Source organism: Globicephala melas, chromosome 17 (assembly GCF_963455315.2).
Source record: "Globicephala melas chromosome 17, mGloMel1.2, whole genome shotgun sequence".
Taxonomy (NCBI): domain Eukaryota; kingdom Metazoa; phylum Chordata; class Mammalia; order Artiodactyla; family Delphinidae; genus Globicephala; species Globicephala melas.
Window position 1 is genome coordinate 50,212,447 of NC_083330.1, and position 144,179 is coordinate 50,356,625.

Consider the following 144,179-nt stretch of genomic DNA (forward strand, 5'->3'; position numbering starts at 1 on the left):
AGTGTTATTTGTTGTTTATCTATTGTATGGTTTACTTTGTGGTTACCATGAGGTCCATAAATATCAACCTATACATATAGCAGTTACTTTAAGCTAATAGTGGCTTAAGTTCAAATGTATTCTAAAAATACTTCATTTTTACCTTCCTCCCCCATGTTTATGTTTTTGATGTCATATTTCACATCTTTTTATTTTGTGTATCCCTTAACTACTTATTGTGGTTATAGCTGATTGCACTACTTTTGTCTTTTAACTTATATACTAAGTGTGGCTGATGCCCTGCCTTTGCTATATAATTGCCTTTACCAATGAGACTTTTTTTCATTTATTTTCTTATTTCTAGTTATGGCCTTTTCTTTTCCACTTAAAGGCCCTTAAACATTTATTGTAAGGCTGGTTTAGTGGTGAGGAACTCCTTCAGTTTTTGCTTGCCTGGGAAATGCTTTACCTCTCCTTCAATTTTTAATGACAGTCTTACCTGGTAGAGTATTCTCGACTGTAAGTGTTTTCCCTTCAGCACTTTAAATATATCATGTCTCTCCCTTCTGGCCTGCAAAATTCTTCTGAAAAATCAGCAGAAAGCCTAATGAGGGTTCCCCTGTATGTGACTCTTTGCTTTTCTCTTGCTGCCTTTAAAATTCTCTCTTTAACTTTTGCCATTTTATTTATATGTCTTGGTGTGGATCTCTTTGGGTTCATTTTGTTTGGGACTTGCTGAATTTCCTTGACCTGGATATCTGTTTCCTCTCCTAGATTAGGGAAGTTTTGAGCCATTGGTCTTCAAATAAGTTTTCTATCCCTTTCTCTTTCTTCTCCTTTTGGGACCCCTATAATGCAAATATTATGCTTATTCATGTCCCAGAAGTTTGTTAAACTATTCTCTTTTTTCTTTAAATTCCCTTTTCTTTTTGCTGTTCTGATTGGGTGATTTTCACTATTGTCTTCCATATCTCTGATCTATTCTTCTGTATCATCTATTCTGCTGTTGATTCCCTATAGTACATGTTTTTCATTTTAGTTATTGTAGTCTTCAGCTCTGATTGGTTCTTTCTTATATTTTCTAACTCTTTGTCCTTCATTCTCCTCCCAAATTTGGTGAGCATTTTTATGAATATTATCTTAAACTCTTTATCAGGTAAATTACTTATCTCCATTTCATTAGTGTTTTTTTCTGGGGTTTTATCTTACTCTTTTGTTTAGAACATATTCCTCTGTCTCCTCAATTTGTTTGATTTTCTGTGTTTGTTTCTATGAATTAGGTGAAACAGTTACCTCCCTCTCCCAGTCTTGAAGGCATGGTACTGTGTAGGTACATCCCCCATGTAGACTGCATGTTCTGGGCAGATTTGGCTGGCTGGAGACGGAATGGGTGTGAACCAGGGCAGAGGTCCCAGGGCATGCTGCATTGGGGCTGCCTTGGTGGGATGGCTAGAGTTAGAAAAGGTGTAAGCCTGGGATTCTAGTGTGTGCCCTGATGGGTCAGCCTTGGCAAGATAGCTGGAGCTTGGATGGGCAGGGGAACCCAGGGGATGCTGTGCCAGGGATGCCTTTGGGGGATGGCTGTAGCTGGTGTGGGCCAGGGCCCTGGGGCACTCTGGGGCAGCCTTGACAAGCTGGCCAGAATGCCTGGACTGTGTTCCCACTGGTGCTATCAAGGTGGAGGAGGAATGCAAAAACTGCAGCATCTCCAACCCTGGAGAGAGTTCCAGCAGTTCCCTGCCCATTTGGCAGATGCTCTAGGGTTAGTAAATGGATTTCCTTCACATATAGTCTAGATGCCCTTTAAAACCACTGTTTTTTCACTGTTTCCCAGGGTGGCTGAGTCTGCACGCAGGGCCCTCGGTGATATCCCTCCCTCCTGCAGGTTGCAGTGTCAAAGGTGGGGTTCCCATTGATACCATATCTCTGTGTCTCCTACCCATCTCTATGTGCTCCCTCTATCTTTTCTTGTGCAGAAGTTGTTCGATCAGCTTTCAGTTACTTTTCAGGAGGAATTGCTCTTTATGTAGGTGTAGATTTGGTGTTTCTCTGGGAGGAGATGAGTTCAAGGTCTTCCTACACTTCCATCTTGGGCCAGAACCCAATTTATTCATTCATTTATCCATTTATTCTAGGTGCCAAAATCATATGTCATATAAGATATGGGTCTTGACAACTTTTCATTAAAACAAATGGGTGGAATATAACTGTCTGCATGGAGCACAGTGGGGGCTCAAGGCAGGGATGGTCATTCTGCCTGACTTGGATTTCAAATTGAGATCATTGTCTATTCTCTAGAAGGTACATTTGAGAATAAGATGAAAACCAATCACTCCATTGGACCCCAAGATATTAAACAAGTAAAAGGAGAGACTGATGCTTGGAAGGGATTTTCAGAAAATGATGTAGGCTCCTAAGTTTTAAAACTGTAATTCCACTTCAAACATCACCTATTCATGATCCATCACTCCAAATCCACTCGTTCTCCCATATTTCATGAGCAATAATTTCCTAAGTTCCTCAAATACAAATCACTGTACTATTCTCTACTATTTTTCCCCCATTTCTTCCAGCACCATTAGCCATCCTGTCCTCTGCCACTGCCTCCCCAGTTGGCCATCAAAGTTTGTTACATCTACTTCAGGACTGTCTCCTGCATGAATATTCTCCTTTGCAACTCTGCTGCTGCACTGCCATAAGTAAGGCTATCGTTATTTCTCACTTGTACATTTTTGTGAGCTTTCTAATGGATATTTCTGCTCCTACAAATCATATCCAGTCACTCTCCTGCATAACCTTCACTGAATCCCTTCTAGAAACATTTCAAACTCTATCACAGTAACTTTCAATCAAGGTTCTGACAACATTTTCTACATCTCCCATCATTTCTTATTGTCTATCTCCACTGGATTTCTTCTGGTCATTCCTAAATAACAACATGCCTTTTGGAACTTTACAGCTTTTGCATGTGGTATTCCTCTGGCTTAGAATGCCCTCTATACCCTTCTACTTAGGATAAATTCTCCCTAATTCTTTAAGACAGGTTCAATTTCTCCATGAGGCAAATTCCCTCTTTGGTGTCCCAGAGCACTGCACGCTAATGTCCTCTATGACACAAGTTCTACATTAAATAATAATCACTTTACACAGATGCTTCTTATTGTGGCACTGTCGTCTACTTAGGGCTATGACAACCACATACTTGGTAATGTTCTGGCTGTACATAGAAAAGTCTTCAGCAAAGTTTATTAGTTCATTAATTAATGAATATCACAGAGAACCATATTTCAGATGGAGGTTTACAATTACTGCTTGGGCCCTCAGGCTAGTCTACAGAAATCTATTTAAATCTATGCTGTAGTTAGAATACAGTGGTATAAACAAATTTGCCACATATTGCATTCTAGAACTCTGAATGCAAAAAAGATCATATTTCAGTCATTTAATGAGTTAGACCTTTATTATAGGCTGGCCAAAGAAGCCAGTCAAAATGTATTCTATTGTTTCTACAGGAAACTATATTCTTCATTTTACAGGGACAACGGAACATAACCACTCCAGAAATGAGAGTTCCCCAGCTGCAGCCATGCAATCTGCCAGGTGACTGGGAAGAAATGGAAAGCAGAATGCACAAACAGTTTTTATTTTTCCTTCACAAGGCATAGCTGCTGGGCCTTGGCATACAATGAGAAGTCAATAAGTTTCAAGTGTACAATTTCCTCACCATAATCCAGAACACCTTCAGCTACATGAGAAAAGGCAGAGACGTGGTATTCACAGAACAGCTCTTGCTCTTTGGGATATCCCTTTCTGCCCATGCATTCTAATGCTGTCTGTTAAATTATTTTTATGTGTGGATATTTGTAACCCTGGTTACTGATATTTTAGGGAGTGCCTCTGAATGTTAAATTAAGAGTGAAATTCTTTTTCACTGTATAAAATTCTCCTGAATTATCTCAATAATAGCATTTTTCATCTAAGCAGTCATTTGACAAACTTTGCTTGAATGTCTACTATGTATTAGCCAACATACTAAGCACTGGGGAAAGAGGTAAATTATTCATAGCCTCAGGAACAATCAGTCAATAAAAGTTTACATGAATATACAGAAGTGACAAAGATAGATTATTTCTGCCCTCACTGACTTTATATGCTAGCAGGAAAAAAATGTGTATAATTATAATGTGATTTATATATACAATAACTGGGTGAGTTTAAAGCACAGAAAGGTAATCCCTAATCCATATGTGGGAGAAACACAGGTAGGAAGGGCAGTTGTTGTGGACAAGTTAAAAAATAACCCCCAATTATTCTCACCTTTGGTATTCATATTTTTGTGTAATCCCCTAGCTCTGAGTGTGGGTGGGACCTGTGAATTGCTTCTAACCAACAGAATATGGCAGAAGTGAGGGGACTTCACTTTCATGACTGTATTTCATAAAATCATGGTTTCCATCTCTCTAGTAGACTCTCTCTATTGCAGTCTTAGCTTGCATACTTTGACAAAGCCCTCAGACAACAGGCCTCAAGGAATTGAACCCTGTCAACAATTATGTAAGCTTGGAAATGGATTCTTTCCAAGTTGAGTGTTCAGATGAGACCTCAGCCCTAGTTGACACCTTGGTTGCAACCTCATGAGAGACCCCGAAGAAGGACTCAACTCAGCAGTGCCTGGATTCTTGACCCACAAAAACTATTAATAATAATAATAATAATAATAAAGGACGTATGCTTTTAAGCCACTAAATTTGTAGTAATACTGTTAGACAGCAACAGGTAACTAGGAAAGCAAGTAAAGTATTAAAGGAGATTGATGCCTGAGCTAAGTATCGAAGAATAAGACAGATGGCATAAAATAATGAAAAGCATTCAAGGCAAATGAGACAGCATAACTAAAAGTACATAGACAGGAAGCAGTGAGGTTTGATGAGTGCACTACAAGCATTTCTATGTTACTGAGACCACAGATGCAAAGCATTGAGTAGTGGGAGAAAAGGAACCAGGGGTGTTTGAGCAGGGGTTATACTATGAAGGATCTTTTATGTCATATTAATGATTTGGATTTTATCCTATAGGCAATAAGAAGCCACAGAAACATTTAAGAAGAGAAGAAACAATGGAGAGTTTTATGTTTTACATAGACCACTCTTGAAACTCCGTGGATAATTTTGAGTATAAAAAGGACCAGAGTCACCCTCTAGTTGACAGACTGTTCCCAGTGGTAGGCCACTGCGTTAGCTAAGGTAATAGAGGATGAGGACTAGAACTATGCAGGGCTGGAAAGAGGCTGACTGATCTGAGAAATATTTGGCAAGCAAAATCAGCAGGACTTGGGAACTGATTAAGAGCAGGAAGGAGGAAGTCAAAGATGATGCTTTGTTTTCTAATTTGGATAATCATTAGTGATGGTTCCATTGTTTGGGATCAAGAAGGCAAGAGGAGAAAGAGCCCATCTAGGTCCAGGGGGTTACACTGCTGCCAGTAAATCTTCTCCAGTAACCAGACAACATGATTTGGACTCAAAAGGAAATTTACTTGTGACATGTGGGAATTAATGTTCAAATCTATCATCACTCCTTTCTTGGTGTTACATTTGTGTTCTGTGTCCTCTGGTGAACTGAAATAACTTCAGTATTCTATGTGAAATGAACAATGAGACATCAACTCTAAATCATGTCTGTTTTGTCAGAAAACAGATATAGGTACAAAAGGATGAACAAACTCTTTATCCAGCTATATAATCCTGGTTCCCTTTCTACCTCTATGAACACTGCTTTTCTTTTTTTTTCATTTCCTCCTTCTAGCTTCCAAAATGGTCTTTGATATTCTAACTCTGAAGGTGTTTTTGATGCCAAAGTCTTCAATCATGACTCTCTTCAGGTATGCCTCAGATCTCTATCGCTTATTTCACCCTCTCATCTAACTGCTTGCCTTGTGTATCTATCTTGGTATACATAATAAATTTCTATCATAGATCTCACTATTGGCTCAAACAAACCATCTATAAAGCCATCTTAAACCTTTTTAGAAAACTGACTTTTTCTTCTGCTGCTCTGTCCCTAGTCAGTAATCACATCAGCATTATCACAGCATATAGATTTTGAAATATTCAAGTAGCTCTTTTTCCCCCTTCTCTCCCCCAAAGGGCATTACAAAATTTCTGCCATGTTTTCATACAAAGTGGTTCTCTTTTCTTTTCTATCCCCACTACCTCACTCTCAGTCTTGGCCCTTTAATATTTTTGTAATCCTAACAACGAAGAATCCTAACTTACACCCCAGTGTTTTATCTATTATACTGATCTGTTTCTCTGTAAAATAAATTCTCCCATAAAACATAATATTGAACTACTTTCTGAAAAAAGAATTCTCAGTGGTCCTCTGTCCTTAATCTCTCTATTATTTTCAGTAGCGAAAACAATCTCCTTGAGGGCAAATTGTTGTTATTATTCCCAGTGCATATTCCAAAGAATCAGAATCTCCTTTGGCATTAACCTTAGGCTCAGTGCTCTCTGTAAAAAAACCCTGGGCTCAGTGCCCTCTGTAAAAAATTGTTGCCACCTTAATCAAGAAAGTATACTAAATCATTTGGTTAAGGGAAGAATATGATAGGAAGATGGAGAAGAAAAGGAGAGATAAGGGAAAGGAGTTTCATATAAACTCACCCAAGTCTGCTCAAGTTCAAATGAACCAAAGCAAACTGTATAAAGCAAATAATTTCTTAAATCGTAGAAAAAAATTGTAATACATTTTTAATCATCTTCTCATTCTTCTCTGACCCTTCTTTGTCCCTGCTACAGTCCATCTGCTGTCCACTCCCTAGCCATTGGTGTATCTGAAGTTCTGTTTTTAGGTCACTGATTTCCTTATTTTTCCTGTTGTTTCTGGTCCATCTCATCAAGTCTTCTGATTTCAATCCCTATCACTATGCTCCAAGACTCAGATCTATCTCTCTTTGCAGGGCTAAGCCCTAAACTTCAGACTAATTAAACATTCCATTTACCTTTTCATCCAGGTTACTGTCTTACCCAGCTAATAGCAAGGAAGGCATGTCCTACTTAGACGTGAGATTTTAAAACCACAAAAACGAATCCTCAAAAGTTTCTCAAGTTAAGTAAGATAAGAAATTTATTCTGTGACTGTTATCAGGAGAGTATAGTCTTAATTAAGCTCAAATCATTTTACTCATAAAATTAATCCCCATTGTAATTATAATGAAGTGATTTTTTATTGGAGAGGTTTGACTTTTTAGAATATTACACTTTAAGTAGATCAGAAAAATATATAATTATCTACATGTTTTGCTTTGACATTTTTCAAAAATATATAATTACCAATTGATATCAACTGGTTGTATCATTGAAACCAATTTAAACCCCAGGGTTCCAATAGTCTCTAAACCTTTGGCACACTTTCATCTCTGTGTCCCTACACTACGCTGGACTAAGCTATCTTGGCAAAGCTTTCAAAAAGGGAACACATATTTTCACAAGAGTGAAAAATTTTTAATTTTAAACATTTAGAAATGTGTCAAAGCAAATGGTTTTAAGAGGTTGCTCTACATGTGGAAGAAAGCACAGTCATACACGTAACTGTTTTTGAAAACTCTGATGATGTATTTTTAAAAGATTATATTTAGTCCTATAAAACCATTTACAGACAACTGAATTATTCCAAGAAAAATTTAGAGCAAACTCTCAGTGCAATTCCGTTACGTGAACATTTGTGCATATATGTTTACTTTGGGATTTATAAACAATTAAAAGAATCACTGAATTGCATCTCAAAAACCAACTGAATTACTTTAAATTTTTTCAAACTTCAGGCAGTCTGACTTTTCCCTTTCAAAAGGAGTCACTAATAAAGAAAGGAAGAAAGATAGTGGCATAATTAAACATGCTTTTACAAAGGTATTTTTTTTTTAGGTATCAGGTTTTTTTGTTTATGTTTTTTTAACATCTTTATTGGAGTATGATTGCTTTACAATGGTGTGTTAGTTTCTGCTTTATAACAAAGTGAATCAGCTATACATATACATATATCCCCATATCTCTTCCCTCTTGTGTCTCCCTCCCTCCCACCCCTCTAGGTGGTCACAAAGCATGGAGCTGATCTCCCTGTGCTATGCGGCTGCTTCCCACTAGCTATCTATTTTACATTTGGTAGTGGATATATGTCCATGCCACTCTCTCACTTTGTCACAGCTTACCCTTCCCACTCCCCGTTTTCTCAAGTCCATTCTCTAGTAGGTCTGCATCTTTATTCCCGACTTGCCCCTAGGTTCTTCATGACCTTTTTTTTTTTAGATTCCATATATATGTGTTAGCATACAGTATTTGTTTTTCTCTTTCTGACTTACTTCACTCTGTATGACAGACTCTAGGTCCATCCACCTCACAACAAATAACTAATAGAAAGGAATTTTAATTGTGCTTGCCCATAAACCAAAAATATCATTTCTAACTTAATTCATGTAAGCTTATTTCACAGTAGAGATATAATTTAATTTGATGAGCTATGGTAAAGAATGATTTATAATTCTCAAGTATTTATAATTGACTCAACTTCTAATATAAAGCCAGTTGTAATGTTATCATATAACACACATACATTAAAAACTATTTTAAAATTACATTAAATTTCACATGGCAAGTTTGTATTTAAGCAATTTAAGTAGTATGTGTTTAAGGAGTAAAAATTCAGCCTGACTAAGAAAAGGACAGAACAGATTCTCCAGCCTAAGTTCTCAAATATAAAATGTTTAAGAGTTGAGTGATATGCATAATCCAAAGGGCAGCAAAAATTGGTATTCTATCCTCATTTTTTTATAATTAAGTAGGGTCAAGAAAAGACCAATTTGAAATATGTTGGTGGGACTCAAGAGGCATCAAAAAAATTTTAATTTAAAATATAAGCAATTTAAGACATGAATCAAGAGAATCACATTTAATTTTTTCATATGAGGTGTTCACATAGACTGTTTAAATTCTGTTATTTTTTGGAGAAGTCTTTTATCAAAGCAAGCTGGAGCATCAAAATAAACACAATTACACATATAAAGCTAAGATGCAGAAAAATATCAGCCAGATAATCGCTATGTCCAATTTTCACAATCACTTTGAAACAGAATTTATCATGAAACTAAATGCAGTCAGCTGCTTTTATGGAATGAAAATAATCCCACCATAAATTTTAAAAATGTATAGAAAATAAGAAAGAGGTGGAGAAAAGATGGTGGAGTAGAAGGACTTGGGAGCACCTCCTCTGACATAAACACCAAAATCACAACCAACTGCTGAACAGCCATCAGAAAAAAGACTGGAAACTACCAAAAAAGATATTCTACATCTGAAGACAAAAAGAAGCCACAATGAGATGGGAGAAGGGGCACACTGGCAACATAATCAGATCCCATTCCTGCAGGCTGGGCAGCCAACAAACTAGAAAATAATTATATCATAGAGGTGCTCCAACAGGAGTGAGAGTTCTGAACCCCAAGTCAGGCTCCCCAGCCTGGGGGTCTGGCATCAAAAGGAGGAGCCCCCAGAGCATTTGGCTTTGAAGGCCAGCAGGGCTTCATCGCAGTAACTCCATAGACTGGGGGAAATAGAAACTCCACTCTTATAGGGGACACACAAGGTCTCGTGCACATCAGGACCCAGGGAAAAAGCTGTAACTTCATAGAAGCCTGGGCCAGACCTACCTGCTGGTCGTGCAGTGTCTCCTAGGGACATAGCGGGCAGCTATGGCCCACTGTGGGCACAAGTTCTCTGTTGGAGGAGGTAGCAGGGAGTACTCATTGACATGAGTTCTCCTGGAGGCTGCCATCTTGACACCAAGACTTGGCGCCACTCAACAGCCTGTAGGCTCCAGTGCTGGGAGGCCTCAAGACACACAACCAACAGGGAGGGAACACACAGCCCCATCAATCAGCACAAAGGCAAACTAAAGTATTCCAAGCCCAGAGCAGCTTCTAAACACACCCCTTGACGTGCCCCTGCCCACCAGAAGGACAAGATCCAGCTCCAAACACCAGTAGGCAGATACCAGTCCCTCCCACTAGGAAGCCTGCACAAACCTCTAGACAGCCTCAGCCACCAGGGGGAAGACACTAGAATCAAGAGGAACTATAACCCTGCAGCCTGTGGAACAGAGACCACAAACAAAGAAGGTTAGACAAAATAAGACAGCAGAGAAATATGTTGCAGATGAAGGAGTAAGATAAAACTCCAGAACAACAACTAAGTGAAGTGGAGATAGGCAATCTACAGAAAAAGAATTCAGAGTAATGAAGGAGGAATACACTGAGATACATATTAATCAAACTGACAAAAATTAAAGGCAAAGAGAAAATATTAAAAGCAATAAGGGAAAAGCAAAAAATAACATACAAGGGAATTCCCATAAGGTAATCAGCTGATTCTTCAATAAAAACTCTGCAGGTCAGAAGGGAGTGTCATTATATTTTAAAGTGATGAAAGGAAAAACCTACAACCAACAATACTCTATCCAGCAAGGCTCTCATTCAGATTTGACAGAGAAATCAAAAGTTTTACACACAAGCAAAAGCTAAGAGAATTCAGCAACACCAAACCATATTTAGAACACACACTAAAGGAACTTCTGTAGGTGGAAAAGAAAAGGCCACAGCTACAAACAAGAAAATTACAAATGGGAAAACTCACCAGTAAAGGCAAACATACAGTAAAGGTAGGAAATCATACACACACATATGATTTCAAAACCAGCAATTGTGAGAAGAGGATAGTACAAATGCAGAATATTGAAAACGCATTTGAAATTAAGAGACCAGCAACTTAAAACTATCTTGTATATATATTGACTGGTATATCAAAACCTCATGGTAACCACAAACCAAAAATTACAATAGATAAACACACACACACAAAAAAAGCAATCCAAACACAACACTATAGATAGTCATAAAATCACAACAGAAGAGAATAAAAGAGGAAGGGAAGAAAAAAGACCAGAAAACAAATCCAAAACAATTAACAAAATGGCAATAAGAACATACATATTGATAATTCCCTTAAACGTAGACAGATTAAATGCTCCAAACAAAAGACAAGACACAGACTGGCTGAATGGATACAAAAACAAGACCTGTGTATGCTGTCTACAAGAGACCTACTTCAGATCTAGATACAGACTGAAAGTGAGGGGATAGATAAAGGTATTCCATGCAAATGGAAATCAAAAGAAAGCTGAAGTAGCAGTACTCATATCAGACAAAATAGACTTTACAATAAAGACTGTTACAAGAGACAAAGAAGGACACTATATAATGATCAATGGATCAACCCTTGATCATTGACATAACAATTGTAAATATATATGTACCCAACATAGGAGCAATATATAAGGCAAATGCTAACAGCCAAAAAAGGAGAAATCAACAGTAACACAATAATAATGGGGAACTTTAATACCCCATTTACATCAATGTACAGATCATCCAGACAGAAAATCAATACGGAGACACAGGCCTTAAATGACACATTAGATCAGATGGACTTGATTGATATTTATAGAGCATTCTATCCAAAAACAGCAGAAAACACATTCTTTTCAAGTACACAAAGAATATTCTCCAGGATAGGTCATATGCTGGGCCACAAAGCAAGCCTTAGTAAAATTAAGAAAACAGAAGTCATATCAAGCATCTTTTCTGAAGAATGCGATGAGATCAGAAATCAACTACAGGAAAAAAAAACTGTAAAAAACACAAACACGTGGAGGCTAAAGAATATGCTACTAAATAACCAATGGATCACTGAAGAAATCAAATAGGAAATAAAAAAATACCTAGAGACAAATGACAATGAAAACATGATGATCCAAAACCTATGGGACACAGCAAAAGCGGTTCTAAGAGGGAATTATATATCAATAAAACCTTATGTCAGGAAATAAGAAAAATCTCAAATAAACAACCTAAACTTACAGCTAAAGCAACTAGATAAAGAAGAACAAATAAAACCTAACACTAGTAGAAGAAATCATAAAGATCAGAGCAGAAGTAAGTGAAATATAGACAGGAAAATAGTGGAAAAGATCCATGAAACTAAAACCTGATTCTTTGAAAAGATAAACAAAATTGATAAACCTTTAGCCTGCCTCATCAAGAAAAAAAGGGAGAGGGCTCAAATCAATAAAATTAGAAATGAAAAGTGAAAAGTTACAACAGACACTAAAGAAATACAAAGGATCATAAGAGACTACTACAAGCAACTGTATGCCAATAAAATGGACAACTTGGAAGAAATGGACAAATTCTTAGAAAGGTATAACCTTCCAAGACTGAACCAGTAAGAAATAGAAAATGTGAACAGACCAATCACAGGTAATGAAATTGAAACTGTGATTAAAAATCATCCAACAAACAAAATTCCAGGACCAGATGGCTTCACAGGCAAATTCTATCAAACATTTAGAGAAGAGTTAACACCTATCCTTCTGAAACTATTCCAAAAAATTACAGAGGAAGGAACACTCCCAAACTCATTCTATGAGGCCACCACTGCCCTGATATGAAAACCAGACAAAGATATCAGAAAAAAGAAAATTACAGGCCAATATCACTGATGAACATAGATGCAAAAATCCTCAACCAAATACTAGCAAACCAAATCCAACAATACATTAAAAGGATCATACACCACGATCAAGTGGGATTTAACCCAGGGGTGCAAGAATTCTCCAATATATGAAAATCAATCAATGTGATACACCACATTAACAAGTTGAAGAATAAAAACCATATGATCATCTCAAAGGATGGAGAAAAAACTTTTGACAAAATTCAACACCCATCTATGATAAAAACTCTCCAGAAAGTGGGCTTAGAGGGAACCTACCTCAACATAATAAAGGCCATATATGACAGACCTACAGCTAATATCATACTCATTGGTGAAAAGCCATTGTTCCTCTAAGATCAGAAACAAGACAAGGATGTCTACTCTCGCCACTTTTATTCAAAATAATTTTGGAAGTCCTAACCACAGCTATCAGAGAAGAAAAAGAAATAAAAGAAATCCAAATTGGAAAAGAAGATGTAAAACAGTCACTGTTTGCAGATGACATGATATTATACATAGGAAATCCTAAAGATGCTACCAGAAAGCTACTAGAGGTCATCAATGAATCTGGTAAAGTTGCAGGATACAAAATTAATATACAGAAATCTGGTGCATTTCTATACATTAACAACGAAAGGTCAGAAAGAGAAATTAAGGAAACAATATCATTTACCATCGCATCAAAAAAGAAAAATCATACCTTGGAATAAACCTACCTAAGGAGGCAAAAAACTTGTACTCTGAAAAGTATAAAATGCTGATGAAAGAAATTGAAGATGCCACAAACAGATGGAAAGATTTACCATGTTCTTGGATTGAAAGAATCAATATTGTCAAAATGACTATACTACCCAAGGCAATCTACAGGTTCAATGCAATCCCTATCAAATTACCATGGAAATCTTTTTTTTTTTTTTTTTACCATGGAAATCTTTACAGATACAGAACAAAAAAACCTCACAATTTGTATGGAAACACAAAAGACCCCAAATAGCCAAAACAATCTTGATAAAGAAGAACACAGCTGGAGGAATCAGGCTCCCTGACTTCAGACTATACCACAAAGCTACAGTAATCAAAACAGTATGGTACTGGCATAAATACAGACTTATAGATCAATGGAATAGGACAGAGAGCCCAGAAATAAACGCACACACCTACAGTCAGTTAATCTATGACAAAGGAAACAAGAACATACAATGGAGGGAAGATAGGCTTTTCAATAAGTGATGCTGGAAAAACTGGACAGCTACATGTAAAGAATGAAATTAGAACATTATCTAATACCATATACAAAAATAAACTCAAAATGGATTAAAAACTTAAATGTAAGACCAGATACTATAAAACCCTTCCAAGAAAACATAGGCAGAACACTCTCTGACATAAATCGCAGCAATATCTTTTTGGATCCACCTTCTAGAGTAATGAAAATAAAAAAATAAACAAATGGGACCTAGTTAAAAGCTTTTGCACAACGAAGGAAACCATAAACAAAATGGAAATGCAACCTACAGAATGGGAGAAAATATTTTCAAACACTGTGACCTACAAGGGATTAATCTCCAGAATATACAAACAGCTCATGCAGCTCTATATCAAAAAACCAAACAACCCAATCAAAAAATGGGCAGAAGACCTAAATAGACATTTCTCCAAAGAAGACATACAGATGGCCAAAAAGCACATGAAAAGATGCTCAACACTGCTAAGTATTAGAGAATGCAAATCAAAACTACAATGAGGTATCACCTCACTCTGGTCAGAATGGTCATCATCAAAAAGTCTACAAACAATAAATGCTGAAGAGGGTGTGGAGGAAAGGGAACCCTGCTACACTGTTGGTGGGAATGTAAACTGGTACAGCCACTATGAAGAACAGTATGGAGGTTTCTTATAAACCTAAAAATAGAACTACCATATCATCCAGAAATCCCACTCCTGGGCATATATCCAGAGAAAACCATAATTTGAAATGATACATGCACCCCAATGTTCACTGCATCACTATTTACAATAGCCAAGATATGGAAGCAACCTAAATGTCCATCAACAGATGAATGGATAAAGATGTGGTACATATATGCAATGGAATAATACCTTTTGAAGCAACATGGATGAATGAAAAATAAAAGAATGAAATAATACCTTTTGAAGCAACATGGATGGACCTAGAGAATATCATACTAAGTGAAGTAAGTCACACAGAGAAAGACAAATATTGTATTATATCACTTACATGTGAAATTTGTATCATTTTTTAAATGATACAAATGAGCTCATTTACAAAACAGAAACAGACTTATAGACTTTGAAAACAAACTATGGTCACCAATGGGGAAAGGTAGGGGGGAGGGATAAATTAGGAGTTTAGGATTAACATATACAAACTACTATATATAAAATAATCAACAAGCACCTACTGTATAGCACAGGGAACTCTACTCAGTATTCTGTAGTAACCTATGTGGGAAAAGAATCTGAAAAAGAACAGATATATGTATAACTGAATCACTTTCCTATACACCTGAAACTAACACAACATTGTAAATCAACTATATTGCAATACAAAAATGAAAATTTTTAAAAAGAAATAGTTGAAAAGAAAAAAACAACAACAAAAAAATAAATATTTTTCAATTCTTTAACATTTTTATATTTAGACTACCTTCAGGCTTGTTTATGTAAAAGTGACCATCATATATATGCATGATCTTCATTATAAAGCCTCAAATAGTAAGAGTCAGATTTGGCATAATTTCTTTTTCCAAGCATAACCTAACAAAAAAGGAAGAAAGGAAGGAAGAAGGAAGGAAGGGAGGGAGGGAGGAAGGAAGAAAAAGAGGGGAATTCTTTTTTTTTTAATTAATTAATTTTTGGTTGCATTGGGTCTGTTGCTGCACGTGGGCTTTCTCTAGCTGCAGCAAGCAGGGGCTAGTCTTCCTTGCGGTGCATGGGCTTCTCATTGTGGTGGCTTCTCTTTGTTGTGGAGCATGGGCTCTAGGTGCACGGGCTTCAGTAGTTAGGGCATGTGCAATCAGTAGTTGTGGCTTGCGGGCTCTACAGTGCAGGCTCAGTAGTCGCGCCGCATGGGCTTAGTTGCTCTGCGGTATGTGGGATCTTGCCAGACCAGGGATCAGACCTGTGTCCTCTGCACTGACAGGTGGATTCTTAACCACTGCGCCACCAGGGAAGCCCTGGAGGGAAATTCTTAATTAAGAATTAATTAAGAAAGAAGGGAAGACTCCTAGTTGTGGCATGCAGGCTTCTTAGTTGACACACGTGGGCTTCTTAGTTGCGGCATGCAGACTCTTATTTGCACATGTGAACTCTTAGTTGCAGCATGCATGCAAGATCTAGTTCAACGACCAGGGATCCAACCCGGGCTCCCTATATTGGGAGTGCAGAGTTTTCCCCACTGGATCACCAGAACTAAGAGTCCACATGCTACAACTAAGAGCCCGCATGCCACAACTAAGGATCCCGCACGCTGCAACGAAGATCTCGTGTGCTCCAATGAAGACCCGGCACATCCAAAATACATTAAATAAATAAATAAATATTTTAAAAAAGAAAGAAAGAAAGGAGGGAGGGAGGGAGGGAGGAAGGGACTTTTATCAAAGCCCTGACTATGAACCAAAAGGGACCATCAAAGGGGAACATTAGTCTTCTTCAATAATAAAAGGGTATCAATGAGTCAAAACCCAAATTATCAATTTTAGTAGACATGCTACCTCTTTGAATTCAGCTGGCTTACAGATACATGACTGGTCAAATCCTGTTTGTATTTATGTTGATAAGTTGTTCCTGTTATCTATTGTTAACTCCCTCAGAATATAGTGGCTTGACTATACCATTTCATGATATCTCACATTTGTCAGTCATGAATTCGGTTAGAGATTGGCTGAGTAATTCTCCCTTCCACATGTTACTGACAGATTGGGCTACTCTGAAGAGTCATGACAGCTTCACTTTCAAGTCTGATTCCTTGGGAGAAATGGCTGGAAGGCTAAGGTCTGCTGAGGCCAGTCTTAGACATGGCCTCTCCAGCATGGAGTCTATCGGTAGTCAGGGTTTTTATATAAGGCAGCTCAGGGATCCCAAAAGGAGCATTCCAAGGGAGCCCAGGTGGAAGCTGCAAGATTTCTTATGACCTAACCTCAGGTGTCTAAGAATGTCACTTCTCAAGTCTTCTATCAGTCGAAACAGACATGAAGACCTGATTAGACACAAGAGGAAGGACTTTGACATCACGTTTCAGTGGGAAGAGTAGCAAAGAATTTGCGGCCGTTTTATATCTTCCACACAAATTCACATTGCAAGATATGTCAGGAAGATCCATAGCTCAAAGATACATATTCTGCTGATGCTTTACCAATATTATTTTTTGGAAAAAAATGGTTGTTTATAGTTATGTCTTCTTTAAAACTGTTCAGGTTTAAACTAGTGTAACCAATTTTTATGACATGGAACTTTTAAAGCCTTAAGCTCTTTTTTGGGGGGTGGGGGGGGTTGTTCTGGGTTTTGGTTATACTTTTTAGAAAATTCTTTTCCCATTCCAAAGGCCTACCTTAGCCAAATATTAGGCAGATGTGAGGTAACTTTCTTTTCAGGCACATTGCCTTGGTAGGTCATAGATTCTGAAGGAGCATATTAGTCCTCGCAGTGTGGCTAACTGTTAAGAATATAAATATGGGGCTTCCCTGGTGGCGCAGTGGTTGAGAGTCCGCCTGCCAATGCAGGGGACACAGGTTTGTGCCCCGGTCCGGGAGGATCCCACATGCCGCAGAGCAGCTGGGCCCGTGAGCCATGGCCGCTGAGCCTGTGCGTCCGGAGCCTGTGCTCCACAACGGGAGAGGCCACAACAGTGAGAGGCCCGCATACCGCAAAAAAAAAAGAATATAAATGTGAAAATAACTTGTAACGTAAAGTACCTACATTCCGAGTACTTCTTAAGACAGTATAACTTCTACCTCATAGCCACTCACAACTTAGCAAAAATCAGTTGAAACAATTATTAAAAATAGTGAATTCCTGAGATGGTCAGTACTGCAGTCCTCCAAACTTATTTGCAGTTAACTTCATCCAAGCCAGCATTGTTAAACCAAACAATTTAACTACTCATTGTTTTAATGCCGTACTGATAATTTTTCACTAAGCTGAACTTTGACATTACACCATCACCTCACATTGAAAGCCTGTATAAGACACTGCCTTTTAAAGCTCATTATTATATCTATTATTATGTGAATATAGTTGAAGCTATGGTTCAGGACACCACCTTGCCTCCTTTAGGAGAATCTGCAGGTAAAATTTCTCTCTGGCTGAGTAACAGAAATAGTTGAACCTCTCTGGAGCAACTAATTTGTCTTTATTTTGAGACACTGAATCATGTAACTGGTTTTGGTTTCCTCTTTGCTCTGTCCGCTAAAAGTCAAATTTGTTGCCTTTCGTTGGCAACTGAGAGAATATGAACTTGAATGCTGACCTCATGCTGCAGTTTAACTCATTTTTCATAGCACTGCTTTCCCTTTTTCTAATAACTCATTTCTTTTCTTTATCTGTTTATAGTACGTGTTTTTTGAAACCTGCCTTATATCTTTTTTGAAAAAAGGCAAGGAGTAAATGATTAAATTAAAATAAATATTAAATAATTGTTCGTTGAGTGTTTACTATATTTTACAAAGAGTTTATAAGCGGTATGCTATCTTACTAGACCTTTGGACACATGTTTTACAGTTATGGGAAACAGAAACATGTATTTAATGGGTGATCCCAGCTCAGTCTAATCAGATATTGGGTGTGTGACACCATCTATACCTCCTCTAATCTATCTGAATTGAGGAGCTAGAAGAATAATTCAGGACGTTAGTAGTTGGGATTAAGAATTTTCAGGTCTTTGTAATAACCATGATTAGTGAGAAAGGAATGATATTCCCAGGAGAAAATTTCACCCTGAATAAAGACTCTGGCTTCTTTATTTGGATTAAGCATTTGCTAATGTTTTAAATGGTTGGTCTAAAATAATAGTAAACAGTAAATTATATGTTTTAGTTCCCTATATTTGCATATTGTAACTGTCATTTTAGGGGGCCCAATATCTTGCAATTAAAATATTTTCAGATTAAAGTAGTGGTTCTCAACCACAAGTAATACCTGAAGACACTTTTGGTTGTCACAACTGGAGGTGGCGGTAGTACTGGTATCTAATTGGTAGAGGCCAGGAATGCTGCTAAAAATCCTATAATGCACAGGACAGCCCCCCACAATGAAGAATTATCCGGTCCAAATGTCATTAGTGCTGAGATTGAGGAACCCTGGGGTAAAGTCACGTGCTGTGATGTAAGAACTTTCAGTTCTTAACCAATAACTAGTGTAAGTGTTTGAAACAATGTAAAACTTTTTAGAAAAATGATTGTTGGCTTTCCTTAATATTGGAGGCTTTTTGAAATTGTATCATATTTATTTCTGTACACCCAACATCTAGCATAAGGCCTGGCCTACAAAGGCTTGTAGAAAGAAGCAAAGGATGCTACTGATTTCCCATCTTTGAGGGAGTTGGCCTTTTTTCTGTGCAGGAGGTAATAGTCTACCTGTTCAACTTCCCACACTGAAGGTCCCTTTTGCCTCTCTCTTACTTGGTTCTCGTGGTAGTCAGCAATATAGAATATGTATAATTAAGGTATTAATGAGAGGGTTTGCTTGTAAATGGAATGAAATCCAGCACCTGTACAATCCTAAAACACCTGATATTTCAGAGAGACAGTCTAATAATGTATTTGTTTTCTCATAATCTAGATTGTCCCAGTACTATCCTCATATTATGCAGCCTCAGGAAGCAAAGTGCCTGAATACAATGCCCTCTGCTTGTTTGAAGTGCTACTATAAGAACTATTTGGTTAAACAGCATTTCTGTATCTCTTATGGTATTAAAGTTAGAGCCATTCTCCAGTGTGTCACATAATATGCTTTAGGCAAACCTCATGTTATTAATTCATACTCAAGATTTGTTCCAGGAAAAAAATATCTCAGCATATTATTTCTCTTGTCAAACACACACACACACACACGCAAATATATATATACATATCTCCAACTACTTTTCTTTCTTACCTTAGCTATAAGAAAAATAAGCTGCATGAAATCACTTTCTCTTTCTGAGGCAGTGTCATGAGTTGTTAAAATGACATACCCTGGAGCCAGGCTTCCAGGATTCAAATCCCAGAACCAACACTTACTAGCTGGGGACTTCACTTCTCTGTGACTCAACTTCCTCATAGACAAAATGAAGATAATAATTACACTGACTTAAGGTTCCTGTTAGGATGAAAATAGTTAACTGTTAATTACTTAAAATAGTGCCTACTACATAGGAAGCTTTTGATAAGTATCACCCATTATTATTTCTGCTTTCTTCAGACAATTCCAAGCCTGCTGGATTTTCTAGTTGCCCTCTGACTTATTAAGCTCTTAAGGGCCAGAGCCTTAGGTAGGTTGCTCACCAATGAACTGCCGATTTCTAGCAGAATATCTAACAAATAGCATGTCTTTTAAAAAATGTGACCTGAATAAAAAAGTGGAGGCTTGTACTTTACCAATAGACAGATTATAAAACATATGAAGTTTTATCCTCAAATGGGGACTATGTCCAAAGAACAAAGGTGAATCTTGTATGAGACTGTAAAAGTATAGACCTCAAGTGCCAATGAAAGACTATTATACCTACCACATTTAAGTGTTACTTTAAGTTAAAGTTAGATCAGAAGGAAATGAGACTTCACTTAATATTTGACAGAAAAATTACTTAAGAACAATTTTCACTGCAGTGTTGCAGTATCTGACACTAGAATAAAAATTTTTGCACTCTACATAATGGATGCAAAAAAAGGTGGGTCAGAAATCCTTCCCGCAAGGATTTTATAGGCCAGTGTTTATGAGGAATGCAAAGTCTAGCTACTGGGGATTTTTTAATTTCTTTTTTGTAATTATGTGATACACACACAACATTGGACATGTTCTTATTCTCTATGAATTTGCTAGTTTCAGTTTAGGAGCACTTCTATTTGAACGTAAGATAGCATACATACTGTTTGAATTTTGCCTTTTTGATAGAGTCATATCAGTGAGCACCGAATTAAATCAATGGGATTTATGGGTGCAAAGAAAAAGCTCACTACCTCACACTGTTCGTTCTCTTAGAGATTTGACTTCAGAATTGAATCATCCAAAACAATCTAATTCTTCAAAGGCCATTCGTCTGTAATTATCCAGATAACATGTAAATTACATCTTGCCAAGTGTTGGAAATAAAGTTTTTGATCCTGTCATGCATATGTCTAAGAAACCATATGATGTTTACTTAACTGAAAAACAAATCTCGCCTGCTACCTGTCAATTAATCAACCAATAACTTAGTTTCAGGCTTATATGCAGAGCTGAATCCCTACTTAGTGGAAGTGACATGGTGAGTAAGTGACGATGGCAAAGCCATCTGAAAGGATTGCACTCCGAAGGCTAGATTTCCAAACAGCCCCACATTTGACGGAAGCGATGTAGACAACAGGACAGACACTTTCAGCTCGGTGGTTAAGAAGGCACTGCAGAAATTTAAAAGATTCCAGTAATGTCTTTCTATGATGTTATGATACTTGATTACTCACTATGCTGTATTACCATGCCCATGTCATATATAAATTTCATTTCTTTCCATTTCTCTGTGGTATCATTTCACAAAATTACAGGGCTGGAAGAGAATCTGATTTTCCAACATTCAACTTGACTCTGTTACCCAATTATGATGTGATTTTAAGTACTATTCCAAAGTGTTACACCCATCATCACACAGCTTTAGATTATTTAAAGTTTACAAAGTATAAAATGTTTGTAATTTTTTAACATGTAATGAGAATAACTGATAGTCCTTCGTGAATTGTTTTTTGATGAGCTTCCTTTTCCTGTTCCCTTAGATGATTAAGAGAAAAGTATTTCTCCCTCTCCACCTTTTTTTGGCTTTATATGTTCTTCTTTAAAGAATCTGAGGATTGCTTTAATTAAACAATAGGATGAAGGGGGAGAAAAGGGATATGTGTTAAGATTTGGCTGAATGTCAGGCATTGTGCTAGGTTTTTTGTAATATACTATGTCATCTAATTTCTACAACACTTGTGGTTCGTATTATTATCTCTATTTTATAGAGGACTCAGAAATATTAGATTCAAAGTCATGCAGCTAGCAAGTGGCAGAAGCAGGCTTCTTCTTTAAACCTAGGTCTTCCAACTCTATGTCTAGTGCTTTTCCTAGCACAACACACATGAAGAAACAGGTCATCAGGATAGCCTCATTCTCACCTACACTCTACTAATCTAGCATGTATCACCAAGGAAGTGGTCAGGATCACTCTAATACGGTTATCATGCATAACTCTTGCTTACTTTATCCTTAAAACATTCCAGGTGAAATATAGTTCACATAGAAAAACTGCTCCCAGAAACGAAAAGGCCTAAGGAAAATGATTACGTATGAAAATTCTCTGATTGAGATCTACAGTTAAAAAGGAACTGTAGTAGCACCTCTTAACTAAGGACAGAACCCACAAGAATTCAGTATCTCATTGCACTTCTCATCTCCAGGCTCAATTTGATCTGTATGTAGAGTGAGTAAACATTATTTAATTTAATCCTTCTGAAAGAGGTATGATTATCTGCATTTTTAAGATTATCTCAAAAAAACAATATTTAAAATTAAGTAACTTGTCCAAGGTCACACAGCTAAACCTCTGTATCATACCATTAAAATCTTTCTGTTCAAGTTCTAATCCTTTTCTAGAGTTCCCAAAACATTTCTTCTTGCCATTAGCTCATTTTCACACTGTAACCCTATGGTCCTTCACCATACTTTGCTTCCTGGCAGTAAACCTCCTCATTAAGTCCACTTCCTTAAATTCTCCCTCTTGCTCTAAGATCTTCAGTTTGCTCAAAGATTCCACAGAATGTTTCCTTGAGCAGTACTGCCTAATGAAAAAGCTTTTCAAATCCTTCTCTTCCATAAACATTTTCCATGAACTTGTAATAAACAGTTGTATTTCACTTATTTATTGTAATGTATACATTTTGATTCATAGACATTCTCCTATTAGTAGCCACAAAAAATGACACATATCTTTATATATTAATCTAATAAATCTCTTTAACATTTGAACACTTCATTCACTTTGTTATTTTTGAGTTCACATTTTCTAGAGGCCAGTAATTGTGCCTGATAAGGCAATTTGGTACAAAGCCCATTAGGCCCCTCATTTGATGATAATAAATATGCCAAATGGCAAACTAGAGCACATTTATCTGCTAGGTGGTGTCCCAGGGACACTGATCTGTTCATTGTACATTTGGCACCTATTATGCTAAGTGCTCATGTGCTCTAAATGAAACATTAATTAAAACCACCTAAATTATTTGGTTTGGTTCTTCCCTAAGTTGCATGTGATTACAGGTATGTCAGGTGACCCCACTGCGTCTCAGTTTCTTCTTTTATAATAAAGAGATTAAATGATTCCCAAAGTCCTTTCTAGTGGTGTAGGTTCGATGTGGTTGTGTCACTTCCTAAACTGACAAGTCATACCTCTTAACTTTCCAAATTAGATATGGTTTAATCTTCATAGCTACGTAACTTAGATAAAACTTCTTTTAAAAAGATACATAAATGACAAGAACTAACTTGGATGTACCGCAGATTTCTCTTAGCAATATTTTTATTTAAGTGTAAATGAATCATAAACACAAGGACTGTATTTCTCCTAAAAATAAACATGCCTAAAATCTCATGATATTTTCTTGGTAAAATGCACTTAGGCTTTTAGTAAACCCAAGACATTTGAAAATCAGATGATATACTGAGAACAGGATATTCGTGCAAGATTTATACCTATAAAATGAAGTAAATTGAGGCAATATGTTGGTTATTACAGGCTAAGGAGCTCTAGTGATTTTATTCCCCTGATATTAAAGTAAAAGTAAATTTGGGACTTAATAGTCTAGTTCAAGACCCAAACCACAAAGACCTTACTACTCCCTACATTCATTACATGGACTTCTCTGCCTATTAGTTAAACAAATTCCCCTATACCACTTGTTCCCAATTGATCATTTCTTTCAGACTGACTTAACTGGACACCGACTCTTTCCATAAGTTCTCCCTGTTTTCCAAAGTGTAGAATCTCTTTTTCCAACACACCACATATTTTGGGGTTTCCAAACAACTTTCAGCTCATGAGTCCCTCATCTTCATATAAACAAACAAACAAATAATACATCTGTTCCCTTGAAGCTCTTGCCAATTGACCATACATTCTTTTTCTTTTCTTTTTTTTTTTTTGGCCATGCTGCATGGCATGCAGGATCTTAGTTCCCTGACCAGGGATTGAACCCATGCCCCCTGCAGTGGAAGCGCAGAGTCCTAACCACTGAACCACCAGGGTATTCCCCCCAATTGACTATACACTCTTTACTCAATTCTGACATTATCTTCTATTATCCTCCTGGTCATTTCCCTTGATTCAATAAAATCTTTGGCACCTGTTGAAACCATTTATTTCCTGCTATTGTGAGTAATGTCATCATCTACTGCATGATTCATCCAAACCTAAACAGAATCATCTTTGAACTTATCTTCTTTACTCCACTTGTTATCCTTCTCATGGACATATCCAGAAATGCTCCACTTCTGAAACTGGAAATGCCCTCTATCTACTCTTGAGACCACAGTTTTCTGACTTTCCCATAGATCTTTTCAATTTCATTAGACTCCAACTCACAGGTCTTTATACGTCCTCCTCTATTAGCCACTGCTTCCTTCTTTCTCCTCTACTCTCTGATCCATCACTTCTAAACTTCCCCTTCCTTGACACTATCCTTGCAAACATCTCCATCCAGAAAAGTCAACTAGGTTGCGAATGCTATTTAGTAAATCACACAACTGGGCATTGAATCAAGAGTTGAGTTCTCTCCTTCCTTCCCTAACTACTAATAGGAGAGAAGCAAGTGAGTCACATGGCAATAGTAACCATTCCTTCTTCAAGCCATTCCTCCCTTACACCTCAACTCCTAATCTATTTTCTCAATAGATAAAATGCAATTCATAAGAGAGGCAGTCCCTTGATTTCCAGAGAAAGGACAGAAAGAAAGATCAGATGATCTTTCTAAACTTTCTATCCTTGGAGTGGAGGTGAAGTCCCCTCTCCACTACAGAGAGTTGAGGAGTGGCATTATTACCAATTAACTTCCTCAAGAACCTATAAGCCCTAACAGGTGAAAGGCAAGACTTTCTTGTTCTCCTTTATAGATGTAGAACCCCGCACAATGACTAACACATAGTAGGGGTTCAAACAACATTCACTTAAATCATGAATAAATGACTGGGTAATGGTCAGGGAATTTCTGACAAATATATTTGTATCTTCAAACCACCAGCTAGCTACTTTAGTTGCACGCTTTCTATATGTGGAGACCGAGATTTTGTTTCAGCAAACTATCTCAAACCATTTTCATGTGCCTTTGGTTTTAACAAAACTCAAAATATACTCTGCCAAGTATACTTCTCCATAGATTTTAAACACAAAATTCTTTCAGAGGAAATTTAATACTAATGTTTATGATTCATTTACACTTAAATCATCAAAATATCACTTAAGAATCTCATTTGGCTGTCTAATTTTGTGCTTCCCTAACTGGATAATTGTTTGTATATTTAAGACAAAATTATTATTTGCCCTTAATTATTTAGATGATTGTCTCAATTATATACTTTGTATCTTGCATGTAGACAAGCCATAATCAAACTAAAATGCACTCTGATTTCAGGATAATTAAGTCTTTCTTTATATTTGAGGATATAGTTTTTGTATGAGAGAACTGAAACAAGAAATAAGAAGTTTAATAGTACTCTTTTAGGGCTTCCCTGGTGGCACAGTGGTTGAGAGTCCACCTGCCGATGCAGGGGACACGGGTTCGTGCCCCGGTCCGGGAAGATCCCACGTGCAGCAGAGTGGCTGGGCCCGTGAGCCATGGCCGCTGAGCCTGCGCGTCAGGAGCCTGTGCTCCGCGATGGGAGGGGCCGCAGCGGTGAGAGGCCCGCGTACCGCAAAAAAAAAAAAAAAGAAAATGAAGACTCAGAAAGTTTAACTAACTTGCTCAAGGTTATCCTGATTTGTTCTGAGGGAGACTGGCTCCCTGACCATTCTGCAGTACTGAACAATTTACCCAGCATGAGCACTCCCTTAGGCATCAACACTCTCAACACACAAAGCATGTCACTAATGCCTTCAGATAATGTGGTCCAATCTCTTAACTCTTCAAAAAAACTTGTTTAAATGAAAGGTGCATATTTTATTACAGTATATAAATAACTTGGAAAACCTTAAAAAATATATTTCTGACCAGGGAACAGAGGACTGTTGCAATGACCAGAAAGATAAATAGATGTTAAAGCCAAATCTCCTTTGAAGGAGATAGAGCAGGAAGCACAAGGGAGTAAGTCGGAGCATTGCTGGAGCCAACTGTACTAAGATCTTCAACCTCATGGTCAGACCACAGTCTACATTCTAACTGGCTATGGTTGTTTTTGTAGAGATCTGTAAGTCCCTTACAATGATTATCATATATGGATCACATACACACTAAGGCTTGACATTTGTTACTCTGAATATGTAGATGGACATGCCTAGCCTTTGCTCTGGCCCAGTACGTAGGCTTGGTTTCCAGGGATATGATCCTGATTTCCAGCTTCAGAGATAACAGGTATCTCAGAGGACAATAAAGAACTGAGATGTACTCTTCTCCTCTATCTTCTATTCTTTGGACAATTCCTATGATCTGAACCTCAGAGATCAAATTGTAGTATCTCCCATACTAGCTTGTTATGACAACTAAGGTTGTAAAGGAAGAAACCATTCCAAGACTTTGCCTAATAAGTGCCATTAAACCAACAGTTGAACTCCCCATCCCCTCCTTAACTGCTAAGAACAGAAGCAGTTGAGTATATGGCCATACTAACCAAGGGATAAGTGACCAGGAGTCACTACGAATAGCAGCAAGCCCAGTCCTGCCAAAACTATAAAAATGATCCATACAAAAAATTCAGTGCTGTCAAGTCTATAAAATTCTATATATCATTTGCCTCTGATAGTTAGTTTTTGGCTATGACACAGAGAGACCCAGACAATCTCAAAAAAGAAGCTGAGAACTCACCTTATTCTATTTTTCTTACTATGACTATCCTTTGTTTAGAAGTCTGCACTTCTTGTTTAATTAAGAGGCAGTTGGCAATATTGCTTTTTATTTCAGAATATCCGTAAGGAAGAAACACCCGGTCCACATGGCACTGAGGAGAGAAGGATGAGATCAAATACTACGACCAACTCCTTAACATCAGGCACTACTCAGAATAGACCTGCATTTGTAACCCACCATTTTTTCCTGCTTGGGTATATCAATCATGTTGGGGGGGATCTGAGACTCAAAAAGAGGCTTAGGGCTTCCCTGGTGGCGCAGTGGTTGAGAGTCCGCCTGCCGATGCAGGGGACACGGGTTCGTGCCCCAGTCCCGGAAGATCCCACATGCTGCGGAGCAGCTAGGCCCGTGGAGCCATGGCCACGGGGCCTGTGCTCCACAACGGGAGAGGCAACAGCAGTGAGAGGCCCGTGTACTACAAAAAAAAAAAAAAAAAAAAGAGGCTTAAATTCTCAAGTCCAGAGGGTTAGTTTTCCTGGCACATTTTTCTTTAGAAAAACAATTTTTTCTATGTGTGATTCATAGAAAACTAAGCTTCTCTTTTCATCAAAGATGGGTCAGTTAATTTAGCACAGTGCCACACACACCAAAGGCAAGAGGCACTTTCAAGGATCATTTATACATGTCAGTAAAGGGTGATTGAAACTGAATCTTTAAAAATAGACCTTTGCTGGTTATGATTTCATAATTCACCCCACTTCCCTCATTGCTCATTCAGTTGCAAATCATAATTTGCCAATAAAATTAGTATCAAAAGAGGTATCAGTCTATGAAAGCTGTATCATTACACAAGTATTCTTATCTTAGCAATCTAGGGATTTCATAACTTCAGTTTCAAAATTTTTCTGTTAATTAGTAACTACCAAATATATCCCTTTTGTTTAATTGTTTTAAAGCTCATTTATTATTTTCCAGATCTTCTGACTCAGACCTATGTTAGGTATCTAGCTAACATGCTTACCTGAATTCTAAACAATTATTTAATCTGTATATCAATAATGATGGTCTGCATAAGTGAGTACAGGACCTGAATAATTTTATAAAAATTTTATATACTGACTATATTTCTAATTTAACTAAGCTACTACCATCTTTCTCTACAAAAATAACAATTTCCTAGCTCTGACATTATTTAAGGTTGTCTCTTCTCCTTTCCTCTGCTGCTAGATGCCCTCTTACCTGATGTTGCCTATCAGAATGGAGACTGAAGATGCCAATACTGAGGGGACAAAGAATAAACCAACGTCTCTCAGGTAAAGCTCTAGGGTAAAAGGAGAGCTGGAAAGGTATGTATAAATCGTGTCTCTGCCTTTAATATCATGACTCTCTCAACACTACAGAGTTACTCTAATATAGGCATGCCAGGCACTGGGAGGGGCAGGCAGGCTTTCTGGCTCTCCTCCAATCAAGTAGCTCCATTTTGTCTATAGCAGAATCTATTCCAATTCAGATGGATGGTAACCACTAGAAGGCCATTTTGAATCTAAGCAAAGGAATGTTTCCTTTCTCTCTTTTTCTGCATCTTTAGCTCCTAATATTAGTTTTCTTTCTTAATCTTGCCAAAATAATGCATCTCAAAATGTGAGTATAAGACATAGCATTAGAAAAATATATCGGCCTTGGAGGAACCTCTTGAAAATTTTCTTTCAAGTTCTGCTTGCTGGTTGAAGGGTTTAGGCCAGGGTGGTACATGTGCTATCAATCTCTTTTGAATCAAACAGAATTCTTAAGTTACCTCAATCACTTTTCCTTTTATCAGATCTACATGTCTACTATTTCCCTTTAAATAGAAGAAAACAGCCAACCTCCTTCTCTTTACTTCCTCTTCTCTACTTGCATAGTTCTTCCGTGCAGGGCTCAAAAGCCCTGGAGGAGAAATCTGTCCAGGGGTCTGGCAATAAGCAACAGTAATAAAAATGTCTAACAGAGATCATGTCATCTTGGACAAGTCATTTAACTGTTGATGCCTCTATTACCTCATCTGTCTAATCAACAAAACAAAACAAAAATCTTCTAATACCTTACATATTTTTTTCAAAGTGTTTTTAAGTAAGCTATTCCCTATGTCTGTTTTAAGATTGAAATATAATTCACATACAGTGAAATGCACAGCTATTACATGTTGGATAAATGCTGACATATGCATACACTCATGTAACCCATATCCATATCAAATGTATCAATAGCTCATTTCCATCATACTAGAATGTTTCCTCATATTCCTTCCTATTCAGTCCTGCCACATAACCACCTCCCAACCACCAACCCCAGAGGCCACCATCATTCTAATTTATTTTACCAGAGATAGACTTAGCTGGTCCTAGAACTATATATATATAGATTCACAGAAGATATTATTTTGTGTCTGGTTTCTTTTGCTCAGAATGTTTTTCAGATGTATCCATGCTGTTGTATATATCAGCAGTTTGTCCCTTTTTTATTGCTCCTTAATATTTCATTCCTTATTTCTTTAATTCTAATCCCTCATTCCTTTCCTATTATTCTTTAATATCCCATTACATGAAATATCACAATTTATTTACTTATTTTCCTGTCGGTTTTTGGGTTTTGCCACTTACAAATAAGGTTACTATATACATCCTTGTACAAGCCTGTTTTGAGAAAATTTATTTTATCTTGAGAAATTTGGGAGTACAGCTGCTGAATCAGACCATCAACATATGTCTGACTTAAAAAGAAAATGACAGTATTGCAAAATGTTTTAGGCCATTTTACATTTCCAACAATAATACGTGAGATCTCCGGCTCCTCCACATTCTTGTCAAAATTCGGTGTTAGTATTTTTAATTTTAGTAATTCTAGTGCATGTGAACTGTTATCTCATTATGATATTAATTTTCACTTTTCTAATGAGGTTGAGGACTTTTTAATATGCTTGGCTGCTTACATATCTTTGTGAAGTGTTTGTTAAAGTATTTTTCCATTGTTTTACTGAATTGTTTTTATTTTTATTTTTGATTTACAGGAGCTCTTTACATATTCTTTTTTTTTTAATTTTTTTAAATTTATTTATTTATTTATGGCTGTGTTGGGTCTTCATTCCTGTGCGAGGGCTTTCTCTAGTTGTGGCAAGCGAGGGCCACTCTTCATCACGGTGCGCAGGCCTCTCACTATCGCTGCCTCTCTTGTTCTCTGTGGAGCACAGGATCCAGAGGCGCAGGCTCAGTAGTTGTGGCTCACGGGCCCAGCTGCTCTGCGGCATGTGGGATCTTCCCAGACCAGGGCTCGAACCCGTGTCCCCTGCACTGGCAGGCAGATTCTCAACCACTGCACCACCAGGGAAGCCCAGGAGCTCTTTATATATTCTTAATACAAGTCCTATACATTCAAAATATAAATATGATTTATGCATTACAAATATTTTTCTCAGCCTGGGGCTTATCCATGTTCTTAATAGTGTCTTTTGATGAGTGTAAGTTTTAGATACTGATGAAATCCAGCTTAACATTCTTTATGTATAGATTTTCTTTTTCCGAAAAAATCTTTGCCTACCCCAAGGTTACAATCATATTCTCGTTTTCTTCTAGAAGTTTTATAGTTTTAGCTTGTATGTTTAAATCTATGATCCATCTCAAAATTTGTTTCTGTGTTGAACTAGGAATCAAGGTCAATTTTTTTCCATATAAAATACCAGTTGTATCAGTTTATTCTGTAGAATAAACATTCTTTTCCCATTGAATAGTTTTGGAGGTTTTGTCAAATGTCAATTGACAGTATAAGTGTAAGTCTATTTCTGTACCATTGATTTACTTTTCTAACATTATGATGCACTGATTACTGTTATTTCATAATGTTTTGAAATCAAGGTAGCATGAGTCCTCCATTTTCTTCTCTTTTGATAATACTTTGGCTTTTCTGGATCCTTTGCATTCCATGTTAATTTATAATCAGTTTATCAATTTGTTACAAAATTTTGCCCTGATTTTTCATTGGGATTGCATTGACTCTATACACCAATTTGGGAATGAAACTTTTTTAAAAAATTATTAAGGAAAATACTGATAAAAAGACATTTCTGTAGATGGTATTTCAAGAAGTAGAGGAATAAACTGGCATTTGGATTTTTAGTGTAAATTTGCAGAACTTTTCCTAAGCAAAAGGTGTATGAATAAAGACGTATGATCCAAGTGCTATGAAATGTTCCAAACAAGTGGCAGAGAAGATTCATTAATTCAGTTTAGACTCTTATTGAGTACAATGTCATAGCTGGCTAGGAACTCTGAATATACGTGAGACAGTGCCTAGCACAGAGACAAAATTCAATAACTGCTGAATGAGTAAATGAGAAAGGCACATTCATCAAAGAGTTTGTGGTCTAATAAGGGAGACACACATACAAACAAATGATTAAAAGGTAATAAGAAAAGACCAATGGGAGGACATGAGAGGGAGTTGCTAAATCTGAGAGGTCCTCTGACTGCAGTAAAATGCAGCATAAAATTGCATGGAGTTTACAGTCCTAAAATATTCTAATTAAATCTTAAAAGGTACTTAAGGAAAGGCCACTTATATTCTTTCTCTTTCTACTCATCCCTTCCCTGCTATTTAAAAAGAAAATAAATTTTTAAAATGCCACAGCTTTACAAGTAAAATTTAGGATTATTAAAGATTATTTACACCACACTTACCTAAAAATAAATATACCACTTTATTTTTCTGCGAAACTTGTAGTGGATGAAGAACAATAAATCTATTTTCCTATTTAAGGATCTTAATGTAACTAAGAAAAGAGCACTGGGATACGTTGGGGTTTTTGTGTAATTCTCGTTCACTTTAAGCATTAGTTTCTCTGGCTTTGTATGAAAATATTCTCCTTATACACTTTCATACTCATTTACTCAACTGTCAATATATACTTATTTATCATCTACTGCATGCCAGGAAAAAACATGATGATCTATAGTTTTATATACCAAGTAAAATAAAAATACTTTCTGTCAAGTTTAATATATGTGGATGTTGTCTGAAATAATTCTTGGAGGATTTTACTACATGAGTCAGAAAGATTAATCTTGGAAGAAGATATCTGGGAAATAAAGTGAATGCAGAATTTAATAAGGCCTTTTTTCTAATTAAATGATGATCTTTAAAAATGTATATCCTTAATAAATTTGCACTAAAATTTCATAAGATACAACAAATACCAGCATGGGAGGTAGTTTTGGGTTAACTATGCATTCAGGGCAGGAGAGACTAGAAGTTAAAAGTGTGCTGTGGTACACATTTTGTTTGGGGGAATACACAGAATCCACAGAGTTTGTTAAATTTCAGACAAAAAGGGAAATATATCCTAATAAAAGATTTCAATAGAGATAACAGCCAGAATATATGAAATAAATTACATCCAATGTAAAATTGTAAGGAAGAAAAAAATATGTGACAATAGAAAACAAAAAATACTAAATAGATGAAAATAAGTCCTATCTGACACAAGTAATAATGATAGGAAATGGAATAAATTTATGTGATCAAGACATAGATATCCAGCTTGAATTAAAAACAATCCAGTAACATGACAAAAAGGATAAAAAATTTTAAAGGATAGGTGTCTCCTCAACCGCACCCCCTCCAATGAGGCTATAATAAAGACAATGACCCCATTTCTGATGCCTGATCATTGCTGACAGCTTTCAAGTCCCCAGCTTTCATTTACTCCTCTGCCCCACATCTGAGCAACAAGACTCTGAGCCCCCATTCTGGCTCCATCCACTAACCACAATAAAAACCCAAAGCCACCAGTGTCCCTTTCTTGTTTCACTCCCAACTGAATTTCAGTTAATTCTCTTTTGGGAATCCTTTTGCTGCTTACTACAATGAGTAATAACCTCTATTTCCTACCTCATTGGTGCCTATGTGTCTTTCCTCTTATTATCCATAAATGCTTGAAAGAGTGTATGGATGGCAGCTGCCCAGCATCCAGCAGGGAATTCTGGGTACCTAAATAAAACAGAGGCCTTTCCTGACAACACTGTCTAAAATTTCAACTTACTTCCAGCAATTCTGTTTCTCCTCCACTGCTTTATTTTTCAGTAGCACTTATCACCACCTGACATACAATATGTTTTTACTTCTAGTTTTTCTTAATCTCTTATTATATGTTTTCCTACTAAAATACAAGCTCCTGACGAGCAAGATTATCACCTATTTCTTTCTTTATATCTAGGGCCTAGAACAGTGCCTGACAGCAGACATTCAATATTTGTTGAATGCAATAATGAAAAAGATATACCAGGTCAGCATAACCAAAAGAAAGCCTTGGAAGCAATCTTAATATTAGGGAAATAAATATTTAAGGCAAAAAATTGTAAGAGACAAAATGAGACATTACAAACTAATAAAATGGATGAGAGCTCAAGACGATGTAACAATCATGATATAATTATGCATCATGAAATATATGATCTTGAAATATATCAACTAGCAACTGTGAATTACTGAGATAAGTGAACAGTACTTTTAGTTTGAGATGGTAACACATCTCTCTTTAAAACTAATAAACTGAGCAGCCAAAATAAACAAGGATATTGAAGTTCTGAATAATATAACTGATCTACATATATTATAAATAGAGAGAACATATCCAAACCCCAAAAATACAGAACACACAAATTTTTAAGCAAACTTGTAGAATTTATAAAGAAAAACTGATCAGAAACTATGCATGAAGAAAGCCACAACAGATTTTAAACAGCATCAGAAAGACTATGATTTTGGTCCTTGTTGCAACTTAGAAATCAATTATAAAATGATATAAAATAAAACATCACATGTCTAGAAAACACAAAAACATACTACAAAACAGTCCACTGGTTAGTGGGAATATTGTAACTGAATACTTAGAGCTTAATTAAAATACTACATGTAAAAAAATATAGAATATAGTAAGGTAGTATTTATAGGAAACTAGCTTTGCACATTTATTGAAAAACAAGGAATATTGAAAATAAATGGACTAAGTATTCAAATCAATAAGATAGAAAAAAAGATGAACAGTGTAAACCCAAAGAATTTAGAAGGAACAAAATAATAAAAATAATGAAAAAAATGAAATAACTGGAGAAAAACAACAATAACTTACAAATACAGATTATCAGTTAAAACTTAAGATAGTTATTTGAAAGTGTTGATAAGTTAGACACAAACAACTGGTATTACTGCTGAAAATAAAAGAGGAAATCACAATAAATATAGTACAATGTAAAAGAGGAAATAACTGTGAAAATACAAAAGTTTAAATAGTATTAATCCATTTCCATATATCTATATAGTTCTCATCCTATAATGTGGTCTGTCACTGTCAAAGCCTTTTTCTTCTTTGTAAAGTATGAAATTTTAAAGTATTCTCAGATTATTTTTAAAGATACACATATACACTAAGTGGATCCAACTAATAAAATCCTTGCTTCCACCCACAACAAACTCTTCTCTGAACAAGATTTCCTCCTATCTGAGGTTCTGAGAGCATAGCACACGATGCTCTAGTCTTGTAGCCTGAGTTCTCTACCCATCATCTGAAGTTATCACAGGACAAAGAGAAAGACTTTTGGTTTAGCAAACAAAGCTCTTTATCACAGGATGCCTGTGTACTTCTCTCTCATCATCTTTTCACTCCATGAATTCAACTTTATCTCACAGACATAAATATGATGTTATTGATATTTCCTGAATCTCATCTGTAAAATGAAAGAGTTTTACTATTTTTATCTCACAGCTTCAAGCTTCTATAGCCTTACTTCATAACCGCACATGGACAGCACATGAAAATCATGAGACTAAGATTTATATTTGATCTCCACATCACAGTTTTTAGCTATACTTACGATAGTGGAAAAATTGTAAATAAAAACATTTTATTGTGACTGTAAATTTGTATCTGCTAACTCTTCCTGTCTTCATGTTTTATCTCCCATCCAAACTAATCTCAAAGGCCTTTTGCAACACTTTTGTTACAAGACTAGAACAACAAAATGCACAAACTATGTAGTGAACAGCAAGGTATTTTAGCAGAGCATTAATTTATAAACACACTCAGCATGTATTACATATTGTAGCAGCTTCAATATAGCTTGTAAACTTTCAGCTTAGGTTTTTGTGAAAGATTTCCATTTTTCTTTAATAGTCTGTCACCCAGGCCTCCTTAATTCAAATTGTTATCACATCTTACTGTTCTTTCTGGTTCTCTTAAAGCAGATTCCCATTTAAAGACTTAGTCTTTGAAGACAGTCTCAATTATGTATTCACAGTTGGACTATGGATACCATTTTGTTTTATTCTTAAAACTTTTTGGCATTTAAATTTTGGAAAAATCATTACTACACATAACTAAGAGCATTTTTTAAGAGAGAAACAAGCAGAACCTCTCTTGCAGTTATACCAGTTCCCAAGTACATATGAATTTTTATTTAAAATTTAACGCTATTAAAAAGAAAACTGAGATCATCCACTGTACTTTGGAAGATGACTGCAGATCACCACAGAAGAAAAACATGGAGCCTCTTTAAATCCTCCATAGCAGTATAATTTAATTAATAATCAGATAAAGAAACAAATGCTAAATTTACAATAAAAAGTCAGAGAAACAAGCAAAAGCAACATGGACTGATGTTTAAATTCTGCCCTCGTTAGTTATTAAATCCGTAGTTTTTGTATTGTCAATAAAGGTTTAAAAGACATATGATGTTTAATTGCTAGTTACTATTAACTTAGGTTTCCTTGGTAGTTCTGTGCTAATTGATATGTATTTAGCTTTCAAAATTTAAATTGACCTAGATATTCACAATTTTTATAGTTATTTTCCTATTGTCATGTGCTTTGAATTAGACAAACTGTGTTTTGTACTTTTATTTTCAAAATAATAGCTGCTTCAATAATCCCATCAAGTTCTCAAATACAACCTGAGTGATTTATTTATTGGTAAGTTTCCCACTTTATTCAATGGCTGCATAAAACATGACATTACTTCTCTTTTGTTCTTCCTAATAATTATTCTTTTCTTGGAGGAAAAGAAAAATTGAAGATTGAGTGATTAAGCTTTTAAAAAGTAATTCTAATTGTTGATGAAAGATAAATGTGAAAGCATAACAAATAACTAAAAATTACCTGATTTCTCTACCTACTGTGTTAAATCTGTTTTGTCCTTACTTCCTTTAATGTATCATAGCATCAAAGATTTTCTTTCCACTGATTCCCAAAACATTTCTAAAGAGCAAAATGAAAATTTTAAATCAACACTGTCATATTAGTCTTATATGCGCAGGCATAAGAATATGAAAACTCTATGTCTATTTTATAATATTTTACTCCTCTTTCTTTTCCCTCTCAAGTCTTGACCTACTTTTACGACTAATCTTTAGCTAGTCATTTTTGTGGTTTTGAAATGTTTATATGTTTTCGTGTATTTTTATTCTGATGCATATTTACAAACAGGAGTAAATTATAATGCTACAAAAGGATAACAGACTAATGCAACCCACTTTGAAGAAACTTATGCAAAATTATTTTTCTACAATAAAACTTAGTATACAAAACGCAATTAAATCTTGGTTTCACTATGAAGTACATAAAACTCTTAAATACAATTTTTGAAACAAAAATATAATAAATATGTCATGAGTTGAGAAGGAAAAACATTTCTCAGTGAAGAAAGAAGACTAGTGCAGTTCAAATAAATAACTCATACTTTTTAAAAGAATAACGTTCACAGTAACAATGTAAATAGAATTCTATGTGCTAATTGTCTTTTCCTGTTCATACATTTGACCTTATTAATTTTAAATACCTCAACAATATAACATGGTATAATTCTTGATGATGTAATTCTTTTCCAATCTAGATAAATAACACAGATGTTGAAGGGGTTCCTAGAAGAAAATTTGTTTCAAGATGACTGAAAAGTATAGCTTTCAAAATTTCTAGTCCTTAGGGCATTTATAATGAATGAAACACCACCTTAAGTTAGAATGAGAATCTATATTGTAATCCACTCTAGCCAACTGAGGTAATTTTAACAATGAGTATACATTCTCCAAACAGCACCTGAAAAAGAAGTCATTTATTCAACTGATAAGTATCTACATAATAGTTAACATTCAGAATGTTTGCAATATGTATATATTTTAGGTTTTGTGGTAACAAAGACATACACAAAAACAACCAAAGTCAAAATTTTAATTCATTTATTCCTTCGCACCATAACCATGTATATAAGAATATTCATTATAAGTAGCTTATGAGAAATACTGTATGTATTTCCAAAAAAGTCAGAAGATAAAGTAGAAGAAAAATATATTTAAAGATAGAAATGAGAAAATAAAATAACTAGGAATAAACAAGAAATATGCAGGGGATATATAATAATATTTTTCAATATTGAGATAAGATTCAATATTCCAATGTCAATTATTTCTAAATTAATCTATAAATTCAATTTAATATCAATAAAACCTCAAACTATAACTTTTAAAATTATGGCAAGTTTATTTTAAATTGTATATAAAAATAATTATAATGCTAAGCCTAGGTGAGGAATTCTGAAAAAGTAATATGCGATGGGGGACTCACTCTGCCAGATAATAACATTTATTATAAAGCTACAGTATTTTACATACTTTGGTACGGGACATAGACTAATCAGGAGAACAGGTAAGAATCCAGAAATACACCCATAAGTATATGGAAAAATATTATAGAACAAGGTGCTGCTTCAACACATGATGGTTGAAAGATAGAATATCTTTTCTTTACTGTTTGAATTGTTTAGCTGAGTGTGTGCATTAATTTTTTTTAATAGCAAGTATACATAATTCTTAGAGAATTTATATGTATAACACATATAGACATATATATATAAATAAAAGATATGTAATATATTAACATATACATGTATAAAAACTAAGTAGAATATGTGTATGCCTGCATATATACACTGTATATATACCTATATGTATATATATACCTATATATGCATATACAATACATAAGTGTGTGTCAAAGAAGAATAAAAATGTTTAAATATTGTTAAATATGTCATTTGTTATAATATTTCTAGTTCGTTTTGGGGTTTTTTTGTTTCAATTTGCCTCAAGACAATTTTATACTATAATAATATAATCTTAAACTCAGGATCTAAACAGGAAGAACAGCATTTGATGCTTTTTAATTTTCCACTGTAATTATAGCAATGGTATGAAAAAAAAGTTTCTGAAAAAATATCAATGAAAAAATTCTATATAAAATTTATTTAGAAATTTAGATATTATTATTTAAATACTATCAATTTAATCAATCAATTTAATAATTTTAAAACAGAATTTAAAATGCACTTTCTGCAATAATGAGGTATTCTAGAATTAGAAAGCAAATAAAAATAAAAGAATTTTGATAATAATTTTAATAAGTAGCACATCTAACAAAAGAATTCTGATAGGACAATAATATAATGATAGTCCTTAACAAAATGTATATGAATGGAGACATCCCACACCAAAATGAGACGTTAATAAAATTAGCTGAAAAAATAAGCATAGAGATTGACAGCTCTGACACGAAAAAAATACGAATAGGGAAAGTGCCTACCCTAATTTCATGGAGTTCAGTTTTCAAACAGTGTTTAGATCATTGGTCTCCAAGTTCATTTACTCTTGGAAAAACAAAGCTTTCTCTTTTAAAGAAAAAAGCCTTATTTTAAAGACAGAGAGAGAATATTCTTACACTGCAACATGTTATTGACTTCAGTATAAACGAATCAAAAGCACATGGCTTGTAAGTTAAACGAAAACCCCTTCAGGCTACACGTTTTATCCAACTTAGAACAAACTAAAATAGGTTTAAGATGTAAAAATTACTCAAACTGTGGCCAAAAGTACCCATCCCTGAATTAAACAAAACACCATGATCATAAAATTCTGTATACACAATTCAGAAGAGAATAGCATGAGAAACTCCAATAATTATTAGAAGGTGAAATACACTTCTTCAGGTGAAATCCTGAAATCCTCTTCCAAAAATACATTGTATTTATAACATTTTTAGATATTTCATCCAAGCATCAAGTAATTTATGCATACAAAAAGGAATCACTCTGCAAAGTGATATTCTAATATGAAATACAGTGATAACTCTGCTTCATTAAGATGCCTTTTCTTTTATTAACACCTACTTCCTGCTCTCCCTATCCTAGACTCACAGCACCACTTCCTTCCTAATATACACACACACAACATACATTTTAACTTCTTTAGAATAAGCCAAACCATTTCAATAATTTTGATGCTGTGGTGACTTTGTAATGTGTCAACCTAGCTAACTAATCCATATATCTTAGAATTCCTTTCCCTACATATTTCATTACAGTGTCCACAAGAGAGGATCTTGTGGGAGGTTTTGAAGGTAGAAGTAAAGCACTGGTCATTCTGTTGTTCAGACACATTGTTGCTTATCTTCTGCCTCACCTCATGGACATGAGGCAGTAGTGAGGTTTGTACTTCCTCGTTCTCCTTTGTATTATCCTCTGCACTTTCAACTCCTAGGACGGAGTTTGGGTTTAGTTCTATGATTAAGAGATTAGTTTTTCTATGAGAATACATAGAAGGCACCACTCTGCAAATTTTACTCAGCCATTCTTCACTCAGTATGACAATCTCTAGGTCCATCCATGTTGCTGCAAATGGCATTATTTCATTCTTTTTAATGGCTGAGTAATATTTCATTGTATATATGTAGCACATCTTCTTTATCCATTCATCTGTCAATGGACATTTAGGTTGCTTCCATGTCTTGGCTATTGTAAACAGTGCTTCAATGAACACTGAGTATATGTATCTTTTCAGACCATGTTTTTCTCCAGATATTTGCCCAGGAGTGGGAATGCAGGATAATATGGTAGCTCTATTTTTAGTTTTCTCCACAGTGTTCTCCACAGTGGCTGTACCAACTTACAGAATAGATGAATTAACGCATATATGTGGAACCTAGATAAATGGTACAGATGAACCGGTCTGCAGGGCAGAAATAGAGACACAGATGTAGAGAACAAAGGTATGGACACCAAGTGGGCAAAGTGGCGGGGGGGATGAATTGGGAGATTGGGATTGATATATATACACTAATATGTATAAAATGGATAATAAGAACCTGCTGTATGAAAAAATAAATAAAATAAAATTCAAAAAAAAAGAATAATCATGACCAAAAAAAGAGTACTAGTTTTTGTAAGAGACCCACACGATCCAGGTGAGAGGCAATAAGAAATGGCAAGGATTTCAGTACAAATTCATGGGCTTATTCTTGTTCTCCTTCACTATGTGTTTTGGGTTTCCAGCTTTATCTTGCTCTCTTTCACTTTATACCACCTCTCCTTTCCAACTATCTTTCCTTAGGACTTCAAGTTTCATCGTCATATGTGAAAATAACAGCTTTACAGAGGCCACTTAACCACAATTGCATTAGATCAAATCCTTGAAATAAAATGGCTAACACACACACACACACACACACACACACACGCACGTCCTAGTTGTTCTGCTTCTCTGAACCTTGATTTGTATAGACACTCAGAACTTAAGGCTCACTAGAGGCAGATGGGTAGTTTATGTGAGAATCAGAAAGACCTTCAAAGTGTCCTACCATTTATACAGCTACATGCACTGCAGATTTTCAAGTTCAGCTCTGAAAATGTGTATGCAACAAGTATTTCTTGAGATGCAAATGTTTATTTGAAATGTTCTTGGAAATTCTAGTCAGTATTCTTTTGGTTGCAAGTGACAGAAACCTATCTTCAACTAGCTTAGGTCAAAAGGTTCATCTATTGAGTTATGACGGCAAATAATAGAAAAGGCAGGAAAACTGGAAACAGGAATTGAGAAACCATCTGAACTTTCACTGACCTCTAAATTGCCCCTCTCTCTGTTTTAACTTCTGTCTCTCAAACTAATCTTTTGAGAAGAAGCTCAAAAAAGATCCTGGTACTTTCAGGCTCTATTTGCCTAAATGTAACCCAACAAAAGAAAGGGGCACTTTCCTTTAGCTTCTGTTAAAAAAAAAAAAATCCTGGTGGAAGCTTCTAATCACCCTCTGTGATTAAGACACAGATAGGGAAGAAGAAAAAAGCTAAGTACTGTTTGACAGACTCTAGTGGAATCATAGGATTCAGAAATGGAGTGTACTTCCTCAAATAAGACAAGGTATGGCTACCAAGAAAAGGTGGGAAGGGGTTAAAACAAAACAAAACAACTACAGATATCCATGACACTGGGTTAGTTCAAATTTCCTTCAAGGTTTTGCCTACTTTCTCTCACATATAGGAATCATTATAAAATATATCTTATCCAAAAAGGCAGGATTATCTATAATAATGCAAACATTTAAAAAGGGTCATGGCTAATGTATTAATGTCAGTTTGGTGGAAGGTCTATGCCCACTGGACTCTGTTGACAGATACACCTTGTTCAGTATATGTATCAAGCATTTGAACCGGGGCAAAGATATGGGCTTGTTAAATTTACGGTCAATAAGAATCTGAGTGGGAGAGAAAACATGCTCAATGACTGAATACAGATCTAAAAGTACATCAAAAAGGCTGAATAACTGTTCACAGTCAACTAGTTAGAAATCAAAAATGGTATACAGGAAGACTTTAATTTGTTTGAAAACCAACTAACCAACCAACAAATAACAGCAATTTTAAAATAGAGAAGGCCTTGCTTAATGGCAGCGCTATAATAAATATTTAGAAAGTATATTTTTATGTGGGCCTCTCCCTCTTTCTATCTATAGCAGACTCTTCTCTTTACTCAAAGGATGTGTTTTTATTGAATTTTAGGTAAAAAATTAGCTACAAACAAACACAGGTTGAAGAAATAGAAACAGAGCATTAAATTAAGAGGATTGTGTCTAAGATCAGAAACAAGACAAGGATGCCCACTTATGCCACTTTTATTCAACATAGTTTTGGAAGTCCTAGCCACAGCAATCAGTGAAGAAAAAGAAATAAAAGGAATCCAACTTGGGAAGGAAGAATAAAACTGTTACTGTTTGCAGATGACATGACACTATACATAGAAAATCCTAAAGATGCTACCAGAAAACTACTAGAGCCCATCAATGAATCTGGTAAAGTTGCAGGATACAAAATTAATATACAGAAATCTGGTGCATTTCTATACACTAACGACAAAAGATCAGAAATAGAAATTAAGGAAACAATCCCATTTACCATCACATTGAAAAGAATAAAACACCTAGGAATAAACCTACCTAAGGAGGCAAAACACCTGTACTCTGAAAATTATAAGATGCTGATGAAAGAAACCGAATATAACACAAACAGATGAAAAGATGTACCATGTTCTTGGATTGAAAGAATCAATATTGTTAAAATGACTATAGGCAATCTACAGATTCAATGCAATCCTATCAAATTACCAATGGTATTTTTCACAGAACTAGAAAAAATTCTAAAATTTGTATGTAAACACAAAAGATCTTAAATAGCCAAAACAATCTTGAGAACGAAGAACAGAGCAGGAAGAATCAGGTTCCCTGACTTCAGACTATACTACAAAGCTATAGTAATCAAAACAGTATGGTACTGGCACAAAGACAGACACATAGATCAATGGAACAAGATAGAAAGCCCAGAAATAAACTCATGCACTTATAATCAATTACTACAACAAAGGAGGCAAGAATATACAGTGGAGAAAAGACAGCCTCTTCAATAAGTGGTGTTGGGAAAACTGGACAGCTACACGTAAAAGAATGATATTAAAACATTCTCTAACACCATACACAAAAATAAGCTCAAAATGGATTAAAGACCTAAATGTAAGACTGGATACTATAAAACTCCTAGAGGAAAACATAGGCAGAACACTTTTTGACATAAGTCGCAGCAATATTTTTTTGGATCTGTCTCCTAGAGTAATGGAAATACAAACAAATAGGACTTAATTAAACTTAAAAGCTTTTGCACAGTAAAGGAAACCATAAACAAAACAAAAAGACAAGCTGTGGACTGGGAGAAAATATTTGCAAATGATGTTACTGACAGGGGATTAATTTCCAAAATATATAAACAGCTCATGTAGCTCAATATCAAAAATCAAGCAACCCAATAAAAAAATGGGCAGAAGACCTAAATCGACATTTCTCCAAAGAAGATATACAGATGGCCAACAGGCACATGAAAAGATGCTCAATATCACTAATTATTAGAGAAATGAAAATCAAAACTACAGTGAGGTATCACCTCACACCAGTCAGACTGGCCATCATTTAAAAGTCTACAAATAATAAACGCTGGAGCAGATGTGGAGACAAAGGAACCCTCCTACAATGTTGGTTGGAATGTAAATTGGTACAGCCACTGTGGAGAACAGTACAGAGGTTCCTTAAAAATCTAAAAATAGAGTTATCATATGATCCTGCAATCCAACTCGTGGGTATATATCTGGAGAAGACTCTAATTCAAAAAGATACAGACACCCAAATGTTCACAGCAGCACTATTTCCAATAGCCAAGACTTAGAAGCAATCTAAATGTCCATTGACAGATGAATGGATTATCTTCTCATGCAGTTTTCGCAACTAGGAAACTCCAACCCTATACATTATGATGAACACTAACTTTATCCCTGATTCAGCTTTACTTTAATGTTTTTGTTCCCTCTTTAATCTTTTTCTCATTTATCTTCTATCTTCTTGACTTATATGTATTTTTATAAGCCACTTAAAATCATTTTTTGAAGATGAGTTTAAGTAAATCAATCACTAAACAAATTCTTATATTTTATTAAGAAAGATCTTCTTCATGCATAATTGAACTTCTCCCCATTGTAAATTAATCTGATTGAAAATTTGGCCTGCAAAGAGAGTAAATTTGAATGGGAGCCATTTTGAAAAAAAAGAATTCAGAGTTTTGTTTTCAACTTAGACTAACAAGTGACATTTTCCCTTTATAACTTTTTTAAAAAGACCCCCTAATGTAAAATTACATAGCCTCCATTCTAGAAGCAGAGTCACTGATTATATAATTTCTTGAATAATAAAATGAACAATGCTATTCCATTTATATATTTATAATGTTTATTTTTCTTCATATGTCATGACAGACTGATATTGGCCATGTCTGAATAAGGATTTGATTAAGACCAATAACTGTGTTTAAAAAATTGTCCTTTGATTTTTGACAACAGCTGCTCATGCTTTGGTTAAACCTTTACAGTCTGTAACGTTGGTCTCCCATGTTTGAAGGGCTCTTATTGGGGGACAAAGACTTGACTTGCTCTGCTCTTCACCCAGTGACTCATAACACTGAAACAACCTAACTTTGTCTTCATTGTGATAGAAATGTTCTCATTTAATAGTTGTTACAGACCACAGCTCATTCGATGAGCTCCACTTAGCTGTAACTCTGTAAATACATTTCCTATAATTGGTGCTGATACGGGAGAATTAACCTTTCAGGCCTCTTTCCATTTGATCCTACCTGTTGACATTTGTATGCCAAAAAAAGAATACGTCAGTGGCATGAGAAAGAGTAGATATGAAGTTCCAAAGTGCTTGTCTGCCAAATAGACAGGTTTAACTGAGTAAGGTGACTGGGAAAAGTGTGAAGATCATGCCAGACATTGGGATATATGTTTAGAAACAGGAAAAAAACTGACTAGCAGGGAAAGCTGATGGGAAGAAAATCTCTGGGAAGAAAGCAGATGATGGCAGGTGACAAAGTGGACCATGAAGAGGTGAATAGAGGAGGACAATTTGCAGAGATACATGTAGTACTCAACATGAAAACTGGGCAGCCGGTCAAAGAAACATCAGCCTTGACCAGTCAAAAGCACATTTTGATTTGACTATTCACATCTTGTTGTTTGAGTGAGAATTTCCTTGATCATCTGGGAAAGTAGGGAAGGCCAACACACAAAACACTTGTGGAGGCTTACAGAGAGGATGAAGGTGACAGAAAAATGACTTATGATTATAATACTGTGGGGCCACATAACAAAATGTTCACTCTGGGTAATGGATATCTGTTTTTAATAAAGGAGTAGGGGGGAAATGCTACTAAATCTACCTGTATACAATGACAGGTGCTTAAATCTTGCTCATTTATTTTCTAGCCTTGTGTAATTACATTTCTTTATTTTTGTTTAAAGAATGCTTTCTTCAATTGGCTGTATAAGTCCCAAGAGGGCAGGGATCACATCTACTTTGTTCACTATTCAGGATACAGTAACAAGCACAACACCTGTCATACAGAAAACATTGAATATATATTTTACCAAATAAATAAATTAGTATATGAATAGCAAAACTCAATTTACATGGATGTTTACTGGTGTGTGGCTGACTTCTAAAACTATGACCACTGAAAACTAGAGTTTTTGGCTTCTATGTTGACAAAATATCAGTATATTTGAAACACCTAAATGAGCACTTTTGTATTTAACTAAATATTTATCATTTTATAGGAACTGTGTTAAAGAAGTAGGACTTAGCAATACTTTTAGTGTTTTCTGGCTCTGGAGAAGTGAGAACAACCATAAATAGAACTAGAGTCCTGTTTTGGTTTTGAGGTTTTGTTTTTTAATTTCTGGAAGGTATGGACACCACTGAAAATACTAAATATTTAAAAGATGGAGAATTTAGATTAGTTTTAGGATCATACAATAGGTTCAGTCTTTCCTCCATTTGGTTGTCAATCTCTGTACTCAAATTAAGAGGATATTTGAATCTATTTGTCACCCCTCTCTGCTTACACTTAGATTTGAAAACTAGATAGCACTTGGGTAATAGAGTGACTTAATTTAGACAATGCCATATTTTAAGAAGGCAGTGATATATATATATATATATATATATATATACACACACACACACAAATAAATTTCCCAGAGCTGAAAAAATCTCAGTACATCTAATCTCTAACTTCTTTTCCTACAAGAGAATCTAAGCAAAATCTCTTTTGTGGTTTTTTAGGAAGCAGCATGCTCCTCATCACCAATGATACTGGTAACATCTCAGGAGAAACAGGTGCCTGTGCATATGGGTCTCTGAGCTCACAGGGTCCTGCTGAACCCTCTTGTTGGCAATCCATATAGTCCCTATTGAAGGAGTGAGATTTTGTGGAAAAAAATCCATCTTCAAACCCAGCAGTAATAAAATGTCAATAGCAGGAATAATTATATTCCCATGTGGAGCGGTTAAGGAAAATAGAAAAAAGGGGTAACCACGTAGGCACTGGCAACTCTACAGTTTCTTTTTGGCAATCTTGTATTGAAACTCTCACAATAATTTACTTTCAAGACCATGAAACTGAGTTTAACTCACTAAAGCCTGCACGAAAATCTCATTTTCAGAAATCTTCAATTGCTTACAATTGATTACATCTTGAAAAGTCTCACCAAAGCCAAGATTCCGCTGCATAGATTATTACCTTGTGCGGTAGGAACAAAGAGAGGAGCCTGCAGGAAAACATGTTCCTTCCGGAAGAAGCATGCCTTTGAGAACAATAACCAACTTAAGAATTGGAGCTTAAAACTTAGAAGGCATCTATTTTATTAAATAAATGTGCCTGCTGGAAATTGATCTTCATTTATCCTTGTTTTTTGTTTTTTCCTAAGAGGTCGTACCTATAAACAGTAAAATATTTAAATATGTAGACTTGAGAAGCAGCAAAACAAAACAAAAAAATTGTGTAGATTGGGATAGTGCTGTAACATCTTTTTGTAACCTCTCCAGAAATACATAAATATGAGATTAACCTCAGCCAAGTAAGTGTTAATGTTGCTCTGTTCTGTTGCCTGGAATGTATAGGAAGTTTAAACCAAAGGCAAAAATATATTTTACTACCTTCTCATCCTCCACTCCTCTTGGCTTTGTGTTAAAAGAAAGGTTTTGTTGTTAGAGGGCAAAGCAGAGGCAAACAATCCCAGACAACTTCTTGTATGGCTTGCTGAAAGCAGACTAGTACTTACGATGCTCAGCTCCTACGTCAGATTACCAGAATTTGGGTTCCAGACCCACCAACTAATAGCTTGCTGATATGAGCAAGTTATTTAGCTTTTCTAAGCTTTATCTAAAAATGAAAACCTACTCATCACACAATGTAAGTGTTTAAGATGACTGGTATGTGCCTAAGCATCAGAAATGTTAGCCATTATTATGATAAATATTGATTTCCTATGAAAGAGTGTGTATGTGTGTCGTCAATCTCTGTACTCCTATACTCTAGCAGTAAAGGAAAAGGTATATAAATGAATATTTTGGTTTTGTTTTTTTAAATACACTATTTTTTAGAGCAGTATTTTTTTACATCTTTATTGGAGTATAACTGCTTTACAATTTTGTGTTAGTTTCTGCTGTATAACACAGTGAATCAGCTATACATATACATATATCCCCATATCTCCTCCCTCTTGCATATCCCTCCCACCCTCCCTATCCCACCCCTCTAGGTGGTCACAGAGCACCAAGCTGATCTCCCTGTGCTATGCAGCTGCTTCCCACTAGCTATCCATTTTACATCTGGTAGTGTACATATGTCAATGTTACTCTCACTTCATCCCAACTTACCCTCCCACTGTGTCCTCAAGTCCATTCTCTACATCTACGTTTAGAGCAGTTTTAAGTTCACAGCAAAACTGTGAGGAAAGTATAGAAAGTTAACATATACTCTCTGCCCCCCAACACGCACACACTCCCACATTATCAACATCCCCCACCAGAGTGGTACAGTTGTTACAACTGATGAATCTACATTGACACATCATTATCACCCAAAGTACACAGTTTATATTAGGGTTCACTTTTGGTGTTGTACATTCTATGGGTGTTTATATAAATGATTTTTATTTCCAAATACGCTGAGTAGTAGTCCTTTACCAGTATACATAAATAATTCAGTGACTATTAATGAAACCCATCTTATTTCATTAAACCTGCAGTTGACTGGGAGATATAACAAAAGAGCACTAAAAGACATATCTTTCACTGCAAGGATTTTACTATTTTAATGAAATAATAAGTGATACTATAATATAAAATTCTTAACCAAGTGCTTTTCTGAGTGTCTACATGAAAGGCAGTATCCTAGAACCTTCTGCAGGAGAGGAGACAGGGAGATAAAAAATAATTTAGATGTATATAAATATGTGTAGATATATATTAAGCTTTTTATTCTACTGAGCTTTAAGTTTAATATAATATATAAGACATACATCTAGATAATTACAATTAAAAGATGAAAGTGACAAAATGATGTGATCGAGAACTGCTGGAATATAAAGACTTGCTGGAACTCACAAAGGGGAGAGATTTATCCTGACTAATCTGATGTTGCTTAACAAGACTGTTAGTTTATTAACAGGTTCTGAACAAAGCCTGAACCTTTTTTTGGGGGAAGAGCAGAGATAAAGTTACAGGGTCAAGGAAATGTGAAAAAAGGTCATTTAGTCATTCAATCAGTTCAGCATAAATTTATCCTATGCCTACCTGGAACCAGTTGGTGCTGGAGATATGGCAGTAAACGAAAGAGGCAAAAATCCTGTCCTTGAGGAACTTACTCTCCATTGCAGGGAAGCAAATTTTCATCAGACAGAAACAGAGACAAACAATCAATAAATAAAACAAAAAAGTTGGGGAGGAGAGAGAGAAAATGTTTGGATAGGTACACTGACAGTCCTGAAGGTCAAGCCAGAAAAATCAGACTTTTGTTGTTTAGACAAAGGTAAGTCATTAAAGTTTTTTGAGCAGCAAAATATCCTAATCAGATCTGTACCTCAAGAAGATTAACGAGGTAGCTAATTAACAACATAAAGCCAAGAAGAGAGGAATGGGTAGACATCACAGCAGTTCTGCAAACTAATAACATGGATAAGCAGGTCAAGGGAGAGATAAGTCAGGTACTTGAAGAGAATATACAAGGAGTCTGTAGAGGCAATGTTAAGCTCTAAGGGCACAGAAAGTTTGTGTCTTCCAAATAATGCAAGGCAGTGCCTTGCCAGCACTTCATGGCATAACTCTTCACAGAAGAGATTAAATTTGAAGTGTTCCCTCTTCCTGTGGCAGATTAATTCTCTTCAAAGTGGTCAATTAACTTGATCTTTACCGCTTTACAAATATTTCCTTCTTTTGCTGAAAGCAATGACTGCTGAGGTAGAAATACTCGGGCTCCAGATAATCAGAAGAGGCCTCCCATCATTAAATGTCCCTATTCTGAAAGGAACTCTGAGGAATTGGGAAAAAGGGACCTCATCGTTGGAGTTTAATTCTATTGTCTTCCTTGCTACTCATCTGTTTAGCAAATGAAGAGAGCAATTAACGATGACATGAATGAAAAGCAGAGGGAAATGTGTAGGCCAATCCACAACTGTCTCCAAAATGAGCTTGATGCTTATTTTCCCAGTCTTTAGACCCCCCCGCCTTTATCCTTGATTTTTCGTTATTTTTCCATTATTCTCAAAAGCACTAATGTACAAAGTGAGTCTCTAGTCAACTTGCAACAAGGTGGGGTAAAGAACTGTCTATTAAATTCCCAGCTCCAATCTGTAGGAGTTAAGACTTCTTCAAATATTAGCAACAAAATGGATTACAAGAGTGACATAGAAATATAAAAGTACCTCAAGTTACCTGAACAAAACACACATTATCAGTACTCACAACCTTTTTGAGGACCCAAGAAAACTGGACAATAGGAAAACACACACATACACAGTATGCACATACACACACACAAAAAAACACGCAAATAAACACACATACACACACAATATACCACTAAGGAATACTGAGAAATAAAGTACTTTTTATATCATCTACCCCCACCTTGCCAACCACACACACTTTTTTTTTCTTCCTTTGCCATTTGTGTATTCTAAGAATAAAGAAATATAAAGTCCAGGATCTCAAGTCATGTGATCCTGGGAGCAAATTCAATTTCACCACTTATGTTCTATTTCCGTAGGCATTTTACTTAAACTTTCTGAGCCTCAACTTTCTCATCTGTAAATGGGAGTAATAATAATACCTACCTCTAGGTTCTAATGTATATTCAGTGAGATCATAGAGATAAATGCTTACAAGGCTGGGTAATTAAGCAATCAATAAATGTTATTTATCATTGTTTATTTTGTTGTCATTGTCATTATTATTAAACCTCACAGACGGAAGGGAACCACATTAGTAAAAGGCACAATTCCTTGGGCATGCAACGCAGTTGAAACACCAACGTGTGCCAGCAGGTCTTGAAAGTGCAAACTCACTTAAAACCCAGGCGTTCTGGGTCAGCTACTATCACCTCTAAGAGTGAGATACTTACAACTCCAAAACTTAAAATAGCTCTGAAGTGTTGGCAAAGATATCCTTGTTGTGAAGGTATAACAAGTGCCCTTTGTGAATTTCACTCCCCAAGTGTTAACTGACATACAGCATGCAACACTTGACAGTCTCTTTCAAAGGCAGTTTAAAAGAAAGTGCCTGAAATACGGAGAATTTGGCTGCTCATTATAGACACCACTTTGGCAGACATCATGTTGAGGCATCAAAGCTTTTCAAACATTGGAGGACCTAACTCAGACTCAGATAAGCAAAGCTGATAAATAAATTGTCCCTAATTCCAGGGTATATCTGTTCATTATAATTGTTCTTACCAGCTGAAACTATAGGCTTAGTATAATTGAACAGTCCAAACAGAATACTAATTTTTTTAAATTTCTATGTGGTTTCTTTTATCCTTGGCTTTTCTGGAGTAGCAAGTGTGATGATGGCAAGTCTTCACCGGCAGATCCTAACCCTTCCCTTATGTGAAACCCTCTCTTTCACTGCATTCTAGCTTTCTTAAGGGTCCCTTAATTTCCCAGCCTATTTAAGAAGTCATCTCTAGTACTGTGAAGAGACAAGGGCTCTCACTTCTTCCTGGAACTGTCCAAGCTCTGTCTATACCAATAAAATGAAAATGAATTTTTAAAAGATATTTAGAGCTATATGTGATAAATGTCCTATAGTTATTTGTACATACTGAAAATTCTGGATACATCAGTTGTGATATATTCATAGTTCAGGTATAAACAGTTATAGAATGTGGATCATCTTATGAGTTGGTATGTTGTACCTTCCCCTTTATAAGAGCTTAAAATTATGTCTATCAAGAGCATAAATGTTGTGCTAGGACACAGATAGGTGTACAGGCTAACAATCAAACTATTTATTTATTTATAGCTGCTTTTTTCAGGACTAGTTTCAAAAAGGCCTTTCCTCCTTTACAAATAACTCGGTTACCTTCAGTTTGCAAACTTCTTGAGCACATTAATTCAGAAAACATTTCATGAGCGTTGGCTATGTACCAGCAGCACTGTGTTGGGCCATGGGACAAAACCATGAAAAGTATAAACTGATTTTTTCATGCAGTATGATAGATACTATCATAAAGATCAACTGGGTGGAGGTGGAATTAAGGGAGTAAAAGTGCCCAGATCCCAGTTCCAACTCATGGGGGGAAGGGTTTCCCCACCACTACCAAGCAATACTACCAACACCAACTGCATGTCCTACAATTCAACTCAACTCTGACATTATGAACTCTGAGATAGCTTAGCTTCCACAGGTTAAGGGTTCAGTCTGATGGGGTTCAAAATGAGCCACCCCCAAATGTGCCACTTTTGCATAAGGATTATTTTGAACTAAAGGCAACTGAGACCCTGTGAGTTGAAGAGGAAAATTTTGCCCCTCCCCTAACTACCTAGAAGAATTTAATTGAGGGTTTTCCCCAGAAAAAGAGTTATTACCAGAGATAAATTTTTTCTGAGCGGCCCATCCATATGGCAGGGCAAACATCTAATTACCCAACATCTGCTCTTCTTCTTATAGTCCTGGAATTACCCTCCAGTCCTTGGAAGCCCCAGGAACCTATACCATTCCTTAGCTTAGAATGGTCTGATCTTTCTGTCTTTGAACCTCTCTTATATGTGGGGTGGGGTTCCAGGATGTATAAAATTCAATTTGATTTTCTCTTGTTAATTTGTCTCATGTCAATTTAATTCTTAGAACAGCCAGAAAAATCTAGAAAGTTAGAGGGAAGTATTTTTCCTCCCCCTCAAGTCCTACAAGACTGCCCTCCCACACATAATTTTAGAGGCCAGTTGCAAGCCCAGGTTGTTACCTATACTTCTGACCAATGGCTATAAGTTAGAGGTTTCCAAGACCCTCTTCCTTAGGTTTGATTAATTTGCTAGAGCAGCTCACAGAACTCAGGAAACGCATTTACTCACTAGATTACCAATTTATTATAAAAGGACATAACTCAGGGGGGCTTCCCTGGTGGCAGTGGTTGAGAGTCCGCCTGCCGATGCAGGGGACACGGGTTCGTGCCCCAGTCTGGTAAGATCCCACGCGCCGCGGAGCGGCTAGGCCCGTGAGCCATGGCCGCTGAGCCTGCGCGTCCGGAGCCTGTGCTCCTCAACGGGAGAGGCCACAACACTGAGAGGTCCACGTACCGCAAAAAAAAAAAAAGGATATAACTCAGAAACAGCCAAATGTTAGAGATGCGCAGGGTGGTATAGGGAAAGGGGACAGAGCTTCCACGCTCTCTCAGAGCTTGCCAATCTCCTCAAATCTCCACTTGTTCACCAACCTGGAAACTCTCAGAACCCTGTCCTTTTGGGTTTTTATGGAGGCATGATTGATTAAATCATTGGCCACTGCCAACTGAACTCAATCTCTAGCCCCTCTCCTCTCCCAGAGGTGTTGTGTGTTTAGGGAGTGGGGAGGCAATGAAAAGTTCCAACTCTCTAATTATGTGGTTGGCACGGTTGGTTCTCCAGGCAACCAGTCCCCATCCTTTAAGTTACCTAGGGGTTTTCCAAAACTCACCTCATTAACATAACAAAACACATTTTTTATTGCTCTTAGCACAGGAAATCCGAAGGGTTTCAGGAGCTGTGAGCCAGAAACCAAGTACAAAGACCAAACATATATGAAAAATATGTTTTGGTCATCTGAATGACCAAATATGTATTTCTTATAAATCACATAAGCATAAAGAGAGTGCTTATTTAGAGACAGGAAGATACTGGGAAGGCTTCCTACAGTAATGATGCCTGAGCTGAATGTAAGTATTGATTAGTTAAGGTGTTCTCGGTGAATTTAAGGTTCTTTCTTCGTCGCAAAAGAATTCGGAGACAAAGTGACAGGTAAGAATCAGATTTAGAGAGAAACACACTCCACACAGTGTGGGCCATCTCAGAAGGTAAGAGGCAAGAGGTCTCGAAATATGGTGCGGTTAGTTTTTATGGGCTGGGTAATTTCACAGGCTAATGAGTGGGAGGATTATTCTAATTATTTTGGGGAAGGGGCAGAGATTTCCAGGAATTGGGCCACTGCCCACTTTTTGGCCTTTTACAGTTAGCCTCAAAACTGTCATAGTGCTGGTGGCTGTGTCATTTAGCATGCTAATGTATTACAATGAGCATATATAATGAGGCTCAGGGTCTACTGGAAGTCGAATCTTCTACCATCTTGGACCTGGTTTGTTCTCATTAGTTTTCGTCATGTACTATGGCTACATCATTCTTTTAAAGGTTGTCCCCTGCCCACTTCCCTCCTGTTTCAGTGGTATGGGTAGAATTGGGGTTGAGGTAGGTAAGAGATGGTGTGAGAGAGAAGAGGGAAGAAGGTACAGGCTGAGGCAGAGAAAAGCAAGGCCAGAAGACAGAGAAAGCAAGAATTTATACAAGCCAACTCTGAGCAGTTTAGTGTTGGTGGAGAGCAGAGCATAAAGCACAAAGTTCAGATTTAAGGTAGGAGATCTGAGCAAGATTTGATCTTAAAGATGCTTAGAGACAAGGCTGAGGAATTTGGATTTTATCCTAATTGCAGTGGGAAGCTGTATTAGTTTCCTATTGCTGCTTTAACAAATTATCTCAAACTTAAAACAACACAAATTAATTATCTTACAGTTCTTGAGTTCAGAAGACCAAAATTTGTTATCAGTGCTGTGTTCCTTCTGGAGACTCTAGGAGAGAATCCATTTCCTTTTCTTTCCCAGCTTCCAGAGGTTGCCCACATTCATATTTCTTAGCACGTGCACCCCTTATAGAAATTCCATTGCTACAATGTCACATCTCTCTCACTCTGACTCTTCGATATCCCTCTTTCACTTTTATAAAGTGATTACATTGGGCCCACCAGGATAATTTCCCCATCTCAAGATCCTCAACTTAATCATATCTGTAAAGTCCCTTTTCCCAAATAAGGTAACATATTCACAGGATCCAGGGATTACGATATGGAATCTTAGGAGGGACACTATTCTGCCTACAACGGAAGCTATTTCAGGTTTTAAGCCAGGAGCTGAAAGATCTGAGTTAACATAAAATTAACTGAAAATCAATTTTATAACTCATGAGTTTCTATCTTCTAGCAACATCAGGTAATCATGTTAAAAATATCTTTTTTAGGTATCCTACTGTCTTATAGCCAGTATTCCTCCTTTCTTTTCTCTTCCCCACTCAGGGATGTGTGTGTATTTATAATTATATGGCCAATAACAAGCACACAGAGAATATGTGGGGATGAGGGCTTCTATACCTAAAAAAAAAAATTACTCATGTTCGATACATTTGGGTAATTAGCCTGAATTCATAACCCCATGAGAAGTCAAGGGCAGCCCATGCTGCAAAGACAGGCAGATCTGGATATAACCCCTGGCTTTGCTATTTCACAGATGTGTGTTCCTTGGACAAGCTGCCTGAGCTTTGTGTGACCCAGGTTCCTCACTTATTAAAGGGGCACAACAATCCTTCCCAGCGGTTTTTTTGTAAAAATTCAATAGTATAATACTGGCAATAACATTTTAGTATTCACAGCATTAGGCTTTTATAATGGAAAGGTATCATACACCTATGCACATGTCCTGTGGTATCTTCTCAAATACAGAAATTATACATGAATAATATAAGCCAGATATGGCAGTGTGCAAAAAAAAAAATACTAGATAGAATCTCTCACATTTAGTCTAACCTGACAAAACAGTATTTTAAAAAAAAAGTATTTTTTTTTTAGTATTTAAAAAAAAAATAGTAGTCAATAACTATTATTGTAATTATTCATCTGTTCATATACAAAAAAGAACTGTGAAATATTTTCACTGTGGATATTTTATAAAGTTTCCTTCAAATTAACATCTTTTTAGGAGCCACTGCTAGCCTGGAGTTTCCCAGTGCATTTCCTCAGGCCCAAGCTGGCAGCCTTATTCTTTTTCTTCATTATCATTACTAACAGCTACTAAAGAACGGAAACTGGTAACATTCATGCTCCCAGGGTTCCAAAGTAATTTCCAATCTTTTTTCTTTCTCCAGACTTCAGTCACCCCAAGGGTGTGAGTGCACAAGATATTCAGAAATCTGAAGGAGGCTTAAAATCACATTTTCTTTGAAATAATAAACTGGTCCTCAGGCTACTTTAGCATTCTGTCCATTAGAGGATGTGCATATAAACTAATGCTAGGACAAGCAAATGAAGGCCCAAATTAATGAAATGTGTTTGCAGATGCTCATCACAGCCAATATCAGGGCAGAGATACAAACGAAGTCACCTTCAGATGACACACAGAAAATATACTGGGCTTGAAGTCAGAAAGCCTTCATTTTAATCCAGCAGCTGGAAGGGCATTTACAAGTCATTTATTTCAACTCCCTCATCTTGTTGATTCATTCACCCAGAAAATATTTATCCAGGCCCTACCATGTGTCAGGTACTGTGCTAGGCACTAGAGGGAAAATGAGCCGAAGTGACAGTGAACATATAAAGCTAACAAGGTTCAGAAAGTGCAGGCTTCATGGAGACATTTCTGATATATACAAATTCTTTTCTCTTTTTTTATTAGAATCTTTCATTCCAAGGTTTGTGACATAATCTGCTTTTGGAAGATAATTCAAGAGAAAGGTAAAACATCTGTAGAAATGAATAACTATTCAATAAATATTACTTGAATGTTTTTCTTTTGCTTTTACACTTAAAAAGTCCTTGGTCATCCTGAGTTCAAATGTTCATATATAACTTCTTTTTAAAATTTACTTTTTAACATTAACTCTTTAATACATTTAAATGAATCCAGTTCAATGAGAGGAAAAAGTCAAATATTGTATTACTCAATGAATAATCTATAATAAATTAATGAGTGATTCTTAAACCCTTTTTAAAAAAAAATCACTGTTTATTCTGTTTTAGCCCTTCCTATTACTGTACTATGCCTGCTGGATCTAGAACCATAACATGTTGTTATAAATGTCTCAAGTTTTAACAAATTTTCAACTGGTAAGATGAAATCTGTCTTTTTGCTCTGTTTTCCTGGGTTTAATTGGCACTTAGAAGATATGTTGGTCTTCCTAAGGGATTTTCAGGGGGTAATTTTGATTACATGTAACTTTTATTTTAAATGCTGATCTTAGAGTCGAATGGCCCATGTTTCTTATAATTGGTTGTTTCTCACTGTGTAAGGGCTATTGACCATGGTTTCTGGAGAAAGAACTGACTTTAGGTACAAAACAGGGTAGTAACTAGATGAGTCTGGAACAGCTGTACTGCCAGACAGTAAGAAAATAGTTAAAAAAAAAAAATGATGGGTGTGTTATAAGGACACAGGAACCAGATGAAAGAGGTTCCTATTGGCCAAATCTGAGACAATTTGAGCACCAATATTAAGTTCAGTAATGAATTATAAACCATTGAAAAATAGGAATTGACAAATCCACACCAATAATAATCAGATAAATAATTAAATGGAGGAGGAGGATGGGTTTTGCTTATAGGAGAATGACAAGCACTGACTGAAGAATATGGAGGGAGCAGTGGAGGGGAAAAAAATCATTATTTTGCAACTATCTCAGTAAAGACTGAACCAGGAAAGAAATGTTAATGGAGGCTAAATGCAGGAAAATATTTTGCTGAGAAGAAAGATATTTGCATGGTCTTAAAATGTGTTCCTACGGACTGCTTATCTGTCTTGTGGGGGGGGATTTAATACTTATTTTTATTTATTTGGCTGTGTCAGGTTTTAGTTGCGGCACGCAGGATCTTTGTTGCAGCACGCGGGATCTTTCATTGCGGTGTGCAGGCTTCTCTCTATTTGTGGTGCATGGGCTCTAGAGCGTGCAGACTCAGTAGTTGCAGCACACAGTCTCTCTAGTTGTGGCACGTGGGCTCTAGAGCAGTAGGCTTAGTTGCCCCACGGCATGTGGGATCTTAGTTTCCTGACCAGGGATGAAACCCGCATCCCCTGCCTTAGAAGGCGGATTCTTAACCACTGGACCCCCAGGGTAGTCCCTGCTTATTTGTTATAAGGAGGGAAAACAGTTATTACAAAATAGAGAAATTATCTCCACAAGTGATCAAAATCAGTATTACCAATGTGGGGCAGATGTACATGGGGTGCCTCCAAATGCAATGGCCTGTAAAAGATACAATATCACCTATGACATATTCTGACTGAGAATACATAATCTGAATCTAATCATGGGGAGACATCAGACAAATTCAAAGTAAGGAATATTGTTTAAAAAAAAAAAGGGACTATATAGTCTTCAAAAATGTCAATGTCATAAAAGAAAAGAAAAACCTGTGGAAATGTTCCAGGTTAAAAGAAGTTAAGAGAGGACTTCCCTGGACTTCCTTGGTGGCACAGTGGTTAAGAGTCCTCCTGCCAATGCAGGGGACACGGGTTCAAGCCCTGGTCCACGAAGATCCCACATGCCGCAGAGCAACTAAGCCCGTGAGCCACAACTACTGAGCCTGTGCTATAGAGTCCTCATGCCACAACTACTGAAGTCTGTGTGCCTAGAGCCCATGCTCTGCAACGAGAAGCCACTGCAATGAGAAGCCCGCTCACTGCAATGAAAAGTAGTCCCCACTCGCCACAACTAGAGAAAGCCCACGCACAGCATCAAAGACCCAATGCAGCCAAAAATAAATAAATAAATTTACTTTAAAAAAAAAAAAGACGTTAAAGAGTCATGACAACTAAATATACTATATGAGCCTAGGCAGGATCCTCTACTAGAAGTAGAGGGAAAGTATTAGGACATAGGAGAGTATTAGGTCAATTGACAAAATAGGAATAGAAATACTAGTTTAGATAAAAGTGTTTCATCAATGTTAACTTTACTCAAGTTGATAACTGTACTATGGTTATATATGAGAATATTATTCTTCTTGAGAAATACACACTAAACTATTTAGGTTAAATGGCCCGTGACAAATGGGCCTTAAATGACTCAGAAAAACAAATGATGAAGAGAGCTAGATGGTTAGATACAGATGGATAGATAGATAGGTGTAGATGACAGATTTAGAGAACATGATAAAGAGAATGCTATAAAATATTAGCAATATACAAATCTGAGAAAGTGCATACATGTGTTCTTTGTACTTATTTTTGCAATGTTTGTAAGTTTGGAAGTATTCCAAATAAAAATTTTAAATAATAAAAAATAAATAGAAAATAGTGAAACAGTGGGAGAAAAAGCCAAAAGCCCTTCCTCTGAACCATCCTATCAAAGTAGATTTTCCCATTATTTTCTGTTGCTTCATCCAGATAATTCCTTTTGTAGTAGTCAAATTATTTGAATTATTTATTTGTTCATTATTTGTTGATTATCTCCCTGTGAAACAATCCTTGAGCACAGGAATAATGCTTGTTATTGTTTACCATCACACCAGCATCTAGTTTAGTTAGTTGTACAATGTAGACAGAGAATAAATATCTTTTGATTAGATGGGGGAAAAGCTATTGGTTTTATATATTTATCTTAATATCTAGGTACTTTCAACTTTATCTTTTGTTTCGAATTTTTTAATAATGCGATGTGATACTTTCACATTGGGGGGCTGAGTGGGGTGGAGAATGCATACACTGAATTTATTTATGTAAAGTATTGTGAAGAATACTATTAGAGTATTATTATTAAAAGAATGTGATATCTACATTCAAAGTACTTAATTTAGTCAAGAATAAAGCAAATTATTTTATTTATTATGATCCCTAGAATTCAGAACTTTGGCCTAAAGGTTATACAATAGTATAAATTGTTAATCTCAATGAATGAAAATACTGAAGTAAACTAAAACTTGTGTAAATATTTCTGGCTTAGTATCCGTATCCATGTACGTAGATTTTGGAACACAGTCATATAATGAATCAATTATACAGCTAAGAACCTGAAAATCCTCATTTTTAGAATAAATACTGAAATTATGACAGCTTTTTAAACACTGAAGTGGAATAGCAAATTTGAAACTTTGGAAAGAAAAATAAACCATTGAAAAATGCCACACTACCCAAGCTATATTAATAATGACTTCACCTACAGTAGAAACTAACACAACATTGTAAAACAGCTAAACCCCAGTAAAAAAAATTTTTTTAAATAATAATGACATCACCTAATTAATAGTGAGTGACTTTGGTGTGTAGTTACTTTTGGTTATTCATTAGTTACTATTTTCATCTTTCAAATACTACAAAATATCCAAAATCATATATAAGAAATAAAACACATTTTTAAAATGGTTTTATTTAGTAAAAATAATATGTATAACCACTTGATTCTGATATAAAGTTCTAAACAACAACAAAAAGTAAGAGTTGCTAAGTATAAAATAGCCAACGTTTTAAATCCTGAAATAAATGTAGAGAAAAAATAATAGAAAAATAAGTTTTTTCCAACTTTGAGCCTGACAGAAAACTAACTACATAGTTGGACAAAACTGTCAAAAACAATCATTTAGCTTTGCCCATTCCCCCAGAATGGGTTCCTTTGATATGAGGTGTTGACATTTAAAGCGGTGACCCTGGTGGGAGGCAAAGAGTGACAGACAGCAGCTCAGCTAGTCTAAGGTTACAGTCCTGCATGAGGTAAACAACAGACTAGTGAACTAGCCAGAGACTTTAATAGGGAGTTTTAGGATGGGAGTCAGGGGTCTTGAGTAATCAAAATTAACATGACCAGTGAACAATATGAAAATAAAAGAAAAAATTTCATATACAATAGTAGCAATAAAGAATAAATACTTACAAATAAACTTAACAAAAGTAATTAAAATTTTGTAAATATAGAACTATAAAACACTGTAGAGAGAAATTAAGAAAGTCAAAATAATAAGAGACAATTTCAATATTCATGTATTGGAAGACTCAATATTAAGATTGAAAATCTCCCCAAATTTGTCTGTAGATTCATAATTGTTATCAAAATCCCAGCAATCTTTCCTGTAGAAATTGACAAGCTGATTTTAAAATTGATATGGAAATACAAAGAACCTGGAATAGCCAAAATAATTTTGAAAAAGAAGAATATTGAAGAACTTACATTACCTGATTTCAAACCTTAGTATAAAGCTATAATAATTAAGATAATGTGGTACTGGTGTAATGACAGGCAGATAGAATAGATCAATGGAACAAAACTGATATTCCAGAAATAAAACCTTACATTTACAGTCAATTGGTTTTCCACAAGGGTGCCACAAAGTCAATTCAATGGAGAAAGGATAATTTTTTTAAAAAATGGTACCGGGACAATTGGAAATACATTTGCAAATAATAAAATAAAAATAAAATTTAGACCCTATATCTCACCATATACAAAAATTAAATCGAAATGGACCATAGACTGAAATATAAGAGCTAAAACTATAAAACTCTTAGAAGAAAATATATGAGAAAATCTTTGTGACCTTGGGTTAGGGAAAGTGTTCTTGGACAGGACAACAAATGTACAAGCCACTAAAAAAATCACTGACAAACTGGACTGCACTGAAATTAAAAACTTTCGTTCTTATAAAGACACTATTAAGAAACTGAAAAGACAAACCACAGAGAGGGAGAATGTATTTGATAATTATATATGTGATAAAAGACTTGTACACCCCCCAAAAAATTAAAAAATAAAATAAAAATAAGAAAAGACTTGTACCCAGAATATATAATGAATCATATAACTCAATAATAAAAAAAGACAAACAACAAAATTAAAAAATAAGCAAAAGACTTGAACAGCTAGTCCACTAAAGAAAACATATTACTGGCTAATAAACACATGAAAGATGTTCAACATCATTAGTTGTTAACTAAAACCATAAATTAAAACCACAATGACATATGACAATAGACACACCAAAATGCCTATAATCAAAAGACAAACAATACCAAGTGTTGACAAGGATGTGAAGAAACTGGAACCCTCGTATGTGCTGGTGGGAATGTAAAATAGTACCACTCTTTGGAAAACAGTTTGGTATTTTCTGAAAGGTTAACCATAAACTTAACATATGAATCCGCAAATCCATTCCTAGAAATCTACCTAAGAGAAAGGAAAATTTATGTCCACATGAAGACTTCCATGTGAATGTTCACAGGAGTTACTGATCATAGCCAAAAGCTGGAAACAATTCAAATGTCTATTAAATGATCAGTGGATAAATAAAATGTGGTATATCCATAAAACAGAACACTATTTAGCAGTAAAATCCCACAAGGATAGACTTAAAACAGGCTTTTGAGAATTTATTGAGTGATGAAAATGTTCTAAAACTGAATGGTTGCACAACTCTAATATAATTTACTAAAAATTTTTCAACTATACACATAATGGATAAGTTTAATATATATATAAATTATATCTCAATACTGTTGTTTAAAAAAGAATAATTTGCTATATGATGAATGAACAGAGTGAGAGGAACATTCTGAAATAATTTTTTAATAAAGTCTAACATGTTCCCCGCATACAGCCATTAGCCACACACTTCCATTTTATATCGTGGCCCTCCCCCCATTAAATAATACCACAACGCAGCTATTTCATCAGGATATGGTTATTACAACAAGGGTATTAATACAAAGAAGTAAGTTTTTTTTCCTTTAAGCTTCAAAATACATTTCTAAAACACGTGGAAGGGATACTAGCTTTGAGACAGTTCTTCCAAAGGGATGTATACTGCGTATACCCTACCCCACCCTACCATCTACCCCTAGGCTGAAACATGGGGTGGGGTAGTGGTAACAGAGAAACCAGTGAAGTTTTGAGGAATCTAAATATATAGGAATTCTTGGCTTCTGTATTTGGATAAAGCCCAAAACATGGACAAAATATATGAATTCCTCATGTTCAAAAAGGGGAACAGGGCAGAAATATCTGGAGGGAGGATCTAGGCAGAAGGCCTCAGAGAACTCTACCAAGTTTTCTGCAGTTCTAAAGTAGCAAGGAAGCAGCCAGCTTTGACCTGTGCATTAGAGAGGTGCAAAAGTAGCTGAGAGAGAGAACTAACTCCACAGAGATCTTAGAATTCAAGGCAGAGTCAGAGTCCCCAAACCTTGTTATTACATAAGCTCCCCAGCACACAGACTTGATTCCAGGAATGGAAGGAGGGAGGGAAATGAAACCCTGAACTTCTCAGATTACGTTTATTCCTCCTGGCAGAAGGTGAGCATAAAACAAAGAACAAGTTTGCTCACAGAGAACAAGAAACAAGAAGTTACGTTTCTTCCTCACCAAATTCCTAGACTGAGATTTATGCCTGCTGTATAACACTATTTCTCACCCTTTTTGGTATTATCACCCCCTAAAGAGCCTTCCTAGGCACTTTTTTCCCTAATTACACTCCTCATAAAATTTTAAAAACACAGATATACTGGATATCTATTTATGTGCTGTATTTACATATGTGTTTTACACATAAAAAAAAGTGTAAGATTTTTTTCACCTCTCATAAGAACCAATTTTTCCCCCCTTGGTAGCAAAATCACCCTTGTTAACGAAATATTCTATAAAATTCCATTTGATGGGACACAGAAAAGATATAAGCCAAATAACTGATGACATTAATTTATGCCTAGCACTTTACCAAATATTTTCTTATTCAACATTTCATTTGGCCCCTTCTACAAATTTGTGAAATACCGTTATCATCCTCATTTCACAGATAATTAAATGACTACTCTGCTAATCATCAGTTAAGCTGGAACTGGAACCCAGAAGTTCCAACTCAAATTATATGATCTTTCTACTTCACACCTTGCATCAGAAAACATTTTCTTCTGGGGATGGTAGCAACTATCTCCTTTAAATAATATAGCTGCGGGCTTCCCCGGTGGCGTAGTGGTTGGGAGTCCGCCTGCCAATGCAGGAGACACGGGTTCATGCCCCGGTCCGGGAGAATCCCACATGCCGCAGAGCGGCTGGGCCCGTGAGCCGTGGTCGCTGGGCCTGCGCGTCCGGAGCCTGTGCTCCGCGACGGGAGAGGCCACAGCAGTGAGAGGCTCGCGTACCGCAAAAAAAAAAAATAAATAAATAAATAATATAGCTGCAATAACCTGAGTCGCTAGAAAATATACTAAAGGAAATCACCCTATATAGGAGAGAAACTGAACAAACGTTCATCACTGATTGATTTTCATCATAAAATCAAGCCAGTGATTTTATGAACAAGATGCCTTGTTCATGTCTAATTACTAGGATTTTGGTGGAACAGCCGAAGAGATATCAGATATGCAAAATTCACTATAAAAAAAAGTAATGTGCAGATCACTAGGAACTTGCAATGGCTTTGTTTACCCTACTACTGACATTGTCATATAACTCTAGATAAGTGTATTGGCGTTTTAAATAGTTAAGAGGCTGATATAAAAACACATGCGAAATACTAATTCAAAAATATTGCTTAAAGGATATTAAATATATATTTACAAACACAAAGAGAAAGAGAGATTAACATAGTCATACATATAATAACATATATTCCAAGTCAAGACTTTGTCTCTTATTGTTGTTAATGAGCAATAAATAGCCTGACCCAAAGAACTGATTCCAAAACTAAGTCCATAGTTTATTTATCAGTAAAAGTTGTACAGTAAAATGTGTAAACACTATTTTATTATAACTATATTTACAATTCACATTCAGATTCTAGGCATGAATACCAAGTGCCTTGTCATAGATATAATTTAAATATTCTATGCCAAATTCTTCTGTCAATAGTTTCAAAGGAATCACTGCTACACTGTTTCCCTAATCTTAGCAGGATCACAAAATGATGTTATTCCACAGACTGGAATATATGATGAGTCTATTTTTAGTGGTTTTAAGGAGCTTTTCCTGGCAATGACCATATGAAAGAGCAACTCTTCTTTTCAGCTGTCTATGTTCCCACTGAACTCATCAGCCTCATCTTCTGGAAGAGTATTTAATATGCTTCCCACTTTAGAAAACAAGATAGAGGAACAGAGAAACAGCAGACAATATGAAACAAATCTCTACATAAAACTGATCTAGATGTTTATGCCACAAAGTGACAAAGGATACACCAATGGTTCATATCATAGCACTCTGAAACCTCTACATACCGAATGGGATGAATCTAATCCTAGTAATCATGAATGCCTTGGACTGATCCAACATTTCTGGTACAATATGAGAGAATCACCAGGGCAGAGAGTTGGTGAAAGGCAATCCCAAGAGAGGGGTAGCAAAAGTCCCCACAGAATGAAAGAGTTTGGCATGTTTGTGGAACTGAGCGAATTCTAATATGGTATGAGTTCTCTTCGGGGCTGGCCAGAATATTCTTCACGGAAATCATTTGACATGTTTAATTGTTATTCCTTTGGCATAATAAATGCCATAAAATAATAATATAATCAGTAGATAAATGACAGGGATTAGAATAATTCAAGTAGTAACAAGTAGTGAAAAAAAGCAGACGGGTTACACCAAACCAGTTTTGGGACTGTGAATTATTATGTATACGAAGTTGACACACCAAAACACCTCTAGATTGTAACTCCTTTCATACTAAAAAGGGCATAATCCATCATGAACTTTCAAATTCAGGAAATTCAGATGTAAGTGTGGTTTTAATAAAAGTGTTTCACTTGATTTTTGAAATAATATTTTTCTTTAATATCCGGAGAAAACATTTAGATTAGAAGGCTTTGACTCAATTCTTTCTAAAAATATATAGTGAAACACATTGAATTGAAGGTGATGGTGTTGAAATACAGAAGTCAGTCAACTTAAGGATACTCCAGTGATTTTATATGCTACATTTTTCCTGGATGAAGGAACATAGCTAGCTAGCTAGCTACAACTGAACATTTTGACTGAATTGAGAAATAAATTTAAGGCAAATGGCATGACAATCCATTCAAATAAACATTTTTTTAAAAAATGTAAAACTGTTTACTAAATGCAGCTGTCAGGCAAAGTCTAAATACTGCCTGAATCAAATGGAGGAAATCAAGTTGATGATTTTACTGTAGCCATTACACAATCTTTTCTACCTTGCTAAAATAAGTATGTAAACTGAGTAGAAGAGCTGCCTAGATTTGTGTAGCAAAAAGGAGGTCAAAAGCTAATGAACAGAATATAGGAATCACAGAAACTATTTCTTTTTATTGCAGTATATAGTTGATTTATAATACCGTGTTCGTTTCAGGTATACAGCAAAGTAATTCACTTACACATTTTTTTTCAGATTCTTTTCCATTATAGGCTATTACAAGAAAGTGAATATAGTTCCCTGTGCTATACAGTAAACCTCTGTTGTTTCTCTAATTCATATACAGTGGTGTTTATCTGTTAATCCCATACTCCTGATTTATCCCCCCTATCCCCACCATCTCCTTTGGGAATCTTAAGTTTGTCTTCTGTCTGTGAGTCTGTTTCTGTTTTGTAAATCAATTCATTTGTATTATTTTTTAGATTCCACAATGTAATATTTGTCTTTCTCTGACTTAACCTTACTCAGTATGATCTCTAGGTCCATCCAGGTTGCTGCAAATGGCAATACAGTGTATTCCATTATTTGTTTATGGCTGAGTAACATTCCATTTTGTGTGTGTGTGTGTGTGTGTGTGTGTGTGTATGTAAACACCCCACACACACATTTTCTGTATCCATCTGGGGATTAACACTTAGGTTGCTTCCATTTCTTGGCCATTGTAAACAGTGCTGAAATGAACACTGGGGTGCTTGTATCTTTTAGAATTAGAGTTCTCATCTTTTCCAGATATATGCCCAGGAGTGGGATTGCTGGATCATACAGTAACTCTATTTTTAGTGTTTTAAGGAACCTCCATACTGTCTTCCACAGTGGCTGCACCAATTTCCATTCCCACCAACAGTTTAGGAGGGTTCCCTTTTCTCCATACTTTCTCTGGCATGTATTTGCAGACTTTTTGATGATGGCCACTCTGACTGGTGTGAGGTGATACCTCATTGTAGTTTAGATTTGCATTACTCTAATAATTAGCAATGTTCAGCACCTTTTCATGTGCCTGCTGGCCCTCTGTGCAAAAGCTTTTAAGTTTGATTAGGCCCCACTTGTTCATTTTTGCTTTTATTTCTTTTTTCCTTGGGAGACTGATCTAAGAAAATACTGCTACAATTTATGCCAGAGAATGCTTTGCCTATGTTCTCTTCTAGTTTTATACTGTTATGTCTTATATTTAGGTCTTTAAACCATTTTGAGTTTATTTTTGTATATGGGGTAAGGGAGTGTTCTAACTTCACTGATTTACATGAGGTTGTCCAGCTTTCCCAATACCACTTGCTGAAGAAACTGTCTTTTCTCCATTGTATATTTTTGCTTCCTTTATCGAAGATTAACTGAGCGTGTAGGTGTGTGGATTTATTTCTGTGGCTCTCTATTCTGTTCCATTGATCTGTATGTCTGTTTTTGTGCCAATACCGTGTTGATTACTGTAGGTTTGTAGTACTGTCTGAAGCCTGGGAAGTTTATGCCTCCAGCTTTGTTCTTTTTCCTCAGGATTGCTTTGAAAATTCTGGGTCTTTGCTGGTTCCATATAAATTTTAGGATTATATGTTCTGGTTCTATGAAAAATGTCATGGGTAATATGATAGGACTCGCTTAAATCTGTAGATTGCTTTGGGTAGTATGGCCACTTTAATAATATTAATGCTTCCAATCCAAGAGCATGGGACATCTTTCCATTTCTTTGAACCATCTTCAGTTTCCTTTATCAATGTTTTATAGTTCTCAACATGTAAGTCTTTCACCTCCTCGGTTAGGCTTATTCCTAGGTATTTTTTTATGCAATTTTAAATGGGATTTTTTTTTTTTTACATTCTCTTTCTGATATTTCATTGTTAGTGAAAGAAATGTATCAAATTTCTGTGTATTAATATTGTATCCTGCTACCTTGCTGAATTCATTTATTACTTCTAATAATTTTTGTGTGGAGTCTTTAGAGTTTTCTATATAGACTATCACATCATCTACATATAATGACAATTTTACTTTTCCTTTCCAATTTGTATACCTTTAATTTCTTTTCCTTGTCTAACTGCTGTGGCTAGGACTTCCAATGCTAAACAGAAGTGGTGAGAGTGGCCACCCTTGTCTTGTTCTAGAATTTAGCAGGAAGGCTTTCAGCTTTCCACTACTCAGTATCACATTGGCTGGGGGTTTGTCATAAATGGCTTTTATTATGTTGAGATACATTCCCTCTATACCCACTTTAGTGAGAGTTTTTATCATGAATGGATGTTGAATTTTATAAAATGCTTTTTGTGCATCTATTGAGATGATCATCTTGATGTGGTATATCACAGTGATTAAGCTGTGTATGCTGAACCATCCTGCATCCATGGAATGAATCCAGCTTGATCATGGTGTATGATCCTTTTTATGTGTTGTCAGATTCGGTTTGCTGGTATTTTGTTGAAGATTTTTGCATCTATATTCATCAAGGATACTGGTCTATAATCTTTTTTTGTAACGTCTTTGGTTTTGGTATCAGGGTGACGGTGGCTTCATAGAATGACTTTGGGAGTGTTCTCTCCTCTTCAGTCTTTTGGAAGAGTTTGAGAAGGATCGGTATACGTTCTTTGTATGTTAGGTAGAATTTCTCAGTGAAGCTATCTGGTCCTGGATTTTTGTTTGCAGGAAGTTTTTCTTATTACAAATTCTTTTTCACTTCTAGTGATTCAGCTGTTCAAATTATCTGTTTCTTCTTGACTCAATTTTGGCAGGCTGTATGTTTCTAGAAACTTCTCCATTTCTTCTAGGTTGTCCAATTTGCTGGCATATAATTGTTCATAGTATTTTCTTATGATTTTTTGTATTTCTGTGGTATTGGTTGTTATTTCTCCTTTTTTAATTATTTTGTTTATCTGGAACCTCTCTCTTTTCTTCTTGGTGAGCCTGGCTAGAGGTTTGCAGATTTTGTTCATCCTTTCAAAAAACCAGCACTTGGTCTTACTGATCTTTTCTATTGTTTTTTTTAAACTCTATTTTATTTATTTTCTCTCTGGTCTTTATTATTTCCTTCCTTCTGCTCACTTTGTGTTTTGTTTGTTCTTTTTCTAATTCTTTTAGGTGGTAGGTTAGGTTGTTTGAGATTTTTCTTATTTCTTGAGGAAGGCCTGTATCACTATGAACTTCTCTCTCAGAATTGTTTTTGCTGCATCCCAAAGATTTTGTAAGATTTTCTTTTCATTGCCATTTGTCCTGAGATATTTTCTGATTTCCTCTTTGATTTCATCATGACCCATCAGTTTTTTAGTAGCATCTTGTGTCTCATAAATGCATGTAACTGATTGATAGATGTGGCTTCAACTTGTGCCATATATTGACCACATCCTCATACTTCCTTCCATCTCCTCTACATACAACCAATAAATGAGGGTGGCATAAACTACCTGGCTTGAAAAACAGCTCATCGGGCTGAGACTGGGGAAAGATATTCAAACTTGAAAAGTTGGTGTGTTTCTCTAGCTGTAAAAAATGAACAGGAAATGGAGGGGAAATAGTGCAATTCACCTTAGCAGTTTCCTGGGTGCTTACTGGGAGAGAGAAAGAACCACAAAAAAAATCCCTCCCATGAAACTGGAGGAAGGGCTTAGAATCTAGAAAACTAGCAACCACTCCTTGCCTGGAGCTGCTTAACAGTAGAACCTGCAAATTCATCTGGGATAGATCACAAGGATGGGGCAAAGGCACATCTAGGGTGGAAAGGGCAAGGCCCAACCTCAGTTTTATCTGAAGTTACATTTGGTACAGAAGAGAATCCTAAATTTTCTGTGAACCTAGAAGAGGCTACAAATGTTAGCTGGGCACATTAGTCAATCCACAAGTCCCCAAGAGGGACCTTGGCATGAATTGTGTGGAAGAGTCTCTGGGTGAAGGTCAAAGGACCACTTATGCCATGAAATTTCATGGAGGCCCAGCTGAGCACCCCAACTACCCAGTATGACACACTATAGAGCCAGCACTATGGTCACTGTGCTATGAGGGCATTAAAAACTGATCACCAAACCCTTTCAGGTCACTAGCAGCTGGAGCCAGCATAAAGCTCTCCTGGACTATTTGGGTTACCTCCCAGTACTAACAAATGGGCAATCATATACACATATACACAGACCCCCATTCCCCCTCCTACCAACACCATACAGGTTTCTCGCACCTTAAGAAATTAAAATCACGAAGAAGGAATGGGAAACCCTTGAAGGGAAAAGCAGCTTGATATGTACTGTAGAGTTTTAAACTGGACTACAATACCTATATTTGTTTGAAGAAACTTCAATATTAGTCTACTAGTCTAGAATAAGTTGTCTGAGCTAGATAAGACAAGAGGTTTCTCTTTTAGGAAAGTCTGTATAGTTATAAAATGAGAGTTTCATTTTTTTTTTATTTCATTAAGTTTTGTGAACTATCACAACCATGAAGCATCCTATTAGATATTTTGAAAAACAAAATGGTCTTTTCCTCAAATTGAACAAAGTTAAGACTATACAAAGCTTAAAAATTCCATAAGAAATTACACTTAGAAATGCAGGAACCTAATGGTAATTTTAAAATATGAAAAAGAAATAGTAAAATAATTATCTGTTCAAAAAATGGCAGTAAAAAAATCCTAAATCTGAGGTTGCCTCCGAATCTCTTATAAATTTCAGTTTAAGCTTAAAGAATAAACATATAAGTTCCCATGGAAATCAAATCAATTTTCTCCTCAGACCAAAACTGCAGAAACTGTAAACTTTTAAGTATTAATAGTAGGAAAGCTTCAGAAAGACTTCAAACTGACAGATGAAGGATTAATAAATTAGGCTGAAACAACAAATAGCAAACAGTGGGCTGTACTTACCAAACAACAAATAGCAAACAGTGGGCTATACTTACCAGAATAATATAGGGTATATGGTTGACAACATGTTCAAATATGTTTCAACTGTCTGATGAGGATAACCCAAAGCAAATGAAAAATGATAATAAAAATAGGCTATAATTAATAATATACCTACAAGTTCACGGAGTATTTCTAGAGGAGCCAACCAGGATTGTGATAGCATAATAAATATGAGTAACAATGGAAAAAACAGAATCTTTGGTCTGGAAAAATTAAGATTGGGTAGTGGACATGACATTTAACAGTTATCTTCCAATAACCAAAGAGCTATAGTATGGGCACATGGAGGAGAAATCAGACTTATCCTATGTGACTTCATAGACACTTGAGAACAGAATTTCTTATAGTCAGTGGTAGGTATTGGTGACAGATTTTTATCTAAAACAATAAAGAAAGTTCTAACAAGAAAAACTTAGATAAAGTTGTCTTTTGTAAGTACTTACAAAAAAGTGGGACTCAAACTGAGAGGAGAATCCACACATTGGATATAGAGGGCAAGGTTAGATGGTTCTAAAATGCCTTCAGGGCTTCCCCGGTGGCACAGTGGTTGAGAGTCCGCCTGCCGATGCAGGGGACACGGGTTCGTGCCCCGGTCTAGGAGGATCCCACAGGCCGCGGAGCGGCTAGGCCCGTGATCCATGGCCGCTGAGCCTGCGCGTCCGGAGCCTGTGCTCCGCAACAGGAGAGGCCACAGAAGTGAGAGGCCCACGTACCACACACACACACAAAAAAAGCCTTCAATTCTATCAATCCTTAATTTCATTACACATTACAGCATTCCATAGATAAAATAATGAATACAAAATGTTTGAAAATGATTTCTCAAGCCGTTTCATTTTGTCTAAAATTTTAAGACTTTGCTTTCAACTTTCTGAATGTTATGATCAAATTTGCTCTGTAACAGAGAAGGTGACCAAGATGAAATTACAGGGAAACCAATGATCTGAATAGTTTCATCAAGGGAAAGGTTCTCAAACTCAAAGCACTGCAGGAGTCAGGTAGGTATTGTAAATTACTGATGTGAGCAGGTAATTCTTCCATTTTTGAAACATATCACCCTCTTGAATAATATTTTGTTTTCTCAATTTTGGTAAAAAACATGATGTCTTACCTAAGTAAATGCTAGTTGGTATCATATATCACAATGTATCAGTCCATGCATGTGTTGGTGCTCAGTGGTTCACTTTCTTTACATGGAACTCAGGGATCCGAGCTCCTTCCGTCTTGTGGTTCTGAAGATCTCGGATATTCTAATTCAGCCTTTAAAAGGGGGAAAAGAGAGTAAAGAAAGCCTAAGTTTTTTCTTAAGTCTTCTCAAAAAAACAAATAAACAAAAAAAAAACAAACCTTTGCTCATGAGACAATGAGACAATGAGAGGAGCAGCTGGGGAAGGAGGGAGGCTGACTAGTCTGCAGAAGGGGTTGTCCTATCTATCCACCTGGGTTTCATTCTGCTATCACTTCAAACTGGTTGTTTAAAAGTGTTCTCCACAGGAAGAAGGGATAGAGCCTGTGTTTTATTCATCCTCCTTACTACCACTAGCTTCTCAATGATTTTCAATAAAATGAGCTTGAATTTGTTGGGGAGAAAAAAAGTCCTCTCAAGAATGAAACCCATTACTTCACTCTCATTCCATTGGTGAGAATTTTTCATATCACCTAGATAAAAAGGGGACTGTGAAATGTATTACCTGATTAAAAACCCATTTTCCAACGGCAACGCTACTCTGAGAGAGTAAAAATTACTGGACAGCTGTCTTTGCCAGGTATCAATACAAACATTTTTTCTCCATTATGAGAAAATCAACTGTGCAAGAATGAAATAAATAGCTACTGAGAGTAGACCTCACTGAAGTGGCCTGCACTGTGGCACACTGAAGAATACACATAACCATCACTCTGCCTATTAAAAGAGATGGCTGCCACAAGCTTCCAGGTGATTCCATTTAGTGCCTGCCAAATAGTAGGCACTGAGGAAATATTTGTTGGCTATATGAAAAAATGCAGGATAAAAAGGTCCTAGATTAGCAGACTTCCTGTATTTTTTCAAGAAAGGGCAGAAATTTAAATTTTTATTTAAAATATACTGAATTTTAAATTTTGTATTAAAAAAAACCCCTTGCTACATAAACAAAACACTTTGGTGCCGAATTTGTACTGTGGGCAACTAATTTGCAAGCTCCGTATAACAGGTACCACAGAGATTTTCAAAAGTGCTCCAAACATTTTCAAACTATTTGCTTTATTCAAATGATAATATTTTATTAAAAATTAGATTAGTAATAATATTGGTTTGTTCAAAACATTCTTCCTAAGTGTACAATCTCCTCATGGTTAGAAGAGTTCACAACATTATCTTGCAGACATGAATATTTGCTAAGCTGTAACTTTAAACTCTGACGAGGATTGAAAAAATAGAATATAAATCAGAAAATATTGCTTCCCAGTTTAATTTTATGCTTGATTAAAGATGATAGAGGTATTGGAAAACGACATGAAATAGAAATGAACAAGAGTCTACAAAGTCTCTCAGGCAATTTGACTCTGGCAGGCTTCCTTGGGGCCAGTTCACCAGCTCTTGCTTGTTTGTTTTACCAATGGGGAATCTTTCTGGTTTATCCCTCAACATTTTTCACAAGTTAAATGTGACATTTTCTTTCTCCTCTAACGCTGTCTCATCAAACTGTTTCTGAACCAGAGGTATCCATAAGGCTTTTTCCAAAGATGGAAGCTGTGAAACTTATTATTTTAAGAATCAGCCATGAGTTACTTCTCCTTACTTTGTCACCAAGATGGCTGGCACTGGACTTAGTACTAATTCTATCATTGCTGAGCATTCAAGTTTGGCTGGAATTAGTCTAACCATTTAGTTACTCTAAAATGCTTAACTAGAGTTATGCTTTCTAAGGAAAAAAAGGGTCTGTTTGAACTTGTCAGTCACAAGTAAAAAACCAACAACAAAAATAATTTCTTAAAGCAGAAAAAAATGTATTATATCATCTAGTTTTAAAGACCCCAAACTACAGTAGCTAAAATACCTACCTACCTTTCCATTTTCCTAAGTTTACCTGGTGCTTATGTTTACCTGGGCATCCAAGCAAGGTATTAGTAGGTTCTGGTAAGAGATTTATTACCTTTCGACATTCATTCAACTAGTGCCTACGAGGGTCTACTGACATGCCAAGCACAGTTCTTGGTGAGTGGACAAAACTCTGCACCCAACAGACACAGTCCCTGTCCCACAGAGTTTACAGTCTCATGGAGATGACAGACACTGGTAGGTATGCCATAGCCTGATAATAACTATGATGGGATTTAACAGTCCCTGGGAGCACCCAGAAGCCCCACAGGAGTCCCACAGCCAAATGACTCTCTTTCTAATTGTAAGTCCAGATAAACCTCTTCATGAGGAACATGTGGATAGGGATTGTGGCAGCTGCAACAAGCTTCCAGATCTATCAGGTAAGACTTCAAATTACTAACAGAGGAAATCCTAGTTTAGCCTAAGCCTCTCATTTTAGAAAGAAAAAAAAAAAAGGCACTTTCTAATGTTGACTAATATGCCTACTATTTCTGTCACTTTCTACATCTTTCCTCAGTTCCCTAAACTCCCCAGTTAGAAATAATCACCTCCTTCTTTTGATTCCCATGGAATTTTGTTGGTACCTCTCTAATGAAACTTACCTTATTTTATCAAATTAAGATGCCATCTATTAATACACTCAATTTCAGAGATACTAAATTCAAGGCAGGAACGGGGGATACACATTTTAGAATAAGTGACATGTGGTGTTACTTTCTGACTTGTGTTTGAGCTATGTACATACTTGTCTTATCTCCACTGACAGATTTCTAGCCCCTCAAGGGCAGACCATGTCTAATCATTTTGTATAGTCTAATGCAAAAGTTCAGCACCTTGCAATGTGCAGGAACCCAAAGCATATTTGAAAAACATGAAAGAACAGATTTATCAGGTAGACTTGATAGGATCCAAGTTTCCCAATTCTCAATCTAGTGTTCTTTCTACCAAACAATAACATCATCAACCCTTAAGAGGAGGTCAATAGGAACTTTAATATATAATAATCATCAAAATACTAATATAATACTTATAAAGCACCACTGGTGTGGCAGGTATTGTTGTAAATACTATACTTATTTTTCAATGATCACAACAGCCAGATGCCCTAGATATCTGTATGCTCATTTACATCCTTGCAGCCCACCTTCCCTCTCTGGCCTCCCCTCAGCCACATTACCTGTCTCTGGCTTTTTACTAGAGCTCTGTGCCTCTGCGGAGTGTGATGCCAGGGGCATCTCTCTTAGCTACACTGACACCTGCACAAAATTGGAAGTACAAGGAGGTTACATCCACTAGGGCAACCCTGACCAATGGTGCCAGGGAGCTATTGGATAAATATCCCCCTTTTCTCAAGGAGATGACCCTGAGCTACCTTTTACAGTTTCACAAGGAGGGCCCAGTAGACTCTCAGACCATTTTCCACATCAGGATCTGGCTCAATCATGACCCCTTGGGCCAGCCTGTTTTATCCCTTCCACTCCCTGATTCTAGATCTAATGAAGCCCTAGAATTACTTTCCAAAGTAAACCATCCACACACAATCCTTCTTCGAAGACTCAGTATTTTGGGAGAGCCCAAGATAAAATCGCTGTGAGGTAGTTGCACTATTTTTTTTTTTTTACATCTTTATTGGAGTATAATTGCTTTACAATGGTGTGTTAGTTTCTGCTTTATAACAAAGTGAATCAGTTATACATATACATATGTTCCCATATCTCTTTCCTCTTGCGTCTCCCTCCCTCCCACCATCTAGCCTAGAATTCAGATGAAGAAAGTGAAGCACAGAGAGATTAAATCAATTGCCCGAGGTCCTACAGGCAGTAAATGGTGTAGCTGGGATTCGAATCCAGGGAATCTGATGCCAGTCAATACATTCAACCAATACACCTTCTCTTTCTTTATAGGAAATGAAACTTGAAATAAACAAAATATTTTCTGCCTAATTAATCATAATTTGTTATATCGTTACAATGTTGTATAATTGGTTCACTGTCAAGTACTGTAGAGAATATTTATTAAGCACCTGCTTTACGTGAGGTACTTTAGTATATATTACCTCATTACTTCTCCAAACACTTTTGAATCATTAATATTTTAAAAATTCATTTTACATATAAGGACATTAGAAAATTTAAGTAACTTGCCAAAGTCAAACAGCTGGTAAGGGCCAACCCACTCACTCACTTATTTGTTTAACAAATATTTATTGAGCACCCACAGTGTGCCAGGTACTGTTCTAGGAGCTAGGGATATACTCTAGGTCCCTACCTTATGTCCCGATAGAGGATATGCACAATAATTGAAACAAATAAACAAGAATCACTGAGTAGTGATAATTTGCTTAAATACAATAAAACAGGGATGTGACAAAATGAAGAGCCCTGATGCCAAGGGGACACCTAGAAGTTTCTCAACTTTGGCACCACTAACACTTTGGGACTGATGATTCTTTATTGTGGGGGATCATCCTGTGCACTGTAGGATGTCTAGCAGTTATCGCTGGATGCCAAGAGCCCTCCCCAAGTCCTTATAGCCAAAACGTCTCTAGACATTTCTAAAAGTCTTCTGGGGGGCAAAATCACCCCTGACTGAGAACCACTGACCTACAGCAAAGTTCTTCAGGTGGGATCAGGCTTAGTATATGTGAAAAACAAAACTTCATGGTGAGTAAGGAGGAGAAGGGCAGGAAATGAGGTTACAAAAATACGTGGAGACCCACCAGGCAAGGGCTCTTAGGCGAGGGGAAAAAGTTCTGATTTTATTTTAGGTTGCCCCTGCCTAGTCTGACTTAGAAATGCTGTTGTTGCTGTTGTTGTCATTGTTGTTGAATAGCTACTGATATCTTTTCCCTCTTTATTTTTCAAGAGCTCTTAATAACCCTCAAACCTTGCCAGCCTCTACCCCAAGTTTCACACCATCCAAGTTCTCTGGGCTGCCCTCAACTGTCCTGTGGAGCATTCTCTTACAATTTCCTGGGGTTTGGCACTTTGCTTGCACATGTGTCTTCTCCTTACTCGGTGCCTTTTCCCTGCTGTTCTTTGCCTAGAACACAGTGTCCTGCTCTTCCTGCCTGGAAAAGCCCTAGTCATGCTTCAAGAGACAGTTTAAGGATCTGCCTCTCCAGGATATCTTCCCTGTATCCTTCCCACAGGCAAATACATTTTACCATCACACCTTCTCTTTCTTTATAGGAAATGAAACTGGAAATAAAATATTTTCTGCCTAATTAATCAAAATTTGTTATGATTACCAAATACCACAGCATATGAGCTGGTGCATTAGCCTTTTCTACATCTGAATCAAGTTCTTCTTCACTCTCACTGCAACCTCCCCAAGGGTATGAGACAAATCTTGGTCATCTTTAGTTTTCCAGTGACTACCCAGTGCCTGGCATGCAGACAGAAGGTGTTCCTCTGTCAAAAATTTATGTTACTATTTTGAGCCTTCTTCCAAAACATAAGAATACTACCTAAGAAAAATTCTTCCTATGCTTCTATCATCTTTGAGAGATGTATTCTTCAACTTTTTCTTTAGTAAATACTGACTGGTACATTTTATCTGAATAAGACAGATCACACACACACACACATTCATTAAAATTTAGCAACTTAGAAAATATACCTTTCAAGTTATAGTGGTTATAGGCCATTCCTCCGAGAGAACTACCTAACACACGGCACACTTTTAACTTTCTGCTGGGCAGAGCGAGAACAAGGTACAAAAGTAATAAACATGAGGATCATAATAACTGAGAGGGAGCAGTGCACTCCAGGTGTGATTGATAATTTAAAACTTCTCTCATCCCACCCTGTAAGCTTTAGGGCCTGTCCCACCCTGCAAGGATTAGGATCCAATCATCTGGAGTAAATAGATCAAGGAGTTTGTAAGCCACAGGTCTCATAACATTTCCTCTCACAAATGCATTGTTATAATAAATGTCGTCAAAGCCAATGGTGCTGATTTTATGATGTGTATTCAGGCAGTCAATGAAAAGACTGAGAAAAGAGAAAGCAGCAATAAAAATCTGCCACTTGATGAGTCAAACTGTAGGCAATGTGCTGCTTTGTAAACTCGGCTGAGTAAAAGTGAAATACTGAACTAACAAAAAAGACAGCTACAAAAATCAACTCTTGAATCCAAAGCTCATCCAAATCAGAACAACGTTCTAATTTCATTTAGCACTGTGTTTTGCACATAGGAGGCATTTAATAACTCTCTGCTAAATGCATTAATATGCTTTGCCACTCACCTGTTTTCCTAGTATTAAAATATCCGATACATTTAATTATGTCCCTTTCACATGATTCACACAGTTTGAGCTCTGGCAAAACAACAAACCTAAGCAGCAGTTTGAGTAGTTTCATTCTAGGGAAAAAATGCAACCAAAGTGTGTGGTACACTTAGCTCTGCAATGAAGCCATTAAAAAAGATTTCTCAATGCCCTTTTCCTTCATTTTTCTGCCTTCACATACTATGTGAACCAAAAACTCACATGGACAAGGCAGAGCTGGGTGTGAACCTCTCTTCTGGAGCGTTTGCCAACAGGAATAAAAGAGCCAAAAGGAACCCAAAACACTGTTCTGTGTTCTCTTAGATACCACTCATCACAGTCACCGTTACCACACAATATTTATTGCAGCTGACCCTGGGACTACCACAAGAAGGTCATTTTTCAAAATGATTCTAGCTGCCCCTTCTAACCAATGACAAATTTACCTAAGACAAAGATGTGATTCCACTGGGCCCATTCTGTATTATCAACCCTGGAAGCATATAATTGAAGATGGATTACAGTTAAGTCAGGAAATTCTCTGTATTAATCCCTTAAAATAATAGTGAGTTGGAAGGACTGGCTTCCTATTTTATTTAAAAAAAAGAAAGAAAGAAAGAAAGAAAAAAGTCATGACCTTTTCCTTTTAAAAGAAAAGTCACCCAAGTTTCAGTAAATGGTTTTAAGTTTGGTTTGGTTTGATTTGATTTTTTCACTAACCTTACCAGTTGTTTGAGTTGAAGTGTGCATTCAAATAACTTAACAGGATGAACGTGTAAAAACAGCCTAAGTAACAAAGGTCTCCAAAAGCGTTTAGAAAACTACCATCGCCCTTCAAAAGCTTTGTCCATGTCCAATCAAGGTACTCAAACAAGCAAATGAAACAATTACTCTCTAGCCTTTAGAAACGTATATTACAAACTATTTCCCCACATCCTTAGCTAATGATATTATTTTATTTTTCGTAATAATCCAAATAAGCATACCTTCGAAGTTGCTTTTGCGTAAATGACTTCTGCCCTTCCATCTTCACTTTTTCCCTTTGTCCCCTTCCAATTAGTCCGCAAGATTGTGGCTTACTGTCGTTTCCTAAAATGCCTAACGCACTATCTCCTATCCCATATTTCTTCTACAACCTTGCCTGTCCCTCTATCAAGATTTGGAGTCTAGGTTCCCTTCCCTTCAATGGCAGTTGGCCTTCGCGACTGCCTCAACCAAGAGCACAGGTGACGCCCTGTGACTTTTCAGGCTCAGTCACGAAAACGCAACTCGCGTCCCCTTTTGTTCTCTTGGCTTGCTTGCTCCTGGAAGTCAGCCTCCGTGCTGTTAATGAAGCCCGAGCGGCTCGTGGACAGACTCACCTTAAGTGGTATCAAATCTCTCAGCCTGGACCCCTGCGGGCGCCAGAGGCGAGCGGGAGTCGTGCAGCGGTGTCTTCACCGCCGGGGCCCTCTGAGAGGAGAAACAAAATGGCAGCGGCCCGAGGCTTCCGCTCGTTACCGCGAGAAGCGGCGGGAACACCTGACGGGCTCCCCATACGCCGAAAGAGTGGCGGAAGAAGGCCTGCCAGCGAGCGTCCGAGCAGCCCCCCGAGGAACGCCGTTAGGAGTACGTGACGTTGCTGACAGAGAGGCGGCAAGGGAGCTGCGCCGGGAGAGACAGTCGGTGCAGCACGACCGCCCCGACCGCCCCAACCAGAGTAAGTGGACCTGACATGAGTCTGAGGAGGAGGCGTCATCCTGGAGAAGCCAGCCAGAGCCTTACCCAGGAAGCCCGCAAACCTCCGTTCTCCCAGCGGATCTCCTCTCCCGAGGCCTAGCTGCACACACAGCCGCAAAAGGGTAAAGAGGAAACATTCCAAGACGCCCCCAGTGCCAGTTGTACTTGCAAGAGCCAGCGCTGACCGAGAGGCAAAGCCCAGCACAGCAGGAAGGGAGCCCTGAGAACAGGCCGTGCCCCAACCAGGCTGCCAGGACCGGACCTGCCGCCGCCCTGCTGTCCCTGTTACTTTGCCTGCGCTGAGGTGATGACCTCTCTGTCCTGGGGCTTGGACCCCAGAAGGAGCAGGCAGCTGAGAGCTGGCCTTCCCCGGGAGGAGCCTTCAGAGCCAAGTTTGGGGCATCTTTCCAAATGTATACCCCACCAGGCCCTTGTCAGACTTGTGAAGCCAAAAAAACGAAAACATTTTAAATGTTTTTTTTTTCTTTGACTCCAGGGCATGTGGGATATGAGTTCTCCGACCAGAGATTGAACCCATACCACCTGCAGTGGAAGTACGGAGTCTTAACCACTGGAGCACCAGGCAAGTCCCTCAAACATTTTTCTTAAAAAGCTCTCAGGGGCTTCCCTGGTGGCGCAGTGGTTGAGCGTCCGCCTGCCGATGCAGGGGACACGGGTTCGTGCCCTGTTCTGGGAAGATCCCATATGCTGTGGAGCGGCCAGGCCCGTGAGCCACGCCCGCTGAGCCTGTGCGTCCGGAGCCTGTGCTCCACAATGGGAGATGCCACAACCGTGAGAGGCCCGTGTACCGCAAAAAAAAAAAAAACTCTCAGCCTTGCCCCTTGCTAAGGTTCAGAGTGACAGCCAACACCAGTTTGACACAGACATGTAACCCATCTTAAAAGTACATCCTTCAGGGCCCTTTGAGGCCATCCTGCTGAAACCGCATGAAGCAGTCAGGCCAGTCCCACTAAGGTCTAGCCAAATTGCAAATTGATAAGCGAAGTCAGTAATTGTTGGTCTTTTAACCCATTAAATTTGGAGATAGTTTGTTATGCAACAATAGATAACTGATACATCCTCCCTAGTGTCTGTCTAATCTATCTTTCCTCTCCCATCACCAACGTCCTAAATTCACATTCTCATTGCTTGCCTAGAGTATTGCAATAGCTGATTCTCTTCCTTCCCTCCAGTCTCTCCCTGGTTGATTTTTATTTACACAATCCATCATCTATCTTGTTACCTTACATCTTGTTTATATTATTCCCCCAAAACACAGGGAAAGTTCCAACTGTGATCTGAGAAGTTTTCAACATCTATCTGTGGTTCTAAATTTGGGCTATCCATTAGAATTACCCAAGGAATTTTTTTTTTTTTTTTTTTTTGGCTGCATTTCGTCTTCATTACTGCCTGCAGGCTTTCTCTAGTTGCGGCGAGTGGGGGCTACTCTTCGTTGCAGTGCACGGGCTTCTCAATGCAGTAGCTTCTCTTGTTGTGGAGCACAGGCTCTAGGCACACAGGCTTCAGTAGTTCTGGCACGCGGGCTCAGTAGTTGTGGCTTGAGGGCTCCAGAGTGCAGGCTCAGTAGTTGTGTCGCACAGGCTTAGTTGTTCCATGGCATGTGGGATCTTCACGAACCAGGGCTCAAGCCCATGTCCCCTGCATTGGCAGGCGGATTCTTAACCACTGTGCCACCAGGGAAATCCCCCCGAGGAATTTTTTAAACCAACGCCTGAGTCTCAACTCAGAGATTCTTATTCAGTTGGACTAAGGTGGGAACTATCCATTTGTATTTTTTTAATCTCTCTAGATATTCCAAAGGGTAGCCAAAGTGAGAACCACTGAAACCACTGGGAGCAGGAAAGAACATGCAGGGATGGGTGTAATGAGAACAGGGCCAACGCCAATATTCAAGATATGAATAAAGGATGTAGGTAAGACTGATCCAGAGGTTTTCAAAGTAGGAGTAAAAGCAGCAGATTAAAATATCAAGAAAAGAAAATGAAGAGTAGAAATAGAAATGTCAGGAGGATACCAAGAATAGTTCAAAATGTTTATGAATTTCTCTTGTTGTGTTATTTTGTTTTATTCTGATAAAATGATTAATACAGTTCTGCTGGGCAAAGTTAACTCCGGAGTTGAAAAAGAACTTACATGAATCCATTAGGACATGATTTCATTCACATCTCGAAATATTTACCAACCCTATCATAATTCATTTCTTGACTCAACAAATATATATTGAGTGGCTACTATTTGTCGCTCATGCTGGAGATATGGCAGTGAACAACACAAAGTTCTTGCCCTCCAGGAGCTTTTTTCGAGTTGGATGCGGCAGACAATTAAAAAGTAAACAAATGTATAATGTGTCAGAGGTTGGTAAATAACATAAAGTAAAGAAGGCAAAGGGGAAAAGGAACACTAGTGCAGGAGTAGAGGATGGGATGTGGAGAGTATTTTTTAAAGGGGTCAGTAAAGTCTTCACTGGTAAGGTTTCCTTTGAGCAGAGACCTGAAAGAAGTGAAGGAGCCAGTCATGTGAATGAATACCTGATGGCGGCAGTGAAAGAAGAACAAAGCAAGTGAGAACATGCTTGAGGGTTATAAGGTACAGCAAGGAGGCCAGTGTGGTTAGAGTGTAGTGAAAAAAAAAAGGTGGAGGGTAGTAGGACATGAGGTCAAAGAAATAACAGGAGCAAAAAGAAAGGGTTTCAGGAGTGAATAGGAGAAATTGTGACAGAGTGGTTCTTCATCTTAGAATACATTAGAATCACCTAGGGAGGTTTTCAAAATACCCATGCTCAGTCTGCACCCTCAGAGATTCTGTTTGAATTTAGGATGGAGCCCAAACAGCAGCAGTTTTCCAATGTTCCCAGTTTATTGAGAACCATTGCTATAATGATGTATATGGATTATAGGTCACTGAAATTCTATAGATTTGCTCTGAGATGAAAAAGTCAGTGAAGTGTTTTAATGAGAGAAGAGGCAAGATCAATATTTTAATTAGTTCACCCTAGCTGCTCTGTGGAGAATACACTATAGGGCAGGGAAGGACCCAGTCAGACCACCTATCTCTGTTTTTAACATTTTCCTTAATGAACATGTGTGGCTTTTGTATTATAATAGAAATCTCACACTTAAAAACATGTAAAAATAGAGTGAAAGATTATGTATTAATGAAAAACAGAGTATTAGATTCTCTGTTATTAATCTATTCTTCCAGATGTCTTTCTCAAGGAAAAGTTTTCATGACAGGTAATGGATTGTATATTATTTTGCTATGGCCATCATAACAAAGTACCACAAACTGGGTGGCTTAAAACAGGCACAAGTGTATGCTTTTACAAATCTACAGGCTAGAAGTCCCAAATCCAGGTGTCGGTAGAGCTTTGCTCCATCTGAGACTCGGTAGAATCCTTCCTTGCCTCTTCCTAGCTTCTGGTAGTGGGCAGTTCTTTGGCATTCCTTGGCTTGCAGTTGCATCAGTACAATCTCTGCCATCACATGGCTACCTTCACATCATCTTCCCTCTCTTTGTGTCTTTGTCCAAATTTCCCTTTTGTAAGGACACGAGTTGTATTGGATTAGAGCCCACCTTAATCACTTCATCTTAACTTGGTTAATGCTGCAAAGACCCTATTTCCAAATAACATCACATTCTGAGGTATTGGTGGTTAGAACTTCAACATACATCTATTTTGGGAGCCAGCATTGGCGGGGGAGGGGGGAAGAACAATTCAACCCATACAGATTGGTTCTTAAGAAATCTTTAATAATAAATAACAATTGATATTATATGTACTCCCTTTTCTATCAAGGCAAACATATACAAAGAAAAAAAAGTAGAACTATTCCTAAAACATTAATAAAAGTCTTGAATAAAGGAAGATTACCCTCCGAAGGAGAATCTCTAGCATATCTTTTGATTCTCTCACTTTTTCCACTTCAGCAGACATTTCTCAGAAAATGACTGAAAACTATAAACAGGCTTGGTTATTTCTGGTGACTTTCATTCATTGAACATAAATTTTCAGTGCTTTAGTGAGTTGACATTTAGGTCTGGATCCTTTAGCCTTCATGGCAAATAACTCCTTACACAGGTTTACTGAAATTAGAGAGTCACCCATACCATTCAAATTGGTTTCACAGTTTCAGGGGAGTGGGAATTAGAATTTTAATGAACACTAATCTGAGAGGGAATGGAGATCAGTGCATAAACATGTTTAAAACATGTCTAACTTGCTGAACAACTTAATTTTACCTGATGAAGTCTTTTTTTCAGCAGCAAAATGAAAAGTTTTAGGCTGACAGATGAACTTTAGAGGGTAGCTGAACTTCGTTGAATGCTGGCTTTGAAAACCAGTAACGAACTCCATAAAGAAAAATCAGAGCAACACATAATGCTTAGCCTCAAGCTATCCCCCAGGCAAAGCAAATCCTTATCAAGAAGCCACCGGTGACCCAAGTAACCAAGCTGAGCTGAAATTAATGTTTGGCATGTAAGCTGTTCAAGGAAAATGAGCATTCTGTCATGAGACAGAAAGCAAAAGAAGATGAAGAACAAACACCTACTTCTTGATACATTATCAAACATCGTGTATGGAATTACTTTAAAAGTACACACAGTGAAGCATAAACTGTGTTTGACCCATCTATTATCTGGAAGTTAAATATCTTCAAATTCATTTACTTCCACTAATCAGCTGCTACACATTTTTTCTCCAGCTTCTGCCATCTGCGTTTAATTACCAAAACAATCAGCAATCCAAACTGAAATGATACATAGTTAATCATCACAGGCCTTCAGTTTACAGGTGTAGTCAAAAAGAAAAGAAATAAACATTTATTTAGTTTCAGAAGAGACTTGAAACATGAATCCAGAACACTGCCAAAATTTCCTTATTTCTTTGACATCTTCATTTATAAATGAAATCCACTCTAAGCAAACAGCTATAAAATAAATTGGGGCTAGCAAGATTAACAAATCGTGTTATTTTAGGCAGAATGGCTGCAATAAAGTTAAAAAGATCCAAACTTTCATGGAGAAGAGTATGACTATGAAGAAAGAACGCCTCCTCCAACAGCAATGACTAAAGCTCTAACATCTGAAGTTAGATAGCATAAATGTTTCAGCAGCTAATGAGGTAAGTTTACCTTCATATTATATTTACATTGATTTTGGGGAAAAGAAAACCTAATGCCTACTTTTTTTTTTTTCAAACAACACAAATCAAGGTCAGAGAAAGAAATGAAATTAATATTCATGACAAATTCAGTCCTATAAACAGTCCTGTGAAGATCATTTCTTGCACTTTAAAGTTAAGAACACTGAGTCTAGGAGATAAAGTCAAGCTGAGAGTCAAACCCAGTACAGTCTGTGATTGATGGGTACCTTCTACTGCCTGATTAATACATGATGAATAGCAAAAAACTTTGTAGGAGAAAGTTTTGCTATATTTGTATAAGGGACACTACAGGATTGAAAGTATTAGTATTCAAAAAATAAGCAATTCATTTTTCATTACTACATGTCTCATCAAGGCTAAAGTCTAAATGATTATATATATATATATACACACACACACACATATATGTTCTGAAATATTTAAGACAATAATACTTTTTTTAACGTCGAGGTCTTTTAATTTTAACAATGGTAATTCCAGTCTTTGAAAAAGTTGCTAGCTGCAGATGGTCAGCATACCACTCCATGATCAATCCCCCCCTCTAAAAAGCCAACGAGAGGTATTAGAGTTTACTGGGTCTTTGTTGATTCCATAATGACAGAAACAGTTTCATACAGGTTCTCAAAGTAAGATTCAAGAATAGCTTGTTTTTAAAGTGATAGGAAAAGCTTAAATCACAGGTTTATACAATTCTTTCTTTTCAGCCTTCTAAGAAAGGTGGATCCTTTGTGGCACTGAGCAATGTTACTGTTGAGGATATATTTTGGAGAAGACAAAAGAGGAATAAATAGAATTGAAAAGGAAAGAATAGAGGATCCAGAGGAAACAGAAAGGAGAGAAGGCTGAAGTGGGTTGTCAAAAGGGAGGTGGGGAAGAGAAGATGAAAGAAATGGAAGGAGAGGTAAGGAGAGATATGAGCAAAAGACTTTGGAGAAAGAGCAAGAATGCTAAAAGAAATATTTTAGGAAGATATTTATGTGATGTCAAATAAAATCCTTTCCTCAGTCTCCCTATTACATCATTAGTAAAAGTCCTTACTTGTAAATTCATTACTACAGACCACCTCTGCCAATACCCAATGCCAGGATTTTTTTCCTCTCAAGAACCAGCCAGGGGTTATTTGGCCAAGGATAACATCCCAAAGGGACAGCAGCAGTTGCTGCCTAGCTTCTCACCACAGCCATCATGCAGAGAAACTTCTGCAAAACAGCCAAAATCCCCATTAGGATTCTAAGAGGAGGCATCAGGTGGGACCCAAAGGCCAATCTACATTGGAGGTGGCAGATCACTGATGCCGCCTTATGTCACTGTAGTGAGAAGGTTTGTTGACTTGGGGAAGAATTTCTATGTACCTGAGGAGGATGCACTCCTCTCTACCTTCCTTTCTGATACACATCCTTGAAAGGTACTTGTAAAATGAACCAGAGGAGAACAAAGTAAACATTCCTCAGTCTCATGCTACTTTCTTCTCCCTGGGACATGGCCATTACAGCAGTTTATTAAGACACTAGGAGACAACGGAAAAGAAGAGAGGGAAAAACAAGCATCCATTGCCTGGGTGAATTGAATGTCATCCCTTGATTGGAAACACATTGGAACAAACACATGGAGGTACCCAATTAACAAGTATGATAGGACCTCCAATAATTTCTAAGTCAGCTATCCACTTGAGTGGGGCATTGTTATTCTCTGAACTTGTCGGGGACTTAAGGTCTCATATGTCTTTTACCCTGAAATTTGGGTTATATAATATCAAAGTTAATCTCAGGTATTAAATTCAGGGAAAAACACAGAGGCAGGCTGAACCAGCTGGGATATAACAGGCAGAGAGAGCTTGGTGATACAAGAGTAAAGTGATGAAATTTTCTTTGTTTAATAAAGAAAAGGAAAGTGGCTGCCTCCCCACCCTCCCATTCTTAGGGTGTCGCCTTAAAAACATAATAGGCCCAAGAAGAGGCCCAATCTTTTGATTCTGCAATGCAAGGTCACAGCCCTTCTGAACTTTGGAACTATAAACACACATCTCCAAAATGAACACAGGAGTCTTTCAGGAGGTAACAATCACAGGTACCATCATTTGTCTCTTGAGGCAATAAGAGAAGTTTCTTGTTATTTCTTCTGCTTTACTGTGTAAATTTGTGTGGAATTCTCTCCATACTTTGTAGTCACTTTCATCCTACCTTAAATGCAAATAAATCTGTTAATAGCTTTCCAATAATAAATTGTGTTCTCTCTCTTGTATATTGGTACAGAGAGGACTTCTATGGTCAGGATTGCTTTATTTCCCCAACAGTGACTACCACAAAACAGTAATACAGGCACTCAGAAGGCCAGAAAGATAAATAATGGGATAAGGCTTGAGCAGTTGTGTGGCTGGTTTATTATGAACAGTCAGAAAAGAAGGAGCAGTCCTTCCACAGAGAGCAGAACCTTAATATGGAAGGAGAATTTAACTACCAAACCTCTATCTCGTATTTTAATCACTTCTAACACATCCCAGGTTTCTTCCACATCCAATCAATCAGAAGATCTGATTTTTCATCCACCCGAAATCTCTTTGAAATCCATCTGATTCTTTTTATTCTCAACGTGACTATAAAAGACCACATAGCCCATCTCTCCCCTTATAAAGTTTATGACCTTCAATTTTGTTGCCTCTCAAACCGTTTCTCCACACAACTATGAGTCAGATTTCTAAAACACAAGATCTCTGTTTAGAAACATAATGTACAAGGATCTCCTTCATCTTGCTCCTGCTTACTCCACCAGCTTGATTTTTCATGACTTCAAAACTCTTTCTCCTCTCAAATTTTTGATCCTACCGTACTGAACTACTCAATGTTACTTGACATCACTACTCTGTTCTCTAGGATTTTGCACAGGCTATTTTCTTAATCAGGACCATTCACGGCTATCCATTCCTCTGTTCACCATCTTCCACGGCCTAACTAATCACTACTTTCTGTTCTTCATTTAGGACTCAGCTGGAATGGATCTCCTCCTTCTGGATTTCTTGCCTGACCCTTCCAAGGTACTCCTAATTTCCTCTATAGCACGTTGCTTTGACCAAATCTTTATCATATTGTATTATATTTGCCAATTTGTAGTATGTTTCATACTGTAAGGTCTTTGAAATAACTCTTAATTAATAAGTGTTTAGCAATTAAGTCAAAAGGTTAACGTCTAGGAGTAGGGCTAGTTTGCGTACCGGCTTGATCCAAGGCTACAAATGAGGTCACCAGAACCCCGCTACTTTCCAGTCCTCAGCTCTGCTCTCTTGCATGTTGGTGTCACTCAGACTGCTCCTGCTGACAAACATGGTTGTGTACAGTTCAAGGTCTACATTTTCGAAAGCCCAGTGGAAAAGAGTGCCTTTCTGTCCCTGAAGTCCCAGCAAAATCCTCATTGAATGCCATTCCGCTCTGATTGGGCCACATACCATTCTTGAAGTAATCACTCTGGCCAAGGAGAATAAGATGCTCTAACTGGGCTTGAATAACATGCTCATGCCTGGAGCCAGAGATGGAGTTCATGCTAAGAGAGGCATGTGTAGTATAAGGGGCACTTTTTCAGAAAGTAATAGAGTTACTGGTACCAAAAGAAGAACTAATGCAAGCTAGGAAGCAAAACCAAAACCAGACAAGAACAGCTGTCCACTGTAGTAAACAAATTTCACGGCTGTGTAAATCAGCGTATTCTGTGGCAGGTTATGATGATTTAGCTAATCTTTCCCTGTAAATTAGGTTTCTTTGAGAGCTAAATTGAAATTGATTCGGATTTTCAGAATTCTGCATAATAAATGGAAACTTATTTCCAAGCTGCATGCTGTAGCTTCCAAAGAGAATTTATGATTATACAGACTTTGACTTAAACTTTTAGTCTCAATATATTTTAAATGTGGTGATTGAATTTCCTCAGTAAGTTGAAAATATGGAAAACATTTTGGGAGGAATGGCTAATTCTGGGTAATAGAGGCAAGAAGTGGCACTTTTTATGTAACTGCAATTCTAAATGATTAATAATTATGTAAACATATAAAATAACTTGTTGATCATATGTGATTCAATTGAAAGATTTAATTTATAGTAAAAAGTTGTTACCATGACAAACCAGGGCAGGAAAAGTAGAAAGGGCCAATTTACATTCAGCAAGAAGGTTCCAGTTACTTCTTAACAACCAAGGAAAGCTTTAAACACACTTTTCCTCCTCTGGAAATTTCAGTACAACTTGGCTGCTCAGGGAAAATCTCCCTCTTGCAACACCTTTTTGTGATGAGAGCAGGCTGCCAAGAAAGCTCCCACAGATAGAAAGAAGTCTGAAGAATGTCTGTCTTGAGTCAGGTGTTATAATTAGTTTTGACACCACTTTCACAGAAAGACTCCTTAATCCTCCTGAAATTTTATACAGGGGTAAATCAAGCACCTGCTGCATTACATACATTATTCCAGTGGTCTCTTTAATCTCTCCTGTTCATGCTTTAGGTGTTAGGGATATTTCAGTTATGGACGTGTGGACTGCCCTACAAGCATCAGAAAGATTCTTTTCATGCTTAAGACTTTCCTAAATAAAACGACTGTGTGTTCACAGTTTACACAGCTATATGATATGAGAGATTCTATTCCCGAAGGCAGCATGATAAATCAGAAAAAGCACTGAATGTGGAAGTCAGATGCTTTGGAGCTGAAGTCGAAGTCTTGGCCTTAAAACTTTTGTGACTTTTAACAGTTTCCGCATCTCCATAGGGGAGGAAAAACATCTTGTATTAGAGTTATTGTGTAGCTCAAAAGGAAAATCAATACTGCATGAAAAAGAGCTCTGCAAACTACACAGTCATGCAGTTTCAGCCTTGATACTTCCTTATAATGAACTGCTTGAAAATTGTAGGAACCAAATATATTACAGCAGAGTCAAGACAGATTTGTGACATATATATATATATCTGCCAAACTGCAGTGCAATAATAATAGCTAACATTGATTAAGCACTAGCTATATGCAAAGTACTTTGCAAGGCGTCCATTTCCGGGCCTGGCAATAATCCCATAAAATGGCTAATACTGTTATTTTTATTTTCTATATAGAAAGGCCAAGGCTAATAAAGATTAAATAGCTTCCCCAAGACCACACAGCTAGAAAGTATAGATCTGGCCCTCAACACTGGCCACTTCACTCAAAGCCAATATTCTTACCTCTACATAGCTTCTCCATCCATACAGGCCCTTATGAAAGAAGACATGGTCCTGAAATATTCCCTTGTATAAATATGAAATTGATTCATGCTACAGAAGCATCATCAACTAATGGGGAAGCAATCATTTAGTAAACAGTTTCAGGAAAATTGACTTTTTAAAAATTTTATCATAGTCTCATACATCAGATGTCTAAAAAATGAAATAAGCCAGTCACTTTTTAAACCTTTTTAAGTGAGACCTTTTAAACCTTTTTAAGTCTTAAGCCTTTTTAATGCGGAATAATATTCCATTGTATGTATGTACCATATTTTGTCTATCCATTCATTTGTTGATGTACACTTGGGTTGTTTCAACCTTTTGGCTGTTGGGAATGATGCTGCTATGAACATCAGTGTACAAATATCTGTTCGAGTTTCTGCCTTCAGTTCTTTTGGATATATACCCAGAAGTGGAATTTCTGGACCATATGGTAATTCTATTTTTAGTTTTTTGAGGATCCTCCGTACTGTTTTCCATGCAGACTGCACCATTTTACATTGCTACTAACAATGAACAGGAGTCCCAATTTCTCCACATTCTCACCGGGACTTATTATTTTCTGGTTTTTTTGATAATAACATCTTTGAATTTTATATTTTTTATAGTACACATATAGTATTTTCAAATTCCAGGAGGAAAGACTTTCAAAAACTAGAAAAGAAAATAAAAAATAGCATAGTGAGAGTTTGTTCAATGTGAAAAGGTTAAGAATGTCATGTTCTTAATTGTCATGGATTTAGGGTCTCTGTCTTGAGACTTCCATATAATGAAGTTCCTAAAAACTGTTGGAAAGCCTTCCTCCTACATTCTCCATCTCAGTTGATGAGATTGCCCTGTCATTAACTGATACACAGCCTCATCTTGGTCCTCTTCATTATCCCTTACATCCATTTGATAACTAACTAATTGTCCTTATACATGTTTCTAAAGTCACTTCTCTCTTCTTCATCACCACTGTCATTGCCTTGGTGTGGCTCACCCTCATCAATTCGAATCTGATCTGAGTATTTTCCTCTTCCTTCTCTGTCCCCTCAATATTGTCAAAGAGGCAAATATGATTATATCATTGCTTTGCCTCTTGCCCCACCAACATCTTCAGCTGAACTTCTCAACCACAGGGTACCTTGTCATAGATAAAGCATGCAAATCATTCTAAAACATTGATATTCTTGAGTGAGAAATAATTTAAAACAATAATTTACATATTAAAATAAGCACAACTGTATTATATAATCAAAAGCAAATTTGCATAAATTTTAAACGAAACCATAGGCTTCAAAAATTTTTCCCACTTGAGGACTTTGGATCACGTGGACTACAGTGCCACAACCTCAGAGTTTATTTCTCTCTCTAAGCGTATATAAAAGGGAACCTTGAGAAATACTGATTTACAGGGTAAAATATAGTCCCCTTAGCATGTCATATGAGGTCCCCTGTGAATTGGCACTTGCCTGTATCTCTAGACTCACTTCCTGCCACATCAATGCCTTATGTTTCAGAAATGCCACATCATTTGTGATTTCCAGAACATAGCCCTACTATTTCATGCATCTGTGTTTTTCATGTGCTGTTCTTCTCAAGTTTCTCCATCCTATCACCCTGCCCAAGCTGTTCTATGTGGTGAACTCCATTTCCACTTTTCTATCTCCACCCAAATATCATTTCTTCTTTGAAGCCTCCCTTAGTCTCTTCTCTACCCTCCACCCCTTCTACTTTATATCTAGATTGTACTTTAATTATTGTTCATATCATATTATATTGTGTAATTAATTTACACATCTGCCTTCACCTTAAAATGTCAATATTTTGAGACTAAATGATTAAAAGCTTAATTTCTAAAAATGGTCTACATGGGTTTAATCTCAGCACTACCATTTTTTACCTGTGTGACTTTAAGCAGGTTAACTGACTTCTCTGCACCCCTATGTTCTCTGTAAAATAGGGTCAATACTAGTACTTACCTTACAGGGTTGTTGTTAGACATCTATAGGAAAAAATTTATATATAGGGCTTAGAAGATGTCCTGGCAAACAGTCGGCATTCACAAATGTCACCTACTTTTGTCTTATTCGTTTTAGAATCCTCAGAACCTGCCACGCAGTAGGTGTTTAGGAAATGTTTATTGAAACAAATTGAATTTCCTTCTTACTATCTACATGTTTTTGTCCTTCAATTGCTTCTCTTTGGCCAAAAGAAAAACATACTTTATTTTAAAAAATTGAAATTTTGGTGACTGAGAAACCCCAGTTGTACTGTTCACATCCCTGGTGTTGCAAATTATTTTGCATGTCCTGGCCTAGAGTTAGTGGTGGTGGTGTCATATCACAACAACTAAATTGAAAGAGGAAGAAATGAAAGCATTGATGGTTTAAAAGGTAGTTTGCTTTCCATCCTGCTATTGGAAAAAGTGGTCCAAACCTCCACATGAAAAGAGAACCCATACTTGGAGACCCATCTTTCAGAGTTATGAAAATCTATTATATATTTGTTGAAAGGAAAATGTTTGTGTATTTGGACAAGTAACATAGAGGAATAAGACTGCCAGAGCGTGTGTATAATGGCTTGGACTGCTGCGTGTGTATAATTTCTTGGACTGCTAGGGGTTTTATTCAGCGTCTTGAGACTAGTGATAGATGAGCCTAAAAGGACTGCTTTAAATAAACCAAATGTCTTGGATTAGTGTCACTGGACTTAGAGCCCCCTGGGAAAAGCCTGTCTCCTGTGATTTCCAGTATACTCCACTTCCAGTGAGCTGGAAATACCACAAGAAAACCGCTGTTCTCACGGTATTTTTGCCTTTTCCATTTCTGGGTTTAGCTAAGAAAAAAAATGGTATGTGCAAATAAAAAAACGACATGTGTACACGACAGAAAAATCAGAGCATCCAAATGTTTGATCTTTAAACTAAATAGAATTCACACTGAGTTTCAAATAAAGTCAAATAAAATAACGTTAGCCACATTCTCATAAGTTTCATTTAAGCAAATGTGTGCCTACAAGTGAGCCAGGTTCATTAAGCATGAATATCCTAAAATTGTATTGCATGTACATTGATTGAAAGCAAAGTGGCAGAATAACTGTAATTGGTTAATGTCTCTAAATTTTTGTTTAGGGATATTTACTTAAACTACTTCCAAAATTGTGCTGTCAATAAGTAAGTATATTTAAATAAATATTTGAATGTTCTTCTAAAAGAGATTGATTTTTGTCTATTTACAAATTTGCTAGGATTTAATTCCATGTTTAGATTATGTTTCAATAAAATGAAGCAAATATTTATGGATCACAAACTGTGTGCCAGGCAGAGTGCTAAGAGCTGGGGACATACTTAAGGGCACTGTTGACATTCGATAAATTTTAAGAAATGTAGTTGCTTTTGGGTATCTGTAGGGGATGGGTTCCAGGACCCCCTCGGATACCAAAATCCCTGGATGCTCAAGTCCTTTATATAAAATGGCCATAGTATTTGCGTATAGCCTATGTACATCCTCCCGTATACTTTAAAATCACCTCTGGATTACTTATAATAGCTAATACAGTGTGAATGCTATGTAAATAGCCGTAAATACAATGTAAATACTATGTAATTGGTTGCCTAAGTGTGGCAATTTCAAGTTTTGATTTTTGGAATTTTCTGGAATTTTATTTGTTATATATATATATATATTTTTTTTTTTTTTTTTTTTTTGCGGTATGCAGGCCTCTCACTGTTGTGGTCTCTCCTGTCGTGGAGCACAGGCTCCAGACGCATAGGCTCAGCAGCCATGGCTCACGGGCCCAGCCGCTCCACGGCATGTGGGATCTTCCCGGACCGGGGCACGAACCCATGTCCCCTGCATCGGCAGGCGGACTCTCAACCACTGCGCCACCAGGGAAGCCCTATTTGTAATATTTTTGATCCACAGTTGGTAGAACCCATGGATTTGGATTCATGGATGCTGAAAGCTGACTATATGTGCAATTAAGAGCCTTTAACCAACTATACTTCAATAAGAAAATTTTTAAATTAAAAATAATTCACATCAACTATACTTCAATTAAAAAAGGATATTTAGATAAGGTATACAAAGGAATGTGAAGGGAGAGGAGAAAGGGAAACAATACAATGCAAATCTTCAAAGAGCAATTTAGAAGTATGACTTTCTTCAGTGGTGTGCTTAATGTTTTATATATTGTTAGTAGCAGAAAAAAAGTGACTAAAAATTGAGTGAAAATAATTTGCCATAACAAAAATCGATTATGCACTGAGTGTAAGATTTAGATAGTAAAAACAATGTTTAAAGGGTTCATAGTTGAAAGACAGATGAGTTAATTAGAGAAGTTTACATTCATGGGGAGTCATTGAGGTGATCAACCCTTTGTCATTATGCCCTCATGAAGGGCATTCGCAGTAAATTTGTTACATAACATCAGTGAAAGTTTCTCCTCTCATGACATAAACCAATATTAACTATTTGTCAGGTTAGTTCAAACTAGTTGCACCCACTTAAGTGTAAAGTAGAATAATGTTTCCTGTTTGCCCGCATAACTATGTCTGTTAAATAATGACCTGGATCCAGGATTACCGACCACGTAAAATATCTCCACCTTGTCAGAGACATAGCAATTCCAAGCCTCACAAAAATACCTTGTTTCCATCCAGTCTCTGCATCTATCTGGACAGCAAATAGCAACCGATGTGTTTGCATGGGCTGGGACATGCCTGTTAACAAGTGACTCATCTATCTTCATTTAATATAGTTGTCAGATCTTAAAATCAGTATCTAACTTCAAATAAAACTCTTAAGAGATCTACTATGTCCTTGCTCAAAAGTACATTTTTTTCCATGGGAAGAAAAAAAAAAAAGTACTCATCAGGCAAGAGCAAGAATGCCAGTGGTAGAAATGAAGAGGAAGAAGTCTCCCAACTACGCAGGGGAATCTCTTTAATAGCCACAAGGTTTAGGAGGTTGTTGGGATTTTGGCATGTGGTCTCTCTGGGCATGAGCTGGGAACCAAGATTAATTAGGATCATCTGGTAGCTAGAAGCAAATAAGACCCTAGAGAAGATGGGACACCACCACAGAAAAAAAGACTTCTGATTACTTTGTATCCTAACTAAATTCCCAGGCTTAATTGGCCTGGGGAAGTACCCATGACATAAGTGACTGAATTATCCAAATCAATGTTTTCCTGTAGTTAAAAAAAATTAGTGAGTACAGGAAAACATTAAAACACATCATATTTCTTTTTCTGGGGAAAACCTGAGATTTGTTTGCTTTTGAATCATGAAAAAGATCAGAATACTTTTTTTCTACTCCTAGTAAGTCATTAATGCCTGTCATCTGAAATGTCACTTTTGCCAGAGACTGTTTTATAAATGCGCAATTAGAACTTACTGAAGCATTTTAGATGAAGCTTATTTAATTGATGAGCGAACTAACACTATATATCAAGTTGTGGTTTTTCCTCCTTAGCAAAAGCATAATGTGACATTAGGAGACATAGTGCAGAGCTTTTTTTGTATGAATGTTACGAGCCAGGGTTGAGACTATTTACCTCCGAAGCAAAATGGGGAATACTTTGGTGGATGTAAATAGAATAATAGCCATTTTATACTTACAGCAACCTGGTAGCACTATTTTGGTCCCTAATGGTGGTTATCATGAACATGAAAATCATATTTCTTTACTGAATAAAATTCAGGATATTAGCAGAGATAAAACAATTTCAATCATTATACAAGAAAATTAGGAGAAAAAGTGCTTTTCAAGTAAGAATGATCAGGTTTTCTCTCTGCCTACATAACATGTAGAATGGATTGTAATTATAACTCAAGGATTAGAATTTAACTTCTTCTCCACATGCCTATTCTTCAATTTGATACAAATTGATGGATCACAGTAATATTTATCTTTTTCTCATTTGATCCTCAAGGGATAAAAATAGTCCACATACTTATCCTTTCATGTTAGATACTACCAAAATTTCCAAACTTAAAGATGATAGCTTCGCAAGGGAAAATTCCAAGTAACCCTCAGTCAAAACGCTGATTCTTTTCCTGTTTCTTATTAAAGCACTTTTTAGGATTAAAAACTTCCTTGTAGAATATCAGTGTTGGAACATGATAAAGATAAAGTTGAAGTCAGATGGGTCAATACAGAGAAGCAATTTCTTAACAGACAAGCATCCTTTCTCCAGAATGGAGTGGACTTGCAATCCATTGATATCAACTGCTTCAGCAGAGCAAACTCATGAAAGCTTCACACATTGAAATTGGCAGATTTTAAACCTTTATATCTTCTTGTCTCCGTTTAAAAAGAGTCATATGAAACAGGAATGCTATCTTCACGTGCAGAGGGAAAAGAAACATGCTCCTTCTTGGAAGTTCTCAATGAATGTAAAAGTAAGTGAAAGGTTCCCTCCAGTGCCAAGGGAAAGCTTTGAAAGCAGAGGAATGTTTTGTTAAGATTAGCGCTTTCCCTCCTGGCAGGACAACCAAGGACAAATTCCTCTATCTCCATTCTTTGCCATATCCTCTTTATTCAAGGATAAAATCACTTTAAAGTCACTCCGTGCTCTGTGGCGCTGAGTATTCTATCTAGAGTAGAGGGGAAAAAGAGAAAGAACCAGGACCCTGACTCCAAAGGACATAGTATGGAGGAACACAGACTCATGCAACCACTTCATATGAGAAGAATTCATCATTCCCTGACTCTGAAAGGTGTGGGCTCCATGAACTGTAGGAAACTCTTACTGTGGCGAGAAGGGACATTTATTTCCTATTCCTTCTGTTTCTATGTTGAAGGACTCTGCCTAGATGAACACTGTCTTCTCCCACTTCTTACTCTTCCCCCAGGGGAAGGAGAAATGAAATATTTGAATGGGGAGTTTCAAAAATGTACCTCATACCTCAGCATGCTCCATGGGACTCATTCCTCCTGAGATGTGCCAGGCAGCTGAGAGAGTGTTTTGTGTACTGCTCCATCTGTGCACTTGGAAGTCTGTTCCCATGGGGGAAGCCCAGGATTGACTAGTTTGCCAGTATTGGGGGTAGGAGCTAAGTTTAATTATAGGATAAAGGATTAACAAGCCCATTCTCCTGCCAATATAAAGGCATGTTCTATAATCAGCTTTGTCGATGTGATAAAACAAATATTATTTATTTTGATAAGTATCAGACAATCAGAATAACCATGAGATTAAAAAACTGAAACGACTAACTCATCCAAGAAAACAATCAAGAATCTTGAATATGAAGTTTGTTTAACAAAGTAGTGACCAAAGGCATGATGATAGCCAAGAGATATTTGTCAAGTATCAACTTGAGGACATGGAAATTTAGGTCCAATTTAATGCAAGGTATTAAAAAGCTGTAATGTAAAGCATGGAAACTCAAATGTCACAGGATAATCTCAAGTGAGATGGAAGATATTCTACTTTGGACATTTAAAAAATAGATTTTATTTACCCAAGAGAAAAGAAAAAGTATGCCCACACAAAGACTTGCACATAAATGTTTATTAGCAGCTTTATTTGTAATAGCCAAAAACTGAAAACAATACAATGTCTGTCAACAGCTAAATGAATAAACAAATTGGGGTATATCCACACAATGGAATACTATTCATCAATAAAAAGTAATGAGCTATTAATAAGTTCAATAACATGGATGAATCTCAAAATAATGATGCTGAGTAAAAGAAGCAAGACAAAAATAGAGCACATAGTTATATATATATCTGTAAAAAGATCAGTGGTTTTGGGGAGGGGAAGAGAAGGAAACGGGAGAGAGGGATGGCAAAGAGATATCAGGAAATGTTTGGGGCTGATGTATATGTTTAGGAGGCGATTATGGTGATGATTTTATGGGGGGTATACATAATTCAAAATGTATCAAACTGTACACTTTAACTATATGCAGTGTGTTTTATATGAATTATACCTCAATAAAGTTGAAAAATAACAAATGAACAAACATGTTTATAAAAAGACTATGGAACATACTAGAGGGTAAGGCTATAAGGCATTTTCCCATAAACCAAAACGACAGAATGGCTAAAGCTTGTTCATTCTTCCTCCGCAATACACCTCCTTACTACCCACTTCTCTCTTGGTCAGTATCTTTTTCTACATTCTTTTTTTTTTTTCAATTTACTTATTTATTTATTTGTTTTTGGCTGTGTTGGGTCTTCATTGCTGTACGTGGGTTTTCTCTAGTTGTGGCAAGCGGGGGCTACTCTTTGTTGTGGTGCACAGGCTTCTCATTGCGGTGGCTTCTCTTGTTGCGGAGCGTGGGCTCTAGGTGGGCAGGCTTCAGTAGCTGTGGCACGTGGGCTCAGTAGTTGTGGCTTGCGGACTATAGAGCGCAGGCTCAGTAGTTGTGGCGCGTGGGCTTAGTTGCTCCCTGGCATGTGGGATATTCCCGGACCAGGACTCGAACCCATGTCCCTTGCATTGGCAGGCGGATTCTTAACCACTGCACCACCAAGGAAGTCCCTTTTCCTACATTCTTAATCCATGCAGTGTACTGCTATTTGGAGCAAAGAATAAGGAAGACAAAAATCACTCACAATCCCACAACACAGAGATAATACTATTAACATTTGAGAATATTTCATTTCAGTTTCTGAACATTAGGATCATACTCTCAGTATTTGAATTTAGTTTTAATATTAGATTTATACAATTTGTATTGTGTTTTAAACTTTCTAATCCTCAAGATTTTCAAATATACAGGAAAGAGTAAAAAGTCCAACACGTTATCATCCCTTGACTTTAGTTTTTTTGCTTCAAGTTTCTTTCTTTTAAAGAAATAAACATTTTAAAGTCCTACTGTCCATTTTTTCCCTCTTTTCCCCCAGAAGTAAGCAAAATCCTGAAATTGGTATATATTTCTATCATTTATGTATATAAGCTTTATAATATATAGGTATATAAACAAATACATGTTTTGTGCTTTTAACAGTTTCATAGATAGTATCATGAGGAACACGATTTTGCATCTTCCTTTCTCCATTCACTGTTTTTTTGAGATTTCTCCATGTTGATGCATGTGAATCCAAGATATTTCTTTTGACCATGTCCCATTGTATGAATAAATCAGTTTAGCATTATTGTTTCACTTAATATTATATCATGATTACTTTCCAAGCCTTGTGGTTTTCCCTGTCTGGGAGGTTCTTCCTCCAGCTCTTTCTGGCTGGCTCTTGTCTCCTCCCTCAGGTCACAACTCAAAGAAGCTTCCCAGACAACCCTGTCTGAAGTATCTTCCATCCTAGCCCCCACCCAAACAAATATATATTATATATATATATTTTTTTTATATCACCCTGTTAATTTCTTTTTTTTTTTTTCGGTACGCGGGCCTCTCACTGTTGTGGCCTCTCCCATTGCGGAGCACAGGCTCCGGACGCGCAGGCTCAGCGGCCATGGCTCACAGGCCCAGCCGCTCCGCGGCATGTGGGATCTTCCCAGACCGGGGCACGAACCCGTGTCCCCTGCATCAGCAGGCGGACTCTCAACCACTGCGCCACCAGGGAAGCCCTGTTAATTTCTTTATTAGCTTTTATTTTGTCCATTTGTTTATTGTGTGATTCCTCTGAGAGATAGTAAGTCCCCTGGGGTCAGGTACCTTGAGTTTCTTATTCACCTTTGTGAACAAGGGGCATGTCACATTAGCAAAATGCATGTCACATTAAAGGGGCTCAACTAATACTTAGAGAAGGAATGAAAAAATGGATAAATGGATGGATGATGGGTGGCAGGGGTGATAGATAGATTGTTGGATGCTGCTTATAACATCATTTCTGGTTCTAATTCTGTGAGACCCCATTCTACCATCAACAAAAAGCAGAAGAGAACTTAAATTTCATATTTCATTCCACATGTGGGCCAATCTACTCTGAATAGCTAAGTAACTAAGTCTACTTTGAAAAGAATAAACTTTCTGAGCATTCTGGCTGCAGAATGTGAAAGCTAAGTTCAGTCCCTTAAATTCTCTTTTCAAATTTTCAACTCACACAGAAACTAAAATTCTGGCCACTCAGCTAGATTATCAGAATATATCCTTTATTATCCTGAGAAGTATTCAGTAAGACCGTAAATAATTCATGGTTAGTTTTATGAATTATTTGTGATTTTTGATATAGCACATAGATAATTGTTTTTCATGTCTAAATAGAGATTTTCTAAAGTTTTGGAAATTTTAAAAGATTTATATACTTACATGTTTCTATAACTACTTTTTAAATTTTACAGAGTTGGGTTTGTAATATCATAATGAAAAATTGGAATTTTTAGATAGTAATTTTAACTTTATGTAATATCTAATATTAAGGAACACACATACATACAAACATACATGCTTCTGAAATAGTATAAACTATTAGTATATTATTATACTAACATAAAACAATATTAGTATTGTATATACTAATAGTATAATAGGTCTGCAAAATTCATTTAGAATAATTTAAAAATACATATAATTTTCCTGAATTAAAGTGGTCATTTTACTATTTAGATATCACCTAGATTAAAAATATTCTTTGTATTTGAGGATGCTTTGAAGTGGTAAATATTTTGTAGTTGTAATAATCTGTTTCAGTAAAGTACATAATACCAGTTAGCATTTACTGTGCACTTACTATAGGCAAGGCACAGCATTAAGCATTTCTATGAATATCTCACTGAGACATCACAACAACCCTATAAGGTAGATATTACTGTCCATTTTACATGCTAAGAAAAGAAGATTTAAAGAGGTTATTTAACTCATCAAAGTAAGTGGTAGAACTAAGACGTAACTCTAAGCCCATATTTTAAATCACTACACGGTAATGGAAATGAGATGTAGTATAGAGAAAATAAAAATCACCCTTCCCATAACCTAGAGATCATCATTGTTAATATTCTAGCTTATTTTTGTCCAGCTTTTAGATTGTATTGTACATATTCTATATCCATTTTTCACTTAATCTTGTAAATATTTCCCATGTTGTTAAATATTTTTTACAATATTACTTATTAGTTAGGGACTATGCTTTAACAATTCCCCTTGCCAAAACTGTTTGCACTCTCCACAATTCCTAATCCCTCACAACTCACTAATTAACTCAAGAGCACTTGTCTCAAGTAATTTCATTTTCCAAATTCCATATTTTAGTTACAAAAGAAAAATATTAAAGAAACCTCAGGAGTACCCAGAAAGTATTAATTGATTGGTACAAAAGAAAATGATCATGTTGATCATTTTAAAAAACTTACAGTTCTTTTTAAATACTAAAGTTCTTTTTAAATGGTTTTCAACAGAATATGATAAATATATTGGTTACAGTTCTAAAGATTCTTTTCAAACGATAGGCATTCATATATATCTCATAAAGGTGAGGTTAGTACCATAGAAATGTTTTATGCTGATGATTTTATATAACTGAAAAAGCATTGATAGCGTAGCATCAAAAGTAACAAAACAATGAAATATCTGCCTTAAAAGTACAGGTTGGCCTTGTGCATCACAGAAGGTCATCTCCTTGATAAATCTGGCTATCTACGTGTCCTAAGATGTCTACACCCAGGCTCTGAGTCACTGTAAGTTTGATACAAGCTAAAACTGCTCCAAGCCCAGGTTTGCAAGGCCTTTCAGCAAAAAGATAAGGCATTGGTATCATGATAATTTTAAGAAAACTCATTGATACAGATATGCTAATGAAACATTTTACTGATGTATTAAATGACCCTGAGATACCACTCAAAAGCCCCCAGATTGAAATAAAAATATCCACCTATTTGTCTTCAACTCAAAGATTTTGAAAAGCTATCATACATAGTAGAGGTGCAAATTAAAATTTTTGGTCAGCATGTCCTATCATCAAGTCTACAGAAATGGTTTTCAGTTTAAATAACTACTTGCACATTTTCTCTAACATCCAATAACTTGTTCTGTGTGTGTAATAAAGAGGTTTTAAAAATTTCTCTGCAAGGTGTTTTCATGTTGTGATTATGTGTTGTGAGGAAAACGTAAGAGATTAGTCTAGAAATTTTTATGACCTATTTTTAATAGGTCATTTTAATATTTATGACCTATCTTTTTTTTGCGATACGCGGGCCTCTCACAGTTGTGGCTTCTCCCGTCGCGGAGCACAGGCTCTGGAAGCGCAGGCTCAGCAGCCATGGCTCACGGGCCCAGCCGCTCCACGGCATGTGGTATCTTCGCGGACTGGGGCACGAACTCGTGTCCCCTGCATCGGCAGGCAGACTCTCAACCACTGTGCCACCAGGGAAGCCCAATATTTATGGCCTATTTTTATGACCTATTTATGCTCAAGACAAATGTTCATGATTATAATAACGACTATTTGGATTCAATTATTGTCTGACCTTACAAATTAGGTCTTTATAAACTGTTAAATATTTAGAGCTTTTAGCTTATTTTCTTAACTTTTTATTAAGATAGAATTTTATTATTATTTAACATATGAAATGATTCTACAGCCTTTTTTTGTGTGCTGGTACAAGAGAGCTTTAAAAAGTAAATATCAGTATATAGAGAAATAAATGTAAGTCTGTTTAACATTATCTTCCTGTTATAACAATTTTTTGAAAGTGATTATGAGTATATAAATTTGTTTTGTTTCTGGGATTGAATTTCCATTGTAAGTGAAGCCTAAAGGATCTGGTTAACTTGTTCCGTAAAATAACATGATGTAGGGTATGTTGATCAAATGAATTATAACTGTTTCTGCAGGAATCAGAAATGCAGTCAAAGAGCTAACTTTCTTGTACTTGGTGATGCACTATTGTGTACCCTTTTAATTGGCAATAGTTCTGTGTCACTAATAGAGGAAATACTTCTCATTCTGACTACACAAATTGGATTTGGCTTTTTAAATGTAACTTACAAGCACACAACTCAAGAGTTCAGTCACTAGAATGAGGAATCAATATATTAACAAGATTGTATAATTACTGAAATATCAATAAATGCCTTTTGTTTTGCCCCAAACATTGCCCAACTCTTCACTTACCCTTTATTTGTCTTAGATTCAAAGTATTCTTGCTTACTCTAGAACATGCTTAATGTTTTTGCTTAATCTTCAGACATGAAAAATCATGTGGCCCTCTGATGCCCTTCAATTTTAAGAACAGATTTCTGCTTAGTACAGAGTAAAATGTTGTAGCTCATTTAGTGGACCAGTGACAGTTTTTATCTGGTTAAGCCAGCCTTATTTTGTTATTTAACTATAATGTGTAAAGCTGAAATGAACAGGGAGGAGGAAAGCTTTACTTCTGAAAATGCTACCTTAATATGTAACCAAAGGCCTTAGGAAAGCTTTTGCTCTTGGTTTGATCAAGAGCAACATAAAAGACATCTCACCCTCATGATAGGAGACTGCTGGTTTCTGGGAGGTCATTTCAATGACAAAATTTGAATCAGTGAAGGGAAACTCTGACCAAAGATAAGCATCTTTGTAATTGTTTACAGAGAACTCAGAGTGATTTACTTAAGGAAAAAGGGTTGGCCGTACAACCATTAGAAATGGATATGACTAATCATGTCTATGCCAGAGTTTTTATTTCTCACTTCTTAAAAAAAAAAAAAAGAGAAGCACTTTTCAGTAAGTGTTGAGTTTAGATTGTTGGATTTAGGGTTTGGACAGAAGTTTTCCCATCATATTTGTCTTTTGCTCCTCCTAAATGAGCTCTACAGATGTGCCCTGGGAATCTAAATGCCTCCTTATCTGATAATGCCTGAAATCATATAATAAGTGGGGGACAAGTTGAATTTTTATGCATAATAACCAGAGACAATGTCAATATTGTGTTTCAGAAATTCCTCCTTTATTGCACAGGTTGAAAATGCACACTTGTTACCCAGTTGGGTGCTTTCTGTACTCCTGAACTCATCCAGATGCTCCCTGAGTAGGGAAATACAACTCCTTTCCCAACTCAATTTATCCTTGTCAATTAAATAAAACAAACAAAATATCAAGGAGTCTCAAGAAAGAAATATTGAATAAGTCATATTTTGTTGTCTTTGGTTCTGTGTAAGCGTAATTTGAATTGCACAACTGAAACATGCTAGGAAATCTGTAGAATCATAATGCTTTCCTGGCGGACAGAAGGTACTTTGTGTCCTCCAATTGGATCTCTAGTTTGCTTCAAGTAACTGCGCGTCTTTTCATAGCCACTGAATGGCCAGAAATGTTATGCTTTAATTCTATTTCTACTTGTTACTGTGGAAATGAGATTTACTTTATGAGGAAGACATTTGTTCTCCAAGTATGTCCTTGGGAAGTTAAAGTTGCGTACCTGGGATTGGCTTTCAGGGACAAGCAGGATCAATATCAGCTACTCTATAAAGGTGCTGTGACAAATCATACTCCAGTGTCTAAAGGTCAGAAGTAGAGGGGCCATTGTGGTCTGAACCAGTACCCTTGACCCCTTCTCTCTGAGGTTGCAGAGGTGGCTGGGGACATCAAGGAGGCTCCTCATGTTGTGTTGCCTAACATTTAAAAAATTTTTAAATGGCAAGTTCATTGATGTCACTTATATTGAGGAATTAGATTCCATGGGTTTTTAATCTGTATTTTTCATAGCTGTATCCTCTGGGTCTAAAATTGTGCCTACTACATAGAAGGTGTGTAATTAATATTTCCTCAAATAAATCTTTCCAAAACCTGATGTCGCAGTGCAGAAGCTGACTTTTCCTTATGTGCATAAGCAGATAAGATCCACTATTTATTGATAATATACTGTCAACCATTTTATATCTATCATCTAATTTTTCTTTTCAAAAGCCCTTAGGGGAAAATTTCATTATCCTAGTTTAAAAATAACAACAGGAACAATAACTTTTTCAAAAGGAGAATGCTAGTGTTATGGACTGAATGTTTGTGTCCCTCACCACCACCAAATTCATATGTTGGAGCGCTACTCCCCAATGTGATGGTATTAGGAGGTGGGGCCTTTAAGAATTAATTAGGATTACATGAGGTCATGAAGGTGGAGCCCTCATGAATGGCCTTATAAGAATCACAAGACAGCTTGCTTCCCCTTTTTGCTGTCAACCACAGTGCGGATACCAGAAGTCAGCTTTCTGCAACCCAAGAGAGAGCCTTCACCAGAACTCATCAGTGCTGGCACCCTGATCTCAGACTTGCAAACTCCAGCACTCTGAGAAGTTTCTGTTGTTTATAAGCCACCCAGTTAATGATACTTTGTTACAGCAGCCTGAACTGAGTAAGACAGCTAGGAAACTCGCCCAGATTCCACGGACTAAGTGGAAGAGTCAAAATGGTAAGTAATAAAGGGACTGTAGGAAAGACTTTCGTCCTGCTGTCAGCTTGGTCATTTTCTCCCTTCTTTGTTTTCTCATGTGCAAATCGAGAGCAATAATTCAGGCTCTTGAATGGAGCATATCTAAAGTCAACTGAACCAACCAAGATCTGTACAAACAAAGGGTTAATCCCTCATCAATGTTTATCAACAAAAATATTCATGGAAAGCTTTTTATTCTAGATATAGAAAAATATTCATATTTTATAAAAACACAAGTTTGAGCATTAATTTTGTATCCTGCTACTTTACCAAATTCATTCATTAGTTCTAGTAGTGTTCTGGTAGAGTCCTATACACTAATGATGAAAAATCTGAAAGAGAAGTTAAGGAAACACTCCCATTTACCACTGCAACAAAAAGAATAAAATACCTAGGAATAAACCTACCTAAGGAGACAAAAGACCTGTATGCAGAAAACTGTAAGACACTGATGAAAGAAATTAAAGATGATACAAACAGATGGAGAGATATACCATGTTCTTAGATGGGAAGAATCAACATTGTGAAAATGACTGTACTACCCAAAGCAGTCTACAAGTGAAATGTAACCCCTATCAAACTACCGATGGCATTTTTCACAGAACTAGAACAAAAAATTGCACAATTTGTATGGAAACACAAAAGACCCCGAATAGCCAAAGCAATCTTGAGAAAGAAAAATGGAGCTGGAAGAATTAGGCTCCCTGACTTCAGACTATACTACAAAGCTACAGTAATCAAGACAGTATGGTACTGGCACAAAAACAGAAATATAGATCAATGGAATAGGATAGAAAGCCCAGAGATAAACCCAAACACATATGGTCACCTTATCTTTGATAAAGGAGGCAAGAATATACAATGGAGAAAAGACAGCCTCTTCATTAAGTGGTGCTGGGAAAACTGGACAGCTACATGTAAAACAATGAAATTAGAACACTCCCTAACACCATATACAAAAATAAACTCAAAATGGATTAAAGACCTAAATGTAAGGCCAGACACCATCAAACTCTTAGAGGAAAACATAGGCAGAACGCTCTATGACATAAATCATAGCAAGATCCTTTTTGACCCCCTCCTAGAGAAATGGAAATAAAAACAAAAATAAACAAATGAGACCTAATGAAACTTCAAAGCTTTTGCACAGCAAAGGAAACCATAAAGAAAGCGAAAAGACAGCCCTCAGAATGAGAGAAAACATTTGCAAATGAAGCAACTGACAAAGGATTAATCTCCAAAGTTTACAAGCAGCTCATGCAGCTCAATATCAGAAAAACAAACAACCCAATCCAAAATTGGGCAGAAGACCTAAATAGACATTTATCCAAAGAAGATATACAGATTGCCAACAAACACATGAAAGAATGCTCAACATCACTAATCATTAGAGAAATGCAAATCAAAACCACAATGAGGTATCACCTCTCACCAGTCAGAATGGCCATCATCAAAAAATCTAGAAACAATAAATGCTGGAGAGGGTGTGGAGAAAAGGGGACCCTCTTGCACTGTTGGTGGGAATGTAAATTAATACAGCCACTATGGAGAACAGTATGGGGGTTCCTTAAAAAACTAAAAATAGAACTTCCATACAACCCAGCAATCCCACTACTTGGCATATACCCTGAGAAAAACATAATTCAAAAAGAGTCATAGGGCTTCCCTGATGGCGCAGTGGTTGAGAGTCCGCCCGCTGATGCAGGGGACACGGGTTTGTGCCCCGGTCCGGGAAGATTACACATGCTGCAGAGCGGCTGGTCCTGTGAGCCATGGCCGCTGAGCCTGCGCGTCCAGAGCCTGTGCTCCGCGATGGGAGAGGCCACAACAGTGAGAGGCCTGCATACCGCAAAAAAAAAAAAAAAGAAAGAGTCATATACCGCAATGTTCATTGCAGCTCTATTTACAATAGCCAGGACATGGAAGCAACCTAACTGTCTGTCGACAGATGAATGGATAAAGAAGATGTGGTACGTATATACAATGGAATATTACTCAGCCATAAAAAGAAACAAAATTAAGTTATTTGTAGTGAGGTGGATGGACCTAGAGTCTGTCATACAGAGTGAAGTAAGTCAGAAAGAGAAAAACAAATACCTTATGCTAACACATATATATGGAATCTAAAAAAAAAAAAAATGTTATGAAGAACCTAGGGGCAGGACAGGAATAAATACACAGATGTAGAGAATGGACAAGATGACATGGGGAGGGGGAAGGGTAAGCTGGGATGAAGTGAGAGAGTGGCATGGACTTATATATATTACCAAATGTAAAATAAATAGCTAGTGGGAAGCAGCCGCATAGCACAAGATCAGCTTGGTGCTCTGTGACCACCTAGAGTGGTAGGATAGGGAGGGTGGGAGGGAGACACAAGAGGGAGGAGATATGGGGATATATGTATGTGTATAGCTGATTCACTTTGTTATAAAGCAGAAACTAACACACCATTGTAAAACAATTATACTCCAATAAAGATGTTAAAAAATAAAAATAAATAACAAAAAAACCACAAGTTTGAAATTTTTGTTGACTACATGGTCCATTCACTTAATTCGAAGTTCACAAAATATAAAATAATGCATTAGTGTCCCGTAGCCACCCTGAGCATAAAACTCAAAAATGCATGTGTTTTAAGGCATAATATGTAGTATTTCTGTTATTCTTTTCTATGTATTCTACAATTTCTGTTTGGATAATCTCTTGACACAAGAGTTTTAAGATAAAGTTTTTGTATTTTCTTTCTTGGTTGTTCCCCCCACCTCTTTTTTTATTTTATATTTTTTAAGATTTTCTTTTTTATATCCAGTCAATTGTCATGAAGTATGAAATAGTCATTAAAATCACTCACTACAGATCTCTTCTACTTTTCTTACATTTCCTATGCTGTCTTTTTGATTCTGAATATTGATTCTGTGTTATTTGATGCACAGGTATTCATAACTCTTATGAAGTGTACATTTTAGCATTAAGATGTACTGTTCTTTATTTAATGCTTTGAGGTCTGAGTTCAATCTGCCAGATAGTAAAATTACAACCCCTGCTTTCTTTTGTTTTCACTGGCTTGGTATATGTTTACCAATTCTTTTATTTTCAGCCTTTATGACACATTTGTTTTAGGTGTGGCTCTTGTACACACCGTAAAATTGGGTTTTAATATGTGATCTGATCTGAAAGCTTTTTCTTTCAATAAGTGAGTTAGTTCTTATTGACATGCTTAATTGTAGTCTGTCATTTTTTATTCATTTACTTACCTAGTTTCTATTAATTTCTTACTGCATGCAGTTCCCTGTCTAATTCTTCCCTTCTTTCTCCTCTACCATCTGATTTTTATCAACTATATTATCTTTCTTAGTATTTAAGTTTGTGTTCCTAAATATATTTGATCCTTATTAATTCATTTGTCACTTTGACCCCCCGCACCACCATTATTTAAAATGAGGAGAAATAATTTATTAAAACTTCTTTCCTCCTTCGACTTCTAATTTTTGTTGTTGTAACATTTTCTATACCATCAGGGTATACAGCACTCTGTTCTGTCATCCTAATCTCCACTCTTTGTTCAGTGTTTTAGACAGATCTAGTTAAAGTTTCAGTGCTCATGAACAGTGTCTTTATATTCATTTTTCTCTTCCTATTTGTCTAATTGAAGTTCTTTATGAGAATCTTCAAGAAGTCTCATGGGAACAACACTCCTTAAAAATATCTGATGTTTAATGTGTCAAAACATTGCCTCATACTGAACATTTAGGAAGTATAAAATCTTTCATCATGCTTTATTTCTTTGACTTTTTTTGTTGAAGGTCCTTCATGTTCTCTTAGAATTGACTTTCACTGTGGAGATGTCTGAGAACAGCCTGATGTTTTCCTCCCTAAGAGGTAATTATATTTTGCTTCACTGCTTGAAGGTTTCTTTCTTTGTCTTCAAAGTTCAGCATACTTACTTTGTTATAATTCTGTTTTGTCTTTCCTAAGTCAATTTCCCCTAGGACATGATGTGTATTTGTATAGATTTAAAGGTTTTTTTTCCTTTGTTTTTTTAACTTCAAGAAAGTAAATTATAAATGTTTGTTCTGATCCCTTATTTTGTTTTTCTCCATTGGTAATTGCAAAGTCTCTCTTTCCCTGTTCTCAATATCTCCTCTTTTTTAATTCTTCTTTATTTTTTTCTGCATCACCATTTCATATTTTATACTTTACTGTGTTTTCAACAGTGTTTCCTTACAAATGACAATAACAGCAACAACAACCAAAAGATATAAAGGGAGATACAAACGTAGGGGAGAAGAAGAAATATAGATAAAATATAAATACAATACAAATATGAATAATAGCATATATGTTTTTAATAGTCTCTCTTATCTGCTCTCCTTTGTTTTCCTTCCATTGTCCCTATCATTTCTCTGATATTTTTTTTCTCATAGTTCTTGGGCTTTGCCAGCTCACGTTTCATTTCTTTCCATTATCTCACCATCTCCTCCCAGAGCTCTTGCATTTCTGCCCAGTGCTCTTGTTTCATGGAAGCAATTTCTTCATCATGTGTTTTTAATTCACTTTGCAATTTTTTTTCCTGTGAGAGATCTAAATCTGCTATTTATTTTTCCTGTCATTCCTTGTTCTCCTTCTTCTCTCTTTCTTGCTCTCCTCCCCCACCTTATATCTTTTTGTTGTTGTTGATTGATAAGGCGAACAAAATTGGACTAAATGGTTAACATGCTTTCATCACTGATCCATGAATGGACATCTTTTATTTTTGATTATTTATTTGTTAGTTTTTTGACATTAATAATATATTAGAACTGGAATATTGAATAAATCAACAAATGTTTGCACCTCCCTCATTCTGTCTCCCACCCTCATCCAAACTATCACTAACCTGAAACTCAGCTTTATCATACTTCTGTCTTTCCAAATTAGAATTCTATTCACATATATATTATATGCAATATATGTATATATGTTATATGTACGTTTTATAAATATATATAATACAAAGACACATATTCCTAAAACATATGCTGTTTGACTTTAATTATTTTCACCTTTATAAAAGCCAGTTAAACATATGATGTATGATATATGAAGAGATATTCAAATTTATTATTGATCAAGAAAATAAAGATGGGGCTTCCATGGTGGCGCAGTGGTTGAGAGTCTGCCTGCCGATGCAGGGGACACGGGGTTGTGCCCCGGTCCGGGAAGATCCCACATGCCGCAGAGTGGCTGGGCCCGTGAGCCATGGCCGCTGAGCCTGCGCGTACGGAGCCTGTGCTCCGCAACAGGAGAGGCCACAACAGTGAGAGGCCCTCGTACCGCAAAAAAAAAAAAAAAAAAAAAAAGATGAAGACTGTAATGACATAATGTTTTATACCCATTCTATTGACAAAAATTGTATGATAATATGTCTATGAGATCTTTTTTACACAAAATCCTTTTCCTTTTTCTCTGTTGTGGCAAATTTTTGTATAGACTGCTCTTCCCTTTTTATCAGTCACTTCTGAGGAAAGTGGGTTTTAATTCATGAGATAAACTATTTACAGAAAAAAAAATTAGTATGGGTATGGGCTATGTTCCTAGATAGCTGATGTTTTGTTTTTTCTTTATTTAACCCAGGATTTTTTATGTGAGCTAGCTCTTAATTTTTCCCAACAAATGAGTCTTGACTTAGACTTACCCACTATATTTGTCACAATGAAACTAGGTCCAGGAAACTCCCAGCACTAGCTGGTGTATCTTGTTTCTGCTGTCCCACAGTAATTAACTAGGATTTTAGGATTGCATTTCAGGTTATACCTCTCACCTTCAAAGATTATATTCTCACCTTTAAAAATATATTTTTGAGGCCATAATGGAGCAATAAGAAATGGGTTTATCCTCCATTTAAAATCACTTAAAATGTAGACAAAGCATATAAAATAACAGTTGTTAGATGCTCATACATGAAAGAGGGGAAACAAGTAAAGCAGTCTCTACAATTCCTGAAGAAAGTTTCCAGGCTTCTGAGCAGAATAAAGGAACCCAGGAAGAGCCCCACAATCTGTCTGAGCTGAGGAGATGAAAGTGAGCATCCAGGGGTGCCAAAGTAGCTAGAGTTAGCAGGGCAGATACCGCAGAAGAGAAGACATCACAGAAGGAGGAAAAGAAAGAGCTCAGTAGCTTTGAATAACCTACTGAGGACTGATCAGTGGGTGTGAAGATAGCTACTGGAGACTAAGTTATAAAAACATCAAATGGAGCAGGCAGAAAAATCCCTGGAGTTCAAACAGGGCCAGGAGTAGTCCATGTCTCCACCAGCTAGAGCAGAAAAATCTTGGTATTCATGGGATACCAGGTAGAGTACTGAAGGGTATTTTTTAAGTAGTAGAAAAAAATTAGTTCTAAAATAACTCCTCTTATTCTCCTGCCAAACAAAGCTTAAAAGCAGGACTCAAAGAATCAAACTGTTTCCAATTTACCTATATCCATGAAGAAAGTTCAAGAACACTTTGAAGAATATGAACAGCCAACCAGAAAATTTACAATGTTTGGCGTCCAATAAATAAGTATCAGGCATATGGGAAGCAAGCTCTAAGAGTCATAAGAGGAGAAAAAATTCAATCAATTGAAACAATTTAGAATTGACAGATGATGGGATTAATAAATAAGGATATCAAAAAGTTTTACAACTGCTTTGCAAGTGTTTCAGAATATAGAATATGAATATGTTAAGAACATTGTAGATATAAAAAAGATGCCAAATGTAATTTTAGAGTTAGTACTATGTTTGAGATAAAATTACACTTGATGGGGCTTCCCTGGTGGCGCAGTGGTTGAGAGCCCGCCTGCCGATGCAGGGGACACGGGGTCGTGCCCCGGTCTGGGAAGATCCCACATGCCGCGAAGCGGCTACACCCATGAGCCATGGCCGCTGAGCCTGCGCGTCCGGAGCCTGTGCTCCGCAATGGGAGAGGCCACAGCAGTGAGAGGCCCGCGTACCGCAAAAAAAAAAAAAAATTACACTTGATGAGACTAACAGCAGATTAGACATTGCATAATAAGGAGTTAATTTAAGACATTCTAATAGAAACTATTCAAATTAAAACAGAGAAAGGAAAAAAGACTAAAAAAAACCCTAAAAATACATCAGTGAGTTCTGGGATAACTTTAAGCAGCGTTATGTAAGTTAAACTAGAGCCTCAAAGACGGGGAGAAAGAAGATAGGATAGAAAAACATTTGAAGAAATAATGGCCAAAATTTTCCACATTTGATGAGCACGATAAACCCGCAGATCCAAGAAACTCTAAAAATCCCAAGCAAAAGAAACTTGAAGAAAACAGCACGAAGTCACGTTACAAACAATTGTTTACAATAGATAAAGAGAAAATCTTAAAAGATTACAGGTGAAAAAAATACATTTCACATGGAAAAACAAAGATAAGAATAATAGCAGACCTCTTCAGAATACAATCCCAAAGACAGTGGAACAACAACTTTAAAGTACTAAAAGGAGAACACTGTCAACCTAGAATTCTAAACTCAGTCAGATATCTTTTTTTAAATGTAGGAAAATCTTTTCCAGAATCTAAATCTGGTGGAACCCATTACCAGCAGACATATACTACAATAAGTGTTAAAGGAAGTCATGGAGGGTAAAGGCAAATGATATCAAATGATAGTCTGGGTCTTGAAAAGCAATGAAGAGTGCCAGAAATGGTAATTATCAAATAATTGTCTTTTATTTTTAAATTACATTAAAATATACTAGACTGTTTAAAGCAAAAATATTACAATGGGGCTTCCCTGGTGGCGCAGTGGTTGAGAGTCCGCCTGCCGATGCAGGGGACACGGGTTCATGCCCCGGTCTGGGAGGATCCCACATGCCGCGGAGCGGCTGGGCCCTTGAGCCATGGCCGCTGAGCCTGCGCATTGTGCTCCGCAACGGCAGAGGCCACAACAGTGAGGGGCCTGTGTACTGCAAAAAAAAAAAAAATATATATATATATATAACAATTAATTTTGACATTGATCATACATATAGAAGTAAAATGTATGACAGCAATAGTGTAAAGGACTGCATTACCCTGATACCAAAATGAGAAAATGATATTAGTAGGAAAAAGAAAACCAAAACTACAGACCAATATCCCTCATCAATGTAGACAAAAAACTCCTTCAAAATATTTTAGAAATTCAAATTCAATGATATATGAAAAAATAATATATCATGGCTAAGTGAGGTTTATCTCAAGAATCAAGGTATAATAAATTAATATTAACATTTTAAAATATCAATGAGTAGTATTAAATATTAATAGTTTTAAAAATAAATCAATATAATTCATGTACTAAAAGCTTAATAAAAAGCCATATGATCATCTTAATAATGTGGGAAAAACATTTTAATAGTCAACATCTATTCATGAATAAAACTCTCAGCAATGAGAACAGAAGCAAAAGTCCTTAGCCTCATAAGGGTTACCTATAAAAAGCCTATAGTTAATACCATACAAATGGTGACTGCCTGAATTTATCCTCTTATGATTGAGAAAAACCAAGTGTATTTGCTCTAATCACTTCTGTTCAACATTGTACTGACAGGTCTAACCACTGCAATCAGGCAAGAAAAAAAGGCATACAGATTGGGAAGGAATAATAAAACTGTCTTTGTTCACAGAAGAGTTGATTATCTTTGTGTAAAAGTCTATAAGAAATATCCAAAAAGCCTTTGGAACTAATAAATGAGTTTAGCAAGATTGCAGAATATAAAGTCAATGTACAAAACTCAGTTGAATCTATGCATGAGCAACAAGGAATCTGGAACTGAAATTTTAAAAATATACAATTTACAATATAAAAAATGTGAAAAAGATAAATTTGATGAAAGATGTGTAAGACTTAAACACTAAATAGTGCAAAATGTCTCTAACAGAAATTAAAGAAGACCGAAATAAGTAAAAGAATATAATATATTCATGGATTTGAAAACTCAAACTTGTTAGCATGTTGATTTGCCCCAAATTAATTTTCAATGCAATCTTAATCAAAATCTAAGTAAGCTTTTTTTTTGTAGAAATTGGCGATTCTAAAATTTATATGGAAATGAACAGTACCTTGAAAACTAAAATAACTGAAAAGAAAAATTTGGAGAACTACTACAACCTGATATCAAGCCTCATAAATCTACAGCAGTCAAGACAGTGTGATATCTGATGTCAATATGAAAAATGAAAAATTAACCCGGACCCTATCCTCACCCTATATACAAAATTAACTCAACATGAATCAGAGATCTAAGTGTAAGAGCTAATATAAAATTTCTAGAAGGAAACATAGGAGAAAATCTTAGTTCCCTTGAGTTCGGCCAGCATTACTTTAATAGGACAAAAAGCACAAAGAATAAAAGAAAAAAAATCAATAAAGTGAACTTGATCAAAATTGGAATCTTTTGCTCTTCAAAAGATACTAATGAAAGAGAAAAGCAGGCCTCAGACTTGTAGGAAGCATTTGCAAAATATATATCTGACAAGTAACTTATACCTAGGATATGGAAAGAACTGTTACAGGCACACTTCAGAGATATCACAGGTTTGGTTCCAGACCACCACAGTAAAGCAAATGTCTCAATAAAGCAAGTCAAATGAATTTTTTGTTTCCTAGTGCATGTAAAAGTTATGTTTACACTATACTGTAACCTGTTTAATATGCAATATCATTATGTCTAAAATAATGTACATACCTTAATTTAAAAACACTTTATTGCTAAAAAATGCTATCATCTGAACCTTCAGCAAGTTCTAATCTTTTTGCAGTATTAACATCAAAGATCACTAATCACAGATCACCATAACAAATATAATAGTGAAAAATTTTGAAATATTGTGACAATTACCAGAATGTTTCACAGAGACACAAAGTTAGCAAATACTGTTGGAAAGACAATGTTGATAGACTTGCTAAACACAGGATTGTCATAAACCTTCAATTTGCAAAACATGCAGTATCTGCAAAGCTTGATAAAGTATGCCTGTACATCCCACTCATGACACACACAATCCAATAAAAATCAGGCAGAATATTTGAACACACAGCTTACCGTATACAGATGTCAAATAAGGACAAAGATGCTAAATATCCTTAGTCATTAGGAAAACTCAATTTATAACTCTAATATTTTACTATACACTCAGTAGAATGACTAAAATTAAAAAGACTGACCACACCAAGTGTTGCCAGGGATGTGGAACAGCTGAAACTCTCATACATTGCTGGTTGGATTGTCAAATGACCATTTTGGAAAGTAGTTTGGCAGTGTCTTAAGATGTTAAATGTATATTTACCATAATAGCCTTTCTACTGCAAGGTATTTTCCCAAGAGAAATGAAAGTATATGTCCATACGTAAAGTTGTACATGAATGTTCACAGCAACTTAATTTTTAAAATCCCCAAACCGAAATGAAAGTTCAAATTTCCATCAACAGGTAAATAGATTTTAAAAAATGATATATCTATACTAAGGGTATACAAACTTTTTCTTTAAAGGGACAAATATATGTTCAGCTTTCTAGGCTGTATGATTTCTACTCAGCTCTGCTGTTGTAACATGAAAGCAACTATAAACAGTACATAAACAGATGGGGGTAGTCAGATTTGGCCAAGAACAAGCTGCATTTAGCCATCTGGATTTGGCCTGTTGGAATTGTCAAAGCCTGATCTATACACAATGAACTACTTCTCAACAAAAACAAAAAAGAAGAAACACATTGATGCATGAATGAATCTTAAAAATAATTATGCCGAATTAAAAAAAAACATACCATATGATTTCATTTATAAAATTCTAGAATTCTAAGTGGCGGAAGGATTATCAGTGGTATCTTCAGCCTGGTTAAATAATCACTTAGACATGGTTTCTTTGGTTCCTTGAACTTATTTATAACATTTTATTTAAAGCCTTTGTCTAATAAATTCAACAAATGGACTTCCCCAGGGGCAGTTTCTATTGACTGCTTTTTTTTTTTCCTTTGTATGAGCTGTATTTTCTTGTTTATCTTCATGATGTGAAAATATATATATATTTTTGAAAATTAGCTATTTTAAATAATATAATGTGATAACTCTGGAAATTAGATTTCCTCTCCCCAGAGTTGTTGCTGTTGCTCTTTGTTTAGTGAATTTCCTGAACTATTTCTTTATGGTCTGTATTCTTTCTCATGTGTACCCACTGAAGTCTTCACTTGGTTAGCTTAGTGGTCAGCTAATGATTGGACAAAGATTTTCTTAAATTCCAACTCAAAAGTAGTCCCAAGGATGATTTCAAGGGGCACAAGTAGAGTTCTGTGTCTATACCTTGAGAGGAAAGGCCTTCAATTGTTAGCTCTCACTAGAACCCCACAGGAAAGGGGATGGTCTCCCCAAAAGAGGAGGAGGAAAGCAAAACATAAGTGCCATTTAGGAGCTGCTCCCAGGGTATGCTATTATTCCTGTATATTCCTGGGCCCACTTTTGGCAAAAGAAAGCCTATTTACCCCGCAACCTGTCTCTGAGTGACCGCTTTAAGAACGAGATTGGCACAGGTCCAGATTTAATTGTAGGGCGTGCTTCAAATAAGACACTTTCTCTTTCCCTTGACTATTCATAGTCTAATTTTGAAGTCCAATTTTTGAAAACCCTAGTCCAGGCCTAAATATTCCATCTTAATCTAAATTAGTCTCACTTTTGGGTTTGGTGAACTAGTCTTCAGTCAGTTCTCTTTCCTCAGGAGGATACATATATTTATGTGAAGACTTTTACTTCCATTGCTAATTAGGGGAAAGAAAAATTTGAAGGAAGAATGCCAACTCAAAGAAAATAAAGACACTGTTCATTGAGCTCCACATAGAAAGCGTGAAGTCACAGGTCTCAACAAACATGCTCAATTGAAAGGGAAACACATCAAGGGTAGACTGTTTCAAGTTAACACGTTTGTATCTTTGGCTTTGGTGCCTGTACCAAATAAAATAAAATGGTGGGACCAGATTTGAGTTACAAATTTTGAAAGGGTATCTAGTTGGACCTAATTTCCATTAATAGATGTTCAGAACTCACATTGACATATAGCAATGAACTAAATTATCAGTGGAGTCCTACGTTAAATAGCTCTTGTGAAATAGATAATGAGCTATTTTGTGGTACTTTTTCTATATTTACAACTGTTTAATGAGTAGAAGTCCCTAGATATAAAAAAATCTGGTTTCCAGAAGATCCTGGGAAGCATTCCAGAGAGAACCAGATTCTTAAAAAAAAAAAAAAAAGTGTCAGAGAGTGTATCATATATTTACTACATTGAGACAGTTAAACTTTAGGAAATTAAACAACACTAGCAGAAAAAACACAATTTCTTAAATAATAGCAGGTTAATCATGGTGAAAAAGTTTATCCAAACATACCTACCCCAAAGGAATTATAGTAAATGCCTTTTGTTGTAAATTAAATTGTAAGTGGCTAAGATAGTCTTTTAACTTGTACTATTTCAGTCACATCTATTCCCATTAGTCACATTAAATCTACATTAAACAAAACTAATTGCACACACACGTCTCTGTGGGGAAAGCACAGCAGTTCCTCATGTAGACTCTTCTATCTTGCTTCTGCCTGATTTGTCTATGTACCAAAGTGTATCAGTTTTCTGCATATAAATTTTAAAGGAAGATACAACCCAGCAGTGTAACATACAAGTTAAAAACCTGTCTTTACCCTAGACTTTGGTCAAAGACATTTCGTTTTTGTTAGGAATCCTAAATAACCTTCCTAGAAACTAGTATGTAATTCATCACATACCCAACATTTAATAGTAAGTAGAATATATTACTTTGAAAACCTGAACCCATTCCTTGGGCTCTTAATGTTTTATGAACAACTGCAGAGACACAGTTAAGGTCATTGGTAAAATCTAATGGGTATGTTTTGTTATTTGTTTAAAAAATGAACCTTCTGGGGCACTTTGCTATTCTAAAATTCAAGGAATTTAAAACTATTGTTATAAAGGTTTAGAAACATACTACTGTTTCATAAACAGTAGTACACAGTCACAATATCAAGATACCACATCAGTTTAAAAATAAACATTTTTCTTATACCATCTTTATAGGAGTGACTTAGCAATATACATAAAAAATATATATTCATAATAGACATTTACAATGCATATGTAAAAAGTCTATATTAGGTGCCTACAACCATGTTTTTAGAGTTTGTTTTACATGTCACATATAGTATATTCTATGCTAGAAAAGTCTCAAAAACATGAAATTCTTTTTGAAAAATAGGAATTCTTTCACATATATAGTTGGGAACTATATGTAGTTGGGAACTATATGTAGTTGGGAACTATCTTGCTCCCTTCTAGTCTCGAAGGTGGTGCTTCTCATGCTCCCCACATCCAGGTCAACCTGTAACCAGAGTAATGAAGAAGTAGTCATCAAAATACTTGTTAATTATCCAGAATCACACTTCAACAAACTAGGGCCCACTCAGTCTTCTAAGTCAGAATTTAGGCCACAGTACCTGGTCTATAGTTCCAGAGAGCAATTTAGGTGTGTATCTCCTTTCCTTGTCATTTAAAAATGAATATAGAGCAGAGCGTTTCATATCCTGGCCAAGAAAACATTTGTATCCCCATGTCTCTACTGGCTCAGATCCAGTGGTTCCAAGCACTCAACACCTCCTTACATCCCCCTGAGAATATCTACTTGAACCAAACACGTTTGAGAGAGAGGCAGATTTTAATAAGGATTTTGCAGAGGGAAAAAAAGATTTTGTACCAACTTCTGCCACATACCCTGAAGCATATAATTTCATAAATACCCATCCAACTTGTACCTTCTTCCTAGCCCCTCACAGTTGTAGCAGCTGCCGACTCAGAAAGAAGGCAGTTTTCTTTTTCCATCTCTTACCATCCAAAATATTGTCACCACAATGCAGGAAATTAATCAAAACTCTTTCAACCAAATTGGCTTTCCCTGCAAAGGAAATCTCTTACCAACTTCAAAGAAGTTAAAAATATTTATATGCTATGTATTTATTATATATTTGTTGCACTTAACAATGGTCCTTTGCAAAATCTATAGTAATTCATGAGAGTCATTCGTGTTATATTGAAGACAACCCATTTTTTAATCTCTCTATTCACCTAGAACTCCAATGGCTACTCATAGAAAATTTTGTAAGCACCCTATTGGTAGCTGGGATTACTAAACTCCTCAAAAATTAAAAGGGCACTCTTAACTGGCTTTCATACTGAAGCAACTAATATGAAATATGTTTTCTCCCCAATGCATTTAGCAAAGATAGATGAAGGATATGAGGACATCTAGTATCAACCAACTATGAACTCCTGTGGGTTTGGCAATCCCTGCATCAGAAGTATTTATCATGATTTTCCTCAAAAGGGTCTCCCAGAGAAAGGTCTTGTTTCTGGGGGATGTATGAGCAACTCACATTCTGTTTACTATGTTATTTAAGTAAAGAATCATCAAGAACCAATTCATCCTAAAAGACATTTGGTGATTTGGAACGCTCCCCAAGCCATTCATTTCCAAGGGCCAAACTGCATGCCCAACTCATGTTTAAAGTCCCATAAATTCTTAGGTCACATACTGACAGAGTATTTTCCCCTACCTAATTCAGCCAATAGTACTTATTTTGTAAATACTTAAGGAACACCTACTATATTCCAGGCACTGTGCTAGATACTGCACTACAGAAATGAGTCTTACCTGCCCTGATTATTCTCTGTTTACACATCAAAATCCATCTCTGCCTCTTCTGCACCCTGCCTTGAGCCATGAGAAGCTAACTTCTAGTCAACAGAGGTACACCTGCCCTTTGGTTTCCTGTCAGGTTTGCCCAGTGGGAAATACTGCCAGAAGTGAAGGGGAAAGTTCAGGGTATTAATTCTCCTTGTTCCAAATGTCTATGCAGGCTATAAACTGGCTCAGGCTGAACCCGTCTGCCCACAGGCACAGCTCCTACTCCTTCAGCTCTCACCCTATTCTGGTCGCGGCTGACTTCAGGCCTTGGGTAGGAATTGCTGCTCTCTGTTGGTAATCTCTGGGTGTTTCACCATGTCTTGTTCCCATAATCCTGTCCACAAGTTTGTAATAGTGCTCTTTTTAAACTGACTTTAAATACCCCCTTTGTATGCAGTCCTTTTCCTGCAGAGACCCTGACTTGTGTGCTGCCCTCTAGAGCAGTCTCATAGAGAGCTAGATATAATCTTTTATATCTACTGTTATAATCAAGATAAATTACAAGCACAATGGATGCATAGGTGGATATTCCTAGTTGTCTACTCAAAATCTATTTTCCTTTTCTTCCTCGCTTACAGAACCCTAAACTTATTGGATTAGTTCTTATTCAGTTAAAAATACTCAATCTTCCAGGTTCCCTGGCTACTAGTTTAGCGAATGAAGATGTAATACAGAAGTCTCCCAGGTGGAGCTCCCAAAAAAGAGATTGTATTTCTCATAAAAACTGACAGACTCAGCTAGTACACAGACTTTTATTTTTTATTTCTTCCTGCCTGGAGTGCACATTCAGTGTCTGGAAGCACAGTAGTCATCTTTAGATCATGTGAAGTAAAGTCCTTCACAAGATGTAATGGAAGAGGAATCTAAGAGGAGCTTTGATCTTTGGTAATTCCCAGAATCGATATTCTGGCCCTCAATTGCCTACATTTCAACTTCTTATTATGGGGGAAAATAGATCATTTTTTGCTTAACTTACTGTAGTCCATTCCTGATTCATGCAGGCGATCAAACTCCAGCTGACGTAAGTGAGTTGAAAAATGACTCTGTGTAAGGACATGACCCAGTGTTGTGTACAAGGAAAAGAAGTTCTGAATTTCTGCACCTAAATGTAGTATGTATGGTGCAGGAAAGAAGGAGAGTAGGGAAAGATATACATAGCCAGATCATAAAGTATCTTATCTACTGTGTCAAAGGATTTTAGGTTTTATTCTGCCAATAAGAAGGAGTATATCAATTTCATTGCTTTCAGCACTGAATAGCCAATAAAGATGACTTAAGCACTACAGGAATTTTTTGTACACATTTAAGGAGAAGCCCATATGTAGGAGGTTATAAGGTAGATTCAGAGGCTCAATAACAGCATTTGCTCAGAATCCTCTTTAGTTGGTTTCTCTGTGATTCTCTTAGCTTTTCCCTTACTGGGACCATTTTGGCACTCATGCTCCAGGCATCACATCCAAAAGACAAGGAAAAGGTGGCTGGTAACTAAGCATCTCTCTTCTCTCTCATTTTTAATTTTTATCAAAGAGTAAGATCTTTCCTAAAAGCCTCCATCAGACTTCCCCATAGGTCTTACTTGCAGAACTGGGTTATACATTCCTAATCTCATCTTTGGCAAAAGAGAATGATGTTACTGAAGAGGTTCAGAGGCATAAGGCTTATGCTACTCTGGCATAAGGATTAATTTGTGCTGAAGGCAAATGAGAAAAAGCAGACACAAGATGAGCTCTCTGGCCTCCCCCAATCTGCCTGAAAGCAGAACATAAATCCCTCTTGTGAAGGTATGTCTGCCCTTCCTATATCAGGAAGGGGATAACAACCTTATCGCCAGAGACAACAATGCGACGGCACCTAGGTGGACCTACACAAACAAGCTTACTAAATAACCCTGAACTTTCATTCGTTTCCCCTATATTTTAACCTTCCCACAATTTGCTGCCCCTAAAAGCCTAAACCTTTTTTCTTTGTCTTGTCGCTTCTCTACAAATTTGCTGTTCTTTGTTCAGATGCTGTATAAGCCCCAAGTTCTAACCACCCCTTCGAGTTATATTCACCACTGAGTACTCTGTATGCATGCACAATGCTTGAGTAGCAGAGTGTTAGTCTTTTCTCAGTATCTTTTCCTGCACTTTTGCTTATCTTCCCAGTGTGAAACCTTCAACTTTTGGATGAGTATATGATGACTTTGAGTAAAGAATATGTTTTCCAGCCCCCTTTGAAACAAATTTTGACCCTATGACCAAGTTCTAGCCACTGGCTTATAAACTTGCACATTACATGGAAACTTCTGGAAACCTTCTTAAAAGATACTGATGATGCTTCCTTTGTCTCTTTCTTCTGTATCCCTTTCTCTTTCCTGATGTCTGGATGTAGCCTGAGCAGATATTTGGGGCCATGAAATGACTTTAGGGATGGAATCCTCCACAGTAGGGCTATAAGATAGAAGGAGCTTCATTCCCTATGTACTTTATAAAGAAAGACCTACCAGGGCAGCTCCAAACTATCAACTTCTAGATGTTACTGTGAAAAAGAAATAACATTCTATCATATTTAAATTGCTATTATTTTTGTCCTCTCTTATTTGTAGCCAAGTCTAATGCTAACTAATGACAAACTATTTGTAGTTTATACCTTGTGGTCAAGGAATGGGACTCACTTTCCCTTAGCACATTGCCAACTTATTCTTCAACAAAAGAATGATGCTTTTAGCAAGAATGGAGAGAGTGGCAGTAGAATGTGCCACCAAAAGTGTTTGCTAAAGGAAATCATCCAGTATACATCAGGAAAGATGGAGCATTGCTACATTTGCATGCCTGGAAGTCATTCTGCAGTATGTATCAGACAAACAGAAACTAAGAGGAAGAGATGTAGAAGGTTGAGACCAGGGTCATGAGAACAGCCTCCAACAGTGTCAAAAGGAATGGAGAAGCATGGACAGCTGTGAGCTATTGATTGGATGGCAGGGGTTGGAGAGGAAAGAGAGAAGACAAGAAGATACCAAGATTGCAATCACAGAAAAGTGAAGAGGATTTAGAAAATACAACATTGTGTACTCTGTGCTTTCCTATTGGAAAAAAATAGTATATTCAATCTATCAATCAATAAACATTTATTAGGCACTTAACACATGCCAAACACAGGTGTCTGACCATATATTGCAGTTAGATTAGCTTCAAAACTATCTGTTTGTAAATAGGAGTTAATCAGTCCTTTTTTTTTTTGCGGTACGCGGGCCTCTCACTGTTGTGGCCTCTCCCGTTGCGGAGCACAGGCTCCGGACGCGCAGGCTCAGCGGCCATGGCTCACGGGCCCAGCCGCTCCGCGGCATGTGGGATCCTCCCGGACCAGGGAACGAACCCGTGTCCCCTGCATCGGCAGGCGGACCCTCAACCACTGCGCCACCAGGGAAGCCCTAATCAGTACTTTTGAGAATTCTACCAGGCCCTAAGTGCAGGACAGAGATAACTGAAAAATGAGCCCTTTCTTCAAGGAGCTCACTATCCAGTAGTGCTGATGAAATACATACACCTGGCACAGAGTAGGTGTTCAATATTGCTCTGGAGGTTGAATGACATGATTCCACAGAGTCATAAAATGGGAGTGTTGTGTGGTTTGGGGTTCAAATATTTTGCGGCATAAAGGAGAAAAATGATAGTGCTAAGGAAACAGTGAAGGCTTCCTGAAGGAGGTAAGACCTCTTTGTAGCTTAACTCAGCTCATCTCTTGCCTTCATTATTTTTTTTCTCTACTTATTTTGTTCCACATCCTTAATCATTTCATGCACTCTCAAGATAGATTTTTTTTTAATTTAGATCTGAACTGCCAGTGAGCTACGTATTGATGCTAAACTAAATTCATATGAAAATATTTTTGCTTAATATGGATTCATTCAGGCCATCATCAAAAAATCTACAAACAATAAATGCTGGAGAGTGTGTGGAGAAAAGGGAACCCTCTTGTGCTGTTGGTGGGAATGTAAATTGATACAGCCACTATGGAGAACAGTATGGATGTTCCTTAAAAAACTAAAAATAGAACTACCATACGACCTAGCAATCCCACTACTGGGCATATACCCTGAGAATAATTCAAAAGGACACATGAACCCCAATCTTTATTGCAGCACTATTTACAATAGCCAGGACATGGAAACAACCTAAATGTCCAACAACAGATGAATGGTTAAAGAAGACGTGGCACATATATACAATGGAATATTACTCAGCCATAAAAAGAAATGAAATTGAGTTACTTGTAGTGAGGTGGATGGACCTAGAGTCTGTCATACAGAGTGAAGTAAGTCAGAAAGAGAAAAACAAATACCGTGTGATAACACATATATATATATATGGAATCTAAAAAAAAAAAAAAAAAGGTCCTGATGAACCTAGGGGCAGGACAGGAATAAAGACACAGATGTAGAGAATGGACTAGAGGACATAGGGAGGGGGAAGGGTAAGCTGGGACAAAGTGAGAGAGTGGCATGGGCATATGTACACTACCAAATGTAAAATAGATAGCTAGTGGGAAGAAACCACATAGCACAGGGAGATCAGCTCAGTGCTTTGTGTCACCTAGAGGGGTGGGATAGGGAGGGTGGGAGGGAGATGCAAGAGGGAGGAGATATGAAGATATATGTATATGTACAGCTGATTCACTTTGTTATACAGCAGAAACTAACACACCATTGTAAAGCAATTATACTCCAATAAAGATGTTAAAAAAATGGATTCATTCAATCAGCTACAATTAATTATGATCCCATTATGTACCAGAATTTCAACAGTACTTTTTGTACCCAATCCTTTATTTAGCATTCCTAATAAACTATAAGGCAAGCATATTATCAAGATTAGGTTCAGCTCTAAATAGCAGAGTTCAATAAGATAGAATCTATTTCTCTACTACATAAAAGACTGAAAACTGATATATTAACTCTGCTTCATAAAGTCCTCAAGAAACCAGCTTCCCTTTAGCCCACTGTTCTGCCATCCTTAAGATGTGGCCATTTTCTCTTTGCCCAAGAGAGCAGCTGGAGCTCCAGCCATTATACCTGCATTCCAGAGAGCGGACAGCAGCACGGGGAAAGATTTGAAGAATAAAGGAGGCAATAGGCTCACATCAGTTGTATTTTAAGGAAGTTTCCTTAAAGCTGCCACATGACACTTCTAATTCCACTCAGAACTTAATCATATGGTCAAACTTATCTACAAGGGAGAATAGAAAATGCTACTTTATTTGAGACATTTTCCCAGCTAAAGAATGTAAGTTTTATTCCCATGGAAGAAAGATGGTGTGGATATTGATGAATAATGGCAGTCTCTACTGCAATTATAACTCTCATTTTATAAATGAGAAAACGAACACTCAGAGGGTGACTTGTTCCTGATGACATAGCTGGTTCATGTCAGAGCCAGGATATGAATCCCTTTCTTCTTGATCCAAATTCAGCACTGATTTCACTATACAACAGCCTCCATCTGTTGAAATATGAAATTACTCCTTTCTCACAATGATTTTTTTCCCTCAGAACTGACATAGTTTCGCAATTATAAGCATAAAAAAATTTTGAACAAGTCAATACGGGGAATACATCACGACACCAAACATTATTCTAGTCCTTGATTTTCTGTCTTTACCTTTCTGTGATGTATTAAAAGCTTTATATTAATTTCTAGGTTAGTCCTATTTTCTTCATTTTGGGGTCTTGCCTCTTTATACTGATAGGTACCAATGTAATTTTATTTTGTTTCCTTCACCCTCTATAACGTATACCTCATACCTGATGGTTCTGTTATAAAATTATACAATTTTCCTGAAGCATCCCATAATATTTTCCTCCTGCATCATATCCTATAGACCAAACTGTCCACCATGTCCGTTTTACATGACTCCCATTTACTCTTTTTTATCATCTTCAGCTCTGCTGACTTTTTGAAAGACTTTCTTGTATTACCCCAATGATCCTCTTCAGAGGTTCCCAAAGTCCAGGACACTTCTGAATCCTTGTGAAAAATGCAGCTTGTTCCCTTAGATATATGAAGACCTGGTTTCCCAATAATTCTAAGATGTATTTTAAATAACTTCCTTTCTTTTCAATAGTCTCTACACTACCTAATTTTATTTATCTGCTACATAAAAGCAATAATATTCTCCACCTGTCTCAGAGCATCTAATGCCTGAACTCCTTCTAATGCCATCACATACTTTTGCCACTCTCCTTGTCACAGTCATCTTCACTGCCACTCGTGACATCTGGCAAAATTTCCTGCAACTCCTAGACACTTTATCAATCTTCCAAAATTATAATAATAATAAAAAAAACTTGCCTGTCAAATGACTGCAATTTCTCTCCCTTCATATTTGAAACGTTTTCATATCTATCAAAAATAATGTGTAATGCAAAACTTCCATTGTTTAGTGATTTAATTTGTCAACTAGCAAATACTTAGATCTGAATGCAGGCATTTCTCAGTGAATTGTTTTTGGGTTTTTTTTGGTGTGTGTGTGTGTGAATAAGTCTAGTATTGACCTCTTCTTGAATGACTCCTGGTAATATAGTAGAGTAAACTGATACCTGCATATCTTTGCTATTATGAAAGAGAGAGGAATGAATAAATCTCAAGTTTGGCATTGACTCTAGTTGACATGGAGAATAATGGAGAACCTCCAAGCAAACAGGGAATTGTAATATACAAGAGGTGTTCTGCTGAAAATATAAAATATGAAATCACAGATCAAGTTTATGAACAGCAGCAGGTCTCAAGAGAATGTTTCCCCTACATTAGTGGGGGAAATGACAGCGCTTTTGATATATTAAACCTTATAAATGACTTCATATGATTTGCCTCTCTGGAAAAATACTTTTGGAGACTAAAGATTGGATGAAGACATCTACTTAGTAGAAAAAGAAGAAAATCATATTTATTATTTTTTTAAACCCATGGAGCAAAATTTATTCTATTTTGGCAAGGTCACTGAAAATACTTCAATGGGAAATGATTGGAGAGAAGTTGTTAGGTTCTTTCCTCTAAACATTTTTATCTAAGATATTCCCTTATGTTGTGGGAAAATATAAAAATTCAGATTGGAGGGTCTTTTAAAGAATTTACAAAGCCTTCAAAAGTTGACTCTCGAAGCCATGGATATAATTAAGGTGATCTGGAAACTAGCTCTGTACTTAGTCTTAGCATGGGTTTGTTGTTGATTTTAAATACTTTTCATGTTAGATAAAACAATTTACTTTTCTTCTAACTTTATCTCGTTATACAATTCTTTAAATTACTGAGTACTCCTATGAGAAATGTAAGGATATTCCGTCACAGTTTCTGTCCGAAAATAGATAGCTAGTGGGAAGAAACCACATAGCACAGGGAGATCAGTTCAGTGCTTTGTGTCACCTAGAGGGGTGGGATAGGGAGGGCGGTGTTTTATGATATCCTTGTTTCGTTTATCAAATGGCTTGCATGAAAGACAATTTTTCTTTTAAATCCATTTTTATCCGATTTAATGATTTAAATTAGTTGACAAAATTGAAAATAATTGCTAAAATGGTATCTCTAATCACCTTTTCATTTTAAGTAAACAAGATATGTAACAATTTGGGCTTATAAACTGTTATTTCCACAACTAATTAGACCTCGTTTCATTTTAATACTGTTTTAATTTGAAGACATTCAATATATCCCCATTTTTGGAAACATAAAGGAAAAATGCAAATTTTTTAATAGATTTTATTTATTTATTTGTTTGTTTGTTCGTTTATTTTTGGCTGCATTGGGTCTTCGTTATTGTGCAAGGGCTTTCTCTAGTTGCAGTGAGCAGGGGCTACTCTTCGTTGTGGTGCACGGGCTTCTCCCTGCGATGGCTTCTCTTGTTGCAGAGCATGGGCTCTAGGTGCAAGGGCTTCAGTAGTTGCGGCACACGGGCTTCAGTAGTTGTGGCTCACGGGCTCTAGAGCACAGGCTCAGTAGTTGTGGCTCACGGGCTTAATTGCTCCACAGCATGTGGGATCTTCCCAGACCAGGGCTTGAACCCGTGTCCCCTGCATTGGCAGGTGGATTCTTAACCACTGCACCACCAGTGAAGCCTGGAAAATGTAAATTTTTAAATGAAAATTTACCTATTATCTCCTTTAAGCCACAATGTAATTCACAGTATTTAAAAATTTATAGTGGAAATATTCTTAGCTAAATTTTAAAGTGATTTCAGACAGTTATTAGTACAGTTCACCAAATATTTCTATTTCTCTGGCTTCTGGCTTATAGTAAGATTGCACTTCCTTTTCCACTTGTTTTGGGGCCATGTGATTATTTCCAGCCAATGAGCTGTGAGTAAAAATAATGTATGTCACTTCCAGGCTGAGTATTTAGCTGCTGACGCGATACCCTCCTGAGCTCTTCTGTTTTGGCAAAGTGATCCGTAAAGTTTGAGATGCTGGCTGGCCTCTTTGTCATTTCGGGTCCCTGAGTGACTGTGATGTGTTGAACCCCTTGCTGACTCAAGATGGACATGTAACATGAGCCAGAAATAACCTTTATTGTTTTAAGCCACAGAGTTCTGGAGGAAGATTTTTTTTTTACTTTTACCATAGCATAATCTATCCCAAGTAAAACAAAATGTTTAGACTCTTTGAATTTAGGGTCTCTATTTTTGCAACCTCTACACACATTTACTTTATGATGACACTTGTCTTGGTCCACTTTAAGAAAAGTTTATAAAGATATAAGAAAAAATATAGAGGGCTTCCCTGGTGGTGCAGTGGTTGAGAGTCCGCCTGCCGATGCAGGGGACACGGGTTCGTACCCCGGTCCGGGAAGATCCCACATGCCGCGGAGCGGCTGGGCCCGTGAGCCATGGCCGCTGAGCCTGCGCGTCTGGAGCCTGTGCTCCGCAACGGGGGAGGCCACAACAGTGAGAGGCCCGCGTACCGCAAAAATATATATATAGAGAGAGAGAGAGAGAGAGAGAGAAGGAGGGAGAGAGAGAGAGAGATACAGAGATATCAATGAACTAGAAGCTCAGGAAAAATATTTTAAATATAACAGTACCAGAAAGCACAGAAATAGGTAGATTTAAAGTTTTTCCTTAGTTCAGTATTTTTTAAATTATGAAAGAGGAACTGCACACTAAAGAAATAAAATTATATTTAGACATGTAGAAAGAAAACAAAATAATTACTTCTCAGACACAATTACATAATCATATTAACATTTTGATATTTCCTGCCAATCTTTTCCTATGCATTATTCAGTGTGGGCATGCATTTGCAAATTTAATAATGGACTATGTGAATTTTAATATTAAACTAATTAAACATAAGAACTAGAGGAAATGTATTTAAATATTCAGCTGAGTTTATGGAAATGAAGGTTTTTTTAGCATAAATATAAAGTAAAAAACACTGACAAAATTAATTACATTAAACTTTAAACTCATGAATATCAAAGACAACCTGAAAAGGACCAGACAAAATGTACTTGTGTAGTCCAAAGCTGAAACTTGTATTCATAAAAAGCATAAAAAACACCATGCAAGAAAAAAATGGGTATTTTTAATTTTTAAACTTATTTAAGGTTTCCTATTTTGTTATACTCAGAATATACACTCAATATAAGTATGTCATTTAGACTTCATAATCTAGTTGTGAAAAGTAATTCATTCACATGAAAAAAATCACAAAATGAGTATAAGAGATCAATTGTATAATTAAGGGCTAAATTTTGTAATATAGCCTGAAAATACTTTAAGAGTTCAAAGAAAGGAAATATTTATGAGAGAGTAATCAGAGAATACTTCTTGGAAAAGTAGGAACTGAGCTTAGCTTTGATTTTCCATAATAAAGTAAGAAGAATCTCTTTGCTTGGATCATATATGAGCTCAGTCTTGAAGTTTGTTGTAATGGAGTATACAGTTAGAGAAAGAGCAGTAAGTAAATGGCCTAGCTAGCTGTGGGGCTAGCCCCGGAGAGGTGGGCTCAAGTTCTAAATTGCAATGTCTAAATGGGTTGGTAAAGTTGGGTTTGATTTAGATTGGTACTTGGACACAGGACATCTGCTTTTATGGATGGTAAGTGGCTTAGTTCAGGCTGCTATAACAGAATAGCAGACTAGGTGGCTTAAACAATAAACATTTATTTCTCACAGTTTTGAAGTCTAGAAATCTTAGATCAGAGTGACAGCACTGTTGAGTTCTTGGTGGAGGCTCTCTTCATGTTTTGTATATGGTAGTCTTCTTTTACTGTAGCCTCACACAGCAGAGAAAAAGAGAGCTAGCTTGCTTCCTCTTTCTATAAAGACACTAATCCCATCATGGAGGTCCACCCTCATGACCTAATTACCTCCCATACTCTGTTCAGCTGCAGTAACAAAGGTTTTCAATCTACACCTACAAATTCAGCTCCATCCTCCTTAATCTGGAGCCTGTGATTTAGCAACCCTATCTATACCAGCAGGTAGAATCTGGAGTTAGCTTTGCTAACTGAACCTCTCTGTCTAGTGGTCTTAGGGTAAACTCCCTGGGGCACCTGCATCTTTTCTTTAGAGTCCCCCAATCATTATTGCTTGGCTTCAGCTTTATTTCTTATTTTGTGTTCAGGGTCATTATTAGAAATCTAATTCTGCTCTAAACAATAATCTGCTTGGTTTAGGGCATTCCCTGGCACCCAACTTAATACTTTCCAGCCCTACCTCCAAATATCATCACATTAGGGCTTCAACATATGAATTTAGTATGGGGACACAAACATTCAGTCCATAGCAGTAAGTGTCATCAAAAGGCAGAAGCATGCCAGGGGGCTGTCATGATCTCGGGATAGATGCTTCAGTTTCAAGCAGAGTCCCAGCACTTGAGGAGCAGCCAAATGTTTCCATGTGCATCATCTTATTTGACCCTCCCAAATCCTACAGACCTTTGAAGTAGAAAAAGCAGGTTTCATTTCCCTAATTTTGGAGGGGAGACATAACATGCCCAAGTCCTGAGGTCAGTAAAAGACACGTTCTGCCCCCTGCTCAGTGTTCTTCCCTTCGAATTGTAGGGAATCTTAGGGCCACTTATAATGGGAATTGTGATCACAGTGAAAATAACTGATTTAACCAGATGACTAAAACTTAAATTATCTTTAGAGAAATAAGGTTGTAAAACCATGTGGGGTTTCTACATTACAGATGTTATATTAGTTTACTAGGGCTGCCTTAACAAAATACCAGAGACTAGGTGGCTTAAACAACAAATTTATTTTTTCACAATTCTGGAGACTACAAGTCTGAGATCAAGGTATTGGCAGGGTTGGTTTCCTCTGAAGCCATTCTCCTTGGCTTATAGACAGCTGTCTTCTCACTTTGAATTTACATGGTCTTCACTCTGTGTATGTCTATGTCTAAATTTCCTCTTCTTGTAAAGACACAAGTCATATTGGATTAAGGCCCAGCCTAATGACCTCATTTTAACTTAATTACCTCTTTAAAGACCCTGTCTCTAAATACAGTCACATTCTGATACTGGAGGTTTGGACATCAACATGAAATTTTGGGGGATGCAATTCAGCCCATAACAGATGGCTTTAAAATCACAGTTTTGGAAATAGGAATGACATAATAGGACACAGGAAGCCATTGAAAGCTTTTGAAATGAGTGGCATAATGAAAGTGATGTTTAAGAAACATTAATTTGGCAGTGGATTGTAAAATAGATCTGGGAAAAGATTAGAAACAAAGAGACCAACTAGAAGACTCTTGAAATAGTCTACAATGGGTATCATGAGAGTATGGTGATGTTTCCAAATACATGCAATTTTAAAGTATGATGGAACTCCCTGCCCCCCTTTCTTTTAAATTTTGAGTATAGGAGTATGTCATACAATATATTGCTGTAAATGGTGCCACAAGCGTTCTAGTTAATGCTATAATAGAGGGGGAATAACACATAAAAGGAGTAAAAAAGTCGTAACAAAAGTTTATTCTAAATGCTGCATTAATGTTATATAATATGATAATTATCACATAATATGCTACTGTTATAGTAGTTTCTGCCCATTCATCACACATTTATTTAGTAAGCACATATTGGATAGTGACTATGTGCTCTGTTCAGAAAGTAAAAGATATAATCCTACCCTAGAGGAGCCTGTCATTCTTTATGTTCCCTGAAAGTTAACTTTTTTCAAACAATTTAAACTTTCTCATTGTCTTTGTCAAAAAATTTTGAGCAATCATGAACTTACCTACCCATAAACCACTGAGAATCCATCAAGTTCCTTTTTGAGAAGTATGGCATTTTCTTCATAAGGGTAAAGTAAACCTATTATAAATATGCCAGAGAACACACTCTCATTACTTCTACCTCCCCTAAGTGCCTTCAATCACCCTAATTCCCATGGACTTCAAAGGGAGCTCAGAAAAGATATGGCGGAGAAACAAGAAGTTGGCAGGAGTTGTACCAACACATCTTCAAACCACAGTGTGTTAAAAACACAAACCTTTCATGAAGCTAAGTGCCAACAAATGATACTTAGCATTTTCAAAGAGCTTCCCAATGGCCTAATTAAATGTTATGAGGTCAATCAGTATTATTAGCCTCATTGTGTAGATAAGAAAATGGAAACACAGAAAGGTTAAGTGATGTGCCCAGGCATTCACAGTTCAACAGTGTTCACATTAGTGTTTGAACTCAGAGGGCCTGACAACCCAAGGAATGTTTCAACTCATCTTCCAGTTCCCCTCAAAATATTATTGATCGCCATTTATGAACATCCTTAATAGGTATTAAAGGTTCAGCTTAACTTCTGAAGGTGAAGATACTAATTCCACTTCAAAAATAACCAAAATTTCTCATCGAATAGCTCCAAATTCACAGAAGTATATTAGAGACAGATAAGATTCTGCTGAATGTAGAATTCTTTTAATAGAGAACTCTATAAAATTGTAATTTATATATGCTCATATATATTTTTTCTGTATATCTTAGTGATAAATGTGAGGTGATGAATTTTCCGTTGTGATTAACTCAATGAACATCTTTGAAGTTCCCCTAAACTCTCATAAAATTTTTAGTACCCTGTCACTGCAAGAGATCATTCAGAATGCGTTCAAATCAAAGTCTGACACATTTAAATGATGCAACTGAAGTTGTTGTCAGAATAAATTGTTAAATAACTCCCACCACATTGAATGCTAAAAGTTGGTTTAAATAGAATCTCTTATAATAGGTACAATTTAGGCTATTTCTTTACTTACTACTAATAATATCTTTATTGCAAGTTCATACAAGAACCACCATTAGTGGATACAATTAATGCCTATACATACTAAACTTTAAATCTCTGGTATATGCTTTTTCAAATAGTTTTTAAAAATTAATAATTTATGTGCTTTTTTTAATCTAAGTTTCTTTCATCCCTGCTTAAATAAAAATTCATATTTATGTTTTTCCCTGCCCCAGTATTGCATAATAAATTGTTTTATGCTTCTAGTAGTTTGATTAAAGCCAATTAATTACTTAATGTGTTTTTAATAAATAGGAATAAAATCAATCTTTCATTATGGAACTTATGTTTCAATAATAATAATAATAGCAAAATTAAAACATTATTTTGCCCATATTCTATTTTCTCCCCCATAGGAAATTTGATCTTAATACATTATTGACCGGGGGATTTTTGCAGAAACTAACGCCTGTGGCTGTAATATGTCTCCAGTCAAAAATGTGTTAAAACGTGACATGATATTAAAATTGGAGGCCTGCACTCTACCCTCTCTTCAGTGTGTCACAGGCAGTCCTTTGATGTTGACTTAGAAGAGATGTGCACTATTGGTTAATCATAGATATAACTTCCATTAACCCAGAATTCATCTTTCCTTTTCTAGACAAATTATTTCTATCAATGTTTTTCTAGATCTTGGAGACTTTCTTTTCGACAGTCTATCCAAGTTATCAGTAATGTAGACATGGAAGCAGTGTAGAGTGGTTGTTAAATTCTGGAGTTCTCTCGGCTTAGTTTAAATTCTGACAGCCACTATCCAAATGTGTAATCTCAGGCAAGCTGCTTAACCCCTCTAAGCCTCAATTCCCTCATTGTAAAATTGGAGTAGTAGAAATATATACTTCATAGGCTTATTCTATGAATTAAAGGAAATAAAACGGGTAAAGCACTTAGTATAGTACCTGGAATAAAACAGTTTCTCAATAAAGGTCAGTTATTATTGTTAGAATGAAAACAATGGAAATTGCAGATTGGTCAATTTACCCTTACTATTTATTTTCAAATATCCACTCACCAAGTATTTTTCAGTGTCCACTCTGTGTATGGTCTAGGTATTCCACATAAAATTCTAGTTAATGTACTGGATTTTAAAAAAAGGAAGATTTGTTCCTATTAAAATTCTAGTGGACGACACAAAACCTGTGCACAAATGTTTATAACAGCTTTATTCATAATTGCCAAAACTCGGAAGCAATTAAAATGTCCTTCAGTGGGTGAGTGGATAAACAAACTGTGGTAGAATCCAGACAATGGAATATTATTCAGTGCTAAAAAGACATGAGCTATCAAGCCATGAAGAGACATGGAGGAAACTTAAATGCATATTGTTAAGTAAAAGAAGCCAATTTGAGAAGGCTACATACTGCATGATTCCAACTATATGACATTCTGAAAAAGGTAGAACTATGGAGACAGTAAAAACATCAGTGGTTGATGGGGATGCAGCAGAAGAAGGGATGAATAGATGAAATACAGAGGACTTTTAGGGTAGTGAAAAATTCTCTGTGTGATACTACAATGAAGGATACATGTCATTAGACATTTGTCGAAACCCAGAGAATGACACACCAAAACTGACCTCTCTTACATTAGCTATGGACTTAATGCTGAGAAAGTAGTATCGTCAGTGGAGGGTTTTGTCATAGACAATCGCATCAGTGGACAATCAGCATTCTTTTGAGGATGTGTCTTATAAGAACGAAGGCTGAATTCATTTTGCCATGTTCCCTTGCACATCGTCAAGGTCATATGGCCTTGGCTCCACCCATTAGTTGCTCACGCAACAGTTCTGCTTAGAACCCAATTTCTGGCAAGGGTATAGCAGAAGCACTTGTTCGGGGAAGGCAACACTGACGGAGATGCTGATGTCCAAAACCCAGCATCAGCAGGGACAGCTGTGGGTTTGCCTCCTGTCCTGGTAGAGGTGATGGTGCTATTCTCCATTTGGGCATTCTCCTGTTGTAGCTGGGCATTGTTCTTAATCTTCACAGCTTCCAAACTTGACTCTGACCTTTCCAGAGCACCTGAGAGCCACCTAATGTCTACTAATGAAGTGTTTGTCTACTTAACCTATGTAGACTTTGCTTCACTGTCTGAATCTCAAACTGTGTAATGACCTACATGACATATCCCTTAAGACAAAAGTTTGAGGCAGGAAAAGCTTAAGTCACTGAGGCAGATATTACTACCATTCACTGATATTGTTTCTCTCTCCAACAAGGACATAATAGTAAGACTGTACTTCCTGCCCTATGAATTTAGGTACAGCTTGTGACTTGTTTCGGCCAGTGAGTAAGCAAGTGATGTGCTTCCTTTCCAGGTGAAGCCATTTATTTTCCAGTTCTCTACTGTCTACCTCTCTCTTTGCTTGTTGAGGCTGTCATGAAAGTCTGTGCTATTGTGGAGGGAAAAATGTTGAGCCACCACAGAGAGTAGAGCTGCCCCATAAAGTGTCCAAGATCTGCAGAGGAATTTCATGCTAAAGAAATGAATTCTTGTTTAAGCCATTGAAATTTGGGGTTGTTCAGTACTGGAGCATAACTTAGGCTATTCCTGACTACCAGACATATTAGTGTTTGTAGAAGAGTTATATATGCTCACATCATTTGTAAATAAGTTAAAATGATGTCAATAAATTAAAATGATGTCAAACAATTAGAGCTTTCATACAATCTGAACTGAAATAATAATATATCTGGAAACATTTAAATCCCACGAGGTCTTTTCTCCTCCCCCTCGTTCTTCTTCCTCTTCTTCTTCCTATAGTTTAATTTACACTTATGAACACTATGATCTGGGGTCACTGTGGACTTTTCAAACTCCTTAATGGTGTGATCTAAACCCATAGGTAGAATTAAACCCAAGTAGGTTTGTGGCAGTATAGAACTGTTTAAATGATAGCCTACTCATTTCTTACCTATTTTGCAATTATTTGGGATATTTTCTGAGGATAAAGTTGAAATACTTGAAAAATGAAGTTGGCAAGAGGCAGACAGATATAAACCAATTATTAAAAATCAATAGTCAGCAAATAAAATGGTCTGTACCTTAGAATCTAAGAGTACTTATACCTGAGATGATAAAGTAAGTTTCATCTGCTATGCCCACTAAGCTTGATTAGTAGAATTGCTTGAAGGCTATGCAGAGTAAGGAGTTTGAAACTAAATTCAGATTCATTCAGAAAGCCATGGTTGACTTGTTTATCTGCAGTGGGCATGGAAGGGACTATAAACATACATGTCACATATCAGCCCCCCCTGCCCTTATGTTATAATGTCTGCTTATATGTGTGATGTAAATTTGTCCTAGATTTGAAATGCTAAACACTTCCACTTTATCTTAAAGCAAACAGAAGAGAGGGCCCTAAATAGAAATGTGTTATTTTAGACAGTCTGTTGCACAACACTCTCCATCTTGCCAAAAATAACTCTGTAATAAGATTAAAATTTCTGTTTACTCCTACTTCAACTAAGACATTTGAGGAAATTACCACTAGGCCGTATCTTAAACGCATTTGACTAACATATCAGTTATAAACTTATATTGTAATTAGTTAGATTGGAGACCCTCTCATCTTCTTTCCTCTACAAGATTGTGAAGTGTCTGAAAGTAAGGTCCACGGCTGATTCACCTTTACATCAACTGCTCACCAGGAGCAGTTGAGACCTCGATGTATGATACGTCTTTAATAAATGACTGTTGAATAAAAGCACTGCAAATGGAATCAACAGCCTGACGAAGGCTTTGTTACTTATATAGCAGAGCTGTAGGATCTCTCTCAATGCAGCAATTTTGTATATCTATTAGCCAGCCAAAGGGTTGACTGGCTTCTTGGAGCACAATGGTAAAGTTCTCCAGTGGCACCTCTAAATCAAACTGGGAAATTCTAATGAATCTAGGAGTGATCCCAGCTGGTAAAAATGCCTGGCGCTATGAGAGTAAAAGTAGATAATTAAATGGGCTGTTATAATTGATAGGATGGGGGTGAGGCTTGGGCCATCAACAGTGGCTGTGAATCATCAGCTTTGGTCTCAGATTTAAACCTGGACATCTTCATTCTTGTTGTTCCTTTCATCCTGGCCTGCTGCTGACTCTCCCCATGTTTTCCCCAAGAGGAACCTGCCTGCTGGTTGAGATGCTGTGGTATATGTGATAGAGGGCCCTTTAAGGAACTTGCTCAGGTCTGTTTGTGTTACTACTGTTTCACGTGCCACAGCATCTCAGGGCAGGTCTGGCTCAGAGTAGCTTTTGAAGCAACAAAGGACTATCTCTTTGTAGACTAGCTTGTCTCCTGACTATTTTGCCGCTGGACAACTCAGTAATTCACTGGAAAGGAATGCTGCATACTAACAGTTTTCTCACATAAAATACCCGTTGGATCTGAGGACTTATACACCAGTGCCTCTGGAAATGTGAGGGAAAATATATAACTCCATCTGAAGCAGACTGTTTATGTTTCACCAAGGCTTAGTCTCCAGGCAGATTTTTATTGCAGCCTCCAATATATTTAGGAAAACAAAGTTGCCAGAAAACACCCTCTATTCTTTTAAACAGGCTTGAAGCCTGAGAAAACCTTAGCACAAAACAATAACTCAGTTATATTTATAATCTTAAACACCATCCAGAAGAGCATTTCAAAAATTATATGCTAGGAAAGATAAGACTCTACCCCATAATTTCAGGAACAACCATATGTCAGGTTGCCAGACAAATATTTACAACACATTCAAATTTAGTTGAACTTATATGACTTCAATCAGTGAAACCGTTTCCAGACCCCAAGGTCACAAAAGCTGTTATCAGGTTTCCTAAGCCTGCTGCCACATTGGTGTCGGAAACCAAACGCCCCACACTCGAGGCTTCCTCAAGTCCTGAAAAGCTGATACTACGATACTTCTCCCTCCTCTTCCTGTCAGTGAAAAACACCTTTATACTCCTTCTTTCCCCGGTAATCACATTTTCCTTCTTTGAACAGGTGAAGAGGGCTGGCCACCCCCCCCCCGAAGCAATCACATCTTTGTGTCCCAGAATTTAATTTGCAAACCATTGAGGCTGGAATTTCAAGTGTATGAACTGAGGTGACCATTGAGGGCGGATGCAAAGACATCCCACAGTAGCAGGCTCCCAGCCAAATTTACAGTGTCAAGTTATCTGCCTAAAAAATGTTACAAGGGCCATGGAGGTGCCCAGAGTGGGAGCCTGCCAATTAGAAGGAGTGTGAATGAGACTTATGGGGCTGGCCAGGGTGACAGGGCCATAGTCATCATTTGGCAGGAGGCAATTTAAAGATAGGTGTCTGACAGCGTAGCCAGGGTTCTCGGGAGCTCATGTATGGTTCTTGGAAATGTACTCTCTGTTGTAAATTATTGTACTCAGATTAAAAGTGCCTGCTGCTCACTCCAGTTACTGAATTGTAACAAGCACTCTACTTTCCTTAAGTAACCAGCACTTGCAAAGTTTAGTCAGTGGTTTGGAGAGGTGTGGGGTAAAGAAGCAGAGGAGAAAACACCATATTTCCAGGTTCTTTACCTACTTAATAGGAGGAAAAAGTGATAATAATTCAGAGAAAAAACACAGACATAAGAATCAAAATCAATGCTCTACTTAACTAATGATAATATTACTGACATCAAAGATTATATTTTATTAATGAAGGATTTTCAAAGTAGCATAGAATCTAGCCAAATCATTTTAGCAGGATTAGACTTTTCTAAAAAGAATGATCATATTGGTAGAATGAAGTGAGAAACATATTACAAATTAAGAGAAATTAGACTCTATCTTAAGTAGTGTCCCTTGTGTATAATTATGAAATGGACACAAATATTGCATTCCAATTGATAAATTTTCAAGGTGTGTTTCAACCTCATGTAATAGCTAAGTTGCAAATTGTCACAGGTCTGAGCTAAAAAAACTCTATGAAAAGGTGCTGCTTTCAGGGCTCTGAGTATATGCATGATTCAAGGGAATACTGGCAGGAATCGGGATTCGAATAACTAGAGGAAAACTTACAGACCACAAATCATCAACAAGGTAAAGGGGTAAAATAAAACAAATTCCAAGATCAGCTTTAATAATATTAACTTCACTTTTTGGTTCTCTCAACTATAACACGTTTGGCTAAAATTAAGAGCTATCAGTTTAGTGTTCACTATGTGCCAGTTTCAATAGATTCTAAGTGCTCTCTATGTATTAACTCATTTGCTCCTCAAAACCAACCCTGTGAGGTGGGTGCTAGTATTATCCCCATTTTACAGATGAGGAAATGGAGCCAAAAGAAGTTAGACGATTGGTCCAAGATTATATAGTATCTAGTTTTAAGTGTCTGAAACAAGATTCCAGTCAAGTAGCCTGGGTCCAAATCTTGTGCTAAAGCCATCTCTGCCTCTAAAATCACAAGATCAACATTATGATTGGTCATACACACATGCAAAACTTTGGGTGCTCTTTGACGGAGATGAGTCAGAGGGGTAGAGGAGGGAAGTGAAGGAATATGGGCATACCTTTAAGCACCTTCTCTTCCATATTACTTGCAGGAATAGAATTCAGAAACCAACTCCAATCAGGCTAATTATGTCAAAAATATTTTCCAACATTGGAAAAGAAATATATATGCTGTAATTATTTACTATTCAAATATTTTAATAATTTAGATTTTAATATATATTTACTATTACAAAACAACTACTCCAATAACACCTTAATGTGATAAGTTACATTTTTTTGTTGTCAGTTCCCAGAAAGATAACTGATAAACAGGTCAGTCCTTATCTCAGGGGACTTCTCCACAGGCAAGAAGTGATTGGAAGTTCTTACTTCTGGGTGGCCCAAGCAATCCAGAGTGGTGTTAACAAAATGATAGCAGCTTCTTTAATAAAACAGAAAGATAATAGTTTTTCCTGGGTCATTAAATATATTTTTAACACACAGGGGGAGTATCTTGAAGCTCATCTTTAGCCTCTAGGTAACCGATCAGTTTTACTAAGACATTTACTTCTTGGGTATCTCTCCAACTTAGAGCTATTTGAGAGAGTTTCCAAAAGCAAGGTTTCTGTTGCCCTTTGCATGTTTTTTCCTTTCTCCTTAAGATCCACACTGATATTTGGCAACATGTAGACACAGCTGAAATTATATTAATTCTCAGTGATGTCTGGTACTCTGATTAGATAGAACCTGTGGTCCTTGTTACATAAGCTAAAAATGCTAGTTCAACTCAAGAATTAAGCAGAAGCTCACTGGGACAAAGACAGATTGCTGGAAATGAGAACTGGAAAATATAGGTGCTCTTCTACATGTGTCCTCATACCTTAAGCATTTCATTCCTTTTGATCACTCAAAGGTTCACCCAATTCCCTTTATCTCCACTGTAAACATTTGGAAATTAATCACTATTTTCCTTTTCCTGACAATTAGAGAAAGTTTCTAATTGCAGGATGGTCTCAATATATGTATGCCTGCCTTTCCTCCAAACCACTGGAAGAGCACCCTTTTGTGCCTCAGATGGGCTGATGCCAGCAGGCTGCTCTGAACTGCAAAGGAGATTAAAAACAAAGCATAAATCATTAAAGAAGGAGAATCTACTGCTTCTTTATCCCTCTGGATCCTAGGCTATTCCAAATGTCAGGGTACATCACAGGCTTAAAGTTCAAGGATGATGTATTAGTTCTGATTCTGTGCTTAGGAAAACTGGCAGCTCTGAAGCAAGGAGAACTGCACACAATCTGCTTTGGCAGAAGATTTCTCTGTCTCCATTTGGGAGGGGGAAGGTTGGGACAGCTATGGGAATTTGGCTTTCTCCTTTAGTGTAGAGGAAAAGAGAAGTAAATAACCGATGATGACTAGCTTTGGCTTTGTATTTCCAGCAATTATTAAATGCACTCAGGCTTTCAGTAAATTAAGAGACGTGATGACCCACAGGGCTATGCAAACCATTTATGGTGCTAAAATACTTGAGAGTGAAGCTTGATTTTTTTTTTTTTTTTTTGTCCTAAGGTTTATGCATTATGATTGAGAGCATGTGTAAGAATAGAGATTAGGGATTCAGAACATGTACTTGCTGGAGACCATATGTCTGACTTATGGAAATTCCAGTCCTTATAAAATGCTGATTAAATGTTACACTCAATAAGGAGCAAGATTAACAGATTCTCCTCTGAAGGTAGCAAGCAGAATTTAGCCTATTGAAAGTCTTGTCTGCCCCAGGTGTTTCCTAGCACATCATTCCCTGGGCTCAGAAATCTCCCACCTGGAGCAGCCACTGAGCTGATTAAGTACATTGTGACTTCAAAAGGCCCAGTTAAAATACAAGCGATGCTATCCTTAGGAGGTTTCTGCCTCTGAAAGAAACTTCATTTAGTAAGCTATATTGACTTGAAAATGGTGCTATTTTGGATTCAATCTGATAGACTATAACTTTCTAGCTAAAGCAAAACAAAAATTCCTGAGCAAAACTATTACCCCCTAATCTAGCAAAATAATAGATTTTTCAATATGTGTGCCTGAGGATCTAGAGAAGGTGGATTGGCACCAGTTATTTCTTTGCTCCTCTCCAGTATTTGGTTCATTCACTGTCATTATTTAACTCCTTCCGATGAAGATGAGAGACCTGGAAGTTGGAATTCTCAAAAAGCTAAGTAACTTATTTTCAGCAAGTCAGGACTGCCTGATGAGAGAGGACAGAAACTGCTCTTCACTGCCCAGTGAATTGTGGATCCTTGAGTGGGCCCTCGTTAGTGATGCATATGTAGGATGAATAGTTCTATTTTGCTCTATCAGGGCCCTTTTCAGATATTTCTCCAAAACCCTGGGGACAGGTGGGAAAATTTTTCTAAGGACCCGGGGGCACTAAGGTGATTTGGGAACAAGAACTAAATGTATGAGGGGACATCTTCTGTACCCCATGAGGAAATACAAACCAGCAAGCTCTGCAGGACAACAGAGGATGAGAGCAGGAATTGAGGCAACTCTTGCTATTTCAACTGCTGGAATTTGTAGATCTTCCCTCTTGGGCTCTGCCTCTAACAAGATTCAGTATCCACATTCCAGTTTCTGTGTCGTGTTCAATTGGAATCTTTGAAACAAAATTTTTGGTACAACCAGAGCAGGTGTCCACATCTAGGTCACTGACCAGGGAGCTAGGCTAGCTACCAGAAGGCTGTGAGGATTAAGGCGTAGAAGCTGTACAGAAGCTGGAGAAACACCTTCATATGAGCCCGCTACTCCAGCCGGCATTCTCAATTTTACTATTTATAAAGATACTCAGGGATCCTGGTATAACACAGATTGTGATCCAGTGGGGTGGGGCCAGAGATTTTGCACCTCTGACAAGCTTCCAGGTGATGTCAATGCTGTTGGTCCATGGACCACGCATTCATTCATTAGGTAGCAAGGTACTACACTATTATATGTTACAATTTTGTGTCTTAATGATAATACTAACTTCAACAGAACATTTAACACTCACTAGGCACTACTTGAAGTACATTACAGGTTTACTTCACTTAAGCCTTGTAACAATCATAGAGGTGGATACACTGATCCCCACTTTACCAATGAGGAAATTGAGACAAAGAAATGTTAAGTAACCTGTCCAAGGTTTGAGCATTTTATTCAAATTCCATGTAGATATCTCTTGCTTCTCTGACCAAATGATTGGATCAGCCTCTGTTGCTTCCCTCTGAACTCCAGGCACCTGTTCAGTATCTAGACATGGATCACTACATAAGAGTTATGCTTGTGGCCAAATAGCATCAAAACGTTTCCAGATAGAATCAGTTTAATAACTGTACTTCAGAATTCTCAAATCACGCTATTTAAATATTTCAAGCTCAACAATATATAGGAATTCCAAATGCTAAAATAACAAGCTCTCTTCTCTGCATATTCTACTCTGTTACACCTAAGTATTGCTCTTTTTCAACCAGAACACCATCTCTTACCATAAGATAAATACATAACAGTTTGTTTTCAATAGCTAGTCTATGTCCAGACTATTTTATCTTGTCAGCGCCTTACAGATGTTACAGTGAACAAGGAATATAAAATACTCGTGAAATGTTCTTTCTGTGTCATAAGCTATATGAGGTAGCAGTTCCAGCTGATTAGGACTGAACTCTATTAAATGAATTCTTCCTTTGTTCTTAAAACTGCCTGTCTCAAAAAAGAGAATCTTCATACACTGTTGGTGGGAATGTAAATTGGTGCGGTCACTGTGGAAAACAGTATGGGGATTCCTTAAAAACTGGAAATGGAATTACCATATGATGCAGCAATTTCAATCCTGGGTGTATGTCCAGAAAAAAAGAGAAAAACTAATTCAAAAAGATACCTGCTCCCCAGTGTTCATAGCAGCACTATTTACAATGGCCAAGACATGGAAGCAACTCAAGTGTCCATCAACAGATAAGTGGATTAAGAAGATATGGTGTATATATATATATATATATATATATATATATATATACACACACACACACACACACACACATACATACAATGGAATATTATTCACCCATAAAAAGGATTTGCAGTAATGTGGATGGATGTAGAGATATTATGCTAAGTGAAATAAGTCAGAGAGAGAAAGACAAATACTGTGTGATATCACTTATATGTGGAATCTGAAAAATAATACAAATGAATGTATATACAAAAGAGAAACAGACTCACAGATATAGAAAACTAACTTGTGGTTACCAAGGGGGAGAGGGATGGAAGAAGCAACAAATAAAAGGTATGGGATTAACAGATGCAAACTACTACATATTAAATAAATAAGGAATAAGAATATACCATATAGCTCTGGAATGAAGACCATTATCTTGTAATAGTTTATAATGGAATATAATCTGCAAAAATACTGGATCACTATGCTATATACCTGAAAATAACACAATATTGTAAATCAACTATACTTCAATTAGAAAAAACGCCTGCTTGTCTCCAGAGGCCATAAATGCCTCATGGATAAAACTCCACATACAACTTTCACATACTGAGTTCTCTCAGGTGGATGAATAATTTTGTACCATCAAATCACCATCTACTGCTGGTGTGGGTTTCTTCATTATAAAGAGTTTCTATTATTTATTCATCCTAAGAGTTTGATTTTTAGGTTAAATTGTTAAAAATTTCTTGAGTTAGAATATAAATCAGCAGTACAAATCTATGCTATAATAATATACTAAGTAACTTTAGGGCATCTTGTTTTTTTGATGGTTTTGTATGATTCAGTTGAGGTTTTTTGCTTCTGTTTCATAATCAGTGGCTGAGTGCACCTACGTAAGAA